The sequence below is a fragment of the Polyodon spathula genome, chromosome 4 (assembly GCF_017654505.1).
Source record: "Polyodon spathula isolate WHYD16114869_AA chromosome 4, ASM1765450v1, whole genome shotgun sequence".
Lineage (NCBI taxonomy): Eukaryota > Metazoa > Chordata > Actinopteri > Acipenseriformes > Polyodontidae > Polyodon > Polyodon spathula.
Genome location: NC_054537.1, coordinates 3,402,668 through 3,542,803, shown reverse-complemented (window position 1 = coordinate 3,542,803; position 140,136 = coordinate 3,402,668). Strand labels below are relative to the sequence as shown.

General features: G+C 38.7%; 4 protein-coding genes across 5 annotated transcripts; 2 read left to right on the top strand and 2 right to left on the bottom strand.

The window, feature by feature from the left end:
- The first annotated feature begins 3,611 nt into the window (after nucleotides 1-3,611).
- On the top strand, nucleotides 3,612-8,114 carry LOC121313786 (motor neuron and pancreas homeobox protein 1-like). Its single transcript, XM_041246580.1, has 3 exons — nucleotides 3,612-4,203; nucleotides 6,493-6,653; nucleotides 7,144-8,114. The coding sequence occupies exons 1-3, from the start codon at nucleotides 3,702-3,704 to the stop codon at nucleotides 7,429-7,431; spliced, it is 951 nt and encodes a 316-aa protein (XP_041102514.1). The 5' UTR covers nucleotides 3,612-3,701; the 3' UTR covers nucleotides 7,432-8,114.
- Nucleotides 8,115-24,499: 16,385 nt separating this feature from the next.
- LOC121314064 (nucleolar MIF4G domain-containing protein 1-like) lies at nucleotides 24,500-35,439 on the bottom strand. Its single transcript, XM_041246880.1, has 11 exons — nucleotides 34,176-35,439; nucleotides 33,722-33,846; nucleotides 31,772-31,967; nucleotides 31,217-31,540; nucleotides 30,760-30,870; nucleotides 29,407-29,565; nucleotides 28,786-28,907; nucleotides 28,506-28,638; nucleotides 27,428-27,559; nucleotides 25,539-25,648; nucleotides 24,500-24,852 (listed from the first exon to the last, which is right to left on the bottom strand). Exons 1-11 carry the CDS (start codon nucleotides 35,235-35,237, stop codon nucleotides 24,675-24,677), a joined length of 2,652 nt encoding a protein of 883 aa, XP_041102814.1. The 5' UTR covers nucleotides 35,238-35,439; the 3' UTR covers nucleotides 24,500-24,674.
- A 1,566-nt stretch (nucleotides 35,440-37,005) lies between these two features.
- On the top strand, nucleotides 37,006-101,017 carry LOC121314063 (limb region 1 protein homolog). 2 transcript variants are annotated; one of them, XM_041246878.1, is made up of 17 exons: nucleotides 37,006-37,261; nucleotides 47,180-47,252; nucleotides 55,857-55,896; nucleotides 57,400-57,539; nucleotides 59,424-59,527; nucleotides 72,295-72,421; nucleotides 73,010-73,078; nucleotides 73,528-73,592; nucleotides 74,500-74,572; nucleotides 80,418-80,498; nucleotides 81,433-81,509; nucleotides 81,787-81,864; nucleotides 86,383-86,456; nucleotides 86,660-86,750; nucleotides 89,597-89,663; nucleotides 99,385-99,546; nucleotides 100,413-101,017. In XM_041246878.1, the coding sequence occupies exons 1-17, from the start codon at nucleotides 37,193-37,195 to the stop codon at nucleotides 100,490-100,492; spliced, it is 1,470 nt and encodes a 489-aa protein (XP_041102812.1). In that variant the 5' UTR covers nucleotides 37,006-37,192; the 3' UTR covers nucleotides 100,493-101,017. The 2 variants fall into 2 exon arrangements, with proteins under 2 accessions (XP_041102812.1, XP_041102813.1); XM_041246879.1 differs by lacking the exon at nucleotides 57,400-57,539 and having other exon boundaries at nucleotides 37,253-37,261.
- Nucleotides 101,018-102,780: 1,763 nt separating this feature from the next.
- On the bottom strand, nucleotides 102,781-113,828 carry LOC121314062 (RING finger protein 32-like). Its single transcript, XM_041246877.1, has 7 exons — nucleotides 113,109-113,828; nucleotides 111,507-111,649; nucleotides 111,184-111,216; nucleotides 109,468-109,592; nucleotides 109,272-109,380; nucleotides 106,578-106,745; nucleotides 102,781-106,230 (listed from the first exon to the last, which is right to left on the bottom strand). The coding sequence occupies exons 1-7, from the start codon at nucleotides 113,116-113,118 to the stop codon at nucleotides 105,988-105,990; spliced, it is 831 nt and encodes a 276-aa protein (XP_041102811.1). The 5' UTR covers nucleotides 113,119-113,828; the 3' UTR covers nucleotides 102,781-105,987.
- Between the last annotated feature and the right edge of the window lie 26,308 nt (nucleotides 113,829-140,136).

Sequence of the window (140,136 nt, the reverse complement as noted above, 5' to 3'; positions counted from 1 at the left end):
GCATGGCCAACACTCAACACACACAGTTTCAGACGATCTATTATTACACTTTTATTAACGATGTTTTTTCTTAAACTATACAATAACCTTGACAGAAGGAGAAGGCATAAGGCAGCCTTTTAGTTGAATTTCCCCGCTGATCATAGAGGGTCTCAAGGGATCACTGGGACACGTTTAATGACTTCATTAGTCAGATTATTTATTGGAATAACAAACAATGTTACCTTTATTCAAACAGCTCCGTCACGTTTAAAGGAAGTGGCGCATAAGTAACAATATTATCATAAAATATAGAGCAGTAAGACATATCACAGCACACCTGGAAAAAAAACTAAAACGACATTATTAAGCAACCCTTTAATGAATGAACTCGCACTGTCTACAGTATTACACAGACACCCAGGCACATATTGAGGGCTCTTGCTATTTTTTTTTTATTATTTTCATTGTTGTATTAACTTTTTGTTAATGTATTCACAGATAAATTAATTTGAAAAGGGCAATATGATCTTGAAAGGCGTTGTAGTTGTTTGCTGCGATGACGCTGTTCGCTTAATTAGTTATCGTACAGGATGTGTAACATCTTAATAAAGTATATAATAAGAATGGTAACACGTGGCTTATTTGATGGCATCATATAGCCTACACGGTATCATTATTAAATATTTTCATTTCAGCTCTGATTCCACAATTCTCTTAAAATAATAGAGTTATGGACTATTAGTTCCAGTGGGAAATTAACAATAATGTTAAATAGACCAGCCTGATATATTTAATAAAGAGTGAGACCAACACACAGCAGCTGAACGGCAATAGAAGCTAACGCTGGGTCACAGAACTGTCCAACATCACGAGTTTGTTCACTTGTGATTACCTTGTAAAACGCGCGGGTGAAATACACAGCTTTAAGCCCAAGCCAGTTAGCATACAGTGCGTGGCCAGTGCTATTACAAATAGTCCCTCGTCGCAAGCGCTCTAATGGATTTTCGTTTAAAGGACATTGCTCACTTTATATTAATCGAAAGTCAGTGTGAGAAGTGCACTTTTCCACTCTCTCTATTGTGGAAGCCTTGATTGAGAGCGATTATTGCGGGGAAAAAAACTAAAAAATACAAATTATTTTACATGCTTTGTTGCAGCTTCATGTCATTTTTTGTACTAGTACATTAGTATACTATGTTTAATAAACAAACAGTAATTTAGTTCATAGTTCGCGTTCCGTTTGATTGAGGCTAGTACCTACTGGTCCAGTCTTATGGGATGATTTCTCTTAATTTGAGTCCGATCGGGTGACTGCTACCCAGGTGAGTCCGGTGACCTGGTGGTTGGAGACACTCTTGTCTGAATGAAACAGATCAACACGCTAGCATACTAAAGGAGCCCTGCTCAATATGGTTACAAATAGAAGCAAGTTGGTCAGTTTTCTGAAGAAAGTCACAGAGTACACCGGTTCGCTTTGTAGGGGTCCTTTTATGGTAAGCGTTAAGCCATTTCTGCCTAAAAGCCCGTAACAGCGTTTTCATCTGAGCGATATTAACGTTTGAAAAGGACCCTTGCACTCTTATAAACAGGTTCCACAGATACTGGAACTTTCTCCGACACGGTATGTTAGTTTTAAGCATAACTAACATTTGCAAAATATGTGACTATCGGGTGCGTGCACCTTCTAAACATTTGTTGTTGTAGGCTACGTGATTTATTTGTTGCTGGCACCTCTATTAGCCAATTCCGCTACGCAAACATATCCGGCATAATGTAAATGCGTCACTACAAGACAGACATGAAGGCATTTTTTAAGAAATCGTTTACCTGTAAATGATAACAACTGCAAATGCATATGAAGGTCTACATGCCTACATTTTATATAAAATATAACTGCAAAACATTTTATTAGATTTTCTGCAAATTGCCTACCTGCTGCAAACTAATTTTGTAGAGTACTAAAACGCACCGGTAACAAAAACGCGTGAAATGCATTTGTTTTATTGTATTTGTTATTTATGAGCATATACTATTAGATTTTTCTTTTTTTTTTTTTTTTTTTTTTTTTTTTAAATAGCATAGAATATTTAACAGTAGATTGGCATTGTAGCCATGCTGGTTTATCGCTTGGAATATGGTTTTCAAACAAGCTTAGTTCTTTGCCTCTTAACATTGATAAAGCCTACAGTATATACTGTGCTATGATTTGTACAATAGTTTACATATCATTATTATGCTACTTACATTTGACGTGTATTGTTGATAAGATTACTAGCCTATCCCCATAACCTTATCCGCGCATACCAACAAGTCACTGAAACGAACCGCTCCCTCACTAGCAGAGAGACGTGTGTGTAAAATGGAAATCCAAAGTTAATTTTAATATTGATATTAGCCCTGAGATCATTTATTTCCCAGGACGACGCCTTGAGTTGTAACACAAATAAAGGCCTGTATTCTAAGAGACGTCGCTGCCTCTTTGGAGTCAAACAATTCAGACACACCTGCGACCAGAGACAGCTTTAAATACAGTAGAAACAACAGGGTACGCGGGGTTGTCAGAGCAGTGTGAAACTCCTCTTTACACTGATATGTTGGTGCACTGAATCTTTTTACAAGTAAAACAGTCTTTTTAAAAAATATGCAGTGATGTCAATAGTGGCACTAAAAATAATACTTTACTTGTATACAAAAAATAAGCATAAACCGAGTATGGACGCCTTCATGCAAAAGTGTAAATGCAGTAATACACAATACAATCGTAACCCTATGATGTTCACACATGAGAAAATATACTTTATTTATATAACTAGATTCCGTTTCTTGTACAAAACATTTTTTTTTTTTTTTGATCTGGCAATTTACTACATAAGATCTTTTTCCGGCTTGTGATGATGTATATAATATATATATATATATATATATATATATATATATATATATATATATATATAGATATATATATTAATATATAATATAGCTCGTGACACAGTCTGCACAAAGACCCAATGTTCTATAATTCAGACAGCCTTGAATGTAAACCCTCTTCAAAGCCAGAACAGTTTAAGCACTGGACCCTATCGCCAGCTAATGAACATTTCCCCATCATTATCTTTTAAATCAAATGGTTGTTTTCAAATTGGTTGTAGGCCTACCTGATTGTAATCACACTAACAACTATATACTGCTTCGTTATATACCAAACGTTGCGCAGTCTCTAAGGGCCCTATTCTCATTTGGTTTACGCGCTACTTACGCACTGGAAGAAGGGTTTACGCACCCTCTGAAAGTCCTTCTTCCAGATGTGTAAATAGCGCGTAAACCAAATGAGAATATTGCCCAAAAAGAATATCTTTTTTGAAATAAAATGACATCACTAACAGTTCAGTACAACTAAATAGCTACGTTTTGTAAGTAAGGAGTTAACTGCCATGCCCCAGAAGGTGGGAGTAGAGATTGAAAGGTATGCAAAGCAACTAAAAGAGTCGCTGTCAGGTCGCAGCGCTTCGACCAATGGAATCACACTCAGCACAACCCCCTTCAGCCAATCCTGTGGCAGCTAAAGGCTCCAAGTGAAAATTGCTGGAGTTCAACCGCTTGCAATTCAGCTGAGATTCACAGTTGTTGACCTGGGCTGCTCAGTCTCACTGTGAGATTATTACTTGAAGTGTGCTGAACATTTTTGACTTGAGACCAGGGGACTGTAGTAAACAGTTTAGATGGAAAAATCCAGAAATTTCTGCATCGACGCGCTTTTGGCAGTCGATCCGCCTAAAGTGCAAACCTCGCCTTTGGCACTGGTCACCTCTTTATCCTCTTCAGCGGTCTCTTCGTCTGGAAATGCACCGGCTTCTGAGTTGAATAACAGCACCGATTCTTTAAGGACTGAGACCCCGTCTCCTCCAAGGATCTCTGCATGCGGCCTGATGCCTAAACCAGGTTTCTTGACGGGCCCCCACTCTGGTGTGGTCGGATTACACCCGCAAAGTACAGCCGGAATCCCGGCCCAGTCTCTCTACGGGCACCCGATGTACACCTACTCAGCAGCTGCCCTTGGACAACACCCAGCCCTGTCTTACTCGTACCCTCATATCCACGCGTCACAACATCACCACCACCCAAGCGACCCTATCAAACTCACTGCGGGGACTTTTCAACTCGATCACTGGCTACGCATGTCCACCGCGGGGCTGATGTTGCCCAAAATGCCGGATTTCAACAGTGAGTTTGTTTATTCAACAGATGTTTATAATTGCAACGCTCTGCTTGGTTTAGTCTACAGTTTCGTGGTTACCCTTTTATGATCTTAAGATTTTTAGACTAGAGAACAATACAAATATGCGCTTTTGCGTTTATTCTGAATATTTTTGGAAGTATATCACATGGGTGAATTATGCATGTGCAGCACCTGTGCTATCTTAATCGGGTACTGCTTTTATTAGACCACATGGGGGTTATAATGGAGCAATAGTGGTTTATTATTATTATTATTATTATTATTATTATTATTATTATTATTATTATTATTATTATTATTATTATTATTATTAAGGTTCTATTTACTTATAAAACAGTAGAAATAAACCTGGCAATTTGGCAATTATGTCATAAAAAAGCACAATTATTAATGGGTATATTATTATTTTGTGACTGTAATTGTATCGTAATATATTCCTATCACACCTAGTGTATTATAATAAATAAAGTACACGTCTTGTTTTGCCCGGGACTGATTTGTTTGGGTCCTATAGTTTTAGGATTTGGGACACGGCCAGTCACAGTTCTTTGTACTGAGTGTTTAACGAGAGGTAAATGTATACATTTTGAAAGCTGAGCTCAAATGTGCAGATAATGGAGCGGTTGGAAATGGCAAAGCAGTGTGAGAATCCCATCCCTCTCTCTGTTTACACACCACAGACTGGACTTTCTGTTTCTTTTCATTTTAACAGATTTGTTCAAAATAAACAATCTCTCCACTCTGTAAACATTACAAACCGAGCAAAAGCCACCAGAATACGCGACAAATCAAGGACACAAGCATCTGTGTGAGATTAGCAAGTTCGCACAAAAACAGCAAACAGTGCAAAAAGGCAAACACATGTAATAATATATATATATATATATAAAATTTATAATTTACAGAAATTTACAACACTTGTCATATTTAGGAATGGGGTATTTTGATAAATTTAATAATGTCAAATACCACACGGGCTATATGCTACATAGCCTAGTATTGACTCCATGCCGATAGGCCTAACGCTTTCCTCATTCTAAATATGGCTTTAAAATCTTGAAATGTGAGTTGTCATAGCAAACTAAAAGCAAAACGCAAGACTGTGACATTCTGTAAACCTCCGTGCTTTTGAAACTGTATTGATTTACTGTATAAAAAATAAAGAGCGAAAGATGCAATACCAATGCAGCTCTGCAAGTTCGTCAGTGAAAGCGTGCATCGGTGTGAATTGTGGATGTTTCATAGGTTGTGTTTATTTTGTATTGTGTATTTTTCTATGATACTTTAAGTGTTTCTGATTTTCTTTTGTGTCAACGCTGTGCTCCGCATGGTGGAGTTCATTATCTTTTGTCTGGGTGTCATTTCGGACACAGGGTTGTTTTTACGAAGTGGTGGGCACTGTAATTAAATAGAGCCAATTGCTTTCCCCAGGAGAGACTGACCTGATTTAACCCTAATCCATTGTTCACTTTTATTGTTTGATACATGTTAATCCTGCGGAAAATTAACTGGTCCTTTATTGTAATACATTTGCCTACAATGCAAAGCCATGTGCCGTAGCGCTGCATTAAATAAACCAAAAGGTTATCCGGAATTACAGATTAACAAGCCTGCACAGCCAGCGCGGGTTTGGTTTCATTCATTTATACCGAGCAAGCACCTGAACGCCTGAGTAGTACTGTTAAAATATTGCTTTAATGTTGGCCAGATTCATTATGTGAAGTAGTGTTGCATCGTTCCCTCCTGAAAGAAAGTCCCAGTGTTTAGATTTATTCAGAAGGCCAGTACAATCCAGCAAGATTTTTTTTTTTTTTTGTAATGAATGCATAATTAGAGACCGTGGGTCATATATGTTTTAAATACTGCATACTATATATCTAGGCAAGTCGTTTCTATTAAACCCCATGCTTGTTTGTATTTTAAATTATTACTTTAATACATGCATGTATTTTTTAAACTCTCATATCGTATTCTCCATCACAATTTACTGTAAACTATACTGTATTTTTTTTTACTGTAACCTTGTATTGCCCTGTAACACCTAGTCGCCTTAGATAAATGAGTCTTCCAGATAATAATAATAATAATAATAATAATAATAATAATAATAATAATAATAATAATAATAATAGGTAGACCTATACTCACCGACAATTTAGTTTAGTTTTATATCGTTAATACTGTAATATATTTAATTTTAGGAGCACACGAGACCATTCATTTAAAGAAGCATGCCATTTTATCAGAATAAAAAATAACCTTTTTTTTTTCAGATCAAACGCAGTCTAATTTATTGGGGAAATGCAGAAGACCCAGGACAGCCTTCACAAGCCAGCAGCTGTTAGAATTAGAACATCAATTTAAACTGAATAAATACCTTTCAAGACCCAAACGATTCGAGGTGGCAACATCTCTAATGCTTACAGAAACTCAGGTAAGCAGCACAGCACAACACTATGCGTTTTGCGATGTGATGGTAAGAATAACAAAGCAGACCAATAGGCTCACTTAAAAATGACAAAAAAGATCGTTTAAATGATGTTTCTGTATTTGAATTGCTTGACTTTAATTAGACAAGGTTAAATAAATATGTTCTCAAAAACAAAAAATGGCCAGCGAAAACACATAGGCCTAAAAAAAAAAAAAAAAAAATTCAAACCAGAGAACATTTGTAGTAAGACATTAGTAATGAGATAATTTGAGTGAAATTTGAGTGTTTTTAGAAACATTATTATTATTATTATTATTATTATTATTATTATTATTATTATTATTATTATTATTATTATTATTATTATCGAATTTAGATTTAGATGTATTACTTTCTTATGTTATTTGCTTTTACAATACGAATACATATAATTATCATTGTGTTTTAATATTACTAATGTAAATATTAATATTACTTTATTGTTTTTATACAGGTAAAAATATGGTTCCAGAACAGACGTATGAAGTGGAAAAGAAGCAAGAAAGCAAAGGAACAGGCCGCTCAGGAGGCAGATAAACAGAAAAATAATAAAAACGGCCAGGACAAGTCGGACGACTTTGAGGAGAAGTCGGATTACAAGAAAGGAGACGCAGTTAAACACAGCAGGACTCGAGACTTGCGAGACAGTGACGACGATGACGAAGCCGAGCATTCCCAGTACAATTCATCAGCTTGCTCTTCCGAAGATGAAAGAACCCGCAACAGGCGCAGCTGTCCTTAGCAGCGAGACTTAACGGGAAGAAGTGTTGCGGGTTGCGGGAGTAGTTGTTTCACGTTTATACAGTTCTTTAAAGTCACGGCGCCCTTTTGCAAACTGCAACGGCATGTTTAACGGCAAACGCTGTTTCCTCGTGGACTATATCGCAGTGATCGTCTTAAACAAAAAGTTAGAAACCTCACAAACGGCCGATTATCGAAGCGATGCAGAAGTCTGTAAATATGAACTGAAGGAAGACATTCTGCTGTTGTGAGACCATGTCATTATGAACTGGCTACTCGTCCATTGTCTGTTACACTGTTGTAATTTTAACTAACTTCACTGATTTGCTGGACACATTCTACCAATATTATGTAAATGTTACCTTACTGCTTCTGAATTAAGTGTTGTATTTAGTTGAAGGAGGTCGGTTGGAGCAGAGGTTCGCTGGTCGTTATTGAAGAAAAATGCTCAATAACACTGGAGTTTTACTACAGCGTTCGGTAACTGATTATTATGTCGCTCTTTTTAAAAATCCCGGTGTTTTCAGTTTTAGAACTGATCGTGTGCGTGGTTGGTACATCGCTGTATGTGTCATAAACGTTAAAACTGCAAGAAAAATAAAAGTTTTCCGTCTTTATTTTTGTATATTGTATTTATAAAGATACCAGTATGTACGCATGCTAAATTATCGTTTAGCTTATCCCATTGTGAATATATATCTTATCAAATAAATTGGTTTTGTACAATATGCTCTTGAATGTTTTTATTATTATTATTTTGAAATTATTTCATGTGACAATACAATATCTGGCTAGATATTTTTTTTTTTTTTTTTTTTTTTTTTTTTTTTTTTTTTTAACTTTCTTTTTTTTGTGTAGCCCCGAACAGCAATCCCAACAATTTAACAATCTTACAGACCTGTCAACTCTCCTACATTCACCGAGAGTCTCCCGTATTTTGGAACCTTCTCACGGATATCTCCCGAGACAGATTTTCGGCCGTATTTTGCTCAAAACTATACTGTTAAACCCCCATATGTCAGCAAACCTTTAATGTCTGCAAAAGTCATGGTTGGCGTGTGGTTACTGCAGTCCGTGTGTGAACCTAGCAGGGTTTAGAACCCAGGGGAGCCGTGTGGCAGGCATGCATTCAGTGTGGGAGGGAAGTTCATATACTTATCTCGCAGGGAGCTCGCTCAGGGTGTGCCGCATGCGCAATTGGTAATTTACGTCTACTTCATTCATCCGCAACACCCTACCACGTGACCTAAACATGGTGGGGGGGTGAGCGGGGGAGGGGGGAGAACAAGGAACATAATGATTACCATGTGAGAATAAACTGGTGATCAACAGCCAGTACTTCACGAACTTTAGGGTTATGGTTAGGTTATTGTTATGAAATAAACTTCGTTTTAGTACGTAAATTCATCACCCTTATCATGTGATCGGGCTGCAGCCTATAATGATAACGTCTATTGCAAGTTGCCCACGCAGCGCTAGGCGGTGGAAGCCTTCTTTCTGCAGCAGTACCTTCCCATTCCATGTAAAACAGAAAGGAGTAGCCTATATGCGCATGTATGGAAATCGAATGAAATCACGGGCATTGCACCCTGCATTGGCACGTTTTATGGCATTTTTTGTAGTTGCTTGAGTTAGCTGTACAGTGATCTTTTTTTCGCTGTGTAAATTTGTTTCCGAACATTTTTTTTTTTTTTAGTGTCTACGACGTTTCCTTGTATCGCACTTTTTCCCTATTAAATTTGCATGACCTGGAATTAACATTAATAAACCTAGCCAATAGCGCTTGCTTTGTGCGTTTTTTACTGTGATACGTGTTCTACTAAAGCCACAGTGACCACACCAGTGAACAATAGACATATTTAGTGTACATCTGCATACTCTTGAACTGGTTTTGGCGCAGTGTAGATAAGCACGAGTCAGGCCGATGGCGTTGCAAACCGAGCTGCCTGTAAAACGGGGGTTCTTATTACTTTTCTGTTTCAGGTTGCATCTTGTTTAATTAGGCGCCATGCAAAACCTAGTGTACTTTTCCCCCAATGTTTCGTTTTTGCTCATTTAAATGGTGCAATTCTGAGCCCCAGTCTGGGCCTGAGAACTGCAGTTAACAGCACTTTCAGATCTGTGCAAATACCGAGCAAACAGCAGGATGGAGTCAAACTGCCGAAACATTTCACACCAGACCGGCAATGGGTTTATATGAATTCAGGTTTGAAACGCGTCTCATCAATCACGGGCCCCGAGTGGAAGTTTGAGCACGTGTTTAACAGATGCACTGCAGTTACACTGCATGTTCTCTGAATTTTTTTTAGCAGTCTTTGTGCACACATTTCATTTAGTGATTTCATTTTTTTAACTGAAGATTTTTTAAAAACATGCTTTATAAAGAGTTAACTGTTGATATGCTAACTATAGCTGTCTATGTAAAATAATCTAATCTAATATTACATTAGCGCTAAAATCTTTCCATCCACATTTTGTACAGTGTTTCTGTCCACGTGTTCTACAATGGTACCATATTTACAGAAATCACATTACTTTTGCATAGGGCAGACGGGGGTTGGTTGTCACAGTGCTCATAGCTATGAAGCTAGACAGCGCAGGCAAGTGATACTAACACTGAAATGTGGGTTCTATTGTCTGGAAGTCAACCATCTTGTAATATGAGGTGAATTCCATCTAACATAAAGGTTAGCACTTTTTTTATTTTATTTTTTTAACATACCCGAAGTAAAATATGCATGTATTGTTATTTATGTTATAACTCTTAGTAGTATTGGAGTTTGGTTGAACTGGTGGCTATGTTTAATAGAACCAGATACTGGCTATCTTTTGGTGTGAAAACAAAACCAGTAGGTTCTCCCAGTAGTACCGAGAGAATTAAATTATCATGTAAAGTCTGGCTAGGGCAGGTTGTCTCATAGTTTTGGGGGTTGGTTGTCACACATAAATCCTATAGGATGAAGTCTTATATTTTTTCTTCTACATTTTTACAACAAAATGTGAGATGTCACCAAATAACACTTATTTAAATATTTACTGTTTGCCCTCTGGTTCTGTGGAGGCTGTGCTATTATTTTGTAGCATGGGTCAACATTTCAAATATATATATATATATATATATATATATATATATATATATATATATATATATATATATATATAGATAGATAGATAGATAGATAGATAGATAGATAGATAGATAGATACAGCTCTGGAAAAAATTAAGAGACCACTGAAAAATTATTAGTTTCTCTGGTTTTACTATTTCTAGGTATGTGTTTGGGTAAAATGAACATTTTTGTTTTATTCTATAAACTACTGACAACATTTCTCCCAAATTCCAAATAAAAATATTGTCATTTAGAGCATTTATTTGCAGAAAATGACAACTGGTCAAAATAACAAAAAAGATGCAGTGTTGTCAGACCTCGATTAATGCAAAGAAAATAAGTTCATATTCATTTTTAAACAGCACAATACTAATGTTTTAACTTAGGAAGAGTTCAGAAATCAATATTTGGTGGAATAACCCTGATTTTCAAGCACAGCTTTCATGCGTCTTGGCATGCTCTCCACCAGTCTTTCACATTGATGTTGGGTGACTTTATGCCACTCCTGGCGCAAAAATTCAAGCAGCTTGGCTTTGTTTGATGGCTTGTGACCATCCGTCTTCCTCTTGATCACATTCCAGAGGTTTTCAATGGGGTTCAGGTCTGGAGATTGGGCTGGGCATGACAGGGTCTTGAACTGGTGGTCCTCCATCCACACCTTGATTGACCTGGCTGTGTGGCATGGAGCATTGTCCTGCTGGAAAAACCAATCCTCAGAGTTGGGGAACATTGTCAGAGCAGAAGGAAGCAAGTTTTCTTCCAGGACAACCTTGTGCTTATATTTTTATTTGGAATTTGGGAGAAATGTTGTCAGTAGTTCATAGAATAAAACAAAAATGTTCATTTTACCCAAACACATACCTATAAATAGTAAAACTAGAGAAACTGATAATTTTGCAGTGGTCTTTTAATTTTTTCCAGAGCTATATATATATATATATATATATATATATATATATATATATATATATATATATATAATATACATAAAAAGTAAAAATACAACATTTTCTATCATTGTATGCAGTAGAAACTTTGTTATTTGTTTTTTTAAAAAAATGTTGCATTATTGTCTGCTGTAAAAGCGAGAACATACGTTGTGACAACAACCCCATATCGTGTGACAACCAACCCCAGTATGGGGCAGGTTGTCACAGGTGTCCGGCGCATTTTAAACCGTCTAAATATCATATCTGGAATAAAGTTATGCTGAAATCATCAATTTGTATGTGAAGAGTTATTCTTCAATATAGCGAGGAACAGAACCCTGCAGCATGGCACCAGATTGAGGAAAATAATAAAGAGTGAAAAGTGTGACAACCGGCCCCGGTCTCCCCTACATGCCAACAGTCCCTATATGGGTGGGACGGTCCCGATTTCCTAGCAAATTTCCCGCGTCCCGATGCATAGGAAGAAAGTCCAGATATTTATACGTAGAAAAAAAAAACAAACAAACAAAAACAAACAATTTATTTTGAACAGTAGAGTATTGAAAACCACACGCTGTGCTCTTCCTCATGATGGTCATGTCTTGTTGAGGTGGGGGGGTGGGGGTGGTATGTCTATTATAATGAGTGTTCTTTGCGTATGACCCCGCCCATGTGTACTACTAATACTGCAGTAGTGACGTCAAAATGGCATATTCGTCGGGAAGACCTTTGACCCCTGTGCACCCCGAAACCATTTCAAACAAAATGCATTGTTTTCAATCACTCGACAACACCCACAATTCATGGTTTTAAGGCACTTTTAACACCTCTGTCTCTGTGAAGATTTACAATCATCCTGCACCAACGGCAGCACTAAACCAAACGAATGAGACAAATAATATTTGATTCTGACAGCAACTAAAAAATAAAGTAAAAAGCATACCCCACTGAAACACTGTTTCCTTAAAAATAAGTTATTTTATGTAGTTCAATATCTATTCAGTTTAATACACTGTTCCTAAATTATCATACAGAACATTATATTTAAGTTTATTTATTATTGACTTAGTTTACGTTATTATTATACATTAAATCCACTTGCAATTTGTACCTTAACATCCGTTTATTGTCATTTTATTCATCACAGATAATATCCATGTATTATAATGCTCTCGTACTTCATGACGTCAAGGAAACCCTATATAGAATTATTTTCCTGTAACTCACTGAAGTCCATCTATTATTCTCTCTCTCTCTCTCTCTCTCTATATATATATATCTCCCTTCACTTAATCAGTTAATGGATGATTTGTCGTAGATTGAATACTGGTGTTGTGAAATGTCATTATCTTACATTGGATCTTTTCAACGCGAGGAAATTGTGTTTTTTGTGGCCTGTACGCGATACATCAGGTTAATCAAGAGAAGCATTGAATCGAGCTTGTTAGCCGAGGTGAACGGTTACAGGGGTCAACAGTTCAGCACGGACCAGCACTCAGCAACTTGGCAAAGATTAAAACATGTGATGCATACAGATCTGAAGAGATTCATTGACCTAGTCATATACTTACATGGTTAATATTCATACAGCGAGGAGGAGAAAGATCGCCGCAATGTTTAAAAATACCACAGGACAACTGCATGAATTGATCCCACGTTTTTAGGGTTAGCCGTTAGAGAAACAAAACAGTGGAACATAGAACACTTGAATTTGATATACATATTATTATTATTATTATTATTATTATTATTATTATTATTATTATTATTATTATTATTATTATCAAATATGAATAATCTATAGCCTATACTAGCCTTATTTTATATAATTGAAATGAAATGTAATGCAAATACAGTATCGTATTTGAAATAGGTAACTAATACCTATTGCAGCGAATAGCACGTGTTTAATTGAGAGGTCTCGTCATCTTTCAGTGTTATTAGCACAGGATTCCCCCCCCCCCCCCCCCCCGTAATATAATGATTAAGTATTTGCCAAGAAGAACTCCTCACAATCAATTAGAGCAAATTTAAATATAATCACCATCTCATCATTTTCAGCCTCGGGCCACAGATAACAATTCATTTCCTCTAACGAACTGCCCGTGGTTGTCTTTATTTGGAGTTTATGAATTTATTGTTCTGACGGATTGAATCGCAGTTTAATTGTATTCATGTATCATTCTTCTACAGAACGTTGGCTTTTTGCCTTTGATTTAGAAACCTGTATTGTCTCATAAAAACAACGAATACGCTGTGTTTATGAATTTAATAGATCAGAAACACTATGAAAGGCTATACTTGAGAAATGTGAAATACCTAAATAAGCGAAGACAGCTGATGACTAAATATTATTAGGCAAATACATAAATAGCGCAACCCTTTTTTCTTTTTAAATAAACATGTACAAACAGAATGGACAGGCTAGGCATATATTGAAGGGCTGTGTTGGCATGTGGTCCTGTTTACTGTATTCCTGCTTTAGTTTGATGTGCTGTGTGGGTCACATTGTAACTTACTGTCTCTAAGGTCATTACGTTCTTGCATGGCTGGTTTTCCATTGTAAAGGGAATATGAAATTGCCATTGACTGCGTTTTGGACGAGTTTCTTCAGATGTGGTTCTGTTGCTTAACCATAACCCAGGTTATGTGCTATATCTGCTGCTGGGATACCAGGCTGCTTGTATTCAATATTTGCAACACTCTCTCTCCGCACTCTCTCAGCACTCTCTCTCTGCACTCTCTCTCAGCATTCTCGACACTCTTTCAGCACTTTCTTTCAGCACTCTCTCTCTCTGCACTCTCTCTCTGCACTATCTATCAGCACTCTCTCTCTGCACTCTCTCCGCACTCTCTCAGCACTCTCTCTGCACTCTCTCTCAGCACTCTCTCGCCGCACTCTCTCCGCACTATCTCTCAGCACTCTCAACAGTCTTTCAGCACTTTCTTTCAGCACTCTCTCTCTGCACTCTCTGCACTCTCTCAGCACTCTCTCTCTGCACTCTCTCTCAGCACTCTCGACACTCTTTGAGCACTTTCTTTCAGCACTCTCTCTCTCTCTGCACTCTCTCTCCGCACTCTCTCTCAGCACTCTCGACACTCTTTCAGCACTTTCAGCACTCTCTCTCTCTGCACTCTCTCTCAACACTCTCTCAGAACACTCTTCCAACACTCTCACCACTCTCTTTCCACACTCTCAGCACTCTCTCTCAACTTTCTCTCTCAGCACTCTCTCAGCACTCTCTCTCAACTCTCCCAGCACTCTCTCTCAACACTCTCTCTCAGCACTCTCTCAGCACTCTGTCTCAACACTCAACACTCTCTCAGCACTCTCTCACAACAGTCTCTCTGCACTTTCTCTCAGCACTCTCTTGCAACACTCTCAGCACTCTCTCTACTATCTCAGCACTCTCTCTCAACACTCTCTCAGCACTCTCAGCACTCTCAGCACTCTCTCAACAATCTCTCAGCACTCTCTCTCAACTCTCTCTCAGCACTCTCAACACTCTCTCTCTCAACACTCTCTCAAAACTCTCTCTCAGCACTCTCTCAACACTCTCTCTCAGCACTCTCTCTCAGCACTCTTTCTCAGCACTCTCTCTTGCAATACTCTCTCAGCACTCCACACTCTCTCCCAACACTCTATCTTAGCACTCTCTCTCAACATTCTCTCAGCACTCTCTCTCAACACTCTCAGCACTCTCTCTCAACAAACACTCTCTCAGCACTCTCTAAACACTCTCTCAGCACTCTCTCACAACACTCTGTCAGCACTCTTTCTCAGCACTCTATCTCAGCACTCTCTCTCAGCACTCTCTTGCAACACTCTCAACACTCTTTCTTAGCTCTATCTCTCAACAATCTCTCAGCACTCTCCCTCTCTCAACACTCTCTCTCAGCATTCTGAACACTCTCAGCACTCTCTCTCTCAGCACTCTCCCTCAGAACTCTCTCTCAACACTCTCTCAGCACTCTCGTAACACCCTCGCACTCTCTCTCAGTACACTCAGCACTCTCTCAACACTCTCTCTCAGCACTCTCTCTTGCAATACTCTCTCAGCACTCCACACTCTCTCAACACTCCCTCTCAGCACTCTCTCTGAACACTCACCAAAATATTGCAATAGTTTAATGAACATGGATAACACATTTAAAATCAGGCTTTTGTAAGAAACAATATATTATAGTCTTAGCCAATAGTTATAAATGACACCCGCTTCATACACATATAAACAACAGGTTCCAACAACTCAGTGTGCAGCGATGACCCACTAAATCATCTCGTCAATAACATTAACTTAAACCTGTATCATAACTGAATTACTATTGGTATTCTATTCATATTTCCCTTATACTATTGATATGTTCACTTTTTTTTTTACTTTTACCTAGTACCTACTTTTACCAAGTCCAATATGATTTCTATGGATCCTTTCAAATAATGTAGGTCATGAAAACCCACCAGTGGCCCGATTCACATTATCTTAGTTATATTATCAAAGAGGATGAACACTGTTTAGCTTATTCAAGGTAACTGATAATTGACAGCATATGGGTTATGCATAATTGGCCTGATAGATGATCATTTGTGCCGGAACTACAGAATAAATGTGCCAATTCTGGTGGACTCTGTACCAAAGTCCTACTGTCACCGTGTGTATTCTTCAATAAAACTAATCCCTTTAAAGCCCCAATCTCACACACCGGTGGGGCCAACTTTAAAAGTCAAATCAAAGGACAGTCAGGGTATTAAGTCACCTGATATGGCCCTTTTAAACCTAGATTTAGTGCAAATATGGGTTTAACTCACTGATACTTCAATAAAAAAAGATTAAGCACATGTTAGCTGAGTAATTAAAGCATGATTAAGATAATACACTGAATAGATATAACCCTGCTATTGGCTATCAGCCGGAGTGCTTCCATACTGTTCTCACTGTTACATTGTGTTTATTAGGAGGGACCCTAGATAATCCAGGGTTGTGGATTTAAAACATATTGCTATGTTACATCTGAGGACTTATCCTGAGTTTACTATAGTAACATTATCAAGAAAAAAACCCTTTGGAATGGCCCTGTTCCAAGCATTACAAAAAAAACTACACACAGGTATTAGTCTAAGAATACGATCAAAGATACTTAAAACACCCTTTAACAAAACGTTAAGGAATATTTTTGTACCAATCAGTCTATTATAATATGCCAAATCCAGGCTATCCAGCGATAGGTTTTAATATGTGAGCTTTTACTGCCGTAAGTTTTGTCAAAAAACTCGATTTTTTTTTTTTTTTAAATATACAATAAAAACATATTTAAATTGTTGTCACATTGAAAACAACTTAATGATTTACTTCTATAATTTGACCAATGTATACCAAGCACAGCAATATATGACACCCGGCATAGCTAAAGAAAAGCATTTCAGTTATTCCAACTGTGTAATAGTTGAAAAACAGTTTCCAAAGGATTGAAATGCATTCCAAGACCCCAGTAGCAGCTGTGTCAGTACTAGTCTTTCCTAAATATCTTTCTTAAAGGGATGACACAACGATCATGCCTCTTAACCAAGAGGCTACTTACACACGCAACGCTGAGATAAAGTGTGTCTTGGATCTTCCCCAGTGGTGCATGCAAGGTGTTTGGTTTAAGGTGCATCAGTTGTTGATTGAAGTAGAATTCAACAAACGGCTGGTTTGCCCAGCTGTGGGGGAACAAAGGCAGACCCATGTTATCTCTTCACCAACCCTTTTCCCAGAAGAGGACAAGAAAGGCTGGCCCTGGTGTGGCAGCACACCCAGACCACAGAAGAACTCCGGACCCAAAAGGGCAGTTTAGGTTCATCAAATGTTATTACAATAGAGTAAATCGGTGCATGATCTCCCATTATGTAAGGTGCAAACTTGTTCGTTTTATATATATATATATATATATATATATATATATATATATATATATATATATATATATAATATATATATATATATATATATAAATAGATATATCTTCCCAGTATTGCAAAATAGAGACATCTTCCCAGTAAATTAAATAAACAATAACAGATTAAGACAATGATGTTATTACAGGCCAAAGCAGCCTTCTGGGCTGGCATTAGACTAAATAGGTTTATATCATCACTTTGTTGAAAAAGGAAAATAGGAAATAATAATCTACAGTATACTACAATTATATGGAATTATGATTTTACCACCACTTATTAATACTGACAAATTTATATTTTAATAAACAATCTAGTAAACAAACAAATATATTCATACACAAATGGGCTATATATATCTTTGATAAATCATCTGCTTCTGTATATTTAATATAAGCCTATTGCACTAGGAATCAAAGAAACCCCACGTGTCAGACTGTGACCAGAAGTTCCGGGTCGGGTGGCCATCTTGGCCCAAGGCGGAACCATACGGCCGCTGAGACCCATCATTGCAATCAGCTTTGCTTGTCGATTGGCTGATGTGGGGCAGCGTGCTGATTGCAGGGGCGGGACTTGGCAGTATTTAAGCAGCATGGTTTTGCCATTAGGTCTCCCTATCCTGAGCTGAAAACACGGAATAGACGTACTGAGCTTTGTTGTTTTTATTTTACAAATCTGCTGTAATTCACAGAATCCTGAAGCTTTGGAAAACCCTGATGGATTACAGCGGTGTAAAAACCCAGAACTATTCTTTATTCCTCGGAAGGGAGCCGAGGGGCGGTGAGAGGAAACGCTGTGCTTCCTTTGTTGCTGTTTTTGTAACTGCAATGTTTTTGTTTACTCTTTTAATTTGAAACCTGAGTTTACCATTGTCGGTATTCCAGGTAGTTTTCTTGTTTGTTTTCTGCAATACTAGACTGTTTATTTTCGTTGTGTATTAAAATATAATCCTGCCCAGATACCATTGTTGGTACAGGGCTCCAGGACTAAATGTCACTTCTCGTTTCTGTGTGCTGTCATTTCTGGTCCTTCCCTAAGCTCCGCCCACTACCCTCCTACACAGACTCATGGCGAAGCTCAATTCAAACTTGTTCTGTAATAAAGTACTTTGTTCTTATGGGTGTGGTTTATAAATCACCCTGGAAAAACAGTTTATACAATCCATAGTGAGCAGATATGCCTATGTTGACTGGACGCCTACAAGGGCTTGAGAGTAAAAGGGGGATGTGATTGACAGAGTGCTTGGGAGGGTGTGAGCACTTGTGTGACAATGGTGTTAGACACAGAACAGACTGAACAGAGCCCTGTACTCAAACGACTGAGTCTGGTAACATCCTCGGGCTGCTGAGCAACAAGTAGAATGAGAAGAAACATGAAGGACGCTCTCAAATCCAAGTCAGGTCAGGCAGCATCCTCTGGCTGCTGGGGGACAAGGAGAAAGAGATTGAAGATAAAAGTATAGATCCTGTCACTACTCAGGCAGCATCCTCAGGCAGCACCGGCTGGCAGCTGAGTGGCGTGGAGAGTTAGGGAAAAGTGCCTCGGGTCCGTATAGGAGAGACAAAGGAAGCAAACCCCCACCCCCGGCGTATGGCCTACAGCGGGTGGGGGACTCGGCCTTCCCCAGAGGGGGTAAGAAAGGTGCTCGGATCTGGAAAAGAAAATAGGGAGAGTAATAGCAGATTGTGGCCTCCATGAGGCTAGCGCATAAGCTGCGAAAGTACAGATGTGGCCGGGGGTCCCCTCTGACCGGCGGAACCGGATCGCAGTGACTTGGGTAGGAGGCTGACGCGGTCGGTTGAGGGAGTGAGACTCACTTCCACCCAGAGGGATCCCTGTGCGGTTGGTGCAGTATTAAAAAGGAGTGGAGGAGGAGGGAGGAGTAGGACAAAAAACAAACACAAGACAAAGAGTGGGAGTAGTTATACGTTAATATAGGAAAGAAGGAGAGATTTACAGGCGGAGCTGCCAGATGGAACCCCTGGTGCTGCCCTGGCCATGCCTCTTGACTGACGTGGCCAGTGCTGGGCAAGGCTATTGGTAGAGATGACTAGAAATGAGCTGCCCCCCACCCCCCCCGCCCCACCCCCTGGATGTGATTGAGCCGGCTGATCACTTCCCCCAGGCGGAGCGTGGATGAGGAAAGCAACAGTGGACGGCATCGAGAAATGAGGTAAGCAGGGAAAAAATGCAGTGAGAGGTGCTCTGTATGGAGTCCCCAGAATTAAGCATAATGGTTAACAACAATTTGCCCAAAACATCACTTTCCATCCCAAACAGCTTTGTTCCAGAACAGACGTTTTCTAATAATGATGAGAACCATGTCTGTTGTTAATACCCATGACTTGAGAGGACTTTTTTTTTTTAAACAGATTTTATTTGTTGATATAAATTAAAAACAGTATTCTGCCTGAAAACACATTTTATTTTTAATTTACCAAAACCCAAATGTTTTATGACTAAACAGTTGAGTCATAGTTAACTTAGATCAAGACCAACACTGTCCAGTGCATTCCTTGGGCAGATTCCAGAGACATAACCCCATACTGACCACCTGAGGAAACACCTGGACAGACGTTATGCACTGGGATAACCTCCCCGCTAATATCACACCTGTTGTTTGCAATAGTGATTGTTTACTACATAGCTCCAGCATAACTAATGCTGCTTCTGGCACTGCTGCCTTGCATGGAATATTGGAACTGCTGTTCCCAACTGACTCCATAACCTTGTTAATATCAGTTACTTCGCTCTAAATGTTTTTAAAAGCCCAGCAGATAACAGTGATTTGAGAACTGTCCAGGCATTTTAACATGCAAATCAGCGAATCAAGGCTACAATGACTGATCTGAAATGTTGGGGCTCTTTTCAGTTTGAACTCACTTGTACAAGTAGGTTACAGTATGTAAGGTTTGCTATGAAGATCAGAACAGATTTATTCTTTAAATAACCCATGAGTTAGAGCTTTGCCAACATATTAGTAAAGATACCATTCAGCAGCATGAACTGGTGGACTTTTAGGTTGATTGGATCAAGAGTATTTTACAATACCAGGGAGCCTCCCGCTCCCCCGATATGCATTCACCTCTTTATTTAGGAATCCTGGAATAACAATGGATAGGTGCTTGATGTAATCCAGTGTGATTTCTCAGCTGTGGCTTAGCCTGTATTATATTTATGTTACCACTTCACCCTGCACTTGACCCACCTCCAGCTGCTTCTACACAACCAGAAGCAGGGTCCTCTGGGTCATGCATGCATGCTGGCTGAAAACACAACAGTTAATGGGGAGAGCAGGTGGTTGATTAAGCAGGGTCCGTCCTGTCAGCATACTTCTCCTTTTTTCGTTGGTAACTGTAACCCCAGTTTGTCCTCCACCGATTGTCCACATTACTGGTTTATTCACGTTAAAGATCGACTTTTTTACAGAGACTCTTACCTAGATCTCATATATATACATATATATATATATATATATATATATATATATATATATATATATATATATATATATGAAAATACAAATATGAATTAAGCAATATTTCAACACTTCATTGCTACAATGTACTGCTGATGTAATGGGGTTTACAGTATACAGTATCTGTGTTTAAATACCAGTACAGATTTACTGTCAAAAATCTGAAAGTCCACCTGGATTACCTACAATATTTTTCTTAAACGCACTGACAAAAAAACAAAAAAGAGGTCCGTGCTTTGTTATGTAACTCCAGATGAACGTTACCGATGGACTAGCAGATGTTGTGGTGACTTGTAAAGACACAGGGTGTTGTGTGTCATACGAGTGTTATATTGTCACCAGTCTCTCCATTCTTGACCCATCATATATAAAGAACTGGGCACATTCAATTCTTTGTATCTGGCATTGGAGCAATATCTTATATCTGTATAGTATTATACTTCACCTTCTAACATCAAGTCAGCGTCTGTCCTGTGGTCCCAAGTGCACTATGCTGGCATATGCTACTTATACTTGCAATGTCTCCAGGACAATCTCAAAAGCAAAATGACTTATTCTGGATTTGTGATGCTATTAAGAGTTTGCATGAGTAATAAGTACACTGGACCCCCCCCCCCCCCTACACACACACTTTAAAGAATAAATACAATGTTAAACAGCTGCCTACAATCAATCAGTGAGATTACGTGAGGAAAAGGCCCCAGATGTACTGGCAGAAGGTCACAGTCTTGACAAAGTCTTTCATTGAAACCTCAGGATTTTTCATTATCCTTAATTGACAGCCCTTCACCCTCATAAAGACGCTCCTGGATGTGGGTAAGACAGATAGCGCTCTGCTCATTGTCTCTCAGGCGACACACTTACTGACATTATCTTCAGAACTCACGTGTGTAACACGTCTGAACAAGGACGAGCCTGGGCTCCTAAGAGGGTTGGAAGCAGAAGTTGCTGCTCCAGTATTTCTATCACAAGCAGACCATCAGCTTGAGCCAGTGCTGCTGACCTGCCTGACAACGGCACTCATATATCCGCCAGTTTATTTTTTAATGTGTTTGTCCATCCTGTCTAAAAGATATTCTAGTTCATGCTATTTAAGCAATAATACCCAACACAGAGATAACTACTTTTAGCAGTAAGGGCCAAAGCCCTCTGTGAATTCTAGCAATGATGCTGAGGGTATTATTGTGACTATAAGCTATTTCACATTTAATTGAATTATTCTGTGGGAACAAGAAATCCCCTCAAAAGTTACTGTCCTTTTTGTATAAGGGTATTACTTCTAGATTGCAGATGTTCCAGCTATTTATATTTACACTGCTAAAGCTAAAACAAAAGGAGATGTGTTTGCATTATTGTTCTGAAAAGTAGGACTGAAGGAGGTACAACAAACCCGAAGTCTCCTAGAAATAAACTGTACCTGGCCAGTCTCTTGGGCAGAATACTTTTTCTTCCAAACAGATAAGAACAGGCACTACATCACAACAGTCAACTGTGGTGCGTAGAGTTAAAAACAAAATCAAATAAAGGAAACACCGCAACTCACATGTCAAAAAAAATAAATGTTACTGGTTAAAAGAACAACACATACACTGATGAAGGCAATGCTAAGGTGAAATGCTTCGCTTTTTAATGTTTTTTTAACCAATAAACTTTTTGTAGACAAGCTTTTTTCCTACCCAGAGAGCACCAGAAACAGCAGAATTTATCAACAATGGGATCTTGTGATAATGAAGCAAGGCACACATTAAAAAAAAAACAAACAAAAAAAAACACACTTTTATTGCTCCCCAGTCAGCAAGGAGAGAAGCTCTTAATCCACAGGTCAAAGGAATCTGTTAACTGCTTGTTTCCCTGACTTTGCACACTGAAATTGGTGCTTTGCGAACACAAACCTTGGAATTTACTGAAAACAAGGCTGGAATCCGTGTTAGTGCAGGATTAAGGACTAAATCCCAAGGTCTGCTGAATGCAACAATGTCTTAAGGTTGTCTCTGCCTGGTGTGTTACAGGAGCCCTTGGTGAAACATGCTACAGTACTGCAGCTTCATCAGTGGATGATGCAGGTCCCTACGATGCTTTTCAGGGAAATGTAATTCAGAGGAAAGCAGACTCATCACAGAACCAACTCACACCTGCAATGACGGAGATCTCTTTGAACTGCTGAATAAAACAAGTTCTCTTTATTCCAATTTTAGAAAAAATGGTTTTACTCTTAATTGTTCCATTTTAACAAACTAGCTTTTTCATGATTTACAATTACAACCACATTTTTGGTCTCTTAATTTCTGTTTTATTACATTTTGTATTAGACGGTTTTTAATTTAGTGAAATAACTTCCATCAGATTCAGTCAAGCACGTCATGAGCCCAGTGTCACAAAGACAGCCGGAGTGGGTGGCGTCAGACCAGAAACAGTAAAATAAACAGAGAGGTGGAGTTTGGTTGAGCTGAGCGAATGGTCTCGCTCAGCATTTAATGGGTGAACAGAACAGACGCAAAATATATGGTTGTATTAAATGAAAAACACAGGATACGGAACTGGTAGCCAAAATAAACAGACAAACAAAACGGACCAAACAGACAAAACATGGTGAGCTTCTTTTAACAATTATTACTATTATTATTCTTCTCTTTACCTCCGTCTCCAATCCCGTTCTCCACTCACCGAACACACAACCCAGAGTGGGTGAAAACATGCTGCTTTTATGCAGCTGTACCGAGACTCGATTGCTAATCAATCATTCAATTGGAGTCGCGGTACAACTGCACGTGAATTAATAAAGTGCAATTCCCCGTGCTCACATTTTACTTTTTACTTGCACGTTGTGCAATCCTTGTGCCTAAATAAACATATACGTTTTAAACACTCGTGTTACAGACCCGTTTATATCCCGTGTACCAATGACTATACACCAACATTTAACACACCACACGCAACATATAACAGATAATATACACAGGGGCGGGCACTTTGTCAAACCCAGCCACAAGCCTGAGCTCTTCCACAAGGAGGTCCCCACGTTCGTGTACGATGTGGTATGGGCACCTTCAGCAGATTACTGTTTGGGGGGGTGGGGGTGTACACATTCCTGTACAGTCCTAACCACATTTTAAAATCAATTAAAACAAACATGTGAGACAAAGAGGAAATTGATGTGTATGTATGTATGTACGTACACACACACACACACACACACAGTACATTCCAAATGTGTTAGAACACCTAAAGAGTTGTCACTTATCCTATATACCTACCTGCATGAAAACCTCAGGGTGTGGGAATTGTAAATTTTCAGTCAACAATTGGTGATAATACAAACAATAGGTACCTACATGTGCAAATGTTAGACCACTTTGTGCTTTAATTAGGCATCTTAAACTTCTAAAAAGTCTCCTGCATTTTACCATTTGTGACTCTGTATTCCTTTCCTCTTATGATTTTAAATGAACTGCATGTGTGGTCCATTAAAGTCACCAGTTAAATTAGACAATCACTAATCTGTCATGTTCTAATACATGTGCACACTACTGTATGTGTTTGAGCATTACAGCAGTAACCACATTTTTTAATGAATCAAAAAGAACATGAAAGACAAGGGAATAAAAACCAAAACATTGTTTTTATATAAATGACTTTACTGTAAATACATGTACAGTACACCACCTAGTGGCTGGGCCAGATGTACCACTTAAAATAGGCAGTGCCTTACTTTACCAATGAAAGCAAGATTGTTGCTTAGTATTTTCCTGAATGTTGCCCACACATTCTTGGTGTGTTTAAGACTCCTCCTCCTTACAGTTTCAGCTTTGCATCCTTCACTTGCATGCCCAGCTCTGCCACACCAGCCCTCTCTTTCAGCAGGCTTGCTTGCTCAGCTGTTCCCAGGCTCAAAGCATTCTTCAGTAAAAAGTGAGTGATGAAAAGCTTCAATCCTTCCCTCAGCATTCCGAGCTTTGGAATTCCTGAAATCCTGCACAGAGTGGAAAACGTGCTTTTCAGTTCTTGGGGAAATCAATAATAACACCCCCTTTGTACTCTTAACCCCTTTCCTCCCCACACAAACTAAAATTAGTGATTACAACAATGATTAATCAAACCCATCCGTGGAACTGTGAAATGCATTCTTTACAAGGAAGTAGAAGGAATCGTTGGAACTGTGAAATAGAGGGTTTACCAGGATGTAGAAGGAATGTCCTGCCAAGAATGCAGCTGTTACTTGCCTTTAAAATGAGAAGTAAAAACTACTACAGGCAGTGTTTCTATTACAATTTCTACAGGTATGGTAGGATCACTAGGACAGAAGATTCAGAAAACGATCAGCCACCATTCCTGCACTGCTCATGGCTGAGTGCGCCATTAAAGAAAGCTCCAGTTTCTCAGGGCACCCTTTTAAAAGACTGGTTTCTCTTTTGAAAACAGGCAGGAACTCATCAGCTACAACTACATCAGCTGCAACTACATCAGTTTTGACGGGGAAAAAAGTTAAGATACCAGGATCCAGATACAGTTTATAAACTGAATGCAATCACATCAGTCTGTTTGCTTTATAAACAACATACAAAAGTGTTTCATTTTAATTTAAAAGGGTTAACCAACTGCTACAGTAGGAGAGATACAGTCACATGTTACACTTAGGTGTAAAAAGATGCCAATTACCTCCCAAAAATGTCTTTCAGCTCCTCTGGTTCTGTTTCACACAGAAGTTTTCTCAGCAGTTGGCGCAGGAACCGGACTTTAGGCTTATCCAGTTCACTGAACTCGATAACCTGGTTTAAATTTAAAAAAAATAACAAAAACACATGCTAAAATAAGATGTATTTATTTATTTAAATAGAACAATGTTAAATTAGCCTTACTGAAATGCAATTCCAAATTAAGTCTTATTCTTTTTTGTTTCTAAAAATGTTCTCCGAAATTTTAACTATCCAATAGGTCCCTACACAGCTCCTATCCCACGACCAAGCCAGCTACCTCTTTCACACCCAGGAACTCCAGAGCAGATCCCAGGCGTTGGAGGCTGGTGATGCTGTGAAAAGGTCTCGTTTCAGCTTTGTAATGGGGCAGTCATTATTATCAATCCCTCACTTTCTTTCATTGAACATGGTTCAACTGGGCACTTTGTTTTATGTGAAGTGACTGCATTTAAAAAGGGAAACTGCAATCCCAAACACACCATCTTTAAGTGCCTGGCTTTTTAAAAATGTAACTGAATCCATTCTGTCATGCTAAGAGCAGTTTTACTGTTTTAGACTCTTAATAAAATGTGCATTGATCAGTTTCCAACTGTAGCATACAACTGGTAGCAGCATGTGTAAATAACACATGTCAGAGGCCCATCAGTTAATAGAGCTGTGTTCTCCCAGGAATTCTGTACAGCTGGGTGGCACAGCATTACAGCCAGGTGCTCTTGTAACAGAAAAATAAAATGGCCTTACCATAAATATATAAAGAATAGAGAGAATTTGAACAATAAGAAATGGAATTAATAACAATCCACCCTAATTCATACCCATGCTACACTGCTCCATTCACTCCCTGATCCTTTGCAATCTTTTTTGTGTTTCTGGCAGAGCTTGCACATCACATCACCCAATGCCTTGCTGTAAAAAAGCCATTTCCATTTTTTCCCCTCGTCGCATCATACCCACTATCACGATGTTTCTTTTTTTACGCACCGGCTCCTCTTTCGGTTCTTCCAATTCGTTTTCTACACGCTGCTCCTTGTTTACTATATCGTGTTGCTCTAGCTCATTTTCTACATTTTCTTTTTCATCCTCTGTTTCGGTCCACATTCATTGACACTATTTTTGCTTTGAAAATAAAATCGGTTATTTTTTTAGCAGTCATTTTCCTGTTCTGTTTTAAGCATTTTGAGAGTCTGGGAAACCCACCCCTTTCGCTCTGATTGGTTAAATGTAGTGTCAAGGTGTAACACAGCAGTCCTGTGGTTCCAAGATCGTCTTTTCACCCAGCAACACGGACAAGTGATCTAGTTTGCTAGCAGCACAATCAATCCTTATCGTAAAAGGCACAGTAGCATATGCAAAACAGATGGCTCGTCCGGCTTAAAAGGCCTGGGGAAAAAGCTGTAGAGAGTATTGTATCTTACAGGATCAGATATGATGGTTCTACTGTACAGTTTTGCATAGGAGACCTAAAACTGTTCTTACAGGACATTATTATTATTTGTTTATTTAGCAGACGCCTTTATCCAAGGACAGGGTGCGTGAAATATGCATCAGCTGCAGAGTCACTTACAACAGGAGGTTAAGTGACTTCAACAGGGTGACACAGTGAGTCCGTGAGTGAGCGGGGATTTGAACTGGGGACCTCCTGGTTACAAGCCCCTTTCTTTAACCACTGGACCACACAGCCTCCTATATTCATTCCCCCAACACCAATTAATAAGGTTGAGGTAAATTCTTAGCAGATCTATATCTATACAAAGACCGTGAAATCAAGTCTGCCGTCTGAACTCACTGCATGTATTTCAGTGTACATTTGAAAATGCCAGCCCATTTAGAAGCTGATAGTAGATGACAGACCTTCAAGACAGAGAGTGAAAGAGACTTCTTCTTGAGTAGATGCACTAGGAGATGAACCAGGTTGCTGAAGGAGGTGCTGGACAGGTTTGCCAGATCACGGAATTTGTCCCACATGCTGAATTGAAAAGTCATCTAATAATTAAAGAAATACTTAAAATGAGTAGAGTCAGCTTACGTGAGAAACAATATTTGTGTGTATATATATATATATATATATATATATATATATATATATATATATATAAATACACAAACACTGTTTGATTTTCAGAACTTTCTTATTCAAATGGCCCTATTTTGATTATTGATATTGACCCGTTTAGATCGACTACATGTCATTTAAGGACTGCAGCTAGCACACAGCACCACCTGGGGGCCAGATATTGTACTGTAAAGAATTTTCATATTTATATATATATGGCTTCTAGTTTTCGGTTTTATTTTCCATCTCTCTCCCTCCCTTTAAACTTTAATTAACAGCTGTTAAGCCTTAACTGAACACCAGATTGTTTAAATTAGCGACGCGCTACTAGAAACTAACGCAGTGGAAATTAATAAGCTGAATTCTGCGATTAGAGCCAGAACGAAATGCAGGTTCAAACAAAATCGGGTGAAATCTATGCATGTCGTTTGTTAACTCAATCAAGATATGAAGGTAAAATGAAACAACTTCCTTCAGTAATTAATTAGTGTTTGATTAAGAAAGCGAATCAGCTCAAACTATGTTTAAAAGGTACATCATGTGATCAAAAATAAAACCTGAAAACTAGAAGCTCTAAATATATAGTGGCAAAGTAACTGAAGGGAAGTACGTTAGCTTCAGGTTAGGTCATTCATGTTATGTACCTTCTTTGTAAAGTGTTTAACTATTGGTTCATTTACTTTGTTTGATGAGTGATTCTGTATTCTTTTATATAATGCTGTACCTGTCTCCAATATTATTTTGTTACATTTTTTGGCAAAATATATCATAAAAGACTACTAGTTTTGCATGACGGGTTTCTTATGACTGAATGTTCACTTGTATCTATATATTTGCATACGTTACATGTGCCATTGCAGGGATATATAGGACTACCTGAAAACGCCTGTCATATTCACAAAATCTTTCTCCCAAGACAGCATAGAACGGGTTAAAGCCCTTCTCTTGCAGACAGCAGTCCGTGAGCACATGCACAATATCTCTTTCTTGCTGGTCCTTCAGACCAAGCCTGCAAAAATAAAGACAAAGAAAAAGAAAGGTTCAAATTCAGCCATGAAAAATGATCCAATAACCCAGTCCTGCCTCTCAGGAGGTAATAGAGCTCACAGGGAGGAGTTTGCTTTGGGAACTCCTGGTTTCTTCTTGCAAGGCATACCTGATCAGTTTCTCAAAGGCATCAATGAAATCCTCGCTGGTCATCAGGACACAGAAAATGTTCCTTCTTATATCAGTATTCATTCTCTGTTTACGAGCAAGCTCCAAAATCTTAGAGCTTACCTTCAAAAGAAGAGGAAGATTTTTAGAAATCTACTGAGTACAGGCATCAAACTTTGAATCTGTTTGAATATGTTGAATTACAACAATCTGCAAAGGAACCACTGTATCTGCCATGTTACCTGAAGAGACCTCTGAGGACTTGAAAGCTTGTGAGTAATTATTGTTTAGTTAATCCAATAAAAGGGATCACATCTCCTTCTCTTTGTCTATCATCTCTGGGCTGATACAGCTACCACTTAATCTATCAACCTTATCTAGCAAAGGCTGTGTATGGTATCGCTGTGATAACGATTAAGGCGACTTCCACACGTGGAAACAAAACTACAACAAATTTCAGTCATCTTAACAATCTACACAGCCCAACAAAAACAGCAGTTCTGGCTTGCACCAGGGTACACACAACTATCCTGTCGCCACACTCACTGAAAGACGGAAATTTCCCCTATACCGAGAAGCACGCTGGAATAGAAGACAGATTCATTACCAGCGAAACACTTACCTGGCCTGCAGGCTGCTTCTGTTGTGTGGTGCTGCCAATCATTGGTGCTCCGCTCCACGAGGACCCGACAATCCACCAGCGCCCTACCTGGTCTGCAGCCAGCAGGTTCTCCAGAGAGACCCGCAGACAGACATCGCTGCCACTGGCACTGCTGTGGATCTGAAGAACAAGCACACCATCAGCTCTTTTCACTTTACATTGAACCCTCGTGAAGTTTCAAGCCTACTCGATGGCAGCCACAAGAACCTGGATTAATTGTTAGGCAAAATGATTCAGATTGGATGTCAGAGATCCCACTGGGGAGTAAAAGGCTTGAACAAGAGCCCTCTTACGGAGTACAAGCTGTTTTACTTGAATCTTGCTTCTCAAAACTTTAACAAAATCCTTCAAGGACATCAGTCCAAGGATCCAAAACAAATGTGATCTATCTGCTGGGAACTGCTGTGGTGCAATGCGCCCTGTTGGTGTCATTCTTTAAATCTGTTCATCCCAACAAATGACTGGATGCTGATTTATTTTTTCAGTGTATTGCAAAGTTGTTTTTTTAACGCTTTAAAATAATGCTACTGTAAAACAAACAAAGTTCCAACATGAGATGGCGCTTTATTTAGCCTAGCCTTTCTTTTATTAGTACAATAGCTAACTTTATTTATCTAAGTTTCCTGTCTGGGGACTGTTTTAGCAGTTAGTGTTACTAGGTTTTTTTTTTTTTTTTTTTTTTTTTTTATATTGAGTGCCCAATCATATAAACCTATATTTTTCTCCTCAATTTAGTGTGCAATTATGTCACATCACCGCAGCAATTCCCCACAGCACCTCCTGAGAACTGAAGGTTCAGTGGGTGTCCTCTGATCCCACAAGCAAGCCAGAATCCTCTTCTACACCCAGGAATTCGAGAGAGGACGTCCGCGAGCTACCGGCCTCTGGAGGACAAAGGCCAGCCCTGCAGGTGTCCACCTGAGCTTACTGGGCGCCTGGCCGGTAGGGTGCACTGTAGCACCATGAGGAGCAACATTACTTGCTGTTTTGCATCCCTAACCCACAGGAGTGCCAGAGCCAATGGAACGCACAGCCAGGACATGAACCTGCACACCCCTGACAGTATTTCTCACCCTGCACACCACAATGCTGTGCTTTTACCAGGGGGGGGGGGGGGGGGGGGAAGAGAATACAGTACCCCCTCTCTTGCACAGTGCATTCAGATGGTGGACAGGACTGGTGCTTTACAAATCTGAAACAGGTTGTTGCTAATCTGCAAAATGATGAAATATGCTGCCTATGGAGCATTCCGTTTCTAGGTGTAAATTAAAATGGGTGGGGGGGGGGGGAGGAGTATTGACTGAGCGTGGTTACCAGTGTCCGCTGTAGTTTCCTCAGTCTATCCACAGGCTCCGGATCGTAGCCTGGGATTTTTCTCATGTCGTTGTTCTTGAGTGCAAGCATGGTCTCCAACATGAACCGCATCTGTAAGGAATTCAAAGTTAACACTGCAAGAATGATTTAATAAAATAAGATACAACTAAATGCTACCCATTAACATACTGTCCAATGAATAACAATTAAAAAAGATTTACTAACATCATATATACACTGTACATTTAAGTATATGCAAGACAACTATATACTGTGTCTGACTAAAAGCTGTACATTTCAGTAGGATGGTATATGTTTTCTTTTTTATTTCAGGTATGTCTGTTTCTTGCATTTTACAAGCATGCAGCCCCACATTACTTTCCAACCCCCTTGACCCCTCCTTTCAATGAACACGCGGAATCCTGCATGCAGATTTCATTCACAGGTGTGCTCGTACCCTTGTCTGATCCTGGAGCTTTGTTCCCATAGCGATGGCCTTGCTTTGCACTTCAGAGATCAGCTCCTTCAATGCCACTGCATCATCTTTTCTTAACAAAAATCCAACGTTTTTCAGTAAAAACAGGATTAGCTCGATGTCCTTCTCTGTAAAAGCCTTTGTGAGCTTCTTCAGAATATCAAAGATGAGCAGAGAGTGCACCACGTGGAAGTTGTACAGGTGTGCGATTATGGCAATGAGGTTGTCACACTCTTTACCTTCACCGCCAACCTGGTAATGTTCTTCAAACTTATGAACCACCTTTTCCAGAAAGTGGGCACCAACCTGTAAAATACAAGAGGCACAGTCAGAATGGATAAAGAATACAAAAGAAACAGACATACCACACAGACAGAGGACGGTCTTTTCATTTGAGCGGTCACATCCTTGCATTTTGTTTTAAAATGTACAGTACATGGTTTCATTCTTACAGAATCTGGGATCATGTGAACAGACTGACTAAACAGGAAATTGTTCAGACAGCAGTATCTTCTCCTGAAGACCAGATGTCATTACCTCCAGCCCCACTGTGTGATGGAGAATGCTGACCAACAGGACGTGCTCCAGCAGCAAGCGGTCTGGCATTAGGGCAGGAGTGACACAGCCCGCCAGCAGGATGTCTGTCACAGTGTCATTCATGTCCTTTCGACTGCGGCTCATATACAGCTCCTCCAACTGGCTGCTTATAGATGCCATGTTGTGCTCCGTTAGCCTGCAGACAGATGAACAAAATAAAATACTTCAAACTGCGTTTCCACTGCCTGTGGTTAGAAGAATAAAGCATTCTTAGTCCAGCTGAGTAAGTTCAGAAGAAGTTTACTGTACAGACCACATTCCGCTATTCGCAAGCGCAGCTACTGTACTGTGCGTCACGCTTTACACAGAGATCTGTACAGAATTTCACGTTGAGTCAGTTATTTGTGCGAGTGTGGATTGAGGCAATGCTAAATATGGAAAACCTAAAACCCAGATTTCTGAATATATTTATTGTTGATGCAACCATGCTGTAAAAGCAGACATGAAGGTTGGCAATAGCTTAAATACTAATATCTAGAGTGAGCCATTAATTTCAGGATTTTTTTGGTTTTGTCGCATTACATACATCACATTGAAATTAAAATGTGTGATGCTGTAAAAGACAGAACAGAGAAGCAGCTTGTGAAGCTGTTGTGTCTCCAGTGGTACAGGTGTGTAATGCTACAAACAAAAACTTCTCATGAAATCACTGTCTCGTACTATAGACAGGCCATCCAGATTATTAGCAAAAACATGTGCAGAGGATGATGGTCATGTTTAGGGCTGGTCTCAAAGAGTTGAAGATTATCGCTAGCCAGGAATTCAAAGGTAGGATTATTTTTTTCTCTGTTAACAGAAACCGTTTGACAAGGTGCGAATACTATAATTAGATCACACTGTAAATGTCACTTGCATGCAACATTTGATCTTTTGATTTGTATAATACAAATTACTTCAACAAAAGCTGTGTTCAAATCCAAGCCCAAATCATTATACGTAGCAACTCCACACAGTGCCACTGCCATGTATGGAGCAGGGTACATTATGCCTTGTAAGAGAAGTGCTATTATTATTTGTTAATTCAGCAGACACCTTTATCCAAGGCGATTTACAGAGACTAGGGTGTGTGAACAACGCATCAGCTGCAGAGTCACTGCAACAAAGTCTTGGAGCACAAGGAGATTAAGTGACTTGCTCAGGGTCACTCAGTGAGTGAACTGGGGACTGAACTGGGGACATCCTAGTTACAATGGTATGGTAGAATATCTTCATTGGCTATCTCGACAGCAAAGCGTTGTATAGCGTAAGCTGTAGAAAGAAATGTCTCAAAACCTCACTGCTGTTTGGGATTTTTTTTTGTTAAATGCCCAGACAAAAAAAAAAAAAAAAAAGTTGAATGCAAACTGTGCAAGCGACTGTTGATGAATCAGAGGCACAACTAATCTCTGGGATCACTTGGCAAGCACTAGTTCATATTAATATTAGTAGTAGTAGTAGTAGTAAAATGTAACTGATAACCTGCTTGCAACAGTGACTTAAATAAAGCCTTGTTTTGCCCAAGTCCGTTGCAGTTATTTTCATTGGTTGAAATAAGCTGCTGCTGCAATGCAAGCTTACTGTATATAGAGCAAGCAGCATCAATTACATGTACATAAACAACGTGCATTTTTATATAAATGATAAAAACATGATCACTGTTCTATATAACATTTTTTTAAACTACATGTTAATGTTTTATTCCACTTATATTGTAAAATAGGATTTTCAATCAAATATAAAGAACTACAGTGATGTTACCAGTAAATTATGCAACTTAGTACCACCAAAGGTTCGAACCTTCCTTCGGTAACATGTTCCGAACCATCCAAGGTCAAAGGTACCCTTCGTTACAGCCCTAGTCACATTTCACCACAACTGGACAAGTAAACACTAGAAACCCGCGAGCATTACCTGTTTAGGAGTCCTTTCACATTCCTTTCCAGTCTCTCCAGCTCCTGTCTCCTCTTGGCATCGTCAGTCTCTGCATACTCCCGCTGGTGAGGTGGGATGTATTTAGCGCTGCCTTCTCCCGAGCCCTTCACAGAACACACAGGAGCACAACTAATATGTTACACCTCAGTTTGTGCAAGTGCTGCACTGTACACTGCCTATTAGGGATCAAAATGTGTGTTGCTACCACTAGGTGGAGCAACTAGTCAATCCTCTTTAGCTGTTCCAACTTGAGGGTGCTTGCACTTCAGACGCCTCCCACCCCACACACACTTACAGCATGGGAGAAGACACAGTGGCTCTCAAAAGTATTCACCCCCCTTTGGACTTTTCAAAATTCCAAGGAGGGGTGAACACTTTTGAGAGCCACTTGGAATGCATTGACTCACTCCAGAATCAGCGCACACAGCCATACCTTTTCGTTTGTACTGCCTCCATGCTCCTCTACTGTATTCTCTGCCTCTCCTCCCTCAATAACTGTATCCTCCTCATTTCCATCACCCTGGTCCAGTTCTTCATCACTCTCCTCCTCCTCCTCCTCCTCCTCCTCCTCCTCCTCCTCAGTGGCCTCCATCTCTTCAACATATTTCCCGCTGTCTTGTTCATCCTCGTCTGACGATCCCTCCTGTTGAGAATCTTCAGACAGCTCAGATTCACTCCCGCCGAGCTGTTCCAGCCTCTCCTTGGTCACGTCCATGTCTTCCTCTTCGCTCTCGTACAAGCCCGACGCGGAGGCTCCGGGTTCAAGAATGCCCAAAATATAATCCAGTCCATCGGCAGTGAAAGATTGGGGCAGGGTGGTTTTATTCTTACGTTTGTTCATCCCCAGGTATTTCTCTAGCCTTTTGATTTCTTTCTCTTCTTCGACATTGGCTTCCAGCAGCGCCCGTTTCCTCACTTGCTGCTGCTTGCTTGTTTTCTTGAACGCTGCTTGCTGTGCAGTGCTGCTGCTGCTAGGTATTTTCACCGAGCCCTGCCTCGAATCGCCGGCGGTACTGCTGCTTATTCTCTTTGATCCTTGCTGTGAATTTAGAGTTTGCTTGTTTCCCCCCTTTGCATGCTGTGCTTTTTCTTTGTTGTTGTGTTTTGGATCAGCAGTGTTTTCTTGCTGCTCAGAAGACTCGGCGTCTTGTTTTGCAGTCTTGTCCCTTCCTTTTGCACTCGCATTCGGTTTCGTTGGCTTTTCGTTATTTTGTACAATTGTGACAGTAACGCCGGGGCTTGCTTTTAAAAGCTTCCCCTCATAATAATCTTTCATTTTAGCCTTCTTGTTTTTTCTTTTTTCTTTCCTTAATTCCTTCCTACTTTTCCTCTTAACACCGAACAGCATGCTCCCATGGCAACCATCCTCACCTCCCGCGGTCTCCGTGGATTTGTCTTCCTTTTTTAAAAACTGCTCAACGGATAACTTACACTTTTGCAGTTTGCTGAAATCTCTTTTTATTACTCTGCGCTTGCCGTGATGCTTCTTCTTCATCTTAATCTTCAGGCAAGTGCGACGTAAAACAAACTCAAATATAGTATTCCGACTGCAAGCACACCCAGACAGCCCTTCGCAGAGCGACTGTCACTGTAAACACAAAGCTTATTGTACTTTAACTGGGCATAAAACCATGCTTCTCATGGGAGCCGCCATCGTGGAAACCTTTACCGGAACAGCTGCTCAGCACGCCTACTTCCGCCAGTCCTTCGTGCTGATAGGATCCCTCACACGACCCGTTCTTCCGCTGTTTTATTGGTTCATTATTTTATATATTTACAAGGTGTATAGTGTATTCATGGTTGGCGGTTGTACTACGATGTTCATTTTCGGTTTTATGCTAAAACACGGTTCCCGGGAGTGGCTAAGTAGTGTGCATTCTGTCAGAGTTCACCCTTCAGTAAACGCACCTTTATCAGAAACCCTTGGTACATCCAGGTAAGCCATTACACCTGCCGGGCACACCACTCTATAGCAAAGCCGTGCGAGACAACAAGGTGTGCCAATGTGTACACGGTCGCTGCTGGGTTTGTAATTTTCAATTCACTCCCTGTAAATCTCTGATTTATTCAAAAATAAATACAATACAACCCATACCAATAAGTAACTAATGTTCATTAATCTATACCCATCGCATTAAGTATGACATATGAACATAATAATCAAAATCAGTAGCCTTCATCATTTCAACGATGGATTTTTACTCATTATTATTTTTTTACATAATCGATATTTTTTGCAAGACTGACGTGTGCTTTGTTCTATGCCACACGCACCATGTCTGAATAGCTGCTCATATCCTGGGCTAATGAGCGGAACGGTTTAGGACTATGTTTTTGCCGTCAGGTAGAGTCTGAAGTCTCACGATGATGACTTGTCTGGAAAGGCAGCGCTGTTGTGAGTAGATAAGGCGCTGTGAGGCTCTGGCTGCGTTCACGGTACTCGTTCGCCGGCTGCAGCCAGTCTGCGGCTGACGTCACGGTCTGTGCAGACGGAGCGCGGGCAGTTGTGGTGCGGTTCTGCAGAGAGCAGATTGAGCGTGAAATGGGGTGCTGTTAGAATTGCATATCAGCCAGTTCTGCTCATTGTATGCAGTAAGACAAAGATACATGGGAACCTCATTGCATTCATTCAGTCATCTTTAGTAAAAGACACATATACACTTGATGTTGTGTTCAACAATAGTCATATATATATATATATATATATATATATATATATATATATATATATATATATATATATATATATATATATCTAAAATCACAAGCGTTAAACTTCACTGAAATTGTCTGTTTCATAATTTTCTGCTGTACTAACTTTCCTTGTGCATATGTTTATGCTGGCAGACCAAACAAGGGTAGATGAAAACATCCACATACAATGTTTTATTATGAAACTGATAATTTAAACATGTATGTAGCTTTTTATTATTTGTAATAGCAAGTTAATACAAAACACCTTTCAGTCGTTTGCAATGATCATTGCAGAACTGTAATATCAATGGCATTTGTATAGGCAGTGTTTGTAGCGGTGTGTGTCATTCCTGAACACGAAACAATGACTCGACTGGAAGGCGATCAGTGTTATTCACACCCGCTGGCTAGGTGGCAGCAGCAGGCTGGGTGACACTCTTATGTAGCTGTCGATGCCCTTCTCTGTCACCCAGCGCTCCTCTGCTGTTTTGAAGCCGTGGCTGCTCCAGCGCTGACGCTTCGGAAGATCTGGGTGACGTCTGATGTCATATCCTGTTGAGGTCAAGCAGACGGAGAACTTGAACGGTTTCCGCACAAAGTCTGCGCTGAATGACAAATGTCTGCGCGTCGTGAGCGCACCCTCTGTGTTTCTGTTGTTTATTTTGAGGGAGTGGGGCTGTTTTGCGAAAGAGAATTTTGTATTCGAGTTGCTATGCAGCGTAAGTAAGTAATTTATACTTCATTGCAATATGAAGAATGGAAGAAGACGATGTGACCATCACCGTCAGGGAGCAGAATTTCCACAGCCAAGTCCGAGAATACATTGTGAGTACAGTAATGAACAAGTCCGAGAATACATTGTGAGTACAGTAATGAACAAGTCCGAGAATACATTGCGAGTACAGTAATGAACAAGTCCGAGAATACATTGCGAGTACAGTAATGAACAAGTCCGAGAATACACTGCGAGTGCAGTAATGAACAAGTCCGAGAATACACTGTGAGTACAGTAATGAACAAGTCCGAGAATACACTGTGAGTACAGTAATGAACAAGTCCGAGAATACACTGCGAGTGCAGTAATGAACAAGTCTGAGAATACACTGTGAGTACAGTAATGAACAAGTCAGAGAATACACTGTGAGTACAGTAATGAACAAGTCCGAGAATACACTGTGAGTACAGTAATGAACAAGTCCGAGAATACATTGTGAGTACAGTAATGAACAAGTCCGAGAATACACTGCGAGTGCAGTAATGAACAAGTCTGAGAATACACTGTGAGTACAGTAATGAACAAGTCAGAGAATACACTGTGAGTACAGTAATGAACAAGTCCGAGAATACACTGCGAGTGCAGTAATGAACAAGTCCGAGAATACATTGCGAGTACAGTAATGAACAAGTCCGAGAATACATTGCGAGTACAGTAATGAACAAGTCCGAGAATACATTGTGAGTACAGTAATGAACAAGTCAGAGAATACACTGCGAGTGCAGTAATGAACAAGTCCGAGAATACATTGTGAGTACAGTAATGAACAAGTCCGAGAATACATTGCGAGTACAGTAATGAACAAGTCGGAGAATACATTGCGAGTACAGTAATGAACAAGTCAGAGAATACATCGCGAGTACAGTAATGAACAAGTCCGAGAATACATTGTGAGTACAGTAATGAACAAGTCCGAGAATACATTGCGAGTACAGTAATGAACAAGTCCGAGAATACATTGCGAGTGCAGTAATGAACAAGTCGGAGTGCGAGTACAGTAATGAACAAGTCAGAGAATACATCGCGAGTACAGTAATGAACAAGTCCGAGAATACATTGTGAGTACAGTAATGAACAAGTCCGAGAATACATTGCGTGTACAGTAATGAACAAGTCCAAGAATACATTGCGAGTACAGTAATGAACAAGTCGGAGAATACATTGCGAGTACAGTAATGAACAAGTCAGAGAATACATCGCGAGTACAGTAATGAACAAGTCCGAGAATACATTGTGAGTACAGTAATGAACAAGTCCGAGAATACACTGCGAGTGCAGTAATGAACAAGTCCGAGAATACATCGCGAGTGCAGTAATGAACAAGTCCGAGAATACATTGCGAGTGCAGTAATGAACAAGTCCGAGAATACATTGCGAGTACAGTAATGAACAAGTCCGAGAATACATCGCGAGTGCAGTAATGAACAAGTCCGAGAATACATTGCGAGTGCAGTAATGAACAAGTCCGAGAATACATTGCGAGTACAGTAATGAACAAGTCCGAGAATACATTGTGAGTACAGTAACGAACAAGTCAGAGAATACACTGCGAGTGCAGTAATGAACAAGTCAGAGAATACATTGTGAGTACAGTAATGAACAAGTCCGAGAATACATTGCGAGTACAGAAATGAACAAGTCGGAGAATACATTGCGAGTACAGTAATGAACAAGTCCGAGAATACATTGTGAGTACAGTAATGAACAAGTCCGAGAATACATTGCGAGTGCAGTAATGAACAAGTCGGAGAATACATTGCGAGTACAGTAATGAACAAGTCTGAGAATACACTGCGAGTGCAGTAATGAACAAGTCAGAGAATACATTGTGAGTACAGTAATGAACAAGTCCGAGAATACATTGCGAGTACAGTAATGAACAAGTCGGAGAATACATTGCGAGTACAGTAATGAACAAGTCCGAGAATACATTGCGTGTACAGTAATGAACAAGTCCGAGAATACATTGCGAGTACAGTAATGAACAAGTCCGAGAATACATTGCGAGTACAGTAATGAACAAGTCCGAGAATACATTGCGAGTACAGTAATGAACAAGTCCGAGAATACATCGCGAGTGCAGTAATGAACAAGTCCGAGAATACACTGCGAGTGCAGTAATGAACAAGTCCGAGAATACATTGCGAGTGCAGTAATGAACAAGTCCGAGAATACATTGCGAGTACAGTAATGAACAAGTCCGAGAATACATTGTGAGTACAGTAATGAACAAGTCAGAGAATACACTGCGAGTGCAGTAATGAACAAGTCGGAGAATACATTGCGAGTACAGTAATGAACAAGTCCGAGAATACATTGCGAGTACAGTAATGAACAAGTCCGAGAATACATTGCGAGTACAGTAATGAACAAGTCCGAGAATACACCGCGAGTACAGTAATGAACAAGTCCGAGAATACACTGCGAGTGCAGTAATGAACAAGTCCGAGAATACATTGCGAGTGCAGTAATGAACAAGTCCGAGAATACATTGCGAGTGCAGTAATGAACAAGTCCGAGAATACATTGCGAGTGCAGTAATGAACAAGTCCGAGAATACATTGCGAGTGCAGTAATGAACAAGTCCGAGAATACATTGCGAGTGCAGTAATGAACAAGTCCGAGAATACATTGCGAGTGCAGTAATGAACAAGTCCGAGAATACATCGCGAGTGCAGTAATGAACAAGTCCGCGAATACATCGCGAGTGCAGTAATGAACAAGTCCGCGAATACATCGCGAGTGCAGTAATGAACAAGTCCGAGAATACATCGCGAGTGCAGTAATGAACAAGTCCGAGAATACATTGCGAGTGCAGTAATGAACAAGTCCGAGAATACATCGCGAGTGCAGTAATGAACAAGTCCGAGAATAGATTGTGAGTGCAGTAATGAACAAGTCCGAGAATACATCGCGAGTGCAGTAATGAACAAGTCCGAGAATAGATTGTGAGTACAGTAATGAACAAGTCAGAGAATACATTGCGTGTGCAGTAATGAACAAGTCCGAGAATACATTGTGAGTACTCGCTGTACAAGTGCAGTAATGAACGTGGGGGAAGCGTGGGTTTGCATCAACAGCATTTATTTATCGTGTCACACTGGCCACATCTTCATTGTCATTACCCGCGTGTCGCCCGTCAGTAAGCAGACAGTCAGTTTTTGAATACACAGATATTTACAGTCGTGGTGGGGTTCATTTTCCGCCCAAGGTCTGTTTTATTTAGCTATTTTATGTTTATGCCATGGTAACCACACACATGCATTTCTATTTAAATCTATTAATTTATTTGTGATATAATTTGCTGCATAGCTAATGATCTACTCTTTTGTTTTTAAACATGCATAACCTATAAGTACGTAATGTTTGTTTTCCAACACGTATTCCCTTGACAAAGGTATGTTTAACACACCAAAACATTAGGATTTTGGTTCTTTTGAGAAAACACACACACACATTATATATATATATATATATATATATATATATATATATATATATATATATATATATATATATATATATATATATATATATATATATATACAGTACTGTGCAAAAGTTTTAGGCAGGTGTGTAAAAATGCTGTAAAGTAGGAATGCTTTCAAAAATAGATATGTTAATAGATTATATTTATCAATTAACAAAATGCAAAGTGAGTGAACAGAAGAAAAATCTACATCAAATCAATATTTGGTGTGACCACCCTTTGCCTTCAAAACAGCATCAGTTCTTCTAGGTACACTTGCACACAGTTTTTGACATCTTGGAGAACTAACCACAGTTCTTCTGTGGATTTAGGCAGCCTCAGTTGTTTCTCTCTCTTCATGTAATCCCAGACAGACTCGATGTTGAGATCAGGGCTCTGTGGGGGCCATACCATCACTTCCAGGACTCCTTGTTCTTCTTTACGCTGAAGATAGTTCTTAATGACTTTCGCTGTATGTTTGGGGTAGTTGTCATGCTGCAGAATAAATTTGCCGGCCAATCTGATGCCTCCCTGATGGTATTGCATGATGGATAAGTATCTGCCTGTACTTCTCAGCATTGAGGAGACCATTAATTCTGACCAAATCCCCAACTCCATTTGCAGAAATTCAGCCCCAAACTTGCAAGGAACTTCCACCATGCTTCACTGTTGCCTGCAGACACTCATTTGTGTACCGCTCTCCAGCCCTTCGGCGAACAAACTGCCTTCTGCTACAGCCAAAAAATTTTGACTCATCAGTACCGAGGACCTGCTACCATTTTTCTGCACCCCAGTTCCTGTGTTTTCATGCATAGTTGAGTCGCTTGGCCTTGTTTCCACGTTGGAGGTATGGCTTTTTGGCCGCAAGTCTTCCACGAAGGCCACTTCTGACCAGACTTCTCCGGACAGTAGATGGGTGTACCAGGGTCCCACTGTTTTCTGCCAATTTTGAGCTGATGGCACTGCTGGACATCTTCAGATTGCGAAGGGAAGTAAGCATGATGTGTCTTATCTGCTGCAGTAAATTTCCTTGGCCGACCACTGCGTCTATGGTCCTCAACGTTGCCCGTTTCTTTGTGCTTCTTCAAAAGAGCTTGGACAGCACATCTGTAAACCCCTGTCTGCCTTGAAATTTCTGCCTGGGAGAGACCTTGCTGATGCAGTCTAACTACCTTCTGTCTTGTTGCTGTGCTCAGTCTTGCCATGGTGTATGACTTTTGACAGTAAACTGTCTTCAGCAACCTCACCTTGTTAGCTGAGTTTAGCTGTTCCTCACCCAGTTTTATTCCTCCTACACAGCTGTTTCTGTTTCAGTTAATGGTTGTATTTCAACCTACATATTGAATTGATGATCATTAGCACCTGTTTTGTATAATTGTTTAATCATACACCTGACTATATGCCTACAAAATCCCTGACTTTGTGCAAGTGTACCTAGAAGAATTGATGCTGTTTTGAAGGCAAAGGGTGGTCACACCAAATGTGGATTTGATTTAGATTTTTCTTCTGTTCACACACTTTTTTTAATTTTGTTAATTGATAAATATAATCTATTAACATGTCTATTTTTGAAAGCATTCTTACTTTACAGCATTTTTTTACACCTGCCTAAAACTTTTGCACAATACTGTATATATTGTAGAGATCTTGATTCCCGCACGCAGGCGCCTCACACAGGGCGAGGCAATCCACACACAGGCAGAGGGCAGGCGTGAACCTGGGACCTCTCGTACAAAAGAGCCAGCTCCTTTGCAAGGAAGGTATGTCAGGCTTATGTCTTCGTATGTGATTAGGTCACCTACCAGCCCTGCTGCTGCCTTCCCCGGTGCACGCTACACTCTCCCCTGCCAGCCTCAAGTCCACCCCAGACTTGCTCACCAGGCTGCAGTCCAACCAGTGCGTGCCAGGGTACCTGCATCCACTTCTGACACCAATGTAGCATTCTCAGTTCCTGCAGACAGGCGCCTCACACAGGGCGAGGCAATCCACACACAGGCGGAGGGCGGGTGTGAACCCAGGACCTCTCGCAATGAAGCATAGTGCCGATACCGCTGTACAAAAGAGCCGGCTCCTTTGCAAGGAGGGTATGTCAGGCTGTGGCAATTTGGCCGGTGATTGTGAACAGGTGTAGAGGTGATGCAGTGCAGAAGAAGTCACAAACAGTTGTAATCCGGTAGGAAACGGGGGTTTTAATTATAATCCGGGTCTGGTGACCAACAAAAGAGAAACGCTGTGTAATGCGCGGCGCCAAACAAACGGGTTTACAGTCCGAAACAATAAACATTATCCTACCCACAATACTAAAACACGGTCACCAGTTCCGGGTGCATGTAGTAGTGCTTGTGGTGGGTGATAACAAGTTATTTGGTGACAGTTCGTGCAGTGCAGTTCTGGCTTGTGCTGGCCTAAAAACGACAGTTCCGGAACGTGTTTAGCCATCTAGTGATACAATAAACAAGACAATTACTAACACTCAAAACAAACAAACACTCACGAATATTCCTCGGCAGTTTCTACTGCAGCAGTCCTTCCAGGTTTACGTATACAACCCAAGTGAAGGAAAAGATTAGCGTTTCTCTGGCCCCTTTTATGCTACCCCGCATGATCCCTTGATAAACTATTACAGCTGCGTCTATAGCTTGCAGCTGCTACCTCGTTTACCTTCCGGGTCAATACGTTCCTGCAACAGAGTCTCGCTTCCATCCAGGCTGACCGACTTCCCGACCTCTGAAATGAACTGTCAGGCCAGCCCGTCCAGATACTTTTGCTTTCACTATTTAGCACTCACAGGTTGAGAGGGAGATTTACAACCAGAACTCATTGTATTTCTGTCACACAGGCTTATGTCTTCGTATGTGATTACATCATTACATAAAGTCATGGCTGTTTTCTTGCAGCGGGTTAAAGTTGCGGTTGAATGGTAGGAGGTTACCCTGTATAAAATTAGGCACTAATCATTCCTCACCTCCCCTCAGGAACATTTCTAAGACTGTTCTCTGGCTGCCTTTCAGCTTTTCTTTGCAGAGTTGATAGAGGGTACCATACTACAGTAAATTAGTTCAATGCAGATTGGAACTTTGTCAGACAGCCAACCCAGTGCAGAAAAGTTCAATGTGCCCCAGTTATACTACAGCTTGTAGTGCATTTCAGAAAAAAAAGAAAAAAAAAAAAAACCTGTCTGTCCTATTAGGGATTTAAATTTATACAACACTGTTTAGATCAGTTGAATAGACCCAATAATCTCCTGAGCGTTAATGTAATTGCTTTGCACTTGCAGCAAGTACAACAAACAAAATCTGCTTTGGTGACACAAAAAGGGCAAGGAAAAAACATTTTCTGTTCTGGTACAGGGATGGCAATAAGACTCCCATTGCATAGCAGTTTGATCCATTTCTGCTTTGACTTCGAGTTTAATAAGACACTGAGCTTTTTACAGTACCATACATTGGGGAGTATCAAACAGATCCCTGAAATTCACTTGCAGTATGTAGTCAGCTTGTGATGGGACATGCCATGTGATCCATTAGACCTGTATAAACTGTGTGAGAGTTGTGTGCATCTGTACACTGTGGCTAATTAAGCTCACTTTGATATTATATTTATTTTGGTGCTTTGTAGTTTCCCTTTATAGTTGAAATTTTTTTCCAACCAGGAAACTGCATAGTACCAGGGATTATGAATCAGTCTTAATAATAGGCTGAGTAGTGATCAATTCCTATTTTTCATGTCCAATTCCTTTTCAAAATCATTTCCCAATTCTAATTCCAATTCCTTCAAAGGAATTAGAATTGATATTTGAGACATAATTATTATTATTCAACTGCTTTCATTTGAAGCCAATTTAATTGACTAACAGTGACTTCAATGTAAGCAATTTGTTGCCACTTGAGAAGCTTGTTTTAACAGAATGGAGTTCATTGTGATCAATGACGGGGGGGGGGGGGATTTAAGAAGAATAAAGTTTAGTGTTCTTTGGTGCAAGTGACACCAACTGGAATGTGCCAGATTCCGTGCTGTTTCCCTTTTATCTCATTGTAAAGAACTAAGAAATTCTAGAACAAGAAACGGCCATTCAGCCCACCTATGCTCACATGCTTTGGTGTCAGCGTAGTCCGTTAGCACTCTGGACAGGAAAAACAAAAAAATCCTAACCAAGGGGAAATGAGAATCCGAAAATGAGAAAATCTGAGAATCCGTGGCTAGACGGAACGCCCTTCCTCCAGGTGGATAGCTAAAGGTCTTGCTCATGATAGCATCTAGTCTATTCTCGAAGGATCCGATAGTCTCTGCTTCAACAACTCTGTCTGGCAGCCTGTTCCAATGTTTCACCACCCTTTCTGTGAAAAAGCTATTTCTCCTCTCGGTTCTGAATATGCCCTTCAGCTTCCACCTGTGGCCCCTGGTTCTGTTCTCTGTGACCTGTGAAAAGTAATTCTCAGCAGTTACATTGTTAAACCCCTTGACAATTGTAAATACATCTATTAAGTCGCCCCTGGCTCTCCTTTCTAGGCTGTACAGATTCAGCTCTTTTTCATTCTATGACATACCCTTCAATCCTGGAATGAACCGCGTTGCTCTCGTCTGTACTCTGTCCATTGCTTCAATGTCTTTCTTATGATGTGGAGACCAGAACTTGACACAATGTTCTAGGTGTGGTTGTACCAGTTGGTGTATAATTTTAATATAACTTCTCTAGATTTGAATTCAACTGTCTTGGTTGTATAATTTAACATTCTATCTGCCTTTATTTAATAGCTTTTCCAGACTGTCTAGTTGGCTTAAGAGATTCATCCGCTACTACTCCTGAGTCCTTTTCATATATAGCCTCCTCTATTTCGATACTGTTCATGCTGTACTTGCCTCTAATGTTCTTGTGCCCTATGTGCAAGACTTTGTATTTATTTACATTAAATGTAGTGTGCCATGTGTCAGCCCAAGCTTGAATCTAGTCTAATTCTCTTATTGAAGTTGCTGATTGGGAGTTGGCTACCCATTCTAGTTTTGTCATCTGCAGTTTTGCATAGTTTAGTGATTATTTCTTGGTCCAAGTCATTTACCCCACTTGTTAAGTTACTCCAGTTTGATGCCTGGCCTCTAATTTTAGCCCTCTGCTTTTTATCTTGTAACCAATTAGGAATCCATGTTGCTACTTTACCATTTATTCCTACTGATTTAATCTTTAGATATAGTATTTCATGTGATACTTTGTCAAGTGCTTTTTGAAAATCTAAGTAGATTATGTCATACACACTATCCTTGACCACTCTAGTGGTCAACTGAAATAAATCTAGTAAATTAGTTAAACAAGATCTACCCTTCCTAAAGCCTTGTTGTTACGATATAAATATTCCTCCATTTTGGTCCTTATTATAGGGTCATTCCACGCCCTTCCCTGAGAACAGGCTGTTCTGTGAATGAAAGAACATTGTGAAGAAAATCTCGCTCCCCATTAAGCCCTTTAAAAATCAGGGGTTCAGCAGTTAAACTGAAAGAACGTCAAGAAGAATCAGAATCGCACAAATCAGCGGCAATAGTTGGCTGTTATTTTGTGTGTGTGATGCAACAAACTAAAGCACCTGTACATCAGGAGCTGGATTTAGCTTATAGAGAAGGAGTATTTGAATGACTCCCACGTATTGCTTATTATAGTAGTGCTCATAGTGTGTTACTTAAATTTACTAGCAAATGTGTTCCAAACTGCACTGAAAGGAACATTTCCTTAAAGTATACATTTGTTGACATGAGGTGGGGTCACATTTCATGAACCTGTCAGGCTACAAGGCTAGATCCACCCCTGTAATCACTAATTGATTGATTGTGTTCACTGTTAAATAAAACGAAGGTCCTACTAGTTATATTCTACTTTTGTGTGTGTTTTGTGTGACGGGGAGGGGGCAAGTAGATTTTTAAGAAGGACAAGTAGATTTCTCTAACATTTTCTCCCTTGGTCAAGAAGTGTTTTTTCAGAGATTGCACACCCCTGCAGCTGCTGAACAGCATATAAAATGTCTAAATGTCCACTCAACAAGCAGTCTCTTTAAAGAAAATTTGTGCTTATCAAAAAAGCTGAATGCTTAACAAAAAACAATGAAAAATTCAAAATCGCAGGGCAAGCCTTTTCAGACATCTGAAAAAAAAATGTGGCTGCTTACAAGACACCAGATTAGAAGTTTTACTCTAACTAAAGTTTGTTTGTTTTGTTGAACAAATTGTTTTGAAATTCATACATCCAATTTAATTGGACTTATTATTGAGCTAAACACAGAAATGTTCCGTACTGTAGGGGCAAATGATAAAATGGCTAATTGCATCCTATACGAGATGTGGACTATCAAAATCTGACTGGTATTTCTCCTAAATTTCAGTAATGTAGTAAAAATCTTAATTGAGGTTTTTTTGTTCTTCCCAAAATGTTTTACTTATTGTGTAATTTATTAAAATTTTGATCTGCCCTGTTTTATCAGCAGCTTTTAAAATGAACCCCCTCTTTTCTTTTCAGATTTGTTTCCTACTTTTTGCAGTCCTCTACTTCGTTTCATACTTCATTATCACCAGATACAAGAGGAGATCTGGTAAGTGTTGGCTGTATTTTTATAAAGAACACTTCAGAATATATATTACGCACACTGATATGGGCACTGAAAATCAGTTGCTGCTGTGTTCTTTTATTGAAAATATTAATCTGTGTGTCTTTTGAAGCATTGCACATGTGAAAGGCAATATAACTGGTTCAGCGATGACTGTTTGCAAAACACCATGAAAAAGCTTATCTCATGTACTGTCTATTATATACGGGATCATGAAACTAATGACAAAACACATTGAAACATCAGTGTAATATCTGTATTGCTGGTATTATCTGTACAAACAAAAGTGTTTAGCTGTAGTCGATACTGATTGTGCAGTATGTGGTAATCGTTACAACATGCATCAGTTAAGAGGCAGGATCACTTTTAATGCTTATTATATGAAATAGTGTTACGTTGACAGTGTAGACTTCACAGTTGGACTAGATGTTGACACTGTGTAGGCTGTGGTTGCAGGAGCAGTTCCAGCTTCATTAGGTGTGCAGGTTATTAGAAGTGTGCTGAGGTCTCTGGGTTCAGGTCTGGAGTGGCAGTGAGAAAAATATGAAGGGCCTTTCTTTAAAAAAATATTTCTAACACTCATTTGCTCATGTCTGGATAGCCTGTAAACAGGACAAGGCAAATTCTTGTACATGTGTAACCCCCCCCCCCCGTACACAAGGAAATGTTTTCAATGCTAGATCGATGTCTTCATGCTTCCAGATGAAACTTGTATCCACAGAGTTCACCCGGTTTGTACTTTTGGAAACGCTGAACGAGAACCATATTGCTTTGTAGCCAATCAGGAGAGATTCTTTGAGCATGTGACTCTTTATCATGTGCCTATGCAAGATGATGCAGTTTGGACAGCTGCTACAACTTGGTAATTTGAATGCTATTTATGCAGCAGACCATGTCTGTATAACTTATCACAGCTGGATCACTCAATGTAATATTAATGCTTTCCTCCAAATTTTAGACTCTGCAGTAGGAATGATCTTGCTCTGTTTGAAGATGAATTTGAGATGCAATCTTTCCTACTTATCCACAGGGCTGAACAAAAGAACTCTGTTTAAATTGTTTCTAAAACCTAAAATTGCAGCCACAGTGTTTATAACTTGAAATGCTGAATCTGTCCTGTGGTTTAGTTTGAAAGAAATCCATGGCTGAAGCGCGAGTCCTGTTATAGCAGTCCTTGATTCCAGGTCCCTGGACTTTTCAGTTACTATGCTGTAGTGGTCACCACCTAATTGAGATAGTACACACAGAGAAGTATTCTGTTTCTTACTGTGAAGCCTTATTACTCTATAAACTTCACAAATATACAGCACAACTGATATTGCTGTTTGTACTGTGTAACAGATAGTGCGGGGACAAATTATTATTTGTTTATTTAGCAGACGCCTTTATCCAAGGCGACTTGCAGAGACTAGGGTGTGTAATCAGTTACTTACAACAACGTCTCACCCGAAAGAAGGAACACAAGTAGGTTAACTGACTTGCTCAGGGTCAGTGAGTGAATTGGGTTTGAACCGGGGACCTTCTGGTTACAAGCCCTTTTCTTTAACCACTGGACCACAGAGCCTCCAGAAAAATATCTGAATATTCGAATTAATATTTTTTGACATGTTTTCAGATACAGAAATCAGATGTTCATGTTCACTAGAAGTGTCAAAAATACCTTGCAATTATTTACCACCTCACCAGAGTTGTGCAATTTCAAAAACCGAAAATGAAAAAAAAAATATATATAGCACAGGATCAACACAGCAGCTCTTGAGCCTCTATTTAAAAGTTTTAGACAGCAAAAAGTAAACAAACCAGATTATGCTCACGCATAGTGATCTCTATGGAAAGCCATGTTGGTCAAAACGTTTTGTGCTGCTTTAGAATCTCATGGGATAGAAAAAAGGCAACAATGTCATTCTGAAATGCCTTGCTTAAACAGTGCCCAACTTGCTAGAAATGTTGTGTAGTGATTGTTAATATAGATTTAATATATTATGTATGTTTTTGGTTGCAACTTTCTGTTATGTGGAATGTAATAAATGAGAACCAAAACGGTGAGTTTATTACGTGATTTGCAACGCCATTTCCATGTTTGTTTTATTTGAACTGTTTAAAGTTAAATTTCACATTTTGTTTGCTTATTCAGCTACACTAAAGGCACAAGTAAACCTCATGTTATTACTTTATGAAAACATGTTGATGGCCACTGTTTACTGTGAAGAAACGGCAATGGCAAGGAATAAAATAAAAAGTACAAAATAAATAAAATGCTGTGTCAACTTTATGTACTATTTATTGTGGGAATAAACAAAACAACGTTTAACTTGAGCTGCTGTAGTTAATGCACTGGGGTAAAGTAAGGCCTACACAACGTATTATTTATTCTACTGTAACATGTTACATATTGTAACGACTTGCTGGAAAATAAGGCACACACATATGGGCCATCCCCCCTGCCCCTGCTGTATGCAGTCTCTGCCTGCAATGTAATGGCATTTATTACTTTTTGAAAATGAACAAATATTAAAATTGAGCAAATATCCCAACATGGAAATCCAGTGTTTGTCCCAGCATTAGTAACAAAGTGGTTTTGAAATTCACAGAATCATAGTTTTTAAAAGTATAAAAGATTGCCTCAATGGAATTAAGCAGCATGATGAAACACTTCCTTGCATTCTTTATTTTGTCCCTTTGAGCAAGAACCTAAATAATGCATGACTGGGAGTAAAATTAGAAAATTCAAGGATGGAAATAAGACTCCGGCTGCACAGCAGTGTGATCTATTCCAAATTTCACTGACTTTAATAAGACACACCTGACCTTGTTACAGTACCTCAACATGCAGATCCCTGCAATTCGCTGTGTCAGATTTACAAACTTGATTCCAGCTGCTTTTAAATGAAATCTGTGAAACTCAAGCAGGTCATAAATAAGTCCCATTTCTCTGTTTTGTTTCTCTCAAGGTAGGAATAGATCTGATGATTTGATTAGAATGTGGTTTTGTACAATATCACCAGTGCAAACTCACTTGCTGTGTTTTCTGTGTGTTAGTCAATGGCTTCACATAGAAGAATGTTTAATTCCAGTTACATTTCAGTTTACTTTCTCATCTGATCGCACCATATGCCAGTGTTTAGCTGACAGCCACAATGTGTTGTGTTTGTGATGAACGCAAGACTAGTCACCCTTGCCACCCTCTTTAATACTCAGCAAGATCCTTTGATATAACAGATGCCAGTGTTATTTGAACTTATTTGTAAGCCTGTATTACACAAATGTACCCAATTGTGGTGGAATATTATGCGTTCATTTAGTTTGTAACCTGATATGCAATATTTATTTCTTAATGTTAAGCCTTTTTATCGTTCCTTATCACAAAAGGCCAACCGAGAGGGCGGGGAGGATGGGGAAATTTCACTGCAGCCCAGCGCTGTCAAAATACTGTGGACTAGGGATGAGCCCTGGCATAAAAAAAAAAATACAGTGGTACCCTTAGTATCACATTATAGCATATAGTACATCATGCTATAAAGTGAAGGCTTGGAGCAATACTACAATTCACAATATATCACACACTTCCTTTCACGCAATTAGATTTTTTGCATTTCGTATTTTACTGCACCAAAAAGGCAGAGCAATTTTATGTATTTTTTTAAGACAATCAAAATTTTAAAATTTTAAAGGAACCCTCAACCTGCACAATGTGATACACCACTACAGTATGAGTTATACTATTAAGATATATAGTTTGCTCAAAATAATGTGGTGCTGCAGTTTGTTAGAAGAATTTTATCATATCAAATAAAGACTTTCTTCAGCTGATGGTAAACACAATTACAGAATGATTGGTTACATTGCTTACAATACAAATATATTTACTAATACAGGTTATTATTTCAGAGCAGAGACGAGTGGTTTATTTTTGGCACGGGATAAATAAAATAGATGTATAGCAATACCATTTAAGTATATTTTAATACTAAAAAGTATGTTATTTGATGTTAAGTAAGCTTCTAGTGTTGTTAGTAATGACTGACACATCTGGAGTTTGTACAAAAAAAAATAGATTTATTCACTTACCTAAAAAATACTGCAAATAACTATCTACTTTGAGAAAAAGTAAACTATCCTGCTGCAGATTTTAATTGAGATATTGAAACTTCTATGTTGACAGTTTCTTTCAAAACCATTTTCAAAGTACTATGTTCAAAAGATCTTCCTCAGACACTTTGCTGAGATTGCAAGTATCATCGCGTGGTTTAGAAGCATGTTTGCAGTAGAAAGATGAAAGGCAAACCAGCGGTGATGATGGGCTGGTGATTGACAGCGAGGCTGAAGTGGATGGAATGTACAAGTGGAAGGTGAGAAAGCTGAGCTGCCCTAAGCTTTCTTTTGTACAGGATATTGAATATTAAAAGGTGTTCATATGAAAATGACGTCGTTCATAGGAACACACAGATAGCATTAACTGTAATTCCGGTAAGTGCAGTGCAGCGTAAGGGGAACGGTATCAATACTGTAATGTATGTAACTGTGGTAAACTGCAATACCACAGTCCCGACTGACAGGCCCCTTGTTTCAATGACCTGTCCTTCAGCGTGCTTTCTCAGAGTTATACATGCTTGAAAATGTTCTTAAATCACATGTTTTTTATCATGATTGTGTGTGGGTAGTGTAACAGCAACGTATGTGTGTGTGCCTATTATGAGTAAAGACGGGAATGAAGTTCATTACAAAGTAACGATTAGATAACTTTCACAGAACAGTTTTTTTACTGAAATCTTTGTTTGTTTACATTTTGCAAAAATCTGCCTGTGCATTTTTTAATGTATGTTTTGTTGACCTCAGCTGGGGCAACGGAACTGGCAAAAAACATACAGATTAGTTTAACGGTTAGAACTGAGTTTGTATACATGTATAAAACTTTGACTTGTTTGCAATAGTGTATGTCTTGGACAAGGAGTAGTTGTTTGTACATAAAACGTTCATGAACGGTTAAATGAATCTAATACTACCATTGAGGCGCTTTTCTGCTTTTAAAAATGTTGGGTTACATAAAATATAATAATTAAACAAAGATCAACAAAGAAAACAGAAACAAAACCACTGTCTGTGACTGCAACCTAAAATGTATACGAAGCAACAGGAAGCTACAGCATTCTAAACACAAGTTCTGCAAGACGCATGTAATTGTAAAAACATATATAAATGTTGCAGTCTTTTGTGCTTTAAGTGTATAATTCCATCTATTGTCTTTATCACTGAAATTGCCATTACATTTGATCATCAAGCAATTGCAAAATACAGCACACGTCATAGTGCTCATCCCTGGGCTGATGAGTATACTACAAAGTCGGGTGAAGGTAGTACCGTGAATGGAGCAGCAAAGGGGGCACATGCCAGCCCTTCCCCAGGACCCACAACGACTCTCTTCATCTTTGGGGACAGGGATAGCCTTGCATCTGCTTTGAGTTTAAAAAGACCAGTTTGGTGGCTATGAATCTGGTTCAGCATCTCAAAAGGGAAAATTAGAATACATGCACAAATAGTTTCAAGCAAAAACAAAAACAAATAAGGTGTGAGAAAAGACATGTATTAAAATGACAATGTAAAAATGGGCTGTCTCTTCGGACATGTAAACATTTAAAAGTTTGTAAACCAATAGTGTCCTAATCCAGCTCCAAATTCTGAGTGCATTAATACTTAGGTATATGACAGAAACACACAAACCCCTCAAAACTTTGATATAAATGTATTTTTTTGTAAACAAAGCAGTATGTGCAACATCAGATAATAAATAGTTAATAAATCCCTAACTGCCTCATTACTGAACTCTGCTGATAGTAAAATATGCTGCTGCTGCCTTAAATGAAACATATCAAATATCCATGACTGCAGAAATAGTGACGAGTGATGATTAAGAACATGCATTGAGGAATAATAAACCGATTTAAAGCAGGCAAACTCTAGCTGACAGTTTGTCTTCATGACCTATGTAACATAGGCTGAGCCACATTGTCTTCATATTAGTCAGAGTTACAGTAGCACCCTCTAGTGCAAGCAAAACAATAGAGAACTTCATCCTGAGTGCTTCTATAAAGACACTGACCTAGCCTACACTACATTAGAGTTTGAAGATTGAAATGTTTTTCAACATTTAGAATTTTTGGTAAGAAACTATATCTGCACACTAACTGTAGAGAAAGCTTTCCTTATTGGAAGCCTCACTGGCTTTCTTATCAAAAATACACGTCATATATGTGGGCTTTGGTGTACCATGCAAGCTAAATGTATTTACCTGTATAGTCCGTATATACACAAATGTGTACTCATTAATGGTGTTGTACAGTGCCGAGAAAAAGTTTGTAAATTTCAAACCTAAAAGTCCTCAAGTCCTATAAATCTAAGTCTTAATAATAGAGAGATAACCTGATTAAACAAATGACACGAAAGCATGATACTTTTTCAACATTTATATATCCACAAATGATTCAACATTCAATATCCATGCGTGAAAAAGTATGTGAACCTTTAGATTCAGTAACTGGCGGCACCCCTTTAAGCAGCAATGACTTCAATTAAACATGTCCTGTAACTGTTGGTCAGTCTCTCACATCGGTTTTGAGGAATTTTGGCCCATTCCTCCTTACAGAACTACTTCAACTCTGACATTTGATGGCTTCCTCCTTGTATGGACAGCTCGCTTCAGGTCCTGCCACAACATTTCGATGGAGTTTAGGTCTGGATTTTGACGGCCATTCTAAAACGCGGAATTTCTTCTGCTGCCATTCTTTTGTAGATCTGCTTGTATGCTTAGGAGCATTGTCTTGCTGCATGGCCAACAAGTTCTACCTTTGACTCGTCTGTCCAGAGAACATTGTTCCAGAAGTCTTGTGGATCATCTGTGTGCTCTTTGGCAGACGGGCAGCAATGTTCTTTATAGAGAGCAGTGGTTTCCTCCTGGCTATCCTTCCATGAATACCATTCTTGTTCAGTCTTTTTCTGATAGTTGAGTCATAAACACTCACATTAGCCAAGGTGAGAGTGACCTGCGGATGGATGTTACTCTGGGGTTCTTTGTGACTTTCTTGACGATTTTCCAGTTTGTTCTTGGAGAGATTTTGATAGGACGACTGTTCCTGGGTAGCGAGACTGTGGTCTTGAACTTTCTCCATTTGTAGACTATCTGTCTGACAGTGGACTGGTGTAGCCCCAAATCCTCAGAAATTGTTTTGTAACCCTTTCTAGACTGATGACCATCAATAACTGTTTTTCTGAGGTCCTCCAAAGTTTCTTTTGATCATGGCATGACATGTTTCCACACACCTGTATGGTGAAACCCACAAAGTTTCTGATCTTTATATAGAGTGGGGCCTCCCAAACTCATCCCTGAAGATCTACCTAATTATTTAAACACCTGATTCTAATTATCCCCTTAATTGAGCTGATAAAACCAGGGGTTCACTTACTTTTTCACATACCCTGAATCTTAATTACTCATTGTTTGTCTAATTCATACATCATTTTGTTTCAAAAGACATGGAATTGGTTAATATAAACCCTATTGGATATTTAAGAAAAGACTGGTTTTGGTTCTAGAAGGATATCATGGTAAAACTGGAATTTCCATAGTCATCATTGGGGTTCACAAACTTTTTCTCGGCACTGTATATCATGTTATACCCCATCACAGTCTTTAACAAATCCTAATAGGCCTAACATGAGTGCCCTCTGGATCATACATTAGAAGACCCCATCATATGATAATAGCTTGATTATCTCAGCAAATACATTTTGTTTGTGAACTATCCCTAGGAATAGAAGTTTCATTCTCTGTTATTACTGCTTCATGGACTTTATTCTGTATTGCTTTAAACTCCTGTGGTCTTAAGTTGATTAACTACAGTAAGTGGCCCAAGCTTCTCTGCTTGACCTCCAATCACTGTGGCTCTTTTTAGACTAGTGCTGCCCAAAGGCTTGGTGCTCCAGTGGATTTCAAGCAGTGTGTCACATTGGATTAGCTGAAAACACTTGGCTATGTCAACCCCAGTCATCATATGGTACTGGTGTGGAAAGAGTATTCCAGGTTACCTTATCCTTCTGTGGATGCATGCATTGGCATAAAACATGCCGCGTAAATCTACATGTTGACATTCAGTGACACTGAATATCAGAAAGGGGACAGTTTATTGAACAGTCCTTTTCGCACAAGCAGGTGCAATGATGAATAAATCCCTTTTGGCAGTGTAAAACTACAAAGAAACATCTTGAACAAAAATGTACTGCTCATACTGCTAGTTTTATAACTTTACGGTTCTTCTGAGATCAGGGTTGTTAGACTGCTATCTGTGTGACTTTGTCAGCAGTGCCTCAGGACACACACAAAATAATAGCCAAACTAGATGATTGTGTTTTGAAAAATGCAGCACGATGCGGAGGGAACTCACCTTCCTGCATTGTAATGTGGGCTGAAAAGCCAGCATTGGTGTGTTTAATATGAATAGGTGTGTGTCCAATGTGCGGTGCCGTGGAGTATTGTGGAATGTTTACTGATGTTTAAATCTGTCATTATAACAGCACTGTTTTTTTTCTGGTTTTCAGATGATCATGAAGATGAAGATGCCATTGTCAACCGAATATCGTAAGCTTACTTCTCCCCTTTTGCCTTTTTATTTAAAGCTGGTAGAAAGTGTATGGGAATGCTTAGGGTTACTTGCAAGCAAACACTGTTAATACAAAGGAGGACACATTTATTTTTAGTAAAATTATATATATATATATATATATATATATATATATATATATATATATATATATATATATATATATATATATATATATATATATATATATATATATATATATATATATATATATATATATATATATATATATATATGTGTGTGTGTGTGGTGTGTGTATATATAATATATTATTGCATGCTGTGTATAAATGTACTTTTATATATACTTACTAAGTGATAGAGAGGCCAGTAGAAACCGTATCAACAACCACTGTAAGAGTAACAGATATCAATTGTCAGAAGCTTTTTGTTCCAGCAGTGACAGTGTGTTGCATTAACTAAAGTAGCACTGGTACTGGCATTTTCAATAAGCCGTCACCTACATCACAACCTCTTACAAGGATCTAATGATAAATGGTAAAGGACTTAATGGTAAACAGCTGTGAAAAAAGGCTTGAAGTTACACAGGAACCATCCTTTGATAGTGTGCTGTATCTTCTGCATGAGCTCAAGTACCCAAAATGCCCAGCAGAGGGAGTCCTGTTATCACAGACTGTGTATTCATTCACTGACAACTAATATCCAGCTGGTGGCAGTTAAACAGAATTAATGTACTTGGGAGATGTCAGCTTAGAATCCAAACTGTGTAGCAGATGGGTTTATTTTTCTTCTGTAATTTAAAGTAAAAAATTAATAGTGTATGTGTTGGTTGTACTACAGTGATAAAACTGTATTTGATATTCATGCAGCCCTGTTTTAAAAGCCTGCCCAGACACATATTACACTGAGGATTTCTACAGGCAGCACAGGGCAGCTTAAAGCATACCTTTATGACTTCAGCATGTTCAAATCAAGGTTGTGTTTAAAGTCTTTAATTGTTGTTGATTTATTAACTGTAAGTACAATTTGTTATTCTACAGCAATGTGCAAATATATTAGAACACCCCATTGCTTCTGTTTTGAATTGCTGTGCATATGAAATCAAACCACTGCAACTGCGATTTTTGGAAAATTGTCAAAACAGTCAAATTACTGATTGTCTAATTGATGACTTTAATGGGCCACACGTGCATCATTTAAATTAAGAGAGAAGGAACACATAACCACAAATGGTAAAAGGCATGAGACTTTTTAGAAGTTGTTTAAAATGCCTAATTAAAGCACAAAGTGGTTTAACATTTTCACTCAAGTTCCTATTGTTTTATATCATGATTACTGACTGAAAATTGAAATTCTCCCTTCCTGAGGTTTTCATGCAAGGAGGTACAGTATATAATAGATATGAATGACAAATCTTGGTGTTGTGATACATGTGCACACTGCTGTACATCCTTTACACTACATTGAACTGGGAGACTAATAGACACTTCTGTTCTTTTATTATTGTTTATAATTTCACAGGCTTTGCTTGTGCACCTTCACTCTGGCTGTTTCAGCTGGGGCAGTGCTGCTTCTGCCATTTTCAATTGTCAGCAATGAGATCCTGCTGTCCTTCCCTAAAAACTACTATATCCAGTGGCTTAATGGCTCACTGATCCATGGTAAGTACTGTACCTCCTTTTATTGCATTACTGTGTTAAATATACACATTCAGCGTGTTTGCATTAAGTGTACCTACTGTTAACTGAATAACTCATTTCATTGATTTGCATGTGCAGGTATAAGAATTTCCATTAAACTTGTCATGGTGCTGCATAAATAATCTAATCAAATGCAGTTTTACTGACCTCAGTGTTTGAGAATGTCTCAGTGTTTGAGAATGTCTCAGTGTTTTACATGCTTTCCATCCTATTTTTTTGTATTAAACTCTCAGTTCAATGTGGAATTTCAGTTTCAATTGGAGTTGTTCGTATTTTGGTTTTGATCTGTGGAATGTCTGCATCTATAAAAGCTAAATGAAATCCGTCGGTATCATGAAGTAGAGCCCTGTTACCCTCATCCACAGTATATTCAGATTCAATTCCCAGCGCCACTTACATGCTGAACATGTGATTGGATGTACAGGCTCCTCCCTGTATCCCCAGACTCTGACACTAAACAATATTCTTACCAAGCGTCCTCATTGGGGTAGGCAGATCTCTCTATATGCACAATTAACGAGCTATACATTTACAACAACTTCATTCGAATGAGACACTTTTTCTTCATGACTTAACATACAACTTTCTCTAAAATGCCCTGCCTGCATGTAAAGTGGCCCAGGTATTAGTATTGTGGTGTTTGTCTGCTGTCAGACTTGTATAAACTACGGCACTTGGAACCTAAGGAAATGTTACAACACACCTTGTTGTTAGTTCTGTAGGATTTTCAATGCCTTCCAAGCTGCTCCTCATACAGTAACGAGCCAGCTAGAGAACTGCTTGTTAGTGTTACCCAGCTTGTATATTTCAGGGCATGTTCTGCAGCCAAGTCTTTGACTGCTGTGATCTTGCCCACTAGGGTGTGACCTGAGGTCAGTAAACTAATTTCACATGAGGCCTGAGTTACACAGTCCACCGAGGTATAAAAAGTTTATAGTGGTGCTCTAAATCAAACCACAGTCCCACTGCAGCTCGTTGAACAATAACCTCTAGCGAGTTCATTTCGTAATTATGACTCCTGCTCTAGTTACATCTTCTGGGCATTCTGCAGATGTATCTTTCTCTTGAGCAGAAACATTTACTGATGTGCAAAGTTTGTAACAATGCTTGTCAAATTGAACTTGTCTGGACTGTAGTAACCCCCTGTAAAGTTTAATTTTGCAACACGGATTACCCCATGGGCTCTTTTAGTGACCCCCAGTTGCCTCTCTGGAACAGTATGCAAACAAAAAAACAACATGATTGAGAAATTTCTTGGATTTTCCCTTCAGTCCTGCCATAATACACAAATATATATACTATGAAATTGAAAAGATTCTGTAGTAAGAGAAAAAGGTCCTATCAAGCTAGAACCCAAATGAAATCTGCCCGGGTATCCCTAGACTTGCTATGTTGTATAATTTCTTTTGGGACATGGTTTGGGGGGTCAAACTTTCAAGGGTGTATTAATATTAAAAATAGGAGAGTGCATGTAAATATTCCCAGCCTGACATTATTGCTTTGTATGGGCCTCCAGTTTGTGGCACGTTCTTTGTGTTTTAAGTTGTTCTGGAGGGATATCTGGCACAACTAGCACTTGAGAAAACTAACCTCTAAACTAATTCTTTTGAATATGTTCTGTAGTGTGCCTCAAGGTGGCAGTATAATATAAAGTCTCCATTATTATTGCTTGTCAATTAGTTTTCCTGGCATGCTTTATAATAAATTCATGAGAATGTGAAGAAGTTATCAGTAAATTAGTGTACCACGTCTGAGATTTTGAAAATTCCAATAAATGCTGCTTTGCTTGTGAATTCAGTTTGAAGTGTTTGTGGATTGCTGACTAAGCTCTTGAACTTGTTTCAGGCCTGTGGAATCTGGTGTCCCTGTTCTCTAACCTCTGCCTGTTCATGCTCATGCCCTTTGCCTATTTCTTTCTGGAGTCGGAAGGGTTTGCTGGATCAAAAAAGGTACAGCAAGTTATTTTTATACCCTCTCATGACTACGTTTCTGTGAGCTTGTATTTCTATGTTAGCTCATGCATGTTACTTATATGGGGAGACAAATACGTGATAAAGTGTAGTTGGATGCCATAATGCTTCATGGTCTAAAAGCACAGTCTTGAAATGTTCTCACCAAGTATAGCTGTTAATTTGAAAGATAAGTCTGTTTTCGTCTGTATTTGTTTTTGATAAACTGTTACTGGACAAGTGTTCAAAACATACAAGAGGCCTATGTTTGAATTAATTGCCTTTTGAACAAGCAAATGTCTGACTTATTTGCAAAGGGACAACTGAACGGAATTCGCATCTTTAAAATTTTACAAGTTGTTAAAAAAAAAAAAAAAAAAAAAAAAAAAAAAAAAACTAAAAAAAACATTGTTTTTATGATTAAGCGTTTGTAACAGAAACAGGTGTCTTTTCCCTGTGCCTTTTTGTTGCCACACGTCTGTGCGCATAAACTTGTTAAAATAAAACATAAAGCTACTCATCAGCGACAGCCACATCCTGAACTATTATTTAAATTATCCAGATGCTGCAAAATGTTCAGCATCCATGGGATTGAAGAGTTCAAATCCCCTAAAAAGAGAAAACTTCAAAAGGAAAGTCTAATAATAAAGCAGAATGGCAAAATATTCAAGGTAACTTCCTAGTTCAATTAATTAGCCCAAAAGGCCAGCACTGGTGCTCAAAAGATCCATAAAGCTAAACAACATGACAGCACAATAGACGAGGAACAAAGATTTCTTTTTAATACACTTCTATCCTGTGTCACAGTTTGAAGTGGTCCTGGTTTACGTCCCTTTTGGCAAACTGACATAAAAATGACCCTGTACTGTATTTTATGACCAGATGACTTTTTTTCCTGTTGCTAATTTATAATGATGTGTGTGTGTGTGTGTGTGTGTGTGTGTGTGGGGGGGTCCATATTAAAGGAATGGCCAAAATCGGTAGGGCGTAAAGAGCTTCTGTCACTTTTTTTTTCATCCTGCTCTTTCATTTTGTTACAACTGTTTTCTGCTACTGGTCATCCATAAATGTGTGGGAAGGAAGTGCTGCTTAATGTTAGTTACACGCTCAGGTATTTGTGGGTGCAGAGGAAATCGGGTAACAGCACAGAGACAAGGGAAACCCTTGCTGAAACATTCAAGGAAATTAAAATGCCGTAAACACTGGATTTATATGCTAATAATAAGACATTAGTCCTGTGCCAATGACAGTGTTATGCCTCAGTCTTTCAGTGCTAATATAATTACACTTGAGGCTTATTCATCCATACTGTGACTTACTACACATTATAAGAAATCTGATAAAAAGATTTCAGGTTTTTAGATGTTTCAAATGTAGAGACGGCTCAGGGCTGTGTTACTGCTATTGTGTGGTATAGGACCTGACGGACTTGCATTAGCGCGATTATTGCTCAAGTCATTAATGTATTTTTATACTGAGAATAATCGGTGTTATTATTATTTATTTTTCTTATCAAGACATATGATGCTAAACTTAGTACAGAAATATAGTTTGCCTTATTAGAAGTCACATCCCCATTGGCTCCTATTCCGTGCAACTATACTTAATATCACTGAGCTTGTAGATCTCGCACAGAAGGTCATCGGCCGAGCATTCTGAATGTTTAAACCGCAGCAGGTTCTGTAAAAACAGATTAAGTGCGTTAACATCAGCTTTTCATCTGTTTTTAATTTAAATTCACTATGTTATGTTTTAGAAGTGTTAGGTGGCTGCCTCTAATCAAGTTGAATGGACTTTGTCTTGCACTCATTGTATGACAGACCCGACACAGCAAAGAGTGCAAGACAATGAAATACACTCTCGATTAGAGGTCGCTACCAAATACTTAGAAACATGTTATAATGAGGATGACTGTAGACATCCGGGACATAAGATTCTCTAGACAAACTCGAAGCAGGTTAAAGCCAGGTATATGTAGCTGGGATCTAAATGAGCAACACAATGGCCTTCAGGCACCAAGGCCACTGACGTCAAGGCCAAAGTGTAGTATGCTGTGTAATACAGAAAGCAAATTATTGGCCACAGAAAGAAACAACACAGTTTAACTTAATAATAACTATTTATTTATTCAGAAAATGCTGTTTTTTTTAATTGTCAACCAAAAGCCTACAGCTGTGGCCAAAATTTTGCATTGCCGACAATTTTAAGATTGAGACAATTAAAAAAAAAAAAAAAAAAAAAAAGAAAAAGAAAAAAAGCACACACACACACACACATACGAAACAGCAATATGAACATAATTTAGAGATTGTATTTAACATCCTGTAATCAAAGAAACTGCAAAATGATATTGCAAAAGTACAGTCTAGGAGGCTGTGTTGATAAAGAAACAGGCTTGTAACCAGCAGGTACCAGGCCCATATATCAGCTACTGACTCATTGTGTGACCCTGAGCAGGTCACTTAACTTCCTTGTGCGCTGTCTTTCAGGTGAGACGTTGTTGTAAGTGACTCTGCAGCTGATGCATAGTTCACACACCCTATTCTTGTATCTTGTAAAGCCCTTTGTGATGGTGGTCCACTATGAAAGACGCTATATAAAAATAAAGTATTATTATTATTAATACAGTATTCATGTTGGATTGAACAATAATTTTTGTTGAAAACAACAAAGCGGTATATAGTTCAATATGTTACTGTAACATTCGAGTTTATGAAGCAAAATGAGTTCATTCTGTAGGGTGATGCAAAACCTTTGGCCAGAGCTGTAGACTGGAGCCTGCAAGGACATAGCCCCTGTGCTGAAGCCAGGCATTGACATTTATCACTAATCCATGGGACCGCTTTTGTTCAATTTTAATAGCATTATTCTACTCAGTTTAAAACAAACTAAAAACAGAAATCTTGTTCCCGCGTGTAAAATACAAAATGTCGAGGTGCTGTGTTGCACCTGTTATTCAGCTAATAAAAGTGTAGAATACATTCTAGCTTTTTGCAGAATATTTATATCAGTAAACATAAATAAACCATACACACTAACTGCATCCAGATCACTGAAAATGGACTCAACGTAAATGAATCATACACACTAACTGTATCCAGATCCCTGTAAATGGGCTCCCAGATGAACTGGACTCCCTCATCGCTGGGTCTTTATAATTTTGGTATCTTTTGTTATACAGCTTTGGGTATTTTGATGCTGCAAGAATTCACTTTTCTTTTGCTGTTGTTTCCTGAAGAAAGGCGCAGGAAAGCTGCTCCTCATTGAAGCTGCTCCTCATTGGTTCTCTAGTTGACAAAATTGGGAAAAATAGGCACAAATCCTATTTGCAATAAATCAGACGTGTGACATAAAGCTGTTTTTGGTGTTTCTGCTAAAATGTATCTATTTTCCACTTTGGGGAAATTCACACACCTATCTTAGGGTTCAAAGTTAAATCAACTATTTTTAAAAATGTTTTAAAGGTTAGAATTCTCATGTCTGCTTATCCTTAGTCTTGTTTCAACTTGGTGCTTCAATGTCTATTCATTTGTACATTCAATAAAACCAACTTACTGTAACCTTTAATCTTGGTTAAAGAAAGTCTGATCAAAAGTACTGTGTTTTTTTCGAATGCCATCTAAAAAAAACACAAGACTTGAGCAGACTTTCTTTTAACCAAGGTTAAAGGATACAGTAAGTTGGTTTTCAAGCTTTGCGAGTTTTTCCTTTTTGGGTCGCAGCTTAAGTAATTCTTCGGTTGATATATTTTTCATCACTCACTTTAAAAGCTCCTTTGCCCGCATTTTGCAGTTATTTACAAATTTCAGTGAGGGGGGGGGGGGGGGGGGGGGGGAGGAAACAGCTTTGTGGCGTTTCTAATCACACTGCCTTCAGCCAGACTACTGTATCGTTTTATGAACAGATGTACTGGATTTTGGCAAAATGCTATAAAATGTATTATACAGATAAGGCTTCTTTGAATGACATTTTACAGTTCAACATTACTGCGGTTGGTCTGGCTACACAAAGCCATTTCTTGTACAGCTCACATCAATTATCGCCTTGTGCTTAATAGGCTGAGATAAAATTAATTCTTTTCTCCTAATTTGCATGATTTTTAAACAGCTGCACGCTCTCTTTTAAGGTTTGCTCATACAGAATGGTTATCATTTTGTTTTCTGTATTCAAAAGCAACTGGGTCTTTGCACATGGCCACATAATATCTGACAGTATCCTGCTTCACGTGACACATTGAGTATTTTATTGTACCCTGTAGAATAAAGCCAGGCGGAATGCAACCAGGTGGAATAGGGTTCTGCAGTCTAAGACACTCAGTACTTTACTACCCATTTCTATGCTGTGAAGAGAAAGTAAATACTGTTTATAGGTCAGGTTCTGTATATATGAAAAATGACAATATGTGAGATATGAACATTTTGTACTTTATACTGTACAACATTTCATTACTAAGGAATGATGCACTGTGCTTGTGGTTGAAACTGCTGCTGATCCTTGTTTGAAGGGATGTACTCGAGGTTCGTAAACTTTCTTATGTTCTTATGTTATCATTTAGTTACTGGAGATGGAAAGGTCCACTCATCATTACTGTTTATTTTTCATACACATTAAACAAATAAAGGAAAGAAACAGAGTGTTGTCTGAAGGTGAAAGCGGCAAGTGAAAGTCGTGTGTTGCAGTCTTTTAGAAATACCTGTGGATAGAAGAAGCACTTTGTGTGATGTAATCGGGCTTCTGCCCTTCGTTCTGGTACAATACCTTTCAGCTTCCTATGAGGTGTTTTGTAATGTTTCATGGTACATTTAGCTGGGACCATCCTATAAGGCTGGTCTCCTTATTTTAATACTGTTGGTGTCTTTGAGGTCAGGACATGACCCTCCTCAAGTGCCAACTAAATACAGCCCGTATGGTGCAGCAGAGAATAGTAGTTTTAAACTCTTCCATTGATCAGCCCATGGTGACAGACAGTATGTTTATAGCAGTCTAAATGTCTTACTGAGCAAACCTTATCTTAATGTTACTAAGATACCCTCTTTGTTGGAGAAACACAATAGGCCTGATATTTATTTAACATGTGCTGCACATGCAAACATTTTTTCCCAGGCTTTCTCAAGGGGTGGGGGGGACTAGTAATGTTTACATACCTTGCTAAAGGTCAGGATGTCTCGGTAAAGCTGTGTTTGAACTCTGATTGCCATAGAAACATATTAGTTTATTGTTAAGAATTTTTTTTTTCAGCTTGCTTGGATCCCCCTTTCTTTCAGATCAAATGTATTGCAGTATGTTTAACTTTATTGCATAGCTTTGAGAAGCACTATGAGCATGAACTGAATTGGATTTAATAAATAATTGATCAATTAGATGTTCATGTTGGCTAACACACTAGCTGTGTTAAAACTAGAAAGTAAGCTGCAGCCATGTTTGAGAAACTGCTGGTATGGAAAAATACCCTGCTGTAGATTAATTCCCTGTGTGGCAGGCACTAGGTTCCTCCTGAAGTCAACAAGTTTCAGGTGGGATCCTAGTAGTTATTGCACAGGTAATTAATCTGCAGTGTGGTGGCAGGTGAAAATACACAAATTGTTTTGTGAGTATTTTAAAGTCTTGGTTAGTACTTCCTTTAAGAGATTTGGCTTAAGTACCAGAAGGATATTACCATAGGATTACCAATAGAGTTTCTTTTTAGGAATAGCTGGTTCTAATATATCTCTGGAGCTTTCAGATGTGAGGGATGTGGTGCTTTTGAATGGCACTGTAGTTCATTCTGAACACCTCGGCAGTTGGTGTGATAGGCTATTTGCCCTTGTGGTATTAATCTTGATGGGGCTCCACAGATGAGTACAAGCTACAATTGAGCCAAGATACACAGAGCCAGATATGTTTGTGACTCCTGGAACCTGAATACTCAGGGTGCATTCACACTTGGTTTCTTTGGGCTGAGTGTGGTTCGGTTGGTTTTGGAAACATATGCAAATGATCCAAAAGAACCAAATCCCTTCCAGAGTTTGTTTTAATCTAACCGAACTGAGTCCTTCTGAGGAGGTGATCTCAGTCTGTTTGGGCAGAAGGATTGAGTTTGGTTAGTTTGTTTCAGTGCAATGAGGAAGCATGGTCAGTTCAGAAACATGTTGAAGTGAACCAGCAAATAGACCTTTTGAAGCAAATTGAGTTATTTTCCATGTATGTAAAATATGTGAAGACAAAAGGAACTGAATTATTTTCCTCTGGCATTTGTTTCCAAGTGAACTGAGTTTGGTTCATTTAGAAACAAACCGTACAGTATGTGAAAAAGCCTTTATTCTTGGAGTCGCATTGAGTTTCACAGGCTGTCAGTGGAATTACAGTTTTTTCACTTCTGTAATTTATATTTTAGAAGACTTACTATGAAATGTTGGAATTAGCTGCCATGTACCCATCTTAAAGAAGCTTATCAGAAACTGACAGTAATAAAAAACAGGTGTATTAACTATAGAACAAAAAAACAAAAACCTTTTTTATATTTATGCGACAAATCGTTTCTTTTAAACATTTTAACATCGTACATACCAGGATATGTTTTGTGTTACAAGCTTTGAGCCTTTGAAAATATATTTTTCATTTCTATATTATTATTTATTTATTTAAAAACAAACAAAGCGTAACACATTTTATTGTATTGTTTTTCAGCCAAAGTGCTACAAGCGTTAAATTATGTAAAGCAATATTTTGCATCTGCCATCTATGTGCCATTTACTCTGCTGTTTTATTATGAGTTGTAGCCGCCTGCTTTATGTCCATGACACTGCACTGCTTCAGCTGAAGGATGTACTAATAAGTTGGCCTGACATCTGGTGCGTCTTTAACTAAAGTAAATGCACACGCTGAACTGATAGCAGGGCCTCTCTCGGGACCTTCCCGCTCCTGTTCCAGCTCCTGCTCCTGGCTGTTAATGGAAGGAGGAGCAGTCGGCCGCTTTGCAGTCTGTGTGCTGACCTGCCTGCCGCTGATTTTAATGGTGGTAAAAGCTCCTCTCACAGCATCTGAACCAGAGGCAGAGATGCCCTGGAGAGGTGCAGGGAATAAGACACTCTGCCTTAATAACACAGGGCTCGGGGCGATTCTATCAGCAATTGTTGTATTATGACATTTATCAGAGATTTTCTTTCAGCTCTCTTTTTTCTTCTCTGCTTTTTAACTCTTAAACCTTTCTGTGGCTGCAGCCTACAAAGCATTTTTTTTTTTTTTTTAGAATCTCTTTCCACTAAAGAAATACTGCACCCCAGGCCATCAACAAGTTTGGATACATCAGCAATTCATTTTGATACAGTATTTATAGTCTTAAAAAAAAAAAAAAGATAATGTGATCATTGCAAACGGATTAGTATGTAGGCCTATGTAGAATGAATGAGACATTGCTACACTAGGTACTAGCAGTAATGTATAGCTCTCCAGAGTATTCTGTTCCTTAACAACATTTTGCTTGCTGGCTGACTATGCTGTCTCATGTTTATACATACCAGTTAGTTTTGCCTGTTAAACAGCCAGTCATACTGTACCACAGTGCCAGGTTGCCATTATTATGTATTTTTAAAGTAAACAGACTGACATTTCAGGGATTTCCTTTGAGGCTGCTTTCTAACTAAAGTCTGTGATCCTCTTTGGGAACTACATTCCAAATGGTGGTATAATTTCCCAAAGAATGAACACTTGTGTTTGGCACAGACACTGACATTTCTTGGAAGCAGAACGCTTGGTAACGATAGATCTAGCTGGCATTCTGCTGAGCAGCATACAGGAAATGAAAAAGCTCTGAATTGAGAAGCTCTTAAATATTTTATACTGCTATATTTAGAGCAGGTGTAGATGTTTTAGAGGAGCAAAAATAGAAACGTATTTGACTTGCATATTGTTTTGTACTTTTGACTGTGTGAGTTTATGAGCTTGATTGCACTGCTTTTTACAGCAGTAACATAGTAGCATGTGCCTTGGGGTTAAAGGATGTATTTAAATCTTACAGACCTCATTCATCTAACTGAACAATTTCCATCATCAGCATATCTGATGTGTTGTGGCGTTCTAACAAAGATGGGTAATTTTAACACTAAGTAATGTAAAAATGGAGGATTGCATTTCACTGCACTTGTTAAGCGTTTCATTTTTCAGTTAGGCAGTCCTAGGGCTACAACTGAGTGTTGTGTTTTATTTCCTAGGAAATGGTTGAAAATCAGTTTTGTGTAATTAGTATATATTTATTTATGCATTTATTTACTTTTGTATATATCGGCGTAGACAGATCCACCATCTTGTTTACTCAGAAGCCTGGACCCTATTTACAGAGATAAGGGTCCTTAATACTGTTTGAAGCTGAATGTATTGGGATTTATTAACGCCCGCACTCTTGTTTGAAAGCGTACCAGGACCTTTGTGTACCGGCTCGTCCAGATGATAGCAGCTTTTACCCCACAGTGCTCTCTATAACAGTGCCCTGGATGGAGGAGCAATCTCCAATGACAACCCTGCTTTGTGCCACACCTGATTTTCCATTGAAGAGACCCATCAAAATACTGACCTGAAGACGCAACCTTGCTTCTAGCTTTCGAGACCTGATGGGATCGGACTTCACTGTGGATTTTTTTGTTATTGTTTTCAGGCATTCAACATCAGGCTGCAGTATCCTTCTCGTGAGTTGATTACATTCATGCGAGCCCAGTTTAGAACAGTACTGAAATTGAATTATCCATTATGAACACAAAAGATAATTACTAAAGTCAGTAGGTTTGATGAATAAAAAAAAAAAAAAACAGAAAAAACACGAATTTGTTGATTGAAAAGCTTTGCACTTCTCTTTTCTAATCCAACACCCTTGTTCTGAGTGTCTGATACACGAAGGACACAGTTGTGGCAGACTGAGTGATTGAATTCTGGTGTGTTTGGCATATTCTGCTAGATGATGAAATGCTGCAGAGGCAGTCCAGCATTCTGTTAGATGATGAAATGCTGCAGAGGCAGTCCAGCATTCTTTTGGGTTCATAGTGAATTGTTCCCCATGTCAATCCTGGAATCTTGTTTGGGATACAGTTACAGACTGGTTTGTAGCACATCTCGTGTGTTGTTGACACCCACGGATAACAGTCGAATTTGATTACAGCAGCTTTGCAATTGAAGGGTTATTAAAGGGCCCTTAATATCACAGCTCAGCTTTTAAATTGTTGTTATTATATTTTTACTAGATCTAGATGTTCAGGGCACCACCAGTGTTAGGCACAAACATATATAAGAAAGCGAAGAAAGCAAGCTGAGCCAGTAGGAGGAGCTGAAGAGACACAGATCAGACTGTCTGGATGTGCTCCAGTAGAAGCCGTACTCTTCGTTTGGAGCTCAGGTAGTTAGGCAAAGCAGACCCTTCATCTGAGAAAACCTGTGTGTCTATTCTGTGACAATAAGCCTCTACATATAATGATATATGGCACTGATTTCCACTTGATAAGGTTTGCTTCCATTGGTCTACTGAAGATGGTGCATTGGGTTACTACACGTACCTTTCACTTTTCTGCTTGCTGATTGCTCAAAAGAATTATCAGTTATCTTATGTGAAGCTGCCAACAATGTTAAAGTTGCACAAAAACAGGTTGCTATTAAATGTAATTAAAGGTCACCTGTAGTTTTTGTTGAAAGTCCCAAGGGTGGCCAAGCTGCAAAGACACTGAGAGAACATCCGTTTAACTGGATCACATTGAATTCTGAATGCTCTTCAGGGGTCACAATAAAATACACATAGCTGTTCAGACTGAGCTTGTGATCTTTATAGCTTTTCTGCCTTATTGAGATGAATTGGGATTAATAATTAACCTGGAATGGCTTAAACTTCTCTGCAATGCAAGTCTTATTTGCATCCTTGCACTCATTGGTTTGTCTTGTAGCAAGATTAGCAGTTTGTCAGGCATCCACAGGATGGCTCTGTAGACTTGTTGTATGTTGATTGCAGTATGCTAGAATTTCCTCTATTAAAGGATGACTAACCCTTTGTAGTAAATTGAGACAGAATGATAAATCTATATCTTTTCAGTGTCAGACAGTGTTTATACTTTGCTCCATTGCAACTCGTCTTTTACCACTGTAAATTAAATGTAATCTATGTAATATATATATATTTGGAAATACACTCACCGATTAAAGAAATAGGAGTGTGCTGAGAGGCATGTGCAGCAATGTTCATCGGGTGCTAAAGGCTCAAATAATGAAATAATCAAATGCCAAATACACTCGCTGGCCAAAAAATGGGCACAAACGATAGCTCCTGGTGCATTGTTAGAGTGGAATCAGTTTCCGTGATTTCTGGGCCTCAGTAGCATCTCAGTACACGGTTGATCCGCCATGACCTGCTTGTGATGGGAGGTGTTCTTTCTGGTACAGTTGGGTTCCGGGAGCTCCAGAGAAAATGTCTTGATGAACACTTTTGGTACCTTAAATTTGCTCTTACCTTTAATAATAATAATAATAATAATAATAATAATAATAATAATAATAAGCAGCTTATATTTCCCAAGTCTGGTGCATCACATGACACCCCACATGATCACATATATTTGCATACATTGCAAACTGCAAACTTTTCTTGCATTCAAATCATTTGCTGAGGTTTCTGTTGATGATTTGATGTTTTTTGCCATGATTACAGACCCTACACCTGGAGCCCTCTCTAATCTGCTATTGCTTACCACAATACTTCTTTTTTTTTTGTTTTGTTTTTTATACGGTCATAGGAGTCTTTTAGGGCTGTCAGAATACAGAGAGTTGGAGATAATAGAATTGCACAGGATCATTTCTATTTACTGCACCCAGCAAACATGTTTTTTATAAAAATGTACTGGCTTGGCTTCCATGCTTGGCTCTCTGCATTTGTTCAATTTAGACAACTGTTCAAGTCATTACACTCGCCATTGTCTGCATATCAGAACAGAACAACACGCACTGCCAACTAATCCCTATCCCCCAGTAGTACAACTCCCAGGGGAATGCACGTACCTGTGCAGTGTTTGGACAGCCACCTGAACACACCAGTAAGGGGGAGCCAGAGGCAAACACCAGAAAGAAGGCTCTCCTGCAGATTTCATTTCTGCCTGCCTTAAAGCAGCCATAATGCTTGTTCTGATTGCATCTGTGCAGAGGTATCTATTGGCTTCTGTAGGTTTGTATTAGAAAATATGCTTTTGTGGTGTTCTAGTTTATCATGAAGAAAAATATACTGTTAAATAACTTAAAACAGTTAAACCCAGTCAGTTCGAACAGTGGCTGCAAGCCAAATCAAGGTTAAATGTGCTCTTGTCCTTCCTAGCCTGCTGTGAAAGTTCCCTTTGCCTGATTGTTTGTCTCTTTGCTGTCTCACCCCCCCAACCCCGAAGTCTAATAGTTGTACAGTATTTCATATAAGATTTCGAGGTGTCACATTTTTCAGTTTGTCAGTTTATGGGAAAACTACAAAGTAGTATGCAATTCAATATGTTAATGTTACGCTGAAAATCCTAGAAAGGGACAGCCTGGTTTCTCCTTGCCCTGACCACAGTGGAGTGTTCTGAACCGCTTCCCAACACAGCATTGGAGGCATGGATATCTCTTCCAGAAATGGAAGATCAAGGACTCGGCAAACTGTGAATGTGGTGAGGTGCAGGCACAACGCTGAGGATTGCCCAATACAAGCGGAACAACATTCCCCGGTGTCATACAAAACAAAAATTAGAACTGTAGCCTGTTGCTTTTCAAATGCCATACGGGAGAAGGTGATTCAACAGTTTTTTTTACTTTATGAAGTAAACTTTATTAATTTTATAGGGTGATGCAAAATGTTTGGCCATAGCTGTACTGTAAGTATGTATTGCTACTGAATCTGTTACTGTAAAGTGATACAGAATACAATGTTTATTCATACTGTTTTAGAATTGCATCTGGAAAATGTAATATCCTGAAAACCTCTTTCTTTTTATTTGTACTGTGGTCTAAATTGGGAAATAATGTAATGACTGTTTAATGGCATTTGTTTGTCAACTAAGCTTGTTAATTTTAGCAATGGTAACTGTCCTTCTCCTACAAAACATTTAACTGTATAAAAATATAAAATACAAACTCCTCTCACAGATATATTTCTTGTAATTGCTTGCAGTTCATGCTCCATATTTGAAACAAGGAGCTTGGCAGTACAGCACAGGGAGGGTCCAGTCTTAAAGCCAGTTGAGAGGGCTGGCAGCTCACTACAGGCTTGCCCCAGCTTGTGGCACCCTGGTTATGTGTGGGAAAACATGCCCACCTCATGCAGTGCATACAAACCCTGCCATCAACACACGCAGGAATGGCAGGGACTGCCACTGCAGTCCTGTGCTAAGGTCATAGGTGCACTTACGAGTTGCACCCAATCAAAGGGCTGAATTGAACTTAAGCTGAGGGAACACAAAGCCACTTTTACAGGAGCAGTGGCTTGAAGCCTGGTTCCAGGAGACCGTGTCAGCAGAAGTTCATTTTGAACCTTGCATATGTAGACTAAGCGTAACCCTAGACTAAAACACCTGTAAGCCTGCAGCTGAGGTTAGAAAACAGAAGACTGCATGTGTGAACTTCAAATAACTGAGACCAACATTTTATCTACGTAAAAACTAAATGGGGCCCTGCATCTTTTATGCTGCAAATACATTCCGAAATACGTTCCTCTGCCAACATGTTTGTGGACATGTATAATATTAGTCATGCATTCAGAAGGCGCCAATGACAGATGCAGTGTTTCTCTTTTTGTTTTTCAGGGCATTAAAGCTCGAGTCCTGGAAACATTTGTGATGCTTATACTGCTGGGGTTGCTTATTCTGGGAATAGTTTGGGTAGCGTCGGCTCTTATAGACAACGATGCAGCTAGTATGGAATCCTTGTATGGTAAGAGTTTATTTTAAATGTCCTTATGCAGGTAGTCTCTGTGTATTCACATCATCATGGAAACATGTACAGTACTAGTCAAAAGTTTGAGTACACTTGCTGGAAACTAGGTTATTTTCGTAATTGACAATGTTTTATGTCGTACACGTTTCTGTAAATACTTGAAAATGAAAACACACGTTACAATATACAAAACAAAACATAAGGCGTATCAAAGCAATGTTCAAGAAAATTGAAAATTGTCTCTAAATCTTGGATTCTTCAGAATAGCCACCCTTTGCCTTAATAACAGCCTCGCAAACACAAGGCATTCGGTTAACAAGTTTCAGCAGGAAATCACCCGACATGTCTTCGTAGCTCTTCTGCAGCAATTCCCAGAGATGTAGGGCACTTGTGGGTAGCTTTGCTTTGAATCTTGTGTCCAGTTCGTCCCATACAAGTTCTATGGGATTGAGGTCCGGAGACTGGAGTTATTTCATCAAGTCAAGTCAAATGTATTGTGAATAACGAAGCTGGAGTGTGGTCTGACAAGAACCTTCAGTCTTGCTCTAAGGTGTTTTTCTGTGTGTGTGTTTTCTTCATTTCCAGATCTTTGGGAGTTCTACTTACCTTATTTGTATTCCTGTATTTCTTTAATGGGGGGTTTGCTGCTTCTTTGTAAGTATTCCTTTATAATTGTTTGGAATATGGTCTTTTTGGTTTGCTCATATAGTGAAATGCATACTTTTAAATAGAGGAATTTTTCATAGGCAAAGCACAGGTGGGTTCTGTGGGGTTCATTGTGATGATATTTTTATACAGCAGTCTGTCACAGTGTGTTCCGTTTACCTGGGCACAGAATGCCAGATTGATTATTAGAAGCTCGGTTACATGAAACAGCGTATTCAGTGTTGTAATGTGTTTTGGTCTCATAGTCTATATATGTACAGTATGTATGAAGGTTTCCTTTTGTTCTACAAACCTACATAAATCTTAATTTCAGCCTTTAACTTGAATCTACCTTTTTAATAAGGTAGTGCCCTGTGATTTCATGTTTGCATGAAAGTTGGTTTTGGAAACCTAAATATTGCCTGTTCTTTTCTGTTCTCATCTTTTGATGTGTTCAGTATGCACACCTGTGGGCCTTTCCAGGATGTTTACAGTCATGGGACAGCTGCTGGTAAAGCCATCAGTAAGTAACCAGACCATGCACAGCTCTGTTCTTGCTGGTTAATAATAATGCTTGTGCTCGGCATCAGTGCTTCCTTGTACCCTTTGCTATGTATGGTTTGATATTCTTGAAATGGTTATATGGTGCTGTTTGCTTCTTTACTTCTCCCATCCCCATTATTACCATAATTTTGACAGAACTCCAGTAGCCAAGCTTATGAAGCTGTAGTTGAATATGGCTGAAAAATATTAGATGACCAGCAAGAAGCTGTACTCCTTTATCTAACAGATTCATTGAGTTCTTCAGAAAATATGAGTGTCTACATCAGCAACGCTGCTGTGACTTTGTAGACAAGAAACCAAAACAATGTGTGTGCCTTTTGAAAACAGCACATTTTAATATGGAAACAACATTGTACTGATATGGACGCTGTGCAGTGGTGATTACACACCCAACCCTTTAATCAGAGTATCACGGCATATTGCTGGAGAATATGGTAATGTAGGGGATGCTTTAGATAAACTGCACCCAGTTCCTTTGCTTTTACTCTTAAGGACTAGATTTAAATCCAGCTGAAAACCAGAATGACAGCGACTGACCGTGTCCTGAAGGGCGTAACAGTTCTGCAATCTGTTCAGACTGCATGAGCAAGCTGTTTCCTGCATATCAGAAACCATGACGCACTCATGCTAAATCAGCCGTCAAGGCCTGGGGATCTGGAGCATGAGAGATATATCGGTGTCTAATTGGCACTGCGGCAGCATCTGCCCACCTGGCTGGGGTCAAGGGGGGGGTGATACTTCTGACCTTGGGTGTTGCATTCTCTTTTGTCAAGGGCTGCAACTCCTTGGCTGCACATAGCAGTTCATACAACCTGACAAGCACAGGGATGCAGCTACTGCCATTTATGTCTCATTTCAACTTTCAGATTCTGGAAGACCTGGATGAGCAGATTTACTGCATCCATTTACAAGAGGAAGCACTTCAAAGGAGATTAAACGGTACGTCACCGCAAATATGCCAACACGTTCCTGGAAAGCGAATAGCTCATTGGGTGTGAGGGAACACTGAGAAAGTCAATTAGTTGGCATTGATGAGTGACATCATTTTAATAAGGCATTAAAGACTCTTGCCTTTTTTATTCCCCAACTTTGTAATATAAAGTTTTTAAAAACAAAATTGCTATTACGTGTAAGAAGAAATCTCAGTATTGTAGTAGTACACCTTTTTATACTGTTTTATTGAACAACCAGATGTGTGCCACGTTGCATTATATACAAAGTGAACAATAGTAAACAATGTAATATAAATGACATTGTGACCAAGCCCTAGTCCTGGTTAGATTTCTCTTTTAAGACAACATGTTTATTTTTTTATTTTGCTGTATTCATTCTTTTGGTATTAATTCAACTTGCTCTCTTTAAAAAAAAAAAGCACTGCTGCTGTTCAATCTGCGTTTGAGTTACATCTTCCCACGGTTACTTTACCCATTTTTATTTCATAAAACACGAAACGATATAAAATAATACAATTTCTCTTGGTTGATGTATCGATGTATCGGCTGTTTTGGAAAATTATGTATTGATGGTAAAAAAAGACGCATCATCCCAGTCTTAATAATATAACACTTTATTAATTTCACTGCCATTGCATTTCCAATAACATACACATATGTGCTTCACAGTTTTACAGTACAGGGTCCATTTTGAACCTTTCAGAATTACAGAGTTCAATTTGTAGATATGTTTATAAATGTTGTGTTCAAGAATACATTTCACACGGATTCAAACAGAAATATTATAGAGCGATTTTGAGAGGTTTTACGTACCTGGGAATATTCGAAGTCATAAGCAAAATGAACTGAAAGTGAGATGTGATAGTAAATGTGTCTTTACTACTCTACTTGTAGCATTAAAATAGGACACATGTGCCCCCCTGGTGGTTTTCTGGCAGTGTTGCGGCTAGGTTAGTTAATTGAGTGCCACAATACTCCTCTCTGTTTAGATTGTTTGTGGTTTTTATATACCTTTATCCAGCATTGACCATTTTGTAACTAGATTGCGGTAGGCTAGGTTTTATAGCATTTATTTGTCATGTTTGATGTGCTGTCACACAGTACCGGAAACAATTCTTCTGGCCTGTATGTATGTTCTGTTTTACAAACCCAGCTGCCGTTTGAAAGGGACAGATAAACTGGCACATACGCAGTTTGTGTCAGGACATTCAGAAAAAATCGGACATTTCTGATATAACTGCATTAACAAAACAAGCAACACAAAAAACTGCCACAATAACCTGGTGTTTATAGTACATGTTCACAGGCATGTCTGCAATACAGCTTTTGATCTGCCGGTATCTGTAGGCTAGCAGCCTTTGTATGCACTTACGATGTTCTCTGCGTGACGATCCGATAAGCTTAGTCTCTGCAAATGATCACTTCCAGTTACTCAGAATGATGTGAAGCTCATTCTTCGTACCTGTGTGAAATACTTAATTCCAAACTGATTAATTTTATTAAAGGCACATATCCAGATTGTTCAACATGCGCAGGTAATATAAAGTGTATTTTTATTGCTATTCATACAAATCTGTATTTTCACAGCAACAGTACTGTTCATGCCATTCCATATTGTGTAGATCCAGGTTCTGCACTGTACCCAAATATATGCTGCCATGGGGGGATGTTTACTATAATGGAAATAATGAATGCATATTGTATTATCAAAAAGCCAGAGAAAACACATGTGCAGTAAGAAGTATTCTACATTAAAAGGGAAGTAATTTCCTCTTGACTTGCTAGCCCTGTCAGACTGTGCTCACCACGTTCTGTAGATTGCCCAGCACTACCCAAACTGTGCCAGAGTCCAGCCTTTGCACTGTTCAGAATCACAACATAGGGATACAGCAGGATGCACAGTTGAGAATCACAACATGGGGATACCGCAGGATGCACAGTTCAGAATCACAACATGGAGATACGGCAGGATGCACAGTTCAGAATCGCAACATGGGGATACGGCAGGATGCACAGTTCAGAATCGCAACGTGGAGATACGGCAGGATGCACAGTTCAGAATCACAACATGGGGATACGGCAGGATGCACAGTTCAGAATCACAACATGGGGATACGGCAGGATGCACAGTTCAGAATCGCAACATGGGGATACGGCAGGATGCACAGTTCAGAATCACAAAAACATTGTTACCCTGTTTTGATACATGCTTTGTATACGATGGATATTCTCATAAATATTTAACCCAGAGGGAAGTTAATGAGAGAGAGGGGGGGGGACGGAAGGACTTCATACCCTGGCGTTTGATATCCCGGCATCTTCCTTGCATCTAAAAAACATAGCATATGAAGTATTTGGACACTAGCCAAACACACTTTTTAATATCAAGTCAAGCGAGCAACCAAGTGTTCAGATGTAAGTAAATAAAAAGACGAGTTTGTGTTTAAAACAGGGAGGTAAGCAAGATTTCCCAGTTGATAAGAAAAGGAGATTGCTTTACCATTTGTAGGCTACACCTATTCTCTATAGGAGTTATGTTTGATAGATTTGCATTTAATACCAAACGACAGAAGATTGGCTTGCTGCAATGCTTTGAAGGCCTGATACAGTAATTGTAATCTCTTCTTTATCTGGCCGTGTTTGATCTTTCTTTGCCACTGTGAGTTTTCTCTTCCCTGCATTTGAAAACATCACGATATGCTGTACTGTGTGCTCGGCGTGCTTTGGCCTTTCTTTGAATCGATGCTAGATTGTTGTGTTTGTCTAGAGTTCAGCATGGCATGATGGGTGATGCTGTTGTCTGCTTCTCTGTTAACTGGACTGACATGAGTAGTGATATAACACTACTGGAATAGTGGAGTGTTCAAAACACATACTGGGCTAGTCCCTGTTCGAATCATGTGGATGTCAATCTGATGCTGATGGAAACATACAGGACAGATTTCAAATCACTTTCATCTCAATCCCAGTTGCACAATAGAAACCAGGCATATGGTACATTTTGAACACAATGCACGCTGAAGAGAATAGCCTCAGGGTCAATATTTTGGCAAATGAAAGTGACAGAAATGTTTTGTAGGAATACAATATATAAGTAACATGTCTGGCTTTTACATGTGCTTAACATTTCTGCAGTGTATACTGTAGCTAGAATAGAGTATGGTGAAACTGCACTACCCCAGATCCATGCCTTTGTGTGCAGTGCACACATGCCTCTCATGCTAAAACAACAGCAACAACATTACTGGCTTAATATCCTCTTCAGCTTCCAAGATCAGAACAGGCTTTAACTTTGATCAGTAGACACTTCTTTCAGCACATTGTCCCTCTGTGCAGCTGCCCCATTGCCAGAGTGTAAATCGAGATTACACTTCTGATCAAGTTCCCGCTACTCCAGGGACCATGCTTCATGCTGCTGGTGAAGGTGCACACTTGCATTGATTGAGACTACTCAGTAATACAGTGAGGCAAGGTTTTAATAAAACATGTGCACAGTTCAGACCCAGGTCCTTTAGCGTATTGCTTTTGAGGAGTAATCAAAAGATTATGCAAGGTACATGTATTATGTAAAGACCAAGCGTGAATCCATGGTTTATACTGTATAAAAAAGTAAAGTGGAATTTGACACCCCTGCTCTAAATGTCTTTTTTCAGCTACAAGATTGCACTGTTTACTGTGCAAACATTCTATTAACAATAGAAAAGCTTAGAACATGGTTATTTCTGCTGTAGTAACTGGTTTATTACACATCATTGTCAGATTATATGCTTCAGGGCATTCACTCATCCATTTTTGCATTACATACATGATGGACCGTGGCTAATGATAGGTCAAACAACAGTGGATGTTTATTACTTTTATTATGTCCTGTTCATGGCAGTTCACACAGTTTTGCCTATACAGAACTGCAAAGGAGAAGTGAAAAGATCATGTATTTGTAACTAGGCCTTACATGCGCGTAGTAATGAAGGCTTTTTTGGACTGATGTTTTTTTATTTTTTATTTTAGCACATCTTGATAATATTGAAACGCTCCACCAAGGTGAAAGTATAAGTAGTTTTTGATTGGCATAATTGTGTGAGCTTTTGCAAAAACTGCATCACAATTAAAACCGATTAAGGAAAAGGATTCTGGAATATTACATGATGTAACCCCTTAAAGGGTGGAATTTAAAAGGAGGAATTCATGTCATAGACATCCATTGAGATCACATAACATGAAACCAACCAAAACCCCAACAAAATGTACAAATTACCTCACGTTTCTATGCCATGGTTCATTGTCCCCTTATCAGAGTAAACTGCAATTGCATTTTCTTTTTGACAGTTTTTTATTTTTTGTAATACTGTATTAAGAGCTGGGTATTATTGCTCGGAGAATGTCTGTGAATTTTCAATACCTCCTTCTGTCTGTGCATCTGTACTTTTTAATACGTCCGAGAATGCATATCAGTAAATCGATTGATCATAGATATGACAAGTGCAATCCAGGTTCTTGCATCAAGTCACTAAACAAAGAATGACTGCATTTCACTTCCTAATAGGTGCTTTGATTTCTATTTTTTAATGAGACCGCGCAATAGGACGATACAATAGCTGCGAAGTTTAGCAGACCAGTGCTTGGGGGTAATAATATGACTTACTCCTTCAAACACAAACGGAACAAAACAATAGCATATCCTGTTCCACATTTTCACTGTTTTATGATATAGGTCTTACCAGTCCAAATTTGCATTAGTGGTTGCAAAGTTTAGCCAAGATACTAACAAGACAAAGTGCTATTAGTTAGTTATTTTAATTTTTTTGTATTGCTTCTCCCTGAATCCAAGGAGACGGGGTGTGGTAAGATGAAAAAAGACTTTTGATCGAAGTTATTGGCTCTTCACCTCTGTAACAAAGAAGGCGTTATTTTTATTGCACGCTAGTAACAGTGCAACACTGAACTAATTGGTGTTGCTCTGCCAATCCCCCGGAGGGGATGCAAATAGATACTCTTCCACTTTACTTTGAGGACTCAAACCATACTTCAGGGCTGGAAGAAAAACAGAGTATAACACATACATTAACCTTAAATGAGCTGCTTTGTGGTTTTCCTGGAGAATCCCTTTCTATTTCTTTCTGACGAGTCGAAGCATGTAGCGTCTACCACTAGATCTGTTCGCTAGACAGCTCTGACTCGTTTTGTATCCATGTTTGAAATCATAGTATAATCCATTAAAGTAGGATTATCAATCTGTCGGGGCCCCTAGAACAGGATCTGAGTTTTTAATAGGTGTGTACAAAATCCCACAAGAAAGTACGGGTTTGTTTTGTACTTAAAAAATAAAAAAAAAGACAAGTGGAAACCCAGACCATTTCTTTTTTAAAAAACAGGACTGAGAGGGATGATGTTGAAAAGACTAAACCATACTGTAATAAATGAAGTTATTTATGCAGTTATATTCAAACAGAACCTTGTATGTGCAATACAGTAGTTCATCTAGTATATGTCTGCCTGCTTTTCTATCTGTAATCTAATTAAATGTGTCCACACAGTGTTTTTCTCATTGTATTAGGAGTTAGCACACTGTTTTGCTCACTATGAGAAGTTAGCACACTGTTTTGCTCACTATGAGAAGTTAGCACACTGTTTTGCTCACTATGAGAAGTTAGTACACTGTTTTGCTCGTTGTATTAGGAGTTAGCACACTGTTTTGCTCACTGTAGTAGAAGTTAGTTCATATTGGCTTTTAGATAGACTGTTTATATCTGCCCTCCTAGTGTCATTCACCTGCCAGGGTGTGTGTTTTTTTGTTTTTGGTATGTATAGTATGTGTTTGTGTTTATTTTTAGGGGTGACCTCACATTTCCAATACAACCCAGTAGATCTGCAACAGGAGCTGGACAGCGTAAGAAGCATGAAAAATAAACTGGGTGAGCCGTTTCTTACTGTCCACAAAGCATAGCCACGATAGGTATTAAATAAACTGTGTGAGCCTATTCTTATTATCCACGAAGCATAGCCAAAATGGGTATTAAATAAACTGGGTGAGCCGATTCTTACTATCCACAAAGCATAGCCAAGGTGGGTATTAAATAAACTGGGTGAGCCATTTCTTACTGTCAACGAAGCATAGTCAAGATGGGTATTAAAGCAGCCGTGTCTCTTTGAATATTATTGTTTAGGAAGGGAGTTGATGCTTTACTTCCAGGTCAACTTCCTAAAGTGACATGAAGGAATTAAGTCCCCATTGAAAACCCGTCTGTCATAAGAAAAGCAGGGATTGGTACTCCCTTTGTACTTTTTTTATTTTTTACCGATACTGGTACCAGTGATGCTGCTCTCTTTTGGTTTGGTTTTGTCAAAATGCAAAAATTTCCAGGGACGAACTGGCCCTGGTCGACCCCATCTAGTGTTGCACTCTTGGAAGGCGGTTTTCCAAAATGCCCGTTGTAATTCCACCTGGCCATTCCGCCATTGGTCAAGTATCATTCGATGCACCGTCACTGATGATGGTAGCTCCGATTCCTATTTACAGCATTATCGGGTTATGCATGTTATGCATGTTACTGACACAATGATTATATATTTGTTTTGGGAGGCAGAAGGGACATGAAGCTTTGAATTACTGTACAGTCAAAGTGTCTTGTACATTCCAGTTTGAAGCTCTTCTATTCTACTACTTCAATCCTGAACTTTGTACTGTGAAATATTCAATTACTTTGGACATTAGAACCTGGTCTGGTAAGATCACCGGATAGTAGGTGTGACATCTGATACATAAATTCACAAAGTTCTCAATGTGTAAACCTCTTTGTTACTGCATACCTCCTGCAAGGAAGTCTGAAATATGTTCCTCTTCTATAGAAAGGCGGAAGAAAGCTTCCGCATGGGAGAAGAATTTGGTGTATCCTGTTGTCATGTTAATACTCTTGGCTGGAACAGTAAGCAATTTATTGTTATTTTTTTCTTACTCTTTTTTGAATGGCAAGATATCCTATGTAAGTAGAGGTGTCCTATTGATAGGATGCACATTGTAATTTAAGGCTGTGTGGCGGAAAAGGTCGCTGTAGTCGGATGGTTTGGGGGGACGTTTTCTTTATTTCCATGCATTTGTATTTTGATGTTCAAGGGTTAGTAACTGCTGGAACTGTTAAGTCATTTTAGTTGAAATGTGTTCTGTTAATATGACCAACTCTTTTTAATTATTTTTTATTACAGACCATTTCAGTCCTTCTGGTTGTGTTCAACATCCTCTATTTGTTAGTTGATGAAACTGCAATGCCAAGGGGATCAAAGGTAAATAACACAAAGGCACACAGCATGTGCTGTTCTCTCTGTTAAACACAATGCTGACCAGTTCATTATGGTGTGACTCTGCTTGTTTTGAAACTTTGTTTAAATACCGGGTGTGCTTAGATGCATTGAAGTTAAAAAGCCAGAAGTTGTATATTATCTGATTTAAGATTTTTCTTTTCTTATCAGATATTTCATCAGTGTCAGAAGGTTGTTTTTTGTTTTTTACCATTAAGAATCATTTCACAGTACCTTGCAGATCAAACACTAGACATGTTATTGATTTGCAAAATGTACACAAAGCGTAATGTGTTCAGTCAGATATATAGTTGGCATTAGTTAGGAATCTGTAAGCGCAAAATGTATTGTGTGTTTAAAATTGTACAGCGTGTTCCACATTCTGTATTTGTAGTAAGAAGCTTTGTATATTCAGTTAATGGTTAAATTTTTTTTATTGCATGCGTTGTAAAAACATCTCTCTGGAGTGTGATTCTGCGTAATTCAGATTTTAATGAAAAAATAAATAAAAAGGAAACGATTTTTTATTTGTATTACGTGTATCTCATTCAGAGCCATTGCATTCAGATTTCACGGTGCCATAGATCAAGTCATTTTGGTTTGTTGCAAATCCAGATGGTAAGTGGAGCTCCTTTTGAGTTCTTTCTTTACAGTAAACTCATCTGTTTCAGGCTGCATCTAGAACTCGGGTCCATGGGAACCTTTTGTAATTGAAACAGAATAGTTCTTATTTCTGTCTCTCTGCAGTGCCTGTTCCGAACATTCCATTTTTTTAGTTTATTTAACTGTATTTTTTTTGGCATGACCCATGTGAGAAAATCCCCTAAATTACACATGTCATAAGTGATGTCAGCTTCTTGACAGCGCTGTTTGCTAAATGGTTATATGTTTGAAGAGCTGGATGCATTCCATTGCTCTGATCTCCTGTCATGTGTCTGAGGTGTCCTCTTTAAAGCTAATCAATAGAGCTCTCCGTTTGATAACCATCTTAACCCGACATGTTGCTGTGTTTTCTTAGTTGTTCATGCACTGCCTAGAGTTAGTGAAAGGTAATCGGATTGGAGGTGAACATTTTTGTGTTTTTACTGTTTCGAGAAATAAAAAAATGGAGACTGGTAATCTGTGTGTGTGTGTGTGTGTGTGTGCGTGCGATCGCACACTCGTTATATTATATAAAGACAAGAGAACTAATTATTTGTCATGTCTGTATTTGAATGTTATATTTTTTAAATTGATCAAAATACATACATTTACACAGTCTGCTTAGAGTACTGAGGTCCTTTGGTTTGTATTGTATGTCATTCAGTCTGTTGCTGTTGCCAGTGTAATAACACAATAGTCAATAACAAAAGCGTTTCACTGCTTGTAACTAAGAGCAGTGACTGATCATGCAAGTTTTATTGGAGGCTGTATTTTAGGAATGACTAACTCATTTGATACCATGTATTGAGTATATAACAATTGTCATCAAGATTACCGTTTGAATGGATGGATAATGTAATTTTTGTATTTTATTTGTTTGTTTATTTATTTATTTTTTAAATACATTTTTGCCCACTTTTTTGAGTGCAGAATATGTCCAACTCGCTCACTTAAAACCTTTTTAAAATGACTATCTTTATGTAATGTCTCCTGCAGGTAGATTTTGTACCAGTTAAAGAGCGTGATTAATTAGTTCCTGTTTGTGTCGTCACCACACAATTTTGTTTAACTTCATTTATTGTAAACTAAATCCCTTAATTGTTGTGTTCCTAGCAGAGTGCCTTTTCAAGATGGTTGTAAAGCTCACTGTAGACATTTCACTTGTGCATGCAACTCGATTACCCAACTTCCGGGGCAATTACTTTTGAATATGTTGAGCTTAATATGAGAAAAGCACGTTCGTTTGCCCTTTATTGCCAGACATCTTTGAGAGCTTAAAGTATATTCAGATTCTTTGTTGGCAAGAGGTGTCTGATCTTTTGTGCTGTCTCAAAAACAGCAACCTGCGTTTCATATCTGAGTAATAAGATGACAGTTGCAGGAAGACATGAAAGAACATGTTCAAATTCAATAAATATACAGCTTACAACAAAGAACTTAAAAAAAACACACAAAATTAATTTTTAGTTTCATGCCGATGCATCAAAAGAAGCTGCTCCCCTTTTTGGTTCTTGTGGGTTTGAGCACCATGGACACTTCTGAATGTGCAGGTTTTTGTGATAATCCCTGAAATAAAGAGCCAAGTTTTGTAATCTAAACGGCAGACAGTGCCAAGGAGTCTGTCTTAGGAAATGATCTTGGGTAACCATTTTAAGCATCCCTGTGAGAGGAGCGTATATGTTTTGTAAGCTGCTATTTTAACTGCTAATATTTCACAGCCATGTTAGATGCCGACTTGGTATTTTCAGTGTTCTGGAAACTAACTGTACCCTGGACTTTTGCCTCAGCACTGCTGCCATATAGGGGTTCTACAGTCCTATGACCTATTCTAGTTTTTTAGAATAAGGACAGGGCACGTTCAGATATTGTGGTGCACAGCTGTGTTCTCTGTAAAAATGTATACCAGTCATTTGACATTCTATATGATTTGTGACTTGAGACATACTGCACAGAGCACACATGTTGCTTTTATTTATTTTATCAGAACAGCTGTGTGAGTTACCATTATATTAACTAATCATTTCAACTGGATAAGGGTTGGGTTTGTGCTTTTGCTGAAAAAAAAAAAAAAATATATATATATATATATATATATATATATATATATATATATATATATATATATATATATATATACACACACACACACACACACACACACACAGTGCCTTGCAAAAGCATTCAGACCCCTGACCAATTCTCTCATATTACTGAATTACAAATGGTACATTGAAATTTCGTTCTGTTCGATATTTTATTTTAAAACACTTAAACTCAAAATCAATTATTGTAAGGTGACATTGGTTTTATGTTGGGAAATATTTTTAAGAAAAATAAAAAAACTGAAATATCTTACTTGCATAAGTATTCAACCCACACACATTAATATTTGGTAGAGCCACCTTTCACTGCAATAACAGCTTTGACTCTTTTGGGGTAAGTATGTACCAGCTTTGCACACAGTGTCGGAGTGATTTTGGCCCATTCTTCTTGGCAGATTTGCTCCAGGTTGTTCAGGTTGGTTGGATGATGCTTGTGGACTGCAATTTTCAAATAGTGCCACAGATTCTCAATGGGATTGAGAGCAGGACTTTGACTGGGCCACTGTAGGACATTCACCTGTTTGTTCTTGAGCCACTCCAATGTTGCTTTGGCCTTGTGCTTGGGGTCATTGTCCTGCTGAAAGGTGAATTTCCTCCCAAGCTTCAGTTTTTTAGTGGACTGAAGCAGATTCTCTTGTAGTATTTTCCTGTATTTTGCTCCATCCCTGTTGATGAGAAGCATCCTCACAGCGTGATGCTACCATCACCGTATTTCACTGTAGGGATGGTGTGTCTTGAGGCATGGGCAGTGTTAGGTTTGCGCCACACATAGCGCTTTGAGTTTTGGCCAAAAAGCTCTATCTTGGTCTCATCTGACCACAAAACCTTTTCCCACATCTCAGCTGGGTCACTCTCTTGCTTTCTGGCAAACTCCAGACATGCTTTCAGATGGTACTTTTTGAGTAAAGGTTTCTTTCTCGCCACCCTCCCATACAGGCCAGTGTTATGCAGAGCTCTTGATATGGCTGACTGGTGCACCATTACTCCACTCCCAGCCACTGAACTCTGTAGCTCCTTCAAAGTGATTGTTGGCCTCTCTGTGGCTTCTCTTACAAGTGTCCTTCTTGTTTGAGCGCTGAGTTTTGAGGGACGGCCTTTTCTTGGCAGTGTCTGGGTGGTGTGATGCAGCTTCCACTTCCTGATTATTGATCCAGCTGTGCTCACTGGGATATTTAAACACTTGGATATTATTTTGAACCTTTTCCCTAATCTATGCATTTGTATTACTTTATCTCTAACTTCTGCAGAATGCTGTTTGGTCTTCATTTTCCTTCAGATTCACAGCCTTACCAATGATCCTTCAACAGTGGGGTTTTTATCCAGAAAATGTGACAACAACTTTAATGGTTCACAGGTGGAGGCCAATGGTAAGGTAATTGTGTCCTCGTTAGGGCAATTTCTTTCATCGTTGCAAACTGGGAGCTTCCACAGCACAGGGGTTGAATACGTATGCAAGCAAGATATTTCAGTTTTTTATTTTTGTTAAAAATATTTCCCAACATAAAACCAATGTCACCTTACAATAATTGATTCTGAGTTTCAGTGTTTAAAAATAAAATATCAAACAAAACGAAATTTCAATGTACCATTTGTAATTCGGTAATATGAGAGAATTGGTGTGTGTGTGTGTGCGTGTGTGTGCGTGTGTGTGTGTGTGTGTGTGTGTGTGTGTGTGTGTGTAACAATAGTAACAAGAACCATGGCTTTGTTCCCTCTTTTACTGTTGTTGGTTTTCACGGATTCTCTCTCTTTTTTTCAGGAGCGGGGAATAGGAAGTGCTTCCTTGTCCACGTTTGGTTTTGTGGGAGCAGCACTTGAAATCGTCCTGATTTTGTATCCTTTCTGTTGTGTTCTGTGCTGTTGCCTCTCTAGGGACTGGTGACAGGACTGTGTTACTAATCAAGAGTGGGACAAGGCTGTGGATTACTGGCTCTAACACTTGTTTTGTTTTGAAAAATATAAATAAAACTTTAAATAGATTTGTTACATTAGTATGTTGCCCCAGTCTTGTTTTTATTTGTCCTTGATTTTTACAGCTATCTAATGGTGTCTTCTGTCGTGGGCTTCTATAGCCTGCGCGTCTTTGAGGAGCTCACGCCCAGGAAAGATGACACAACCATGACAACGGTAAGGTAGGCTCCAGGTGCTCATGTATATGGGCCTTGCACTTTTTTTTTTTTTGCCCATCTAGACTAGCTGTCCTTCAGTAATTGCCCTGAATAACTAATTTGTGTGGATCAATATTTGTTTGCGAGCTGCATAAACACCAAGTGGAAGGTTTTCTTGAAGCTGAATGAGTGGGAAAAGTTTGGTTTGCATGGTGCCCATTCATTTGTAAATAGCTTGGGATGGTGAGGCTTGTTAACTAGCCACAGCATTTCAGTGAAATGACTTGTCTACAAAGGAAAGAACCTGGTAATGAGCAACTTCAGAAGTACTAATTGCACAATCAGTGGAATCCGTTTAACTAGAACATAAGAACATAAAGTTTGCAAACCAGAGGAGGCCATTCTGCCCATCCTTGCTCTTTTAGTTGTTAGTAGCTTATTGATCCCAGAATCTCATCAAGCAGCTTCTTGAAGGATCCCAGGGTGTCAGGCTCAACAACATTACTGGGGAGTTGGTTCCAGACTCTCACAATTCTCTGTATAAAAAAGTGCCTCCTATTTTCTATTCTGATTGCCCCTTTATCTAATCTGCATTTGTGACCCCTGGTCCTTGTTTCTTTTTTCAGGTTGAAAAAGTCCCTTGGGTCGACATTGTCAATACGGTTTAGAATTTTGAATGCTTGAATGCTTGATTGCCACGTAGTCTTCTTTGTTCAAGACTGAATAGATTCAGTTCTTTAACTTCTATTCAGTTTCTTTCTGTATATGACATGCCTTTTAAACCAGGAATAATTCTGGTCGCTTTTTTTTGCGCTCTTTCTAAGCAGCAATATAGTTTTTGTAGTGAGGTGACCAGAACTGAACACAATATTCAAGGTGACGTCTTACTAGTGCATTGTACAGTTTTAACATTACTTCCCTTGATTTAAATTCAACACTTTTCACAATATATCCGAGCATCTTGTTGGCCTTTTTATAGCTTCCCCACATTGTCTGTAGATGAAGACATTTCTGAGTCAACAAAAACTCCTTGGTCTTTTTCATAGATTCTGTCTTCAATTTCAGCATCTCCCATATGATATTTATAATGCACATTTTTATTGCCTGTGTGATACCTTACACTTTTCTCTATTAAATGTCATTTGCCATGTGTGTGCCCAGTTCTGAGTGCTGTCCTAGATAATTTTCAATGACCTTTGTTGCTGCAATTTTTTGTGTTGTCTGCAAATTTAACAAGTTTGCTTACTATACCAGAGTCTAAGTCATTAATGTAGTCTAGAAATAGCAGAGGACCTAATACTGATCTCTGTGGTACTCCACTGGTTACCTTGCTCCATTTTGACGTTTCTCCTGTAATCGGTACTTTCTGTTTTCTACATGTTAACCACTCCCTAATCCATAGAAGAGATGGGTGTTGGAAGAGACCTTTGGAAATAACATGTTACCTTACAATACCATATACCATACAATACCATTCTGATTCTAGCACTCACCCACCCCCCCTCCCCCCAATCTATCGGAGTTCTCAAAGTGATCATGTGCAACCCTGTCATAATTCTAAATGTATATATTAGTAATTAAACAAATTAAGAAATCTCACAGTCGTCATCATCATATATAGTTACACAATGAACACAAACCTGGTCTAAACGATGAATCCACCAAATTGCTACCCCCTGTAATGATGTAGTAGTACTGAGCAAGAGTGTCTGTAACAGAAACTGCTGGATTATATTCTGTGCTATGCTTACATTGTCTCAGGCATTAGAAAGGTAATCATTTTGGGTGTAAAACAACTGACAGCTGATATGAATGATTGTGATTTTGATTTGATTTATTTACACTTGCTGTCAAATGTTAACCTTATTTTGCTCTTGGTAGATTGTATCATTCTGCCAAAGAGCGTAAAGAATATTTTTTTATTGATATTACAAATATCTTTCAGTATTGATTTATATCTCGTATTGATCAAAAGACAGCATCTTCTAGCCTGTTTTTTTATTTCCTCTTGGAGAATCTGTATACAATTTGCAGTTTTATTCAAATTTGGATTTAAGTGCAAATGAAGAAGCAGACAACGATTTTAGCTTTAAGTGTAATTTGTAATCTCCATGTAGATAGGTACATTATGTAAATCATTCCAGAGGGATTGGTTGGAGATCTAGGCTCTCCTTCGGTGCCACAAACTGTTTCGGATTCAAATGATCGAGTGACAGTTTTTAATTTCTCAAGTCAAGGTGCTGTTCTGCATTATGAAGTCCCCCCAAAAAGATTGTACCAAAATCATCTGCCATCAGGGGTTTAGTGTGAAGCAAACTATATCAAACATTAGTGGATTGATTTCCATTTTGCAGATGATCTACTGAACAAAGCTTAGGCCATGAAAAATAAGTCTAATTTCTCATCAACTACCACATGTATCATTTTATTGCTTCATTGTTTTATTTTTATTTATTATGTGTTATATAACCAGCCGTGAGCATGTATTTATTTCAGTATACTTTTGCATTGTGTGTGATTTCATGATCTTACAACACAAATGCAGAGCAATAGTAACCAGTCATAGGCATTAGTGCGTTATACAGCAGAATGTTGAAAACTCTAAAACAATGTTCAGTCTGAAACTTTACTGTTTGATAAACTATACTGGTGATATTGATATGCCGTGCAAGTAAAGCATAAGCCCTGCAGCGTTTCAAGTTCTGTACATTATAAGGTGTTTGGTCTGCTAATTGTGCTCTTAAAATGAACCTGAACAATCCTGACATCTCCCCCAATAGCAACTGTTCTATATGAACACGCATGGTCTGTACTTATAAGTGATATTGCAAATTGTAGCTAAAGTGTTTTTTCTTTTCTGAACAGATCATTGGCTGCTGTGTGTCTATCCTTGTGTTGAGTTCTGCATTGCCAGTTATGTCAAGAACCTTGGGTAAGTGCTTGCATAAGCCCATTAAAATAGAGTTGATTATTGGTGGAAAATTACTGTAATTTACAATAAGAGTCATGACAATGAAAATTAAACCTCCATAGCTGGTTTATAAAAACATTAAATGCTGTACTCTTTAGTGAACTCAACAGATTTTGTATTATTGCCATATATTTTGCTGTTTCAACATTTCACGTTTGTAATTGCAAAGACGCAGGAGTGCTACAGGTGTTCGTCTAGCTATTCCAGTACCATCGTCTTGAGAAGCAGTAGCTCAGCAGCATTATTCATATTGCATCTCAAGACCTGCTTACTGCTGCTGGAGAACTGTAGTGCCTGCAGTGATCTGACTCACTTTGCGGACAGGAGGCAAGACTACCACAGAGTTTAATTTGTAGACTTGCTCCATAGTGGAGTCAACTCCAGCCAGAGCAAGCACCCACAAACTCCCAGTCCCTAGTCTATATATATATATATATATATATATATATATATATGAAATGTATCATTTTTACAAATTTCTCAAAAACAAATACATTATAGGAAATATTGTTCAGCATTTTCTTTTTTGCAAGATTCCAAAAATGATCATTCAAAAGTATTCATACCCTTTGATGCTATGATAGTATTGACTGCAAGGTGGTAGAAATTGCAATTTGATAATGCAGAACCCAATTCTAGAAAAGTATTGAAAATACTGGATTGTAGGTTAACATTCTTAAAAGGGTTAGGTATAAGATGATTGCTGTCATTATCAATAAGTCAGTATGGGACAAAGTAAAGAGCTATCTGAAGACCTTAGGCACAAAATTATTTATTGTCATAAAGCTGGAGAATGAAGATTTCCAAGCATTTGAGTATCCAGCTATTGTTTCTATTATCAAGAAGTGCTCCATCGGTCTGGAAGAAAGAAGGTTCTTTCATGAAGAACAAATAGAAGAATTGTGAGGAAGGTTAGTAACAATCTGATATTGACTGCCAAAGATATTCAAAGTGAAATGGCTGCAAGGGGGACAGGGGTTTCCATTTCAACCATAGGTTGAGTATTGCATGGTGAAGATCTCAATGATTACAGGCCAATGAAAAAGCCACTTTTAGGAAAACATCACAAGAACAATCGCTTAAAGTTTGCAGAACAGCATTTGAATGATGGATATGAGTTCTGGTCAAAGGTTTTGTGGAGTGATGAAACAAATATCAAGCCAATTGGTCACGCTGATAGTCGTTACGTTTGGAGAAAGTCTGGTGAGGCGTACAAAGAAAATAACACCATGCCTACTATCAAGAATGGTGGTGGTAATATCCTTCTGTGGGGCTGTTTTTCCTCTAATGGCACAGAAAATTTACTTCCAATACATGGTAAAATGGATTCCATCGCATTCCAAAAGATACTGGCCAATCATCTGAAACCCTCCTCTACAAAACTCGCTTTAAAGTGCAACTGGACGTTCCAACACAACAACGATCCAAAGAACACAGCAAAATCTACTAAAGAATGACTAAAAAATAATAAAACCAAGGTTCTGGAATGGCCTAGTCAAAATCCTGATCTAAATCTTTGAGTTGAAGAAGGCTGTGCACAAGGGAAGTCCTCAGAATTTGAATAAACTGGAACACTTTTGCATTAAAGAATGGTAAACAATTGCTGAAGAATCATGCCAGAAGGTCTTTGACAAATATCCTAATTGTTTAAAAGAGGTTATTGTTGCTAAAGGTGCCTCAACTAGCTATTGATCTAATTTTCCTTGTTAGGGTATGAATACTTTTGAATTACCATTTTTTCTGTGTCTTGTTCAAGTTTGATTTTGGTAAATCACTTAAACTATATATATATATAGTTTATATATATAAAAAATATAAAAAATATGGTGCTACAGCGATTGGAAGCATTTCAATTATTTTACCAATGAATATACCTAATGTAAAATATCTACAGCAATTCTGGTATGCTGTACAGACACAGATGCGTATTTGAGTGCACAGCATGTGTTGGAAATTACTTTTCATACAATTTTACGGGAGGAGCGCATCGTATTAGTGTACTTTCTATAAGAAAAGCAGACAAAATTGGTTGCAAAGGCACACCACTGTTTTACATCAACAAACTAAATTCCTCAATAGTTTACCATAGAGATTGAATGAGGGGAAAAAAGATGGAACAATTAAAATGAAGCTAACAGATGCACGGACACAGCTGTCCAAACAGGATTAATGGTGGGTATTAGAGTACAGAGGGTCATGTGGTGCTTCACAAAATATCAACATGCATTGCTTTACAGGCTATTCCAAGTGGCATTCAATGGATGAAAATAAATACATGTGTTAAACAGATTCATTGAGTCTGTGTGATGGGAAAGGTAAACTGGTCAAAGCTACTGTTATTCTCATTTGCACATGGAATGAAGCAGTGGTGCACAGATTTCACAATGGGAAATAATCCAGCCAACAATCCAGCAACAACAAAGATGTAGTGTCTGCAAATGCATCAGTTTGCATCGTAGGAGACTTCATTTCTGTACCCTGTGACACTGACATTGAAGAAGTAGTCTTTGTTGTTGTTAGATAACCTGGAGAGACTACAGTGAAGCTGATAATCACAGTGGATCAGCAGTGCTCACAGTTACAATATGAAAGACTACACTGAAGCTGATCACCACAGTGGATCAGCAGTGCTCACAGTTACAATATGAGAGACTACACTGAAGCTGATCACCACAGTGGATCAGCAGTGCTCACAGGTACAATATGAGAGACTTCAGAGAAGCTGATAATCACAGTGGATCAGCAGTGCTCACAGTTACAATATGAGAGACTACACTGAAGCTGATCACCACAGTGGATCAGCAGTGCTCACAGGTATAATATGAGAGACTACACTGAAGCTGATCACCACAGTGGATCAGCAGTGCTCACAGTTACAATATGAGAGACTACACTGAAGCTGATCACCACAGTGGATCAGCAGTGCTCACAGTTACAATATGAGAGACTACACTGAAGCTGATCACCATAGTGGACACAGAGAACATTTTCGAGGTAGAAAAAGTTTCTGTACAGAGGTGAAGGGAAAGGAACCTTGTGGGATCATCTCCTCTTTCTTTCTTGCTTTCTGAGTGCAAGCTGCAGCCCTACACAGAGATGTAACTTTTGCTTGTATGTTTAAAAGCAATGTGTTACTTGCAGTGATTTGTGGATTGTGGGATCGCTGGTGCAAAGCAAGGGGGATTCTAAAACAGCCTCCTATAGATGTTTCAGATTGCATATGGCTTAATCCGATACACTCTCCATTTTCATACGTGTATTTCAGACCTTTCAGGTACTATTATTAGGCGATTGTGAGGACCCTCATGCATTGGTTACCTTTAAGTGCAGACAAGCTAAACCACATGGGGTGAGAGAGTATGCCGTCTAGAGCAGGGAAAGATTAAGATAATGTTGCAGTTCAAAAAATAATCTGAGGGGAGCATCAAATCAGACCACCCTGTGAAAGTTTAAAAATGTAATGATTTTCCTTCTACTCCTGTAGGGTACATGAAACATCTCGTCCACGACCACATGTTTGGGCACATCTTTCATCAGAGTCTGACCTGCGTGTTCCAATCTATGCATTAAAAAAAAAAAAAAAAAAAACAACAGGGATTTCTTCAGGAACTTAAAATGCCTTTTTATTTAATATTCATCTTTTTTCTTTTTCGTCTTAAGTCTATCAGTTAATCTACAATACAGATGCCAACACCTGGTGGATTTAGTTAAATCTTTTGAACAAAAAGTAGCATCAATTATCATATCAATGCCAGCATCTGGTCATCTTCTATAAATCTGTTAAGAAAACCAACAGCAGTCATTGTGTTAATGCCAAGACCCTTTCAGACTGGTTTGGAATGCAGACAAACTCAGGGAGCCTTTCAAGTTGCATCATCACTGCAGCGGCAGAACAACAATGTACACAACACTGCACTTCCTTCCACAGTTATTTGTTGTTTTGTACTGCCACAAAGCTTATTTTTTGCAAACATTTCTTTTGAATGAAATCCTGAACAGTATGGAGATGAATTACCTAACAAGCTGATGCAGTGTGTAGGCCCTGGCTTTGCTTTTTTATTGTATTTTATTATTGTTTTTGTTGGAATAGTGCACTCTGGGGGCTTGGCAGTCGGATGTTCAGCTTCTCGTCTTTTTTTTCTGTAGTTTGAAGTTTGACGCCTGTCTGCATGTTGTTTGTAAATGCACACGATTTAGAGAGACCTGTGCCAGGCTGCAATCTATGGTTGATGGAGTCCCAATTCAAATGGGGCCGTTTCCAGGGCTGCTGCCAGCAGATATGAACAGTTCTGATTTGAGCTTGATGCCACTTGGTTTGGATTCAAAGCCCTTCTAATGCATTAAAGTACCACAGGCTCATTACTATAGATGTGCAGACGAGCATATTGTTTTGGTTAAAATGTTTGGCTATTTAAGTCACTATACAAAGTGGAAGGGATTTAAACCAGTATCTGATAGCAGTTGACAGCATGTGCTAAATGAATACAAGTAGTCCTCTTGTACAAGGGCTCTTATTATAAAACCCAGCTCTTAATTGGTTCTAGTTGTCACCAGAAAACTAGGCTGTCTCTCAAGATAATGTAATAGTTTAAACATTTAATTGTTAAACTATAACTTTTTCTTAAACGTTTAATATATGTTTAATTAGTTTAAACTAGAGTGAAAAACAAATACATAAATATGTCTCATATATATCCATAAAAGGTGATGTAAATGCTATTTTGCATCCTGTTCAGTGACAGGGAAGAGAACTCTGGTTGATTGCATCAGCATGGGTGAGAAGGAGAATCAGCTGCTAGCTAACATGGAGCGTTCAAAACAGAGCTACCTGTGGAGTCATTTAGAAAAAGTTAAAGAAATGTGTGTTAAATGTAAATTATGTAATGCAGAGATTACTTATTCAGACATAACTGGAACAAATGCTAAATCATTTAGAACTTAAGCACCCATGTGTTTCAACGAGAAATAAAGATGACAGTAAGCATACAATGCTGACAACATTTGTTTTTGAAAATTATGTAGATGAGAAATTAACTGAGCTTTTGTGCATTATGATAACTGAAGACATGCTGCCAGTAGGTTTTGTTGAAGATGCATGATTTCTCAAATGAATGGCTTTTGTGGAGCCGAAAGCCTGTGTGCTTTTGAGGCAAATTATAAGTGCACGGTCCACAGTGCCCTCAGAACGTTGTTTTTCCGCTGCTGGACTTGCAGTCAGTTGCAGTGGACTCACAAATATGTACAGCAATTCTGGTATGCTGTACAGACACAGATGCATATTTGAGTGCACAGCATGTGTTGGAAATTACTTTTCATACAATTTTATGGGAGGAGCGCATCGTATTAGTGTACTTTCTATAAGAAAAGCAGACAAAATTGGTGGCAAAGGCACACCACTGTTTTACATCAACAAACTAAATTCCTCAATAGTTTACCATAGAGATTGAATGAGGGAAAAAAGATGGAACAATTAAAATGAAGCTAACAGATGCACGGACACAGCTGTCCAAACAGGATTAATGGTGGGTATCGTTCAACTGAATTTTCTTAAACTAAAACAACTGAAGTTGCATGCCAATTAAAACTATTGAAGCTACTGTAAACTGAGATTCAGATTGCACTGGCGTTTCCTTTTTTTCAAGTTGAAATGAGATTGCTCATTTCAGATTGCTTTTTGTTCTGGAGCTTTGATTGCACTGCAGTTGTTTACTGTTCTTAGTAGCTTCAGCACTGGATAAGTGGTTCTTGGTAAGTACAATAACATAACCAACATATTGATTGTGCACGGAATAGAGGTATATGCCAGTGTCACTTTGTTATTGTTTAAACGTTAAACAACCGCAGTAACAAGAGTATAATTGAATACCTAATTAAACAATATTTATACCCCTAATGTAGGCAGAATACTAAACACATCTGAACTCAAAGGGATTATATGGTGTTGTTGCTATTACAGAAAAACACTTTAAAATGACGTGTTTAATAGTCTTTACTGCCTGTAATATTTCTGTTTAGTTAGAACAGCTTAGCTGGAAAGCTCTCCGTTCCTAGTAGTTCATTATTCTCATCCTACAGATGAGGTGAGGTTTATAATTGCATGTGTTGCATATACCTCAAGTATATAAGTGGAAGGCATTGCTGTAATAAGTAAAAGCATGTAAAGCCATACAGTAGCACAACACTGCAAATTGATGCCAGACTAGACTCTAGCATAACCCAGCATAAATAAGTACAGCACAACAGGGTGTTGATAGCTCAGCAGACAGCGTATTATCCTCCAAGACAGATGGTTCTAAATTGAGGATCTACTCAGTCTAGCAAAACCCCAGCATGATGTTTGGAAGTTGCAGTATTAAAAGAGCTCTCCTTCTGATAAAATAGAAAAGAGATATCCTCTTTTCATCCGTGGGTTTCAATGATCCTGTTGTTTTTTTTGGGTGTATGGAACCCTTGCTCTAGGATCTATTTGGTATGAAAATGATATCACGCTCGAAGGACTGCCGCATGCCTCACATTATAAACCTAACAGGTCATTATCTACCAGTGAACACCCACTAGTGTGAACAAAAAGTCTCATTACTGTGTATTAAACAAGCAGTGCATTAAATCAATCCATTTTGAAAACATTTTGGGCAACAAGCCCTCCAAGTGGAATTGTATCCGAGAAAAGAAAACTTTGCATAGTCTCAACATTCTGTTTAAAAATAAAAAAAAATAATTATATATATGATATATATATCTATATATAATATATATAATATATATATATATATATATTATAACATTTCAGTTGAAACAAAAGAACTGCTGTAAATACAGGGGGGTTATGTACTATGTAAGAAATCTTAAGAAATACTGCACTGTTACAGACCTAGAAAATACATGTTTGTGATTGCCTAGATTGCTTAAAGCCCCTGTCTGTTTTTACTTCAAACCCAAAACATCCCTCCACACCTGCAATTGACGTTTCAACTCTTGCTGTAGAAAAACATGCCTGTAAGGGAAATATCCTTGGGAAGATGATGGGCAAAATAAGTATGGCAGTGGGATTTACAAATCCTTGAATTAGTGTGACTGCAGTACACATCATCTCCAGTGCTGAGCTAGAAAATCGCCAGGTCATGGCTGTATGAGAGCATTGCTCCCTGGAGGTAACAATAGTCTTCCCAGGGGGCATTTCATTTTCTACAGTGCATAGTTAATATATGAATCGGTCAAGAAAATAAGTCAGGCAAGGTTGGATAGTAAATGCAACTTTATATACTGTGTTTAATTATAGCCAGTACAGTATATACAAATAAATATTGACTTATGTATTTTGAGTAAATATAGCTGATACAGCATAGGTAAATAAATAAATAACAGAAAATGTTTTGAAGTTCACACTGTATAGTTAACAAAGTTTTTCTCTATCTTGTTTGCCGTCTGCTGCATAATCCAGTTTATATCCTGCATATTTGTTTTCGTCAAGCTTAATATTTGATTTTCAGAAAGAAAGTCCATGTTTGGATCATCTTTTTTTTGTAGTATGTTTTGAAATTCATTTTCTGTTAACTCATGGAATCGGTGTTCAGCCATTTTCTCTTGTGAAGAGTGCAGGGGAGAAAGGCGTTAAGATCTCAGTATGCACTCTTTCAGCAAGGATTTCTTCAATCAACCAACTTAATCACATTAGTGTTTCAGGGGCTCTGTTATAAATCGTGGAAGAATATTTAGTTAAAACCCTTTTTTTTAAACTTTACAATTGTGTTAAAGGGGCTAACTTTTCCAAACTATTGCAATAATATGGTTTATAATAGGTTTAAAGACCTCTGTGTCGGTTTCTAACTGGGAGATAATGACCTAAGGGTTGTTGACAGCCCAACCACGCCCTTAGGCATTTTCTGCCAGTTAGAGACCTCCTTGTCAGTCATTAAAGCATAAATAATGCCCAGCAGAGTGTCTTTACACCAGAGCTGGGAAGCTACAGTAGACTATACCAGCCATCATTATGTTTAGTTATAATGCATTTCATTTCTCCCTGGTGTGTCCAGTACAGAGATTGTTGATTGAAACCATGTTGAAACGATTTCACCAGCAATCCTCCCTGATCATTAAAAGCTTTAAAAAAGACTCTGGTTCTGAGTTCAGTCCAAGTTATACGGGGCTACTGCATTAACCCTTTCAGTCATAAATTATCTTTGCAGAGCTGAAGAATAAACATGAGAGCAGGAAATGTTTGTATTTTTTATTATATTTTTTTTACCAACAGTATATGTTAACACACGGCGCTAAGATTAGATGGGACCTTGAGGTCCCGCCAGTATTGAAAGAGTTAATGGTGATGCGTTTCTGCATATTATAAAGTCATAAAAAGGAGGCAGTGAGAGAATCCCATTGTGAGCAACAAGATTGTGCTTGCTTATTGTTTGAGTTTGAAATATGTAAATGGAAAGTTGACCCAGGTGTATTTAAAGGAGGCTTGTGGTGTGTTAGGTGTGGTTAGTAAATGTTCCCAGTTTGCACAAGTGCTCTTCTATGATATCTGGTTTCTCTGTTTTATGAGACAGCACGATTAAGCGAACAGAAGTACAGGCATGCACAATGAAGGCCCCAGCTGAAGTCTGTTGTGGTATTATTCCAGTGACCTTTGTAAGTAATGAGTTATTAAACGGTAGTCAACACTTTTTTTATCATGAATAAAGGTCAGGGTTAATTTGCTCTTCCCACACATATTTGGAGAAGGTAGGCAACTCCCATGTGACTTTTTCCCTTCATTTTTGTACATTTATCAAGTTGCTCTTTTTGTATAACAGACCACAGCATTTTTTGTCATTCTTTTCTTGTTAATTCATCAAAGGTAGTTGCTTAGTTTTTTTTATGCTTGTCCACACTGGTGAATGAAATGACAAGCCCAATGGGGGCATTTTATCTTCTTTTCTTTCTAAAGAGGATATAGACGGAAGCTGTTCCTTAATTGGCACATTCAACATGCTTGGGGATAACCATGTCAGTCCACTCATAATCTGGTAAATATTTAGATGTAGCTTGCCCTTCTGCGCCCCTGCAATCGGAGATATAGTGGTGGACATTAAAATACTGTATGCCACACATTGTTATAAAATGCTTTAGCACAACTTAATGTACAAGTTATGTAAGGAGATGCCTGCTTGTTAACGATACTGACTTCTCTAATCTTGTATTAACATCTGTGTTACTAACATACTTGTTACTTTAGGACTTTCTTTCCATTAATACTCTTTGTCCAGGTATCCAAGTAGGATGGTACAGCTTGCTGACGACTCTGCGTGCTCTTACTGTGCATGCTTTCTGTAACGAGCACCCAGCCACACACACACACACACACATGTGACACCCGCTCACCTATCTATATGTGTAGGTCGATCTGTAGTATATAGTGGATGTGTGCAGTCAATATGCCTGGCTCCTGTATGGTATAAGATGCTTTTTCTTGCAAATTATTTGTATTAATTGTGTTTGTGAATTGTGGTTTAGACAATTGTTTTAATGTCCGTCCTACACCTGTGAGTTATGAGAGGAATTTCAAATAAGATTTATAGATTTATGGCCTAATGAGAGTCGATGCTTCATCAAGGTTACTGATGCAGCTGTAACAAACACCTTGAAACTGTCGTGCTACACCCTGTTTGATACATGTGCTGTCTCGGCTTATGTTTTCCAGGTATAACAAGGTTTGATCTCCTGGGTGACTTTGGGAGATTCAATTGGTTGGGAAATTTCTACATCGTCTTGTCTTACAACATTCTGTTTGCTGTTGTGACGACACTGTGTCTGGTCAGAAAGTTTACCTCAGCTGTGCGGGAAGAGCTTCTGAAGGCATTAGGTAAAGCTCTGTGGTACAGCTTGCTCTATTTAATCACATTAACACAAAGATTTGGCTGGAGTCACAGAATAGTAAAATCCAGCTCCAACCGATTTTGCTTTTTGCTTATATTAATATAAAGCTGCTGAAATGCTATGATAAAGTTATGCCAGCTAGAAAAGTTAAAAACAGATATATATTTTCAGGGATCCTGATATTTAATGAGCAAGCAGTCAGAGTGAAGTTATCCAGAACAAAACTCCCCATCCCCAGTTTTACTGCTTTCATAGAAAAAGGAGAACATTTCGGGAGACCACTCGACTTTTGAGATGTCTTGCTCATTCAGATATTTAGAGAGGAGACGATGATCTATTCAGAGATACCAGGGTATATTACTATACATATGTAACAACTCTCTTGCAAAATCATGTATGAGAAGTATAACACTCACTTAAATAAACTGAACAGACAAAAGCGTAGCTTTAACCAGGGTGTATATTCACTGTCTTGAACTCATGATTCGATCCAAGCTTTTTAAAACACACTTGACTAACTCTGAAAACTATTGTGGGATAAATCAATGTGCTCTCTCGAATCTGCTCTCTCGAATGCTGTGAAATCACACCAGGCAGAAAGGTGTAGAATGTTAATTCCTGCCAGACCTGAACTATGTGAACTGACTCAATTGAGTTTGAAGTAATATTCTTCTGTCATAGATGTGACAGCAAAAAAACTTTTAAAGCTTGTTCTAACAAGTCCTGGTAGTCGGATGCAAGGAGACCTATATATTTAATTTACTTTAAAGGCCAAAGCGTTTTAACCCTACAAGGGTTAAAGTCATGTTTAATACCATTGAGTGTTTTTTTTTTTTTTCTTTCTTTACCCAGGTCTAGATAAATTACACCTATCAAATAACACAAGGGAACCGGAAAAGCATTCTGCAAACGGGCATCAGAAATCACTGTGAAAATACGACCAGTAAATAACCAACAAGGCCTGAATGTGAGAAGGGAAAGCTTCCATCTCATGACATTACATAGATTTTTTTATTCCCCCCACAAGTACAATTGTGTCTAGGAAACCTGAGCCTGTTCAGTAAGTATATTGCCAGTAGTAGTGAGCAGATTCCTCCCTGATTCCAGAGGGCCACTAATCCTGTAGAAAGTGGCTCAATTGACAGATCCACACCCACTGCAAGATATGAGTCTGTGCAGTCTGCAGGATCTGCACGAGCCCTGGGGACGGGGGCAATGGATTGCAACCCCAGCAGATAACCTACATCTTTTTTTCCCTATTAGATCATAGGCTTTTTTTAACAAACAAGATGGGGGACTTCTTCAGATAATCTTCTTGAAATTTATTCATCAACAGATATTGGAGGTTGCCAAAGACAATCGTTAATCAATTTTCAGTGGCAGCTTGACACTTTTTTTTTTTTTTTTTTTTTTTTTAGGTCAATTTGCATTTGTTTTACACTGAGATGAAAATACATGTTGAAGAAAAGGGGGGGGGGGGGGGGATACCAAAATTATATATATATATATATATATATATATATATATATATATATATATATATATATATATATATATAGTATGTGTGTGTATATATATATATATATATATATATATATATATATATATATATATATATATATATATATATATAATGTGTATGTTTAAAACACAGCTGTATATTTCAAGCTCTGCAGAACTGTCTCTATATAAGTTGGCAATGAGGTTGATGCTATGCTAATGTCGGTTTATTCTATAATCACATGCTGCAGATTGTAACCCTTCACTTATAAAGGAGAGCACACAGGAGCTGGGTGGCTCAGCAGATCGATATTCAGGTTTAAAGCCTTTAGTTGAGTTCACCAAAGCTTGGTAGTGAATGAAGTCCACTACTGTCTGATGACTGCTGGATATCTGTGAAGTGAGTTTTTGTGGTTTCAGCCTAGCTTTTAGTGGACAGCTGTCCACATCACAAACCCACTGTTGTATTGGTTCTGGAAAATGAAAAGGCTGTCCAGAGAAGCCAGTGATTGGATGAGCTTGGTGACCAGAGCATCCTGTCCCCTCCAGAGCTGTCTCCTCAGGAAAGAGGTTGCAGCTTCCAGCCCCTTTCATGGGCACTATATTGATTATGGAAAATGAAATGAGTCTAGTCAGAAAATAATTAAAATAGTAATAATAAAAAAGTAATTTGGAAGAATTTGTCTCTTTTTAAAATTTTATTTCTAACAGAACAACTTTTCCGTAGTAAAAATGCAGCTACATAATGCACGTTGAAATTGGTATTTCAAATGTATTTTACATTCTTAGGGATCTGCAGAAGTTAATGCAATTCAACTCGCAATTAACCGATTCAGACCAATTTGATTAAAATAAATAGCTAAAACACACACTATAGTCTGAAGATGGGCGCAGGCAGTGTAGAAAATGCTGGTAAAAAAGACCTAACAGATTTAACTGAAAGGTGAACATAGATCACTCCACCATCTTTTTAACAAAGCACAACTAACACTGCAGCTAGATATTTTTAAGCCATGCTTGGCCAGTTTTAGTTTTGTTTTTTTCTGCTCGGGCAATGAAAGTACAGAAAGTCCTGATCACAGTTCACAGCAGAGCTCTTGCTGTAGGCAACATTGCAGACAGCACCTACTCTGTGGGATCGAATGAGAAACAGGATTTTATAGAACATTGATGGCTTTGCTCCTGCACTGGGCTGGCCTGGGGCTGTGTGGAGCTATTCTGGGCAGAGCCTTGATCCACACAACCTGAGTGCTGATTGTGGTTGCAGAGTACATTATAGGGACACTGCAATGCTGGATAAGTCAGGCGACTTGACAATTCACATTGAAAATACATATATACATTTTTTAAAAGTATAAGGTCATGAAAGGTTAGTCCTTTTTAATATTTTAGATGTGTTATGTTACAAAACAGCACTACTTAATGGTATTTTCTTTTTAACTTCCTCTATCTCAGAAGCACCACTGTGACTGACTAAGAGCTGTAATCAGTATGTTGTAAGTTTTTTACACCAGTTTGTAATATGCAGAAATTTAAAAGTCAGCACTTTATAATGAAAAAAGGGATCTACAAAACGCTGGATAAAATAGTCCAAATACACACTTTAGAGGGGGTATTAGCATTGTTGTATTGAATAGTTTATATGCACACCCTATAGATGTGACTGATTGCCTTAATACAGTACACAAGAATTACATTTTGAACAAACACAATTGTACTGTTATATATCTCATCGCTGGTACATTTCTAATGTACTGGTTCCTGCTCTGAGCAATATTAATATTACATTAGAACTAAGCAGTATTATTTTTTTGGATTAACAGTTACATATATAGTTGGTGAATTGCTTTTTTATTGATCAGATTTTGAGTTGTAAAGGATGGGTTTATATTCTGTTGGTGCACTTTAGCTTGTTGTGGCATGATATAGTACAGTAAAGATCTTCTGCGGCCAGTGGGTTCAACAACGCTAGTGTGTGACAACATGCGTTTGAAAATCCTGATTGCTAGTCGTGGTGAAACCAGGGGTTTGGTGTTTCACACATTCAATAGTTGCATTTATTATACGATTTCATGAAGATTATTCATATCCTCATCAGAAGTTGTTCGAACGGATTATAGATTAAGCTAGGGACCTCAGACTAAGCGAGGGACCTCTGGATTAACTGTCCAGGTAACATCATTTCACGTTTAAATGTGTAAATAACAGTATGCTTTGCTAGTGTGTTTATCTGTACACTGTGATTCAGTTTGTTTGTTTTTTTCCTACCTTGATTGTCTGTATTTTGTTATCAGTGTCTACCGATTTGGTTGATTACATGTTTTTTTTCACAGTTATGGCAGTAGATTGCTGTTCTTTTTGAGTTTCAAATCAGACACCTCAATATGTCTTATGAAGAGGACATCGCCAACATCTTAGTTTGTTGTAAGGTTTTTCCTTTGTGTGTGTTTAATGACAGATTCACTGAACGCTTCTAGTTACTATTCATCAGCAATTTACAGTAGTTGATTAATACCCTCATATGAAAAAAAAGATGTCTTAAAACAGATTCAGCTGGCTTTGCCTAAAAAAGGTGGGTTGGGGGGGGGTCATGCGTTTTGCATACTATCTCACAGTTCTTATTTCAATGTTCATTTAAAAGTGGCATTTCGGTAGTCATTGTTTGACACAATTCAACAGCTGGAATTCAGGTAATTTAGCTTTACAGCACTCATGGATCTGTCGATAAGGACACACGCCATGTTGTTTTCATTTGAATGGCAATACAAGGGACAAGCCCCTGCTCTACATACAAAGCCAGCTTTCCTTACAGAAGCTAGTAGAAGTTAGACATGCAGTCCTGTACATGACCAAGCTTTATATACACTTCAGACTGTGTGCATTGAATTGGAATGTGAATTGTACAGTAAAATGAAGGCTCTATGACTAGTTTTTTACTCAGATACTTTAATTCTTACAAGGAACACATTTTTTGAGAAACAGCTTTACCATTCTAAAATTGGGGAGGGAGGGTAGTAAACCCCAAATAATGAAGTACTTTAGAGCACACATTTAAACATGTATCATTCACTGGTCCTTATTTCAGGGATTCACAATATGTATAGCGTATTGTTGTACACCTGTACATGATGTATGTATAATATTTACTATTCTGCGTTTTGAATATGTTCACCATTTAGTTTTTAGCAGTAGAAGAATGATTTAGTGTCATGCTCTGTACACTTTTATATTTGTAAAAAACATTTCCAGCAGTGCAGGTTGTGGATGCAAATAACTTTGACTTCTAAAAATGCCAAACAACAAACCTCATGGTTCAGTTATGTGGCTGAACAATACTGTGACAAAGTAGCACTGACCAAAACAGATACATTCCATTGCCTACGCTAGTTACATAGAAGTGAAACCACACTTTACTGTAGGAGGAACCCAGGATCTCAACTGACCAGACACAATATTTGTTGAATGCAGAGTTCACACTTTTTTGCCACCCAAACGTATTCTTTTTATTTTATTTTATAGTTACTAGAAGTTATTCATTTTTTTGTACATCATGACTCAGTGTTGTCTCAACCATAATACATTGAATTTGCCTTTGTTGAAAACATCCACAGTGAACATTGTTAGTACTTGTTGTGTGTCACTCTTGCAAAATGAGCACTTTAGTTACAACACTGGCTTTTTTATTTTTTTACAGATTGAATAACTAATGACCCTAAACCAAAGGGAACATAAATTCACAGCGTATTACTTTTTATGTTTTTTGTCATTTTAAAGTAGCATGCTTTCTATTTTTTTTCACTTTAGAGTAAGCAAATAAGTTGAACATAAAATGTAATAAATCTGTTTTCTATTCACGCTTGCAGTGGATGCACAGGGAGTGTTTTGAGCTCATGAAAAGTTTTGGTTGCCTTACAGTATTTTACAGTTTAATACCCGAGGTCGAGGGAACAGCCTGTTAGTTATGCCGCTGTTGATGTTTCTGCATGTCACTTGTAAATGTGAATGTGTTTTTTTATACTCTTGTTTGTAGAACAGTTGTGTAAAAATGTTGCAAAAATTGTATGAATTTACATTGTGTACTTTTTCAGTTTACAATACATTTGATGAATGGTGAATGTTGTGTTCTTTTGATTATACCAAGTATGCTAAAAGATACCTAGAACATGGATACTAGATGATCTGTCAGATAATCCATTCATGGGGCATGTGGGTTGTTTACAGCCATCTTCATAAGGGAAATAAACACTATATAGATCACAGAACATGGATTACTAAAATCACACTTTTTTATTTGCCTTAAATCTTGTATTTGAGCTTTCTTTAATTAGCAATGTGTCGATTTAAGTGCCCCTTACTCCTCCCAACACACACAAACACAAATGTATGAGATTTACAGATCAGTAAACACTGAATGAGTGTTTGCAGTATCCCTGCAATCCTGTGCATGGAGACAGCTGTGGTAACCTCAAGGGGCTGGCATCTCACAAAGTCACAGTGACTGAAAGGAAAAGCTGTTACCAATTGCAAGAATGTGTCTGTTAGAATAATCTGTTAAGTGCCAGTGATCATATCAGTTGAGAGGAATATGCTAACAAAGCGGTCACCCCTATAGCCACAACAGCCTCGAGGCCTACTTTACAAAACAGAGTGAAAGTTATTGTTAGACTGGCTGTGTACACTATGTGCAACTGGAGACATCGCCTGGAATTCCTTAATAACTAACCAGTGATCAAACCAAAGGAGTGTTATTTTTACAATCAATTTGAAGGTGTATTATATGATCTCCCTTAAAAAAAAAAAAAAAAAAAAAAAAAAAAAGATGCCTCTAACAATGTTAATGTAACTGTTGGGCAATTATTGCACACCCAGCTACATATTGTGTGTTTGCTTTAGGAATACCTTGTTTATAAAGCAGTAGTTCCTACTTTCAGAGAATCCTTTTCTGGTACGAAGACCTGCATAAAGGGCAGATATGCCTCTCGTCTACACAGAAGTCTTCAAAGGCCTTTAGACAGTTGTGGTGGAAAATGTGTGAGCAAGATAAAAGCACAGTCTGTCGCAAAGAAAGGTGTGTATCATTATCACCAGATGTAGTTGGGTGTAAGATGCTGCTGATGTGACACAGTGGGGTAATACAAATCGGGCAATCACTGGTCTCCCGCAATACAGCCTGAAACAAAAAAGAACATGACATAAAAGTATTGTATTGTGCATTTAAAAATAGACATACACCCATGTCCTTAAAGCTTTGCATACAATGTTGTCCATAGTTTTTTAACCCTTTCAGGTTTAAAATAAACTCCTTTTGCATGAGAACAGGATACTTTTTTTTTTTTTTTAACATATTTATACAGCACCTCAGATTGGGACCTAGGAATCCCATGAGGTTCCAGTGTGATTTCCGGCTGCATATGTTAACACACGGCGCTAAGATAAGACAGGACTGAAAGGGTTAAAGCAAATCTGTTCACCCTTTTGTATAAATAATACAATTCCAAATTAAAAACAGTAACACACCTTTAGCTGTATTTCCTCCCATGTTTCCTCAGAGATTTCCGACCCACACTCTTTCTCAAACTGGTGCAAAACACCTTTACTTGATGCCACAGAGTCGTCTATTTCAGAGAAGAACTCATCAATGTTGGTATCACACGACTTTAAAAAGCTATCGTTCATTTCCTGAAGCTGAAATGGTAAAACAAAATAGCATACCACCGTAAGAAACAGTATATTAGACAGCATAATGTTATTGGCTTCCATTGTGTATTATTCCTTTAACTTTCTGTAAAAACATTTTAACAAAGAAAGGCTGAACAACATGAACACCTGTGTAAAGAACACAAAGTAATGAATGATCTACAAGCGTTTACTGCAAGCTGTTTGATTTTAAATGTTTTCTTTTAAATGCAGTCTTTGTTTATGCAATTGCTTGTGGCCAGATAGTGTGCCCAGTTTGAAATACACCCCAACTAAAGAAACAACATTAGCCATGTTAACAAACAGGAACCACCTATTGAGGAATGAGCCGACACATCAGACAAGCGTTTACAATCAACTCAGTTTTATCTCTAGTTACACAACTGACAATAATTAAAAAACAAATTAAAAAAGCAATACGATCACCTATGGTAAAGTTGTCCAAACAAAAGTTTCCAGGTGAACTTTGTCCAGCATGGTGAGGGAAGGGGAGAGTTTTTCAAGTGATCCATCTTAATGTCAGCAAATTGCCTACTAATGTGTTGACTTATGGTAAGGCCTCAAGAGTAAAATGAAAAGGCTGGAATTCACAGCATATCAGTGCATCGACTGATAAGCTTGTACTTGTTTAATATCCTCCAAAACCTGCTCCTTGGTGCCACTGCAAGTTAGCAACAGAATGTTTGCCATCTCTGTGTGATAAAGGAAGTCCGCCAACTAAGCAAACCTCAAGACCATTATTTTGTTTGCCGAGATCTAAATTAAAATTGCTGGAGAAGTCATGTGAGAAAAGCCACAGTCAGCCGCATCATTCTTACAAATGACTCCAACTGCCTCCTCAAAGAACTGTCAATACAGCAAACGCAGCTGAGGATATTGTGATGTGTCTGAATAGATTTAATTGCTGCAATAAATGACTGAACTACAATTATGTGACATGTGCAAGCAAAGTTTATAGATAAAGATCAAAGACGTGTTCCACTGGGCTGTAGGTGACACTTTGGTTATATGTTATTAGCATAACGCTTCAAATGACATTGTGGACCCCTTTGATCTGAATTGAGGAACCCAAATAGATTAATGGGAAATACTACTGTATCACCACCAATACAGAAAAACATAGTCCAGCACCATCCAAACCATTTAATCTTTTCCCAATAAAGGATTTAGTTCAGTTAAAGAAAGGTCAGCAATTCCTCTGCGGTCTCGCTGTGCTGGTAATAAAGGACGTGTGAACATCAAATAAGTTCAAATATGTTGTGCTGATGCAGTGGCAGAACTCTTTCTAAGAACTCAAAGCAAAGCCCTAGCCCAGAGTACAGTAGAGGACTCAACAGAGGTCCTGTCCACGCCATGGATATTAACTCCAAGGCCATGGGACAGTTTAGACAAAGAGCAAGAGTACTTACCGGCTAATTTCAATACAACCCCCCATAAAAAAAAAAGAAACCTAAGTGGATGAATAATGTATAAATATCTTCAAATCAAGTTCTGACTACTGACACTCATTCTTTAAATCTTTAGGTGGTTATGATTGTGAACATGGTAAGAAAAAATGAATGCAAGGGACAGTTACTTAATTCATATCCGGCAGACTAAAATACATGTTTCAATGACAGCTGTCAGTAAGTCAGTGCTGTGAAGTACTCAAGGTTGAAAGTGGCTTCTGGCTGCCAGACAAATTGCTCCAAACCAGGGTAACTGAGGGAAGGATTATTTCTTACAGTGCTATTTGAAACTGAGGTGTATTTAACAGTAATGGATCATTTGGTCTAAAATTGAGGACAGATATTTAAAAATCAGTAAGTTACTTAAAGGGAATTTCACAGTGAATCCGTACTAATGGTTGCTTTAGACGTAACATTATTCTCACATTAACCAAGCTGTTGTAAAGAGTAGCCAGCTGCAGCCATGTAAACAGCTTCACAAGAATCCTGTATTCGGTAGCAATCTCATATTCCATTTCAGACAAGCGTTAGCCTCACTCACTATGCATTATAAATTGGTATCTCTTTAAAATTATTCTAAAATCATAATCTGTGTACTGTAACTGTACTGAATTCTGAGTCTGAATTGATAACATCTCACCATGAAGGGCATTCCATCACTAACAGCAATTTGTGATCTCTGCATGAGGTTACTATCATACATTCTGAAGTGTTTATCTGATATGTGCCTCTAATAAAATGATAAATGCATGCAATGTAATTTGAAAGCTGCTTTCTCTTTAAGGTAATGGCAATGCTTTCTCCCATTTTTCAGAGAGATCCCTTTAGTTATGAGAAGCAGTGAAAAGCCCCACAGTGAGAAACCAATCTATATCCAACTAACATCAAAATGAAACACTACTTGTATGTTCTCTCAATACAGTTTTTAAGAGCCAATATTTCCTCTAGTTTTAGTAACTGTTGTATTTATTTAATGATTCTGATAGCATGAATATTTGTTTTGATAATCATCGTACAGGAGATTACATGCTACAGTATTGAATTTTATGCATAAAATGTGTCTTACTTTTTGTTCAAAGAAGTTTCTTCTTAATTTTGTATCTTTCGGTGGTACTGTTTTTCTCAAGTGTGAATACCATTTACGTACAATATATGCACGCCAGCATGCTTGAATTCTAAGAAAACAAAGAAAATAGGTCTGTACAAATACAGGCATTTCTTTTAAGATTGGCATTGTCATCGAGTGTAATGTAAGGCCTTACCTAGTTGCACACTTGGTTTTGTACAGCCGCGCCCCATCATGTATGTCTCTCGTCTCATACAGCTCTTTCCGACACAGGGGGCATGTCTTCTTCCCTGAAAACCTCTCAAATGCCTGTAAACAAACCTGACACACACATTTCAACCTCTCTAGTTATTTCTGCTGATTACTTGCATTTGCTCATTCGTACATGTCTTGTCACAATGATGTCTCCAGCACAGGATTAGTCTTTGTTAACATTTTGGTACCAGTACCGATTTTTAGAACATAAAAATGTTTTCAAGTGAGAGGTGCCATTCGGCCTATCAGTGCTAATCTGATTCCGGTAGCTGGTTGAAATCAAAACTTTGTCAAGTTGGGTCTTGAATGATCCCAGGATTTTGTATTTTTTGTATTTGTTATGTTCATCAACAAGCATTCATGTTCATGGCAATAACATATCCAGACACCCAACCTACAATTTTACTGTGTGCTTCAAAGCCAGTCACCATTACGTTTGTTTGTACTTGTAAACCCTTCTAAAAGTTCACCACAGTATTTTTGCAGTTTTACCATGCTTTTCATATGGTTATATTATGCATTTACCATAGCCTTCCCCGGATTGCCATGTTTATTACTATGCTTTGTCGTACCTTGTTATTTGCAATAATAACCTATGCTTTACCATGCATTCACTGTGGTTTATTAGACTTTGATATGCTTTTACTATGGGAAACTTTTATAAGGGAAATGATTTGCTATGCAAAAAAGTCACCTCTTTCCAATAGTTACCGTGGATGAGCACCTTAGAATTGGAGAAGTCCATCCTATTCAGTTATCTTTACTTCAATCCTTCCCCATTTACTAAGGGTGCAGTTGGCAAGCAGGTAAGGTACAAGGTGTGAACCGCAATAACGTGGCCCATACCAGCCGGCTTGCACCATTGTACTGAAAATGTGTTGGTAATGTTAAACCAGCTTGCTGGAGGTGACTTTGGTAATGTTAAACCAGCTTGCTGGAGGTGACTTTGGTAATGATAAACCAGCTTGCTGGAGCTGACTTTGGTAATGTTAAACCAGCTTGCTGGAGCTGACTTTGGTAATGTTAAACCAGCTTGCTGGAGCTGACTTTGGTAATGTTAAACCAGCTTGCTGGAGCTGACTTTGGTAATGTTAAACCAGCTTGCTGGAGCTGACTTTGGCATAAGTAGTTGCTAAGGTAACTTAGCTTAGGATGATAAGGCCTGTGCATAAATGTATGGTAAACAATTAACCACAGTACCCTTGTAAAATAGTCGGTAGTGGTTGGTTGTACTTGAATGGTGTAACAGCTGAGTAACTAATTTCTACTGACAATTAGCAAGATAACAAAAGCAAACTATAGTCATGTATGTTCTGAGCTTACTATAGTATAGTATACTATAGTATAGTATAAATACCAGGCATAGAGGCGGCAGACATAAAAAAGCTTTTAATACCTCCAGGATCATCTGGACCATCGCTGTATCAGTCTGAGGCTGTCCCTCCAGGCGCTCAGGTAATCCGATCAATTGCCTAGCTCTCTTAATACTAGTGGCACGTATTGTATAATCTGAAACATGGTCTGGTCTCATCCTTATAGCATAACATCTTTACCTTAATTCTAGACTAGGTAGTTGATACAGTAACAAGTAAAATACGCTCAAGGATGTCATGATAAAATTAAATTGTAACAAAATAAATAAAAAATAAAAACTTACTCTGTAAAAAACATGTGAACAGGACAGCAATACCTATAGAAAACAAATAGCATTTTTAATTTGCAGTAATATCTTACATGACTAACTATGATCTTGTTCTACCTGTGAATATGTATTTTGCAAGCTGATGGTATTGTGCAGCTAGTGTCAAAACTATAAAGACTGCATTGATTTCTGATCCTCCACATACTGCATCATCTCAAGACACCCTGCCGTGCACAATCTGTATCTAGAAACTAGACAAATTATTATTCTGAAATGAATTTCTGTCTAAGTGCAGGATCCAAATTGTGATGTGAAAAGTACACAAAGGTCATGAATACCTGCTGCTGAAGCCCAAATTCTTCTTTGCAAATCACACAAGGCTGTGACGACTCTCCTTGCTGCACAGACCTCTCCTTTACTTTAACCCAATCATTTGCAGTGGGAGGCATCGCAGGAGCCTCAACCAGACCCATTTTCTGAGCTGAAACACATGCAGAAAAGAAGACGTTTTACTTTTTGTGGTGCTGCGGCAAAGTGGTTTGCAGTGCACAGATGTAGAGGTGATGCAGTGCTCAGTAAAAAGAGACACAAGACAGGTCACGGTGAAAAGCAGCTCTTTTATTTGGCTGGGTTGCATGCTCGCAACTCTTAAATAATAATAACTGGCTGTACACGCCAATGTGTATCACTCAGTTAAACCATGGGGTTCAGTCTCGAAAGACACTAAACAAGACACAATGCGGTCACAAGTGCAGAGTGAGTGCTCTTGGTGACAGTGGTGATGTACAGGTTTACACGTGCACAACGGTGAAGCGGAGTCTGGGTTTAATTGCTGGCTGTTTAGCCTTCTATAATGACAAATATAGCAGTTAAATAGACAGGCAAAGCAACACACAAAAAACTCACGGTTTCTTTTTTCCCAACTAGCCGTAATCCTGATTGAATGGCATGCCTCTGAAGTATGCTATGATAGCCATGCTGCTGGAGCTTGCCATGGACTTGGTAAAGATCACCAACTCTGTCACCAGCAAAGCAACCCCAGACCATGACACTGCCACCTCCATGCTTGACAGTGAGTGTATTTTGCCATTTTCTGCTCCCTTACATTCAGGAATGACAAACTTGTGCCCCCATGCTACCTATATTTATAGTAATGATGGACCCTCACCTATTAACAATAATTGGTGACAAAAGGTTCATTAGGTAACATGCTAGTTAACTCAGAGAACATCTAACAAAGACACTTTTATACTTAGGCCAGTGTTCTAACACTGTGTTATACACATTTCAGACTTTTAACTGACTTGGGCTTCAGACTGAAATTCCCTTGCTTTGGGTGACCATTTCATTGAAATTGACAAGATTTACATTTTCATTTAAAAATTTAATTTTTGAATGCAATTCACTTATGATTATCAGCTTATATAAGTACACGTATCATATAATGAAATATTAAGTGTTTATAGACAAGTTTATACAGTTAAAAGCATAGATAATCATGAAAAACCTGGTTTCAAGCAGGTGTACTCAAACTTTTGACTGGTACTGTGTATATATATATATATATATATATATATATATATATATATATATATATATATATATATATATATATATTTAAATTATGTCTGAATCCTACAATTCTAAGTGATGCTAAACTTTTGGCCATAACTGTACATTTCATCTATCACCTCATTTGTTCAAAACTACCCTTTATTCCCAATCCAATTAGTTAACCTTGGAAATACATGCTTGTAATTGTTATTTGGCATCATACACTGTTCTCTTATTTCTTTCTTCCATATGACAGAAAAATCAGTCATGCTGTAACATAATTGTGAAGGTCTCTTGGCTCAGGAACTATCAAGTAACACAAAGTGTGAAGGATGTTCAGCACTGAAATCCAATGCAGTCATTGTAGAGTGTGGAATGCTGCTTACCTAATGTCATTGCTGGAGGACTAGGATCAAGCACATACTCCTTCTCCTCTCTTCCACTGCACCTCTTCTTCAGGAGCAATCTGTTTTATAAGCCAGTGTCCACCAATGGGTGTATTGCACTTTTATCAACAGATTTACAGTTGTGCATTCGGTTCCTGTGTCCTTTCTTTAGAGGAGCAGAAAGTGAGAGATTCTGGATTTGTAGACTCCTTGAGATGTGATCTTGCAATGCAACAGCAGTAAGAGCTAAACTATTATATTTGGAGTGTGCTCCCTAAGAGAAAAAAAGAAATGTACAGTACAAGTAGGGTTGCCACCTGTAGTGTTTATGTCTGGTTTTATAGAACACGGAATATCAGACACGCATTACCCGTTAACACTCGGTGCTAACGTCACTGAAGGGCCACCACTGGCTTTGAGACAGTGGTGCAAATTTGTGACAGACTGCTGTGCCTTTAATTAGCAATTGCTGTTGCTAAAACAACAAAACAGCTGGACAGATTGACATCACACGATGAGCAGCTCAATTTCAGCTTTCTATAGGTACACAATTTAATATATCTTGCTATACAATTATTTTCAGCACATTACTGTAAAGATAGATGTTGCTAGGAGCCGAACAGAGAAGGAGGTAGTGCCTGCGTTGTGATAGGGGTGCCAACTGTCCGGTTTTGGACGGGACATCCAATTTTAAAGGAATCTGGTCACTGTTCTGGGGGGGTGGGGTCTGGTTTAGAAAGAATGTAAAGTACAAGTTATTTGTTGTCAATTTTCATATACATGTACTGCATGGTCTATTCTCAGTACAGATAGTTTTAGCAAATATAAGCATACTATGTTGAAGTATGCTATAGATATATATATATATATATATATATATATATATATATATATATATATATATATATATATATATAATATATATATGCTATATATAGACAGTACCTTTTGCATTGCAGGTTTTGAATTTGGCACCATCCTTGATTCTGAATGATTAGGATTAAGATCCATTCTGGCAATACGTAACAGCAAAAGTGGTTCTTGTCCTAAAAACAAAAGTGCACATTAGACAGAATACTACTTTATTACAAAGCTTTTTTGTAAATTACATTTGTAGTTAAAGTGAGAGTAGCTAACAAAAACACATATGTGCCAGGCACATCCATTCACTGTGTAAAATGTGTAGTTGTAAAAGAATCTTATGTTTCAGCTATCATATATTTTCATTCTAAAACATGTTATCTGGTAAATATTTGTTATTCGCCTGTGGTGTGTGTGTGCATGCGTATATATATAAGGCTTTTAGTTCTGTTGTCTCGGTAGCAGCAGGGTGCAGCACTGAAAGTATGTTGTGCTATAAATGTAATATTTGTATTTCTCCCAGACGTCCTCTCCCATGAGCAAAAGACTCATGGTCTGCTTTCTTGGAAAACACTTTCTGAAAAACTGGTATGTGCCCCTAGCATTAAAAATGTTTTGTGAAGTGTTAGTAGGCTAACTTTATTTTTAACTTTAGGTATTCCCGAAGACATCATCTGGATTATAAGCAGTGAGGCACATTTAGTAAGAAACCAAGAGAACACCTTTTAAATGTAGAATTATAAAACACATATTTTGTGGCAAATACTGGCATCCATGACATCACTGGATATAAAATGAAGAACTGTATCACGACAAAAGGGATCATTTTACCCAGATAGTTTAAAAGAGAACTACCGACTCGTGCGAAACTGCATGTTTAGGAGCTACTTTGGAAATAGTGTGGAAAACCTCAATATAAGTAATACAAATACTGTGGTAAACTAAACCATTTTAAAAACTTGGTCAAGCAAAGACAGTGAGCACAGCAAATGCACTGAACTGTACAAAAAAAAAAAAAAAAACTAAAAAAAATTGCAGATAAGCCACAGTAAAATGTAATCACAAATATAATATAATATACAGTATGTGTTCTGGATATGTTTAGACAATTGAAGCCATGCAGGCATGACCATGCTGTATAATTATATCACTATATAGTTTATAAAAAAGTTTGAAACCTTAATAGCATGTATTCTGAAAAGGAACAAATGTTGGTGACTATATTTATGCCTGGAGGGCTTTGATTCCTATTTAGTAAATATGTAACGAAAGAAAAGTCATACTGTGACCACTGAAGCAGGGATGCCCATATGAGCTCATTGTAACAGTAAAATCCTTTCTGGCCCTGACCAAGTGAAACGTATGCTCACAGAACACACTGCTAGCTGTAACTCAATGATTCTACTGTGAGTTCCTGATCCTGTTACTATAAATAGGAAACATTCAGCGCTGCTACAGGACAGAGTCGATGAGTGTGGGAGTATTCCTTAAGTGAATTGCTATCCAGCTGTGGCATCCAAGCTCCATTGGTTTCCTGAGACCTCCCTGACCGGAATGCAGAGTGGTTCAGCAAAACCAGGGCTACCACTTGTGTTCTTGACCTCGGACCCACCAAGCTTGTTATGCAATATCTATGAGACCTACCTTAACCTCTGCCATGCACATTTTACTATTGAACAGGTCTGAAAGCAGAAAGTCTATGCAGGGCTAATGGGAGCATCTCTCCTTTTGATTAAAATTGTACTTGACCCATCGTGGGAAGTTTGTGTCCCGGGGCTGGGAGAGAATAGTGATCGGTTATCACCTGTTTCTACATTCCGATCGAATCGTAACTGGTGTTGTGTTTCAAAACGACAGGTAGGCTAGCTAAAGCTATCCCCATCCTACATGCCGTATATTTGAAAATACATTAACCATGCAACACAAGGAAAACATGTGGTTGTATGGGTCTTGGAAATCGCATTTGTAGAATCATTACTCACATAAGAGACAAAAGCTATACAGTCATGTAGGTTTAAATGACCTAACATCCCATTTTCTATCTACCCTATACTGTAAGTACAAATATGAATTCATATGTAATTTACATGATTTCCATTACATGAGAGTAGATGTTGAACTTCATGCTGATTTGAACTCGGCTCTCGCCAAGATAAGCACCGACTAAGACGTAGCTTTACAGTAAACTAATGTGATCCATCTGCTTCTCCATCCATTTCTGCTGTTTTCCATCTGATGATGTAGATATCCTTCTGTCTGGTGCGGATTGCTGAAGTGTAATGCTGGCTCCAGGGATCAGCTCATTTTGCCTCCCCAGTGCATCAGCACATGCAACGGCTGCGATGCTAGCTCTGGGGATCAACCCAGTGTGGTCTCCCCAGCGCATCAGCATGACAACAGTCTGGATTGACCTAAGTAGGGTACATCTCTGGGGTCTTCAAGTGGGCACCTTCCATCCTCGGTGTTTCGTTGACTAGCCCACGACACCTCAAGAGTGCTCAACAGTGATTCTGGCGTCCCAGCATCACCCCCCTCCATCCCCCACTCAGTACAACCCAGCTTACTTACCTGTACATCAACGTTGCTTTCTTTCTATTGTGCTTGAGATCCCCATCCAGAATCTTTCCATCTAAAACACAGCCAGTTGCTGCTCCTTTCTGCTGCTTCAGATAAGTTCTTCACTGTGCGACGCAACTCTTGGCCACTGAACCCGACGTCTCTGAGAAACCGGGTTGTAGAGTGTGCCACAAATCCACGACAACCCACCTCCACTGGGTAAACTCGGACTCTCCATCCTCGCTGTTCCACTTCAGCAGCTAGTTGAGCATACCGAAGTTTCTTCCTCTCATACGCCTCATCCACAGCATCTTCCCATGGCACTGTTAACTGTACCAGATGAACAAGGCATGCTGATCCAGACCACAAGACAATGTCTGGTAGAAGGTTAGTGGTAGCAATCTCAAGTGGAAAAATAAGCCATTGACCAACATCTGCCAGCATCTTCCAGTCTCCTGCAGCTTCCAGTTGTCCTGAGCGAGGCTTGAGTTTAACGTATTTTCTTGGTGCTTGCTCTTCTGGATGGAGGAATATTGTCTTTTGTGTGCAATGCTTTGATGGAACTGGTGGCAACTTATCGGTCAGGTTATGCTCGTCTTCCAATGCTAAGGCCAAATATCTCAGCACCTGGTCATGGCGCCAAGTAAACCGTCCTTAGCTAAGACCCACCTTACATCCTGTCAAAATATGCCTTAATGTTGCAGGTAATGAACACAAAGGACATGAGGGATCCTCACCCACCCAGAGGTTTAGGTTCTGTGGTGATGGGAGAACATCATATGCTGATCTGATGAGGAAACTAATCCTGCTCTGTTCCATTGTCCATAGGTTTTGCCAGCCGATCTTATGTTGTTCCACACTCTCCCATCTCACCCATTCTCCCTGCTTGGCCTGGGAAACGGAAGCAGTTCTTTAATAGGTAGGTTGCCAATCTCTGAGCAATAATGCTGAAGAAAATCTTGTCTTCTACGTTTAATAGGGAAATAGGATGAAACTGACTGATGCTTGTAGAATCTTTTTCTTTTGGTATAAAGACTCCACCTGCTCTGCGTCATGCTCTTGGTACAACTTGTTTTTCCCATGCCACTTTCATCAATTTCCACACGATTCGTAGAACTCCAGAAGCACTCTTGTACACTCTGTATGGAACTCCATTAGGCCCTGGAGATGATGATGCCCTTGCTTTTTTCACAGCTTACTCTACTTCTTTCCACTTAGGTGCACAGTCCTCCATTTGGTATTCGGGTGGATTGATAGGTGGAATATCTGAAGGAATTGACATAGGCTCCTGCCTTTTTTAATCTGTATGTGTTTCCTCCAAATATCTCTCCAGCTCAAACTTAGATGATTTTAGTGTGCCATTTTTCTCGCTGGTGAATATCTTCTTTACAAATTTGAATGGGTCTTTATAAAAGTTAGTTCTTGCACTCTTTCTTTTTGTAGCGTTTCCGTAGGTGCTGAGCTCTGTGCAATGTTGCAAGCTTATCTTTTATGACCCTTTGTAACAGATTAAGTCCCTCCTTCTGACTTTGTTCTGCTTTTTTCCATTGCTTCCTCAACTGCCTCCTTTCTCTAACTAAGCGTTCAATCTCCTGCTGCCGTCTAGACTTTCCAGGAACAGTTTGTACTTTTTCCTTCCTTTTTTCAGTTCCGAACCTCTCGCTTCCGTATGCGTAGATGATGTCCCCAAATTTATCCAGCTTCTTTTCAACTGTTCCATTTAACCTTTCCAAAGTAAAACAGAGATCCGTGTTTACTGTGTCCCACGCAGTTTTCTCACAAGCTCTTGGCCATTTAACTCCAGGCTTGTGCCCGTTGAGGTTCTTTTCTCTCTTACGCTGATTCATCTTACCAGGTTTGCAAGGATCATTGGGTTCATCACTAGTTGTATCCATACAAGTCATCCTCTCATCTATGACAGGGGTGCTGATATCCTGCAAACTGCGGTTTGCTTCCTGTCGCTGGATTTCATTCGACTGACTTGACTGACTTCGTAAGAAGTACTGATCAGCCCTTGTCCCTTCTCCCTCAAGCATTTTATTCTCCCTTGATGAATCTTCAAACCCCTGACCATTGTTGCCTTGCTCCAGCCGCAGACACAAACCTGGAGTTCCATGTCTGACATTAGGACTGCATCAGTATTGTGTTAAATAGATTAATAAAGACGGCTAATATCTATTTTAATAATTATTAAATCAGTTAGAACAAATGCGACACACTTAAAAAAAGTTATATCTAGTGAGCATAATTATAAAGCCTAATTGTTAGGAGACAAAGTGGACAAGAAAATATTAATTGCATCTATCCAAACAGCACCAAAAATAAAGCATTATAGTAGCTTACACATACTACTTGAAAAGGGGAATTGAATAATGAAAATATGAGCCGATGCCCTCTGCTGCTGTAACTGTGTCTGCCTTCATGTCTTAAACACACAGCGTGAATTAGAGCAACCATGATTCTCAAAGTTCACTGAGGGAAACGACTGTGATCTACCTGTCGCATTTATAGGGCAGGTAATACAACAGGTGTTTAGGTGTGGTTGGAAAATGACAGGCAATATGATAAAGTAGTGTGATCAACTGTATATAGATAACCCCATCCAGTGTATTGTGTACCTGCATTGTACCAGCCTGATACCACGTTGTATTGGTTTATAGAAACAACCCCCTCTTCTGGGATTAGTCCCACTGGCTTCTGTTACTTGCTCTTTGGTATCACACTGAAGACACCCAGAACTGGCTCCTGCTGATGTTAATACCTCTTGGAAAACTGAATTCCTTGGTTCTTGTAAGATCTTAACACCAGCTGAAGAGTCCTACTTCCTTTTTGCTTGGAAATGAGAAGATAACTTGGGCTTTTGTAAACGTGGAGGTATTACTGTAATGCAAGCTTAATTATAACAATAATTAAAAATAAAAATGTAATCAGATGTAGTCATTTCAATTTAATGGAGAGTAAAATGTTTGCACAGTACTGCATTTAGAACACTTCTTAAATACAGTATTACTTATAGGCCTAAGTCTTACAATAATTAGGAAAAATTATCTAGAAACATGTTGCCAGACCACGTAATATCTGTTAGATACCATGTGGTTTATTTTTTTTCCCCAAATACCACATGTTGGTAATTCTTTTATTCAATATAAAACATGCTGTGCGGTTAATTCAAGGACATTAAAGGCTTGAAGGATTTCACAGTTTGGTGATGTACTCCCAAAAGTCTCCAAAGAGGCTGTACTTCAGCTTGCATATCTTTCAAATAGTATTTTGTTTTTTTAAATGGGGCACAGATTACCTATAAAGTCAATTCATGGGCAATCTGTGTCCCATTTTAAAAAATATTTCCACAGAGGTAAATATACTGATGCACAATGAAAACGCAACAGTCTAAGTTTTACATCAGTAGCTCACTGGGCACATACATAAATAGTGAGCAGATAGGTGTGTTGATTGTTTCAGTAGTATTGTTCATTGGGATAACAAAATACTGAGCTCAAGTCATATGATTTAATAGAGAAAAACACCAGGTGCTCAGTGTTTGGTATTTTGAGTTGATTAAGAATCTGTATAAATAGCCATTCAAAAAGACATGATTTTAATTAACGTAAGAACAGTGAAAGATACGACCATGCCCCACCCCACTTGAGTAATGAAGATCATCTGGTTGCTATCGGCATGATTGAAGGCAGCCTGTCTGTGAAAGAAGCCGCCTAGAGAATGTGATGTTCTGTTTCAACAGAGAAACCAGGAAACCGGCTCTGTGAGGGACAGGCCACGTCCTGGAAGGCAGAGGGTCACCACACCGGCCCAGGACCATGTGTGTGGAGACTGTTGTGGTGAGCGTTCTGCTGAATGTTGTGTTGTTCAAGCCAACCGGTGGGGCGGTGGAAGTGTGATGATGTGGGGAGGAATGTCCTTTAACACAAGAAAGCCTTTGGTACAGACTGAGGGCAACCTTACTGCTCAGCGATACATTGACAAAGTCCTTGAGGCAACATTCTTTTCATTTTGACAGTGTTTCACGTTTCATACTGAAAACTTATCATGATTCTTTGATCTGTACTTTTGTTCACATTTTCTGTGATTTTGTTTGATATCTCTGTTTAAAATATTTCATAAAATTCATTAGACCTGAGTGTTGCGTTTCTTTTGTGCATCAGTATATATTTCTCTGTTACCTATCTATGTGCCTTTATTTTATTTTAATTATTAAAATAACACTCTAAAGTGCAGATTGTCAGGATATGGGGGAGATGCAGTATTCAAACATAGTAAAATTTTTAAACACAATTATAAATCACGTATGAGAAATTAACCAATCACAATTACATCTTATCTTGTGTATAAATGTAATTCTGGGATATCTTCAACAGGGGGCAATTTATATACACAAAAAGGTTGAGCTTTACAGCCCTGTAACAGTGTACTGTAGAAACGGACACGTTAACAACTTTGCCACTTTTACATCTCTACAGTTTCGCACTTTGCATGTCAGAACCGCCCAACGTCGCTTTGTAGTGCTCTTTCCCAAACAAAATACTCACCAGAAGACATACAGTAAAAAATACCATAAGAGACACGGTCAGTTGTACATCTTAACTTATCATAAACATAAACTGTGATGCTTCTCCTAATACAATAACATTCAATAACAAACAGGTTTCTTTGTAACACAGTTTAACTTTTTTTCTTTTATGTTCAGAATATAAATGGACAGTGTCACTAAATATGTCATTAAATATTTTGAAAGAAATAATTAAGGAAATAGCTAGTGCATATAATAAATGCATTGTATGCCTCGTCTAATTTGACATAACAACAAGGGTCTGCCACGTACATGTACAGTAAACACGACTTTGTATTTGTAAAACGAGGTTGATATGATAAACCACCATCATTTTCAACTAGACACTTACATACATTATTTCTGTGTATTCACTATAAACTCCCTAAACAAGTCATTCTAAGCTTAATCGTGATAGTACAGCATGTATCTGAAAACTGAAATAGCAAAGTCAATAAAAGAGAACTAACCTTCAACAGTGGATCTTCGACCAGGAAGTATTTACGGTTGCTCGGCAACAAATGTGTTGCAGGCGACTCCAGAACCAGAGAGAGAGAGAGAGAGAGAGAGAGAGAGGCTGCTTTGTATCAACATGCACATAATGTACTCTATTTCACCTGTTAGTTTTATTTATATAGGCGGTTTGAATATATATATATATATATATATATATATATATATATATATATATATATATATATATATATATATATACATTATCATAACACCAGCACTTTTGTCTAATTGCTCCTGGTATTTTATTTTATTGATTATGTACAAACAAACAATAAAAAGTTAACTAATTAATGAGTGAGAATTTTTTTTTTTTTTTTTAAATTGGAGTGATATTAGGGGATAGGCTACTAATAAAATACATTGCCATTCCTATTCTTTTAGGAGTGATAAAGAGTGACAATCCACATTTAGACTTGCATGGGTATTGACATAATTATAGGAATTTAATATTTGTCTTTGTCTTTTCAGTTCATTACACTATGTAACACAATTTTTGTTCCTGGGTAGTAAGTGTTATTTCCTAATTGCTTATGCCTCAGAAGTATAGAAAATGGCTATTATTCCCCACAAACTTTGCTTTTGTGACCAGGACAGTGATATTTTGAAATTGACCTATTTCCAAATTTGTGTCTTTTTGTTAACATAAAGTCAGAAAAAAACAACATATGAATCCAAATGAACATATATTTATACTAAAGTAATACAAAAATGACTACAAAAGATTTAGAAGTGAGTAGTTTTCCGAAATTTACGATTATACTGTAAATCACTTTCACGAATCGGTCCCCAAATGTAGTCTCCCATCATGTTCTCGTTATACTGTCCTTGGTAGCGGCGTTCAAAGTCCAGTATATCCTGGTGGAAGCTCTCGCCTTGCTCCTCCAAGTAGGCTCCCATGTTCTCCTTGAATTTATCAAGATGAGCATCAAGGATATGGACTTTGAGGGGCATCCTACAGCCCATTGTGCCGTAGTTCTTCACCAGAGTCTCAACCAGCTCCACATAGTTTTCGGCCTTGTGATTGCCCAGGAAGCCCCGAACCACTGCGACAAAGCTGTTCAAAGCCGCTTTCTTCTTACTAGTGAGCTTCTTGGGGAATTCATTGCACTCCAGGATCTTCTTTATCTGTGGTCCGACGAAGACACCGGCATTGACCTTTGCCTCAGACAGCTTAGGGAAGAAGTCTTGAAGGTACTTGAAGGCTGCCGACTCCTTATCTAGAGCTCTGACAAATTGTTTCATAAGGCCCAATTTGATGTGCAGTGGTGGCATCAGCACCTTCCAGGGGTCCACCAGTGGCTCCCACTTGACGTTGTTCCTCCCCACAGAGAACTCGATCCGCTGTGGCCAGTCCCGCCTGCGGTAGTGCGTCTTGGTTTCCCTGCTGTCCCAAAGGCAAAAATAGCAGGGAAACTTGGTAAAACCGCCTTGGAGACCCATCAGGAATGCCACCATTTTGAAGTCTCCTATGACCTCCCAGCCATACTCATCATACTTCAAGGCGTCCAGCAAGGTCTTGATGCTGTTGTAATCCTCTTTGAGGTGCACCGAGTGAGCCAGGGGAAGAGACGGGTACTTGTTACCATTATGGAGCAGCACGGCTTTGAGGCTCCTAGATGAGCTGTCAATGAAGAGGCGCCACTCATTCTGGTTACAGGCGATTCCGATTGCCTCGAACAGACTGGTCACATTGTGGCAGAAGCAGAGCCCATCTTGACGAAGAAACTGGAAAAAGGTTGGTGACGCTTCCACTGATCTGCGACTTGCACACTTTCATCCAACAAGTTCCATTGCTTGAGCCTAGACGTCAAAAGCTCGGCATTGGACTTGGTGAGACCAAGATCTCTAATCAAGTCGTTGAGGTCTTTTTAGTTGGGGTAGTATGGGTTTCTCTCCTCAGCTCCACCTCTGAAATTGTCATCTGGAACTACAACGTCTTTCTTGCTCTCTGACTTGCTGCTCTCTTCTATAGATGGCTGCTCTCTCTCCGGAGGAGTGGGTACGGGGAGCTTATGGCAGTGTGGCACCGGGGCGATGGATGAAGGAAGGTCCGGATACGTGATAGCAGGTGCATTCTTGCCAGTCCGATGTTTTGAAGGGTCCACCAGGCAGAAGTAGCAGTTGCTTGAGTGGTCAGTGGGTTCCCGCCAAATTCTTGGGATAGCGAACTTCATGGCTCTCTTTTCCCCTCTGCACCATCCCACAAAAAATACATTTATTTCACCCATGACTAACGTGTAAGAGATTCTCACAACATTTTTCATATATGATATATTTTTTCAATAACATTGAAAATTGTAAAACATTTTAAAATTAAAAACTTTTACAATTTTAAAAATTTTAACAATTTTTATAACATAAAATTCCGAGCAACAATTGTCCATCTTACCTTCCAGAGTTTTTTTGCAGTGCTCGCAGGTGAAATGAGGTGCCCAGGGTTTGTCTTGATCCCCAACAGGCATGCTGAAATATGCCTTGTAGGCCTCACACATCTTAGCAGATGCTTCCACGAAGTACTTATTCGCTCTTGTCTTGATAAACTGGTCGCAGACATGGCAAAATGCGTCTGCCAGATGCTTGCAGCCTCTTGATGCCAACTCAGAAAAATGCAGATATGTATTCACTTAGGCAATTGGAACTAAACTAAACTTGTGGGCTTAAGGCCCCTGTATTTATATTACTATTTATATTACTGGAAAGTTCTAGAAAGTTCTAGAAGTTACTCCAAGTTTACTCAGCACTGAATCTATCTGGAATGTTCTGGAAAATAGGTACATTTCAAAATATCACTGTCCTGGTCACAAAAGCAAAGTTTGTGGGGAATAATAGCCATTTTCTATACTTTTCAGGCATAAGCAGTTAGGAAATAACACTTACTACCCAGGAACCAAAAAAAAAAAAAAAAAAATTGTTACACGGTATTATCATTAACTGCTTAACCCTATACCTCAAACATGAACATTTGAAATATAGTGCACTATGGGAACCCCATCACTCATTATAAAAAAATATAACACCAATTTCAAAATTAAGCCAGCTGTTAATTTAGGCTACAAACAACTCTGAAACCACACTGAATACTGCATGTGCTATATATTGTACTTGTCATCTATTGTGTGGTGGTCTCATTTGAAAGGAGAAACACCGTTTCATTAGTTTTGAATCTTTTTCTTTGTAGGGCTGCCAGATGTGGCAGCTATAGAATAAACACACTCTGAATGGATTCCTTAATACTACAGTATTAACATTAACATGTCTGTAATTGTAACACCATTTCATTGCAATCCATTGACTGAACGATCAACAACATGCAAACACTTTGCTCTTTGCAGGAATTTTGGAACCATAATCTATTAAAACCGACGCACCACTGACCACATAATTATTCTAATTTTAGAACCATTCTTTCTTTTGAAATTGAATAATTGTGGATTTCATTTGAATGGCAATCCATTAATCACCCTTCATTTCAGTAAAAAAAAGAAGCAAAAAGGATTATAATGACTTCAATAAAACTTTATTATTGTTGGCAGGTAGAGTTTTTTTGACTAGCCTAGTACATGTTTGGGAGTTCAAATAATATATTATAATAAATATATTTAGTGTTTATTTTGAAAGAATATTTTGAAGCACTATTAGAACAGATATTTCAAACTTGTCAAATATTTTTCTTAATGTATCCTAAGAGTAACAGGCAATGTTGTGTGATGCATTGCCCTTTAGAGATTCTGCCCCTTCCTGTCAGTGAGATGAGATGATGTTAAAACACCAGGAAGGCAGACGAGCCCGGCTCTTTTGCCTTGTGGTTCAGACACTCGCTTGGAGTGTGCAGGGTTGCTGGTACGCGCCCAGCCTCCGCCCTGCTATCAAGGTCACGTGCAATATCTGTCAAATCCTGCTTAAATTGGATGGGTCTGATTTGTAACAAGTGACCTCAATGGCTGGATTTGAGTCATATCTGTTATTTATTGGTCATAAAACTTCAATTTGGCCCTTTGTTTTTATTGAAGTGAGATGCAGATGATGCAGTGCCCAAAAGATTCATGGAATTATTTATTAGCTATGTTAATTGTATTAATTGCAATATGATCTTCCCCTTTGTTTCGAGTGTATAAAAGCACCCCAATGGTTTGAAAATGACAGCGTGTGCAGAGTTCTAAGGTATTGAACAATCTCCGAAGGATGGCACTGTGGAAATAGACATTAAGGTAATTACATTTTAGTACTTTGGAATAAATGTGTGTGCAATTGCAAAGAGGCAGCAATATTGATTACATAATTGATGTGATAACATTTTCAGCACAGTACAGTTGAAAAATGATAAGTGCTCTAATGTATTTTTCACCCCACTTATTTTCAATGGCGATAACAAAAAAACAGCTACAATTAGTTTTGAAAGAGCAGTAGTCTGTTTGATAGAACGTTATTGTTGTTTGAAAAAGGTCAAGGAAACTGGTGTGGAAGGGTGTGATAGGTGAATAGATTTAAAAGGTAAAGAATCTGAAAAGGTTTGTTCAGGTTTCATTATGGAGTCATAGAAAAGCCAGAATGTCAGGACGCTCAGAGGGAGACATTCATCAAGGTTTACCAGGGATGTCAGGTTACTTTTAATGCCCCGAATGTTTAAACTTTAGGATTTAACTTGTTTAAACATCTAAACTTTAACATACTGGGAAATGTTGTAACCAACCAACCAATCAATCAAAAAAGTCCCCAGGAAAAGCCCTACATTAGTGCTGTTACCTGTTCATGCTATACCACAACATGCATGTACACAGCATTTATATGTATAAAGAAAATACTTATTTTAAATATAACCTAGCACACATCATGATGTGTAAATACTACAGCTGCCCTCTGTATTTAACATGCATATCTCTGACAATTATTACACTTTAAAGATAAATGCTAAATCTTTAAAAATCTGGAAACACATTTTATTAACTTCCCTAGTATTTTATCCAAAGTGCAATACTATTCAGTAAAAGGAAACCAACAGCTAACAATTCAAGTTAACAACTGAAAAACATGCCACCTTGTCTGGCAATTCACTTAAACCTAGTAATTCTACTTCAGGCATGCATACAGAAGCTCCAAACAACTGAATTTGAGATGGTGCATAAGGGTATGCAGATCCTGTCACAGTCAGAAATATTGTACTCTTCCATTCTCAGTCTGGTACGTTAGAAATGTGTCAGTCAAAAGAAGCATGGCAATTCAATCTCTCAAGTTGAGGGAACACAAAGCCACTTTGTGGCTTGGGACTAGGTTTCAGGAGACTGCATGGCATTCCTGGAGAGTCTTTGGGTTTGATACAGCAAAGATGTCTCAGACTAGGCCTCCTCGAACCTGGTTTTAAGCCACTGTTCCTGAAAAAGTGCCTTTGTTTTTCCTCAGCTTTACATATAGAGAGAGATGCTGAATGCTTGCAAAGCCAGGGATGCAGTGCTAGAAAAGAGCATGAAGGTCATTGATGGTGAAAATGAACACTAGAGAGCAAGATCTTACACAACCAGGTTGTTAATCTTTACAGTCTGCATGCAGCTGAGAAAGATGCTGCTTTTGTCATCTATACAACATTGGGAAGTAGGAGGGTACAATGAGAATGTTGGGAGTGCATTTGTGGATAAAGGTGCCTGCCAAATAAACTAATATTAATTCTTGATTCAAAGACACTAAATTGCCATTTGCAGTAAGATATTTAACTTTACAAACGGTGACTATTACCCAATATAGTAGTTTGCAGTTTTACAAAACTAACATGCATTTATGTGCTCAAATACAATATGATAGTCTAGACTGTGTAATTAAGTTTAGTTTAACAGAAAACCGAGCAACATAAATCACTGACTTTGATCTTAATGATAGAAGATTGCAAGTTATGGGCACTTTTCCACCTCTTGACCTAAGGCAAAGTTAAACATTGAACAACTTGGGTAAATACAGGTAGGACCAAACTGGTACAAAATGTTTGTACCAGTTTGTGGATAGTGCTAAATTTTTGAGTTTTGCAATAACAATATTATGATTAGGGTTTCATATTTTATATTTTAAATCATTAAACACTGATAAAACAAAATAAAATAATAAAAAAATGACACCAGTGTTTGTTATAATACTACTTATTTTGCATTCACTTACCCTTGTCCCTTGTTGATGGTGCTGTCTACCAAGGTACAGCACGATCTGTGATTCCTATGCAGCTGTTTTTTATTTTATTTAAGCAGTTCTAGGGATGCCTCTGTAATGGGCAGTGTTGTGTGATACATTGCCATTACGGATTCTGTCCTGTCATGTCAGTGAGATGAGATGATGTTAAAAGCTCTAAAACCACAGATGGAGTTGATCCTTCAGTTTTGCATAGTGGTTAAGACACTCGCTTGCGGTGCACAGGGTCTGTGATTCACTAATTTCATTTCCTTATATTAAGATAGTGAGGCTAGTTTCCCAAAGCAATTCTAGGCAGCAGTCTGCTAAATCCAATTCACTTCCATTTAAACAAATAGAAAATAAAGAAAATATCATGTGCCTTTGAATCACGCAGATTTGCTGAGAAGCTTTAACATGCTACCTTAACATATTGTGTTTTGAAACAGGTAAAAATAAGACAGCTTGCTAGCAGCCTGCTAAGTGCTAGCAGTGCTTTGTGAAACTGGCCTCCAGATTCTCTAATCATCATTAAGGTGTGCATCCTGAGCACACTTGGAGTTATAAGATGTTGGAAGATCGTTCATTTGCCAAAGCCTCATGCACAGTCTGCAGAGAATTAGGTGGGTTCAGCTTGGGTTGACAGTGTTTATCTCTTGGGGCCTTTGTACTGATATCAGGGTTACGTGGATGTTGGATTTGAATAACATGACATGCGCCGATCTCACTGCAGCACATGCTTCTTTTCATGTAAGATCATATAACTAACAGGAATGTAACAAGAGTAATTAAACATGTAACTCTCTGACATCCTGCACAGCACCTTTCTCTCTCTTTTAAATGCAACATTTGAAATGTCACAGGTTCACATCCTGGAATCAGGTTACTGCAGGCACGGTCCATGGGTCTCTGGGTTTATGGCGTTATTGCAAATGTAAGCATGCTTATTGTTCTTTTGAAATCACAATTAAAACTAAATGTAGAAGTGTAATCTGCAGCACACCTGCTCTCTATTGTTTCCCTATTATTTAACATGCACAGACTTACTGGCTTCCTAAAAAGTTTCCATGCAATACATTTTAGTAGCTCTTAACACAAATATTGTTTTCCATCCAGAAGAAATGAAGAGCTGAAATGGTAGCGTTGCTGCAGAATTTGAATGTGGAGCCTCTTTCAGATACGTATTGCAATCAGTTCTGCTCATGAGGGATAGCTTACATACCTACATAGCTGACATGCATTATTATATGCTCAATTGCTTTCATAATTGCTTTCTGCTGATGCTGTCAGATGTTTAAAATGTTCTACACGTATTTAGCTGTGATTAATAGTATAGTTTTTTTTTTTTGCATTATATACGTCATTGCTTTTCAAGCACATTAAACTGAATGCCCTCTTCGGTAATTCTGTTCTATTGGTGGTTGTGGTGACATGGATTGAGACAGGGAAATCACTCCCAGACTGTAAAATAAACTCTTTCAAAATGTATTTTAAATTTGAGAGAGATTCATTATAGCAAACTTAGAAGTGTGTTCCACTAATGTGACTGTCTGATGTATAATTTTTTTTCATGATAAATTATGCCTGCCATAAAAGGAAATTGTACATTTAAAAAAAAAAAATGTATTTAGCAATGGTCTGAATACTATAAAAATATTTTGGATTTAGAGGGAGTGCCAATCTGAATGAAAGAATGTTTCTTTTTAATGCTATTTCTAGATGCCCCCGCTACAGAAACTGTGCCCTCCACTTCTGAACCCAAAGTTTCCTCCCCTGTCTGTGTTGAACGGGGTGCTTGTCTCTATTGGGGATATGCTAGGATTTATTTAAAGAAGTTTGCTGGCATTTTCATTTGAATTCCTTTTCATGCACACAGTATTTAACCCACCTCTAGATCAGTGGTTTGTGGCACTGTGTATTTACATATAAAAAGAGATCAGTGTTATTTTGCATTATCTGGATTTCGAAACATTTTACAAGCTAGTGAATCTGGATGGCTTGGTACATTTTTCACAGTACAGAATAGATACATTGAGATGCACACATAAAGAAATGTTTTTTTGAGGATTGGTGTTTTGGGTTTGACTGGGAAAGACCTGATTTCTACACTCTGAAAGGTGGTAAATACGATTTCAGCAGAGAACAGTATCAAACAATGTCATTTTCAATCCCTTTGTTAATGTTGGAAGCTATTATAAATCAAGGTTGTTTTTTTAACCAACACTCAGCGTTGTTAAAGCTGTTCAGTGAAACATTGAAGGAATTCCTAACTCTCAGCGTTCTAGTCTAAGATATTAAATATTATTCTAAATAAATGGAGGTCCTTCAGTTTCTTCTGCTAGTTACACGTGTTTCTTTTGTAACGTGTTTATTTTGTGTTATGTGTCTGATTTCACTAATTCCCCTTATGGAGTGAGTCATTTGCAGGAGAGAGGTTAATTGGATTAATTGGCTCGTAATATCTGGAGCTCATGTAGTTACATGACTAAAGTGGTTAGAATAGGCTATGATGGGAAGACATTAACTACTGTAGCTTTGTGTAATACAAGCCTTACTGTAACATGACCCCATAGTTTAACCATCATTGATTTACAACCAGTGTAGTTTCTGGGTTAGCCTACAGGGAAAACAATGGGTGTATATACAACAAAACCTACAACAGATTTCCAGTTAAAAGCTTTGTTCTCTAAAAGGAGTTCATTTAAGGGTTATTTTAACATATAAAAACCAGATACATAGAATCATGTTTGTACACAAAACCCTGATTTAGATTGCCATCTTTTTGCTCAGGAATACAGTATATCAAATCTGAATTTACTCGCATTGAAATTGTTAACAACTAAAACTGGGTATGTTAGTTAGCATAGGTCGGAGGTCGAGGCATCAAAAGCCTGGTTTTATAAAAAAAACAAAAATTGGAGTGACATTTGAAACACCATTGAATTGCACTGTGAATGCTTGTCTTTTTCCACATGAGGGAGCCTTGGTAGGTCTGCACTAGGGAATGGTGGGTAAGGCATCAGGAGCAAAATCTAAGATAACCGAATTTGAGACATTGTAATTGCTTAGCTGTGACATCCAGAGTAAGGGGTGCTGTAGGAATAATTTTTCTGTATGAATGCGTGACAGATCTAAATGTCTGCCTAGTGACCAGCTACCACTTACCACTGCTGCTCAGCACGTTCCAAGACATTGCACTTCTGGCTTTCGAGGGTAAAGAAATGAACAGACATGCTATGTCAATGTAGCTAATCAGTGAAATAATTGCTTGACACTATCAGATCTTCATCCAGCTTACCTGATTAATTAATTCCAGTACATCATTCTTATTAGATATGAACAGTTATGTCAGCATTGTGGGGAAGTAACTGATGTAAAGATGTAAGATCAAAAGCAACGTATGCATGACAGCTCCTTTATTCCAGTGAATGCTGCATAGAAATCCTCATGACGATCCTCAGCATTTATTCCTATGACAGGAATTCATGTAACATTTAGGATCTCTGTGAAGGTACAACATGTATCCACCTGGTGGCACTGTGTGCTAATTTAAAATCTCAATAAAAAAACAGAGTTACAGCATTAACTTAATCTTTAAATAAAACCTAACTGTAACTTGAGCTATAACCCCGATCCTGTCCGTGTAAATCTACATTCTGATTGGACAGATCAACAGTACTAACCCTAACAGTTTACTAACTCTTACCACAACTTCACCCTGTTTTACCTGTCATGCAAATCCTAACTGTATCCCAGGAACTCTTCCATTCTGGATTGAAAGACCTAACCCTAACCTAAGTCCAGTGGCAATGCTAGGATTTACTGGGCCCTGGTGCAAGACTGTGAAGTAGATACCCCTAAAAAAAATGAAAAGCATGCAGCAGCTGCAACACAACCTAAAGAAAACCTTCCAAAAATAAATACAGCAGCAGCAGAATCTGAATCGATCAAAAAATGTCCAACAAAACATATTATTTTAAGATGACATTTAAATAAACCAACTGTAACAAGATTAATCCGTTTAATTAACATGATTTAGTTGAACTTGAAACATATTAATAGCGTCAAATTAGTCACAAAGATGTATCACAGGCATCAGTTGGATTAATAAATTAATGTTATTAAGTACAACAGTTAGTATGAAAATGTTTCTATAAAAAACAAAAAAAATGTCTGCATCGCAAAACTTAGCCCATAGTACAAATGCACTCAATACAACTCATAAGAGAAAATCAACATACTTAACAAATGAGTATTCCAAAAGCAAGTCATTTTTGTAAATATGGATTTTTAGCTGCTGTATCACATCTGCCTGCAGAGCAATCACATAATCTTAACAACACTGACCTATTGCCAGAGATAATCTTTTGGCTCTGATTTGCAGATTTGAGTTTTGATTGACAGTCCGCTAATACTCCTTTGCTACAGTTTATTTTTCTAATCCCAGTAGATCAGATGGTGCCTATATATTTTTACGTTAAAGCCACTAAAGTGGGCTCAGAAAAAAAAGAAACTCAGGGCTGGGCCCCTGTGGCAAAGTGCCCGCCCCCTGTGTGTATTTTGTGTTATATGTTATGTGTTAATGTTGGTGTATAGTCATTGGTACACGAGATATAAACCGGTCTGTATAACACGAATGTTTAAAATGTATATTTGTATTTAGTCATGAGAATTGCACAACACTTCACTTGCAATTAAAAACTAATAATATATGAGCACAGGGAATTGCACCTTATTAATTCACGTGCAGTTGTACCGCAACTCCAATTGAATGATTGATTAGCAGTCGAGTCTCGGTACAGCTGCATAAAAGCTGCATGTTTTCACTCACTCGGGGTTGTGTGTTCAGTGAGTGGAGAACAGGATTGGAGACGGATGTAATAATAAGAAGAGTAATAATAATAGTAGTTAAAAATTCAGCTCACCTTGTTTGTCTGTGTAGTTTTTTTTTTGTCTTTTTGTTTGGACGACAAGTGTCGTGTCCTGTGTTTTTGTCTGTTGCAACCTTTTTATTTACTGTTCTGTTAATTCATTAAATGCTGAGCGCAAGCGCTCCACCCAACTCCACCTCTCTGTCGTTTATTTCCTTGTTCCTGTTTCTGGTCTGACGTCCCCCACTCCGGCCGTCTTTGTGACAGCCCCCCAAAGGCTGGGCCCGGGTGCAGTTGTGTCCCTTGCACCCCCCTGACGCTGGCCATGCCTGTCTGACCCATACCCTGAAACAAACCTGAATTGTAAAACTAAACCTAACCATAATACAAACCATGTCAAGTAACTGACGCATACTACTAGAGGACCTGTCCCTGCCCTATTTTAATTAATGAATACGTACATTTTGCTGGGCTTGCTTAATAGCTTCTACATGTCTCATAGTTTGTGTCATCCTTTGAACTCTTTCTTCACTTGCACAAGAGTATCTGCTTTAATCAAATCTGAAGAATTATGTACCCTCCCCCTTCTACAGATTTAATTAGTTCTTATATCCTAAGTGTGACTTCCAAAATCTGTGTAAAAGTAAAACTTCAATAGCCTTGTCACCTGATGTGTGATCAGCAGTAAAAGAAGCAATCATCGTTGAATATGTTGAGCAGTAAAGTGGTCACCCTGACGGTCTTCAAATGTTCAGCCCTTGTATTGTGTTTTAGTCCTGTAATTGTACAAATCTCTTATAACTGTTGCCTTGGGGCTTTGTGGCATTGCTCTACACCCATTAACAAATTACTTGAAATTATCTGTAATGTTTTTTCAGCCAAATGATATTAATTGCAATAGGACTGAAACATGTTAGCATATCCATGAAGACTCTAAAGAATTATTCACAAGACTTTTTTTTTTTTTTTTTTTTGGATACAATAATTGACTGTAAGTGTAATATTCATACTGGTGATGTAGACGGCTATTGCTGCAGTGAGTTTTTCCTAAATGTTGTAGATGAGTCGTATGTGGTAAAGGGGTTGTATTTATGCAGATACAGTTTGATTACAGATAGAGGGGGGGTATACAGTAGTAAATATTGATCAAAGATGTGCTTTTTTAAATTGTCATACTCGGGTGATCATTTCATTCTTTGCTTGCAGATGCGTCAACAAATAGATTGTTTTAGATGTCAGTTCTACCTGTCCTATAGTTTTGAGGGCACTACATTGGCTTCCAGTGAAGCAGCATATTGATTTTACAAGGTTCTCCTCACTTCTAAAGCTATCCGTGGGTCTGGTCCTGCCTAGTGTAGTGGAATAGATTTCAGCACCCCATACAGTAGTCTCTATGTACAGCTTCCCGGGGTGCTTGTACAGGAAGCAACAAATGTTATAGTCATGCACTGCATGGTCTGGTGATGCACAGTAACTACAGGTTTGTTTTGAATGGGGTTTGCAATGAAAACTAGGTAAAACAATTATCACTCGTCATTTGTTTGAATGAAGGGTAATTCGGTATAGCAGAGTAATTGACTTTTATAAATAGATAATTTTGTTTATGTCTTTCAGGTTTGATTAGTAGCAGTCAATTTAGTCACAAGGAGAGTCTTGAGGGAAACCTAGGAAACCTAGAAAGAAGCACATCACAAAAATCAGGTAAAGTCTGTATGTAATAGTAAGTAAAAGTACATCAAAAAATCATATCTCTTATATAGGCAGTTATCTAAAGGTCAACCATGGGTTACAGAACCTACTAAATAAACCCTAATTACAGGTAGGAGATTATTCACAAGGGTGTCATTTGAAAAAAGACGACTGTAGAAATGTGTTGACATCTTTCATTTTATTTGGTCAATGCAAAGGTGCTCATTCCTTGCATGTGAGATAAAGCAGCTACTTTCCTGGGTTTGGAGAGAAACTACTTTTAAAAACACACAGGATCTTAACAAATTCCTTTCTTAGGCTGATGAAAGTAATTTCTTGTTTGCTGTGTCAAACAAGGCATGCTATTTGTCACATTGTGGTTTGTGTATCATTTTAAAAGCTTTCAACTTTGATCTGATTTAAAGGAAGGCTCTGTAGCCCAGATGGCAGAAGTAACAAACCAATGATGAACGTTGTCAGGCTTCTAAGTCAACAAATCCTCTTGACTCATAGGTACGAAGCCCTTGCACTTTTAAGAGGCTTGTGCGTTCTTGTGAGGAATCACAGACCTCTGCCTTCTTGCTTCAGACAAAGGTGTGGAACAATTTATTAGTTAAAGATTCAATTGAGTATACAATCAAATAGCTGCCTCTACACAGACTGACTGGCCCTTGCTTGTATATTTAAGTCAACAATTGCATTTACAAGACACTGCAGAGATGGTCTGAGCACTACATAAAAGCTGCTTTCTTCAAACTGTCATCAGAATGGATTTCAGTACGTGCTTTTATGTTCAACAGGGACAGCGTTTGTCTTTTTTTTTTATAAATACCATTTTAAAGAGCTTTTTATTTAACTTGCTTCACTGTGAACCCTTTTTACCTGATCTGTGGTATTTTGAAAAGAAACTTGCCTTGTCGTGCAAGATTCTGTACAGCTACTTACATAGCTTAAAGATCCCTTTTAATGAACAGCTTTACTTAGTTTGTGAAACAAAGACATCTAGAACAGGAAGCACAGCTCTACCAAACATTTTGCATCACCTACAATTTTAGGATTGAGACATAATTAAATATACAGTCTCAGACAAAAGTATTTGGGCAGTTAAAAAAAAGAGAAAACCACAAAGAAAGTGATTTCTATAATTTCTAATTGTTTATTGAAAGATATTAATTAAAGCAGAGATTCAACTTTATAATAAAACATCAAATTATTATATAACATGCATAAAATGAAAAACTAATTTCATACTTTGACAAAAGTATTTGGGCAATCAACATATTTTGTAAGAAACTAATTGTTGACAATTATCATGATTGAAAACCAACACCTGATGATAATTATAGAATAAATACATAATGAGCAAGTGCTGAAAAAACATGTGAAATTTGTGATTAAAAAAGCAACAGAAATGGTTAAAACTAAAGCATAGAGCAATGATCTCATAATGACAGTGACACCACTAAACTGAAAAAGAGAAACTACCAGAAAGCAAAGACTCACTTTACTGAAAAGCACTTTGTGGGCTTATGACAGGGTACGCCTCACCTGTGTGTTTGTGTGATTTTATATTTGTTTATTACTAATATTATTATGATTTATGTATTTTATGTATGATGGTGAAAAGCCCTGATTATTTTCTAAATGTAGGACGAGCGGAAATACCGTCCGCCATTATGTGTTATTGTTTAGTATGATAAAGTACCTCTCGTGAGAATGCGTAACTGTCGGCTGGCAATTATTGAATTAGCTGACAGTCCCACATACTTAGTAAAGTCAAGCAGATTTGTTAATAACATAATTAATAGCCAGTTAATCCCTCTGCCACCTGAAAGACCTGCAGCTTTGGCTACATGGAGGAGTGTGTACAGGCGGAACAAAATATGAGGTGTGAAAACTATAACTACAGGATACAAACTTGTAGTTGATTCCCCAAACCTCGAGTCCAAGTCCCAAGTGTTGAGTCCGAGTCATCAGGGTTTGAGTCCCAGTCCCGAGTCCCAGTTTGAGTCATCAGGGTCTGAGTCCCAGTCTGAGTCATCAGGGTCTGAATCCGAGTCATCAGGGTTTGAGTCCCAGTCCCGAGTTCCAGTCCGAGTCATCAGGGTCTGAGTCCCAGTCCGAGTCATCAGGGTCTGAATCCGAGTCATCAGGGTTTGAGTCCCAGTCCCGAGTCCCAGTTTGAGTCATCAGGGTCTGAGTCCCAGTCCGAGTCATCAGGGTCTGAATCCGAGTCATCAGGGTTTGAGTCCCAGTCCCGAGTCCCAGTCCAAGTCATCAGGGTCTGAGTCCGAGTCCCAGTCCGAGTCATTAGGGTCTGAGTCCGAGTCCCAGTCTGAGTCATCAGGGTCTGAGTCCGAGTCCCAGTCCGAGTCATCAGGGTCTGAGTCCAAGTCCCAGTCCAAGTCATCAGGGTCTGAGTCCGAGTCCCAGTCCGAGTCATTAGGGTCTGAGTCCAAGTCTCGAGTCCGAGTCATCAGGGTCTGAGTCCGAGAGTCGAGTCTCAGTCCGAGTCATCAGGGTCTGAGTCCAAGTCTCGAGTCCCAGTCTGAGTCATTAGGGTCTGAGTCTGAGTCCCAGTCTGAGTCATTAGGGTCTGAGTCCTAGTCCCAGTCCGAGTCATTAGGGTCTGAGTCCGAGTCTCGAGTCCCAGTCTGAGTCATTAGGGTCTGAGTCCGAGTCCCAGTCCGAGTCATTAGGGTCTGAGTCCAAGTCTCGAGTCCCAGTCTGAGTCATCGAGGTCTGAGTCCGAGTCTCAAGTCCCAGTCTGAGTCATCGGAGTCTGAGTCCGAGTCTCGAGTACCAGTCTGAGTCATCGGAGTCTGAGTCCGAGTCTCGAGTCCCAGCCTGAGTCATTGGGGTCTGAGTCCGAGTCTCGAGTCCCAGTCTGAGTCATCGGGGTCTGAGTCCGAGTCTCAAGTCCCAGTTTGAGTCATCGGGGCCTGAGTCCGAGTCCCGAGTCCCAGCCTGAGTCATCGGGGCCTGAGTCCGAGTCTCGAGTCCCAGTCTGAGTCATCGGGGTCTGACTCTTGAGTCCCAGTCTGAGTCATCGGGGTCTGAGTCCGAGTCCCGAGTCCCAGTCTGAGTCATCGGGGCCTGAGTCCGAGTCCCGAGTCCCAGCCTAAGTCATCGGGGCCTGAGTCCGTCTTGAGTCCAAGTCTGAGTCATCGGGGTCTGAGTCTTGAGTCCCAGTCTGAGTCTCGAGTCTGTGTCATCGGAGTCTGAGTCCGAGTCCCAGTCTGAGTCATTAGGGTCTGAGTCCGAGTCCCAGTTTGAGTCATTATGGTCTGAGTCCGAGTCCCAGTCCAAGTCATCAGGGTCTGAGTCTGAGTCGTCAGGGTCCAAGATCGAGTGTTGAGATTCACGAAAAGTCCACCGCAAAGTTGCACAAGTAAAAAATAAAAGTACAGTACAAGACCCAATGCATTTGATAAATACAAGATCCATATATATATATATATATATATATATATATATATATATATATATATATATATCAAAATCAATACAGTACCTGACGATTTTGGCTTGTGTTGTAGGGTCATATTCATAAATATTATGTTCTCTTTTATGTGATCGTTCGGTGGCCTCAGTAACTTCTTCATTGGCAGATGCTACTGCTCTTGCTTCTGATGCCTTTTCTTCTGAGTCAGGAGCTCCTGGGATGTTTTAAAACTTTACCCAGCGGACAAGCATGATTACAAGTAATTTAATGCAACCAAGTGATTCAGTACTGCATTCAAAAACAATGAACGGTTCTGCTCTACCCAGTAATCTTTGAGGCCAGCACCATGGCAACTGAGAGCGTGCACGTGACCAGAAATAATGTACTGTAGAACTGCTGTTGCAATTACCCATCCGGTGTGTACTCTGTGGCTGGGATTGATATCACAATGTCTACCGGAAGCCATAATAGTAGTACAGCAATTCATGTTAGATTTCAAAATGTCTTCTTTTTCAATTTTTGTCCGTTTTTAGTTCAATATATGGACAACTACAAAGCGGTATGTAATTCAATATATTAATGTAACATTTCATTCGACTTTATGAAGCAAAATTAGTTAATTCTTTAGGGTGATGCAACACTTTTGGCCATAGCTGTATATTGTAATGACCCAGCGATTTGCATTGTCGCAGGTCTTATTGACTGTCCTGTTTGTTAGTCCTTTCTATATTACATTACATAGTGTTTTGCTGGGCCACACTATGGGGTGGGGGGAGTGTTGTTTACCAGTCTTCCCGGGCTCACCAATCCTGGACATGCATTTGGACCCCCAGAATGCTGGTGAGAGATTGGTGAAGGCAGATGGAGGGCGCACTTTAATGTGATGAGATAAACAGGCTTGCATGAAAAAGTCAGAAACCAGCTGATAGGAAAGAACATTATGGTGCAGTCATAACGCGTTTCTTACGATGGAGAGTGCAGACTCCTAACCTTTCTGAACAACCCAAGAACAGAGGGGGAGTGCAGACTCCTAACCTTCCTGAACAACCCAGGAACAGAGGGAGAGTGCAGACTCCTAACCTTCCTGAACAACCCAGGACCAGAGGGAGAGTGCAGACTCCTAACCTTCCTGAACAACCCAGGAACAGAGGGAGAGTGCAGACTCCTAACCTTCCTGAACAACCCAGGAACAGAGGGGGAGTGCAGACTCCTAACCTTCCCGAACAACCCAGGAACAGAGGGAGAGTGCAGACTCCTAACCTTCCTGAACAACCCAGGAACAGAGGGGGAGTGCAGACTCCTAACCTTCCTGAACAACCCAGGAACAGAGGGAGAGTGCAGGCTCCTAACCTTCCTGAACAACCCAGGACCAGAGGGAGAGTGCAGGCTCCTAACCTTCCTGAACAACCCAGGAACAGAGGGGGAGTGCAGACTCCTAACCTTCCTGAACAACCCAGGAACAGAGGGGGAGTGCAGACTCCTAACCTTCCTGAACAACCCAGGAACAGAGGGAGAGTGCAGACTCCTAACCTTCCTGAACAACCCAGGAACAGAGGGAGAGTGCAGACTCCTAACCTTCCTGAACAACCCAGGAACAGAGGGGGAGTGCAGACTCATAACCTTCCTGAACAACCCAGGAACAGAGGGAGAGCACTGAGGATGAAACTATAGCTCAATACCAGCTATTTCATTATGTATAGTTGTTTTGTGTTCATCATCTAATAAACTTGGTTCATTAAGTTATCCTTTTCATTATGTATATTTGGTTTTATCTGTCCTTTAATAATAATATAAAGTCAAGACACTTAGTCAACATGAGTCACTTCTGGATCTGCAAATGACCTACCTGTTGTTCAATTGAGGTAGCCTATTTGGAGGGGCGGCACTATTTTCCAAATTAGTGCTACCAGTAGCTCATTTTGAGGGGGAGTGTGGCAAAGTGGTAATTAGTGTGCAGGTGTAGAGCAGGTGCACTGCCGTAATCCAATGATACAGACAGACAACAAAGTACGGGTGAAATGTTCTCTTTTATTTATAATCCAATGGTATGATGACCAAGCAACAAATAATAGCTATCTGGCAATACATAGCAATGTGTTTTGCTCAGTAATAATAAGGGTTGCAGTCCCGCAAATAATAAACACAGTTAGACACACACATGATCACCGGTCCAGAGTGAGTGCTGCAGTGCTTGTAGTGAAGTACAATTTATTCCTTGAAACAATGGTGCAGTGATGTCTGGGTTTTGTGCTGGCCCTAAGTAACAGCTTCGTATCATGCTGGCCATCTAGTCCAGTGAACAATGAACAAATAAGAGTTTTAGACAGACAGACAAAACAACCAAAATGCTCACTGTTCACTATAATAATACACAGG

Coding starts and splice junctions, on each gene's coding strand:
- LOC121313786 (XM_041246580.1), top strand. CDS start 3,702: ATGGAAAAATCCAGAAATTTCTGCATCGACGCGCTTTTGGCAGTCGAT. Junction 4,204..6,492: donor CAAAATGCCGGATTTCAACA/GTGAGTTTGTTT, acceptor TTTTTTTTTCAG/ATCAAACGCAGTCTAATTTA. Junction 6,654..7,143: donor TAATGCTTACAGAAACTCAG/GTAAGCAGCACA, acceptor GTTTTTATACAG/GTAAAAATATGGTTCCAGAA.
- LOC121314064 (XM_041246880.1), bottom strand. CDS start 35,237: ATGAAGAAGAAGCATCACGGCAAGCGCAGAGTAATAAAAAGAGATTTC. Junction 33,847..34,175: donor GAGGCAGTACAAACGAAAAG/GTATGGCTGTGT, acceptor TGTTCTGTGAAG/GGCTCGGGAGAAGGCAGCGC. Junction 31,968..33,721: donor GTGAAAGGACTCCTAAACAG/GTAATGCTCGCG, acceptor ATCTGTCTGCAG/GCTAACGGAGCACAACATGG.
- LOC121314063 (XM_041246878.1), top strand. CDS start 37,193: ATGGAAGAAGACGATGTGACCATCACCGTCAGGGAGCAGAATTTCCAC. Junction 73,593..74,499: donor AGCTGCTGGTAAAGCCATCA/GTAAGTAACCAG, acceptor TTCAACTTTCAG/ATTCTGGAAGACCTGGATGA. Junction 81,510..81,786: donor TAATACTCTTGGCTGGAACA/GTAAGCAATTTA, acceptor TTTTTATTACAG/ACCATTTCAGTCCTTCTGGT.
- LOC121314062 (XM_041246877.1), bottom strand. Junction 109,593..111,183: donor GTTCACATGTTTTTTACAGA/GTAAGTTTTTAT, acceptor TGTGTGTGTCAG/GTTTGTTTACAGGCATTTGA. Junction 109,381..109,467: donor AAAACCAAGTGTGCAACTAG/GTAAGGCCTTAC, acceptor TTGTTTTCTTAG/AATTCAAGCATGCTGGCGTG.